This window comes from Trematomus bernacchii, unplaced genomic scaffold (genome assembly GCF_902827165.1).
Source record: "Trematomus bernacchii unplaced genomic scaffold, fTreBer1.1, whole genome shotgun sequence".
In the NCBI taxonomy this organism is placed as follows: domain Eukaryota; kingdom Metazoa; phylum Chordata; class Actinopteri; order Perciformes; family Nototheniidae; genus Trematomus; species Trematomus bernacchii.
The window spans coordinates 20,854,451-20,976,442 of NW_022988043.1; the positions used below are offsets into that span (position 1 = coordinate 20,854,451).

Here is a 121,992-nt window from a genome sequence, read left to right on the forward strand (position 1 = left end):
TCACTGGAGTTTAACAGACTGTCTCAGCCTATTATTTTCCGTCTGATGGAGACTTCATACTGACTTCAACATGTTCCACATAGTTTAGACATTATTGGTGACATATGCTTTTAGTTCTAAAGTTTTCAGTTCAAATATTCTGCTGCTTTTTCATGCATTTAGACTTTTATTTTCTTGTTCTTATTTCACATTCAAGTCCCCTCTATTCATGAACCCTTTAACCTGTTAAGCCAGAGAGAACATCTTGCAGGAAACAGTGTCTGAGGGCATGTTCATTTAATAAACTATGAATGTTTTATATCCATGTAACGGGAAGAAACTCATCTAACTGATAATTTTTTTTTTTTTCAAAAGAAAACCCACAATGCTAACTCTGAGCCTCTGAATTAGCAACGAGCGAAAAATGCTAACAGATTACTGCACCGAAAAGCACTCACAAAACCTTATTATTTATCTTTTCTCCACATCCATGACATCGTTTCACATCGTGAGGTGACACAGAATCGAAGGGTACCCTCATTATCACTGAATTATACGAAATCGCGACGTTATAAACAAAAACAGACATCAAAACATGTGGCGCTAGGTAGCTAAAAATGCTAACATGCTTACCTTGGCACTGTAGTCTCTCCAAAGTGGTCTTCAATGGCATTAAAACGATAAAAACGCTGCTGAAGTTAATCCATAGGTTAATCCAATGTGTCTGTGTCCCTTTGAAATGATTTCTGATAATCCATGAGCATTGAGACTGCTTTTCTGTTTCTAGATGTCAGAGCGAGAGATAGTTTCACTCTAATGCAAAATTACATGCGCAAAGCCCCCACCTTTTTGTTTTACAATGAGTGTGTGTGGGGGACCCCCCCTTCGATTCTATTGGCTCTAACGGTCAGAAAGAGGTGTCAACCATCAAAATCGACAAAGGGGGGCCAGACATATGGGAAAAAAAACATTTCCACCCAAATCACCTCAGAGGTGGAGTGTTTTTGGCTAAACCTCTCTAAAAATGTCAAATGTCACTTGTTTTGCATCAATCTTGATACAGGGTACTTATTATATGTTGTACTTTGAATTCCTAAAGCTTTTAGTCTACTAACCCATCATCCAAGGGTAGTTTTCACTAAAAGTAAAAAAGAAATTTTGGACGGACACTATAATTTACAGTTTTTTACTATGTAAAATCTGAATTTTCTTTAAAATAAAAAACATCTATATTGTTCTGACTTTTCTACATCCAACTCACAGGTTTATCATTACTTTGAGAAAAAAGATTATTAATTGAACCCTTTTAGAAGGGAAGATATGGTCATTTGTTCTGGGAATGTCATTTTCGAGCCTGAGACCTGAAAAACAGGCTCAGGGCTTAACAGGTTAACGTACTCAGCCACACCACTTATATACCAGGTGCGACTGTTGCTATGTGAGTTAATCTTTCAAATACAAGGTTGCTTGTTTGATTCAAGCTCTTGTAGTCAATATGTCAAGGTATTTATCCCTAACATTTTATCAGCTAACTAATGACACACACTCAGAGGATCTTTATAAACGTTTTAAGTATTGCACATCTTTAAACATGACTCTTATAAATCACTTTTAAAACCAGCGATGCACTACAGTGTCAGATTTTCTAAAATAGAAACTTCAATGTTCACATCTTTCTAAAGGATTCTACAATGACCTACAAATAATCCTAATGATAATAATAATCCCATTTTCAATCTTCCAACTGTTCATATTTTTTGGTCAATTAACAAACCTGTTACAAATGTGTTGTTCAACAAATTTGAGCCTTTGCCACATTTATTTGAATTATTTATATAATTCCTACATAATGGGGAAGCTTCCCACTCTATGTTATGTAAATACAAGTCTTTGACAAGAAAATATGTGAATTTCTAAATATTTAATGTCAATCCCTGGTTTTGGTTCTAGTATGTTCACTGCACTGTAGGTTATTTAGTGGGAATGCTGATACAGCATTCCAACTATCTGTTATGCTACGCACGAAATTCTTTATTATTCCGCCTGCTATTTTGCACCTCTTATTCTCCCACATTCCACATCGCAGAAACTCCGTTCAAACGTCAACACGTTCAGGTCGGTCGGGAATCAATGGCTATTACTTTTCTTATTCATAACTTTCATAATTCCAGAGATACATCCCATAATTCATCAAATTGTTAACATGGAAGTCAATGGAGAAACTCTTCAGACTTGAACAATCTTCATGCAACTTCAACTGCTAACTGCTCCTTCATACTTTCACTCATTCCAACTTTAAAATGTTACACATCTTTCTGACATTATTCGTGTAACACAACTTTTAAATCTGATTCTTACTTTTACAGATATTAACGGTCCCATGTCATGCTTTTCCGGTTATTACCCGTCCCCTTGTGTGTTATGAAGGTTTGTATGCATGTAAACGGTCTGCAGAGTCAAAAACCCTCAAAGTACACCCTGTAGCGAGTAAAACTCTAACACAGAAAAGACCTCCCCAAAACGCCTCGTTGGAGATTTCTAATTTTCCATTGTTTACTTCCTGGGTATCGTGACGTAGGAATGGCCAGTAGCCACGCCCAGAGCTATGACGCGATACGGTCATGCGGTACCCGGAACCAAATGGACCAATCCGTGGAGCCGTTACGTTACGTCCGCGGAGCCGTTACGTTGACCAATTGACCAATTCACGGACTTCCTCACACACACACACACTCAGGCCACATTTACACGAGAACGAAACGGCTTGTATCTGCATAGTTTCTCTTACGTATAGCCCTATTATTTACACGAGGCCGAAACAAACGGACCCCACAAACGATAACGGGTCCCAAGGTGGATAGATTTGCAAACGAAACTCTCTGGGGGGTCAAACGAGTCCGTGTAATCGCCTCTATGCGAATATTTCCTGAAAAAATAACGATAGCCCCACCTCTCCCCGCCTCTGCTGCTCACTGCTGTAGCATGGCCAGTAGCTACTGTCAGTACTACTGTCAGTAGCTACTGCTAGTGCTACTGCTACTGACCATGCTACAGATGTTAGTACAACATCTACAGCTCGACCATGCTACAGATGTTAATGCAAAATCTACAGCTCCTCTACCACAACCGTCAGCAACAAGTGGACATGGAGAATTACATGAACCACTACATGTTGCTAAATCCACCGCGGGGCATAAACAGAAGGGTAGCCATGGCAACATTGCTCCGGGCTGCTCCGGGGTCTTCTTCGCTGCTTTTGGTGTATTTTGTGGCGGAAGTTACAGCGCCACTTACAGTCCCGGCATATGTACTACAGCGTGTCCAGCGCTTTCGAGTGGAAGTACAGCGCCACTTACAGTCCCGGCATATGTACTACAGCGTTTCCAGCGGTCTCGTTTGAACAGACACGTTAAATGAACGAATGCATGTGAACGGAAGACTTTTTTGAAAACGCATACTGTGCATAAATGCAAACGTTCCCGTGTAAAAGCAGCCTCAGTGCAGGCAGCTCTGCTGATTTCTCCTCCCTGGCTGCAGGCTGATAACAGACAGTTGGGATCGCGGCAAAATTCTCTCTGCAGACCCATTCTCACAGCGTTTATCAACCTTTTTCTTACTCAATATCAAGCCACACTTATTGTTTTTACTTCGGCTGTGACTTTGTGTGTGCTCAGGATGAGTTTGGCTGTGTATCGCTAAACAAGGAAACAACACCTCCACGGAGCTCAGCGCGATTCACAACGTCCCGACCAATCCCACTAGCAATTTCTTCAGGAATTACATTCTCTAGTTTAACCTGTAATACGGTGGCTGACAGGGGCTAACAAAGGCCCAAAACACGCTTCAGTATCAAAAACGCAAATAAAATAAAAAACCCACAAATGAGCCAAAACACATGCGAATGAAGGAACGTCTTCACCAACTTGGCAACATATGTGGAGCATTTGGAAAACATTGACCAACTTGACGAAACATGCCCACATTAAGCACTGCATAAACAAAACACTGCAAACACCGGGTCTCGGGCCGTTGTAACGAGTTTGCCCCTGTCAGCCACTGCACTTGTGTACAATAAACGTAAGAGTACTTAGATTATAGGACTACTTGTTGCTGTGGTGTGTTAGAGATACACCATTTAGCTCCTCTCTGGCTCACAAGCGAACACAAATAAGACACAGAAGAACCAAGCATTAAAATGACAGAATACATTGTGGTCATAAAAAGTAAAAGTACTTGTGGGTTAGCTGTTGCCACTTTTTAATAGCGGGTAGCTTGCTCGTACAAATGAACTTTTTCATTTTTCAAAATAATAAATATTAATCCTAGGGGTTAGGGTTATTTAGAGAGTCTGAAAAAAACAAAAAAAGTGCATATTTAGAGTCTGAGAAAAAATGAAAAAAGTGGCGACAGATAACCCACAAGTATCAAAAGTAAAATACACTTTTAAAAAAGCATTTAAAATCTATTATTGTGCATGTTTTTCATGCACTTTGTCTGATTAAAAGTATAAAACTCCATGTTGTTTTGTAAAGGTGGAGTTCGACAATGACAATCCTACCAATTATAACTTCAAATTCATGTGTTATGATAGGTTAGGCTGCTGGGTTGTATAAGTGGTGAAAGTGTACCGTAGCTTTTTGTGGAGTGGCTTCAGTCGTACACAGACTTTGTGTGCAAAGCCATAGGGAGGAGGAAACATCCTGTCAACCCGCTGGCTCGCTATGTGGCGGCCATGTTCTGGATGATGTTATGACTGAAAGAACAAGAGTTCAGATCAGTCAGAGCGAGGCAGTGTGTTCAACGCGGGACTTGTCAGTATGTGAGAGAAACAAAAGGAGGAACGGTGGAATCTGGTGGGTATCATGACGCTGTGTCACATTAAGGATTCTGCAGCTCCTCTGTGCCAGTCAGGCTTCTGAAGTGAAGTGGAACCAATGCTGGATGACACAGATCCTTGTCTGCTTAAGAAGAGGAGAAAAGCAAGAGGAAAGAGACTAAAGGGGAGAGACATCTACATAGGCATTTAAATATACTGACCAGTGGAATATAAACTGGTGCTTCAAAAACTGAAAAATAAATGGTGTTGGGATGGTTTGGCCCCAACTCGACTCACTTTTGGAACCGGGGTCAATTGCAACAAAATGTCTCACGCCTGCTCGATTGTAGCTTGGCCTTCTAAGCCTGACCTGAAAGTCTTTAGCTATCAAGCTTCTCTCCATATTTATGAGTTTGCTTTGGACCTTTTTCTTTGATAAAGCTTATAGTTAGGGCTGGCTCAGGCTAGTTGTGCTGCTATAGGCTTAGACCGCCAAGGGACTTTCAGCTCTCTCCATAATGTCCGGACCGTAGGAATTATTTCCTAAAAATCTATCTTTCTGCATCAGAACTGCACAGAATGCACCACAGAGTCGTGTCAAATGCAGCAATTTTACAAAAAAAATGTATTATTAAAAATGATTGATGCACTTTTTCAATTCTGTTTGATGTCATCTTGAATTTTGATATAAGTGTGATTAGCATACAGTCCAGCCTCCTCCTCTGGGAATCAATGTGAATGTGATTTTGAGACAGCGCTGATAAAATATGACTGAAATCTATTTTTGAGATCTGTTTTGGCTTGAAATATGATCAGATACATCATCCAAAATGTCTACAGACACTTGTTTTTCTTACGTTTCTAACTCATCTGCCGGGTCATACTGTAAAACTGATATTGATCCTCTCATTTCATTGTTGGAAATTTGCCTTCTATAATTTGAAGTATTTTGCTTGCCGCTGAAAACACTACGAACCTTTTTCCTCAGAGAAGCACAGTGTGATTTAATAAAAATCGGTTGGTCAGTTGAATAAGTCGTTCCTCTCTGTAAAAGCTCTGTTTGACAGGGAATGCTTCGTCTGTAGGAGACTCTGCCTCATCAGTGCTGACCTGTCATCTGACCTTGCCAGGTGTAGACAGTTCCCACTGTAAGCTTATCCATCGGTCTGATGTGGAATCAATGCTAAGTGGATGAGTTACACTGAGACCCTGTTTGTCTTATTGAGCGATGTCATTGGACGGGCATTGAGAGGAGGATGAATGAAAGGAGGAAGGGTGAGGACAGGGGTGGATCTAGAAAAATATTCATGGGGTGGCAAGAGGGTGGCAGGAGATTTTGAGGGGTGGCATCCCCTGGCAGAAGTATATGCTGATTTAATCCCAGTCATATCAATCAATGTTTACTTGGAAAGCCACAATATTGATATTTTAACTCAATAACATAGGTGACATTATTGTGGCACATCAGTAAAGCCTTACATATAAATATATAAGGTGGCAGACATAATTTAATGAATTTTAACTGAATGAGTTTGTTTCACTCTTAGACCAGCAGGGGTACCATCACTGTTATAATTCACATATTCATTTATTATTGAATATATATATTATTTTTTTTGGAGGGGTTAATGATGAATGATCCTCAAGATGCTTGCTCACCCTCCTTCAAATTTGAAAGACAAGTAATTACTATCATATATCAAAATTCAAAAGATTCAAAAGAACAGTTCAGCGCCCCACGACTAATAAAGTCGTGGGGCGCTGAACTGTTCTGACAGTTAGAACCTTGACTTTACATCAGTTAGGGTTAAAAAACGTGTATTCACCTAAAACATATACATCGCTGCAGTTATTATCCAGTGGAAAGTCCTTACCTACTGGCCTAGTTAAATCAAAGTGGTTACTTTTTTTTGGCTGGGCAGTGTAGTTTTACACACCGTCTTATTTGACTTTATCAGGACTTAAAACAGTTTTTTGTGTGCAGACCCCCACAAAGAAAAACATATATATACACACATATAAGGTCATCATCTTAACAGTTGTTTATGATCATCCGTGAGCAGAGCATCAAGTTGGCATGCCTATAACAGCTGAATGCGGCGATTACCATGTTGTTCAGCAAAACGCCTCACAAACTTATTAAGATCCAAAGCTTTAGTGCGTTTTGATTCAATGCTGAGTACAGCCAAACTTGACAGTCTCTTCTCTGTCATTGTAGACCGCAAATTAAATACCTAATTCCTTGTTCGAATGCTTCTCGTTTTGCGCCGTCCTGTTCAAATGAAATTGCCGCCAATCATATTTCCACGCTCGCGCCAGGGCTGGGGGAGGGGTTACAAGGCTCGCGTCTTGTGCTGCATTCACTTGCACTCGGACATTAGAGATTTTCTCTCATCAATGTCCGATGAGCCACAACTTTTCTTTCAAAACAACGCTACCAACTGGGGTGGCAGCTGGGGTGGCAAGGCTATTTTTTAGGGTGGCAGTTGCCACCCCATGCCACCCCGGTAGATCCGCCCCTGGGTGAGGATGAGAACAACTAGCTGCTGATGCTTTCTTATATTTATTTACCATTTGCAATTTGATGAATGTGTGGACCATAGCTTCCACTTTTCAAAATGTACATTTCAATTGAACTTGCCAAGTTGAGTTTTACATTTGTACTTTTTGCCTCTACTGTGACATGTCTCCATGCTTTAATGTTCAAAAAGCTCTTTATTTTTCTCATACTGCCTGTGCTGCAGCACCTCTTTTCACCCTCTGTCTGAAACCAGAGCCCAGTCTGCTCTGATTGGTTAGCTGGCCGACTTTGTTGTGATTGGCCGACCGCTTAGAGATGTGTTGGAGCACTAGCCATTAGAGTGGTGCAGTGGTGAGGTTTTTTTGAAGGCCGACCCGGATGTTGCCAATGGGTCCGTCAATGAAATCCAATGTGATTTCCCCATTGGATTTCGGTATGTTGTGGGAAATAAGCTCTGTGACCAAGAAACATTTACTGTATGATACTTACGCATTTTGTTCAGGAGGATAAACTTCACATATAAACTTCACTTTGGGATTTTCTAAGCATAAATGCAATCACAAGAAGTGAAAAAAAACATTTTAACATACAAACATAAGCGTTTTTTATGACACATAGAAGCTTTCACTATTGGGGTAATTACTTAAGTATTTTCTGCTGTGGAACAAAAGGTGAAAATATTGTAAGCATGTAACCACGGACCTTGTTTAACAATTGACTTTGTGACGAAGTAACCGGAAGTCGTAAAATGTCTATTCTGGGTTTTAGGACTCATGTTAAAATAGTACAACTATAAGTAAACAAAGGAGTCCAATGGAGGCATTTCAGGCAGGGGGAAGGAACTTTGGGATTTTTTAGCCTTTGCAGAGCATTTACATGCACAAAAACCTATAGAACCTACAGGAAAGGGAAAACCCCAAAAGCACAATAGGGCATTTGAAAGACAACATCCACCAATTTCCAGTTTTAATAATTTGTTTTTATTAATAATGATAATAATAATAATGCATTTTATTTATGGGCGACAAGCAACAAAGAAGGTCAAACAGTAATTCGAGACTTAAAAAACAAAGACTTAAAAACAACAATCAGTGTAGAGGAATTATGAAATAGAATACGCCAGTTTAAAAAGGTGGGTTTTCAGGCAGGATTTGAAGGTTGAGAGTGAGTCCATATTGCGGATGTCTTGTGGGAGAGAGTTCCCAGAGACGGGGGGCAGAGTGGCTGAAGGCTCTTGACCCCATGGTGGTCAGGCGGGCAGAATGTACAGTGAGTTGGAAGGCAGAGGAGGATCGGAGAGCACGAGAGGGAGTGTAGGTGTGAAGGAGTTCAGAGAGATATGGAGGTGCAAGAGTGTGAAGGGCCTTGAAGGTGAGGAGCAACATTTTGAAGTCGATGCGGTATTTAACGGGTAGCCAGTGGAGTTGTTGAAGAACTGGACTGATATGATCAATGGAAGGAGTTCTGGTAATGATACGGGCGGCTGAGTTTTGGACCAGTTGGAGCTTACGCAGAGATTTGTGAGGAAGGGCAGAGAGGATGGAGTTGCAATAATCAATACGAGATGTAACGAGGGCGTGGATGAGAATGGCGGTGCTGTTGGGTGTGAGTGACGGGCGGAGACGGTTAATATTGCGGAGGTGGAAGTAGGCAGATCAAGTAATGTTGTTGATGTGAGCTTCAAAAGATAGGGTGCTAAATCTAGATCGAAGAGTGGTTTTAGTATGCTGTGAGCTCACCAGACCCCTGTAGCCGTTCTGCTAATGTCTGCTGTAGGCTAGATGCTCCAGGCTACATTAACTGCTACGAGCATTGCACATCCAAATACCCGACCGAACTGTCAGCAGTCAAGTTGAATTGCGCGTTATTCAGAAGCCAGGTTTTTGACAAAAAAGAAGAACGATTGTAATAAAAGAGATGTTATCTTGATCTGCTGCATCGATTGTTACCCTTTTCAAAATAAATAATGTCTTTTTTGAATCCAATAAAGTCAAACACTGTTCTTTTCAGTCTGTTTATGTACAACCTTTTATAATTTTTGGGTCGTTTTTTGCTCAATGTCCAAACACAGACCACAACGTTGACTTCTTTAGACTTTGTCCTACTGTGAAGCTGACCCTTTTACGATATTTTCAGTTAGAGTAAGAAAGTCAAAGTGTTACATGGTGTCAGTGAAGTTCTGCAGGTTTGACCTGAAAATCTGTATTTTTCGGCTTCCGTGGGAGCGGCTAGATGCCAAAGAGTTGCAGAATAGCAGGAGAAAAGAGAAATAACCTCTAACGTCTCCACTCATTAATATTACACATACTCATCTGTACAATACCATGGAATCTCAGCCTGCTTTAACCTCTAAATTATTTACTCAGTAAAATCTTTTCTTTCTCGGACTCACTCAAACTCATCTTTTCTCGGAATTGCTCAAAGTGGAGCAATGAAAGGAAGAGACTGAACAGAAAGAGCATCTCAACTGTCAACCAATACTTATTTTATTGATTCAGTTTGAATCTGGAATCCAATGCTTCTAAAGTTGTGTCGTTTCATAACTGATGTTTATTCTGAACTGTACTGTAGCTAGCAGCAGCAAGTTCGGCAGCATTATAAAAAATGCTGTGCATGCAGTAGGCGTTGGACTGGAAGTACCGGAGACCATAAACGGTTTTGAAAACTTCTGTCACGTAGTGATCATCTTCTCAATAAAACATCTTTGCTGATGTTTTTTCGACTCTTCTGGCCAATCAGAATCAAGATTGTTGCCGGAAGTCCCCACGGAGAATAACTTTGCGGTAGAACTATTCTTTATACATCCATGGGTACAACTTCAGATAGAAATGAACACATAAGGAAATATGACCCCCGGTTTGATGATTGACAGGTCACAGAACAATGGGGGCTATTCACCCTTACCCACAATTTAAAGTAATTCACACAGACTATCTCCTCTTTGCTCTTCTCTCTGTGTGGAGCAGCAAGTTCAGCTATCAGAACAAAGTGAAAAACAAACAATGGCATAAAATATTATTAATATGTCGGGTAGTAATACATCTATTTCTTTTAGTATTTCAAAAAATCTCCTGTAGGGAACGTCTGTGAGTCATCCTAGTTGCCCCAGATCGCCGCGGGGCGCCGTGGTTCGCAGAGGTGACACAGGCCATCCCTGGGCGATTCCCCAGGTCTGGGGGGCGATGTCTCAGGAAGCAGGTGCAATAGGGGCGTTACCCTTTCTGGGCCAACCTCTCCAGGCTTGGCTCCTGAGAGGGACAGGCTGAGACAGGGGGGATTGTCTGATAAAGTTATTCAGACTATCCAGGCAGCAAGAGCAGGATCCACCACAGCCTGTTACAGGCCAAAGTGGTTGGGATTCCAGCGATGGTGTGAAGAGGGGAGTCTAGAGCCCCTATCTTGTACGCTGGGCTCTATTCTGTCCTACTTACAGTTACTGGTGGACAGTTAAAGTGTATGCAGCAGCCATTTCGTCCTGCCATGAGGGATTTGGCGGCAGGTCAGCCTTCAGTCAGCCGCTTATGACGCGGTTTTTGCAGGGGGTCAGGAGGTAGCGCCCAGTAGTGCACGCCTCCTCCCCTCAATGGGACCTGCCGTTGGTGCTCGAGGCTCTGGTCACAGAACCATTTGAGCCTCTGGAGCTCTCATTCCTGAAAGCACTGTCATGGAAGACAGCGTTGCTACTTGCCTTGACTTCGGCCAAGATAGTGTCCGAGCTGACCGCTCTGTCGGTGCACCCAAGTTGCTTGTTGATCCGGGGTGACCGTAGCGGGGCGACACTCAGACCGAACCCCTCCTTTGTTCCCAAGAACCTAAGGAGTTCGTTCAGGTCAAAGGGCTATACAGTTAGACGGCTTTAGTCTTCCACCCCATATTGGGGATGCTTGCATAGTATGGTCGAGAGGTAGTACCCATAGAGTCCAGGGTTATAATACGTAACCCCCCGTTTTAACTACATCATAACTAACTTATAATGCATCCATAACCGTACAATCCTGTTGTAATTTTATTGCACACGTGCATGTGTGGAAACAATACCCCCAACCTGTAGTTCCTGGATTGAATTATGTAACCCCAGTGTATGAATCAGTGATCACTACACAAGCCCCCCCAGAATTCAACCATGGACACAATCCTCGCGTCGGGAGGAAGCACCACAGGGGCCGAGGAGGGCGGGCCATGGAACGGGCCGTCGGAAGGGGGCCGCAGGAGAGGGTAGGGGCCCCAACGAGGGCGAGGGCATCCCCACCGGAGGGCGGGGGGCGAGCCGTCGTCAGGGGGCCGCAGAAGAGGGTAGGGGCCCCAACGAGGGCGAGGGCATCCCCACCGGAGGGTGGAGGGCGGGCCGGAACGGGCCGTCGTCAGGGGGCCGCAGGAGAGGGTAGGGGCCCCAACGAGGGCGAGGGCATCCCCACCGGAGGGTGGGGGGCGGGCCGCAGAAAGCAGGGTCGCGTCGTGGGGACAGGCGTGAAACACCCGGAGGTCCCCAGCAGGGAGGAGCGCTGCCCGGCCGCAGGCGAAGGCACAGCGGCGGCGGGCACGAAGTCCTCGGGAGGAAGGAGCCGTGTCCCCGGGAGGAGGGAGCCGTGGACAGGGGAGAGGCCAGACGGGGCGCCGTCGAGGCGAACCGTGAGCCGCGGTCAGAGGTGAGGCCAGGCAGGGTCCCGAAGCGCGCCACCCGCGGGCCGATGAAGGCACGGGCGACGTTCGAAACCGCCGAGGCGAGGGAAGAGGCGAGACGGGGTCCAGAAGCGCGCCACGGGCCGCAGCAGGCGTATGTGACGTCCGAAGCCGCCGTTGAGGTGGCGAAACAGCGAGAGGGTCCACACGAGGCCGACCAGCCATGGTCGAACCTCCTCTCAGACACCAGAAAAAGCTCAAAAAAGGGTCGTCCTGTCCACGAACAAAAACAGGTGGGCGAAATTGTGAGAGGATCCACACGAGGCCGACCAGACGTGATCGAACCTCCTCTCCGGCACCACAAAAAACAAAAACAAAAACAAAACAGTCGGATGTCAGCCGCTAGCTGCTGTGGCTAGCCGTTGTTAGCTGTTGCCAGCTGCTAGCCGTTAGCAGTCGTGGCTAGCTGATCTCGGCGGCCGTTAGTCGCTGGCCAGACATGCAGCCGCATGTCCCGAACAAACCCGGCACGGTCGCGTACCGGCCCCATGGAAGGCTTGCCGTCCCCCAGAGCCGAAAAGCCGTGGAAATGGCGACCAGGTGCATGTTGCGAAGAAATTATTGTTACAGTGGATGAAGGGGGTGGGGGGGGTGTCTAAAGTCAAAGATGAATCTTGATTGGGCCAAATTTGACCCCGAGTCACCCACAACAATTCTGCTGGGTCTTCCCAGACCCGAACACCAAATGATACACTTTTTTATTTAGAGACCTTCAGACTTGGCTAAAATTGTCAAAATCAGTTTTTTAGTGTTTATATAGCTGTTGTGGAGGATATCATGAAGCCTTGTTCCGATGAAAAAAAAACTAGAGCGTAGTTATTATATAATTTTAACTTGAAACGGGTCACGGGAGACCCGAACACAACTTAATGGTTACAATAATTATAAAACATCATATACTGAAATGGACCAATCTGCACAATGACTACTTTTACTTTTGGTACTTTAAGTATATTTTGATGATAATACCTTGTACTTTTACTTGAGTTGAGTAACATATTGAATGCAGGACTTTTACTTGTAACAGAGTACGCTGGTACTTCTACTTTTACTCAAGTAAAATATCTGAGTAGGCTACTTCTCCCAGCTCTGTGAAGAACATATCCCACATTAGATCTTGTGAATACACACACAATAGTAAACACTGAAAGTCACCCGGAACAGTGTGTATGTAATTTGAACAAGCAATTCAGAGCTAATTAATTTCCCTAAACGTTAAGAAATCGCCCATAAAATGTACACTTTCTTCCATTGTAGATTCAAAACATGTGTTTATTTGTTTTTGTTTTCCCCCTGAAAACCAGATGGAATTACGCAGATAAATCCACCACCACCAGGAAGATATCAGTAGATTAAATAAATCGAGATTTGAGGAGACCTGGATGCATCCTTCAAGTATTTTCTGCAGCGCGCGCTGCTGTGACGCACCCAGGCAGGTCAGCATCGGAAATGAATGCGCTGCCTGCAACACAGATAGGACGAGATCGGATCTAGTGTGCAGAACCTACTGTACATCCAGCAAATAATTTTAAGCGGACCAGAGATCTCCCATTAACAGCTCGATTTCCTGTGGTACCCCTGTGTGTGTTTGGATCATGTCTTGGTTTTTGACAACGTTTTGTAGGGACTAAAGCAAAAAGAAAGAGCTGTGGATTTTGAGAGGAAATATTTCTGAATTCGGGATTTAATCTGCAACAACCGATAGACTCAGTTACATGAATGAAACATTCATAACAGAAACAGTTCCTCATTAGGTGATAGAACTTTGTATTTTGCCAACTACCCTGCCGCATTTCAAAGTCTCCTGCTGCGGGACAAAGCACGGGTTCTGAAGTTACGGAAGAAATGTGGAGACAAGTTTGCCTCTTTGACGCACCGAGACACATCTCTGCTCCTCGTCCTCTAAGGTCAGATGAATGTGTGGATGTAAAACGCTGCTGTTAGCTGAGAGTTCCAGGTTTGGTTACACCTCTCCCTGCTGAAACTCGACCCTCCTACCCGTCACCTCTGCCCGCAAACCGGGGCGCCTGGAGCTGGAGGTGCCGCGGGGGACGGCATGGGACGATCCAAATACTAATGTGATGGGTAAGATGATCAGATGTTTATTTGTGGTTCTTGCGGTGCACTGAGCAAAATGGGTGTAACTTTAAAAAGTACCAGGAATCGGTCGTTAAGAGCCATATACATATTAGAAACCTGCGCACAAAAGGCGTAAAGTGGGCGCAAATCCTGCAGAAAAAAGGTTTATGAATCATTATAGGGATTAGTAAACTTTTAACATTTAAAAGGAACGTTATTTCGTAATGTTTAATTGTCTAGATTGCGTTATTGGTCGCGTGTAATTGTGTCTAATTGCAAGCTTTTACGCACGCAATTCTATCAACAAAAATGGACAATAATATCAGAAATAATCGCTAATGTATGAATCCACATGTCCCTGAAACGTGACTATAAAAATCTGTATGAGTTTTTGAACAAAAAGAGCGATCCTGTTCACTTTTTTAGAGACATTTATGAGCGTAAATTTGCCTTTCATGACTGAGCTCATGTATTAAAAAACAAGAATAAATGATATTCCTACAGGCATTTATGATATAATGATCAACATTTCGACCCAAATTAATAAAACATGAATCTAAACATTAAATCACATTTCATTTCAAGTTTTTATTGGCCTATAAGTAGCCACATTAAATATATTTTAATTGAAATACTTGTATATGATCTCAGTTTCCTTAATGATGACTATGGCCCTGATCATTTATAGTCCCCTTACTGTATATAACATAATACTCCTGTAAGTACTCCTGACATGATGTACTGCAATTTAATTTGGGTATTAGTTGTCTGGCCTGTATTATTAGCATAAAGATAAATGTTTACACATTTCATTAAAAGTCCAAAACCAACAATGTGTTACTCCATTTCAAAATAATATGAAACTCACTGTGTGATGCTCTCCGTCCAAGCCCATTGGTTCCATTGGAAATCTCCAGAATATATAGTTTTGTTTTCTTCAAAAGGGGCTTGTTGATTTCCTTAAACAGTTGTTCACTGCAGTTTATATAATTGAACTAGCATAAATAAATGGTTCATTTGTTTGAGACTATTGTCAGTGCCAGATAAACCCTGATCACAATACGGCTTCAGATTCACAAACATGAATTAGTATCATCAATGCATTGCTGGTTTTGGTATTTAAATCGAATTTGTTTATATTAAAAAGAACCAAGGACGTCACCAGACATATATCTAAACTCATTCTGTCAATGGGATGCTTTGAATCAGGATGGAAAGGCAAACAAAAAGCAGGAGCTGCTGTCTCACTGCATAATAAAACCTGCATCAGCAATGAAAAAATAGTGACCTTGATCTCAAACAACCATCAATGTTGCTACAATTTTAATAACATGTATTGGTGCTGCACAGTTTCTCTCTCTGTGTCTCCACAGCAGAAAAAGCACCTTTCGTCAATTGCAGTTCATCCGCAAATTCAGAAGGGCTGATAACTGAACTTCAACATCTTCCTTTACAAATTGATCTTATATAATTAAAAATAATACATACATATCTGAGATTTATTTAGGTCTCAAAAGAAACATAAGTTCTGTTTAATGGGTTGGAGGTGCAGCAACAACTGAAGGATGTATCTATGGATTGATGATAGTGATGAGTGATGGATGATAGATGGATTGATATGAGAAGGGCTGTATGATGGATGTGTGTAAAAATTGATTGATTGATGGGTGGGTGGGTGGATGAAAGGATGGATGGGTGGATAGATGGATATATAGGTAGGAATGTAAATGGGAGGTTGGATTCATGATGGAAAGAGTGATGAATGGATGAATGTTGGATGTATGGAAGAAGTGATGAAAGATAGATGGACAGATGTATTGTTGGATTGATAAAGGATCGACTATGGATAGAAGAAGGGATGGATGGATAGGTGGAATGGTGGATAATGACTGATGGATGGATGGTGGATTGTTGGATGGATGGTGGATGGACTATGGATAAAAGAAGGGATGGATAGATAGGTGGATGAATTATGGATGATAGATGGATGGTGGGTTGGGTGGACGTGTGGATGATGGATGGGTGATGGATGGATTGATGGATGATTGATGGTTGGGTGGATGCATGGATGGATGTATGATGGATGATTGGATTGATATAGGCTGGAATTACGGATTGATTAATGGATGGATGTTAGATGGTTGGGTAGATGGATGGATTGGTGGGTGAAAAAAGGATAGATGGATGGATTGATAATCAATGGATGGATGATGGTTGTACAATGGATGGTTAATGGATTTGTGAATAAATGGGTAAAAGTATGGACGGTAGATGGATGGATGCTGAACTTTAAGTGTCTGGACGGTGATTTCTATGTGTTGGCTGGCTGTTTGGGTGTAAATGACCCCTGACCCTCTTTGATGCTGTCAGCATTTAAGGTCTCTGTAGCCATGGAAACCCAAAACAAAAGCCAATCAATAGTTCGTAGACGGAGCTTATGTTGCTCGTGTCACTGACTTCCCAGCAATCATTTCCAGCCCAATGTGGAGCTCCAGTAATCTCTTCCACTCTTTAGCTTTGTTCAAGTCATCACAGAAATGATGCTGGGAGTTCAGGTGAATTATTGTGACTGAATATGATAACCATCAAGACGATGTCCACTTCATATAAACAGTCTATGTTGGTTTATAATCTGAAACTTTGAACATCATATCTTATAGCAGCGTATTTGCTCAGTTTCTCGTTATAACAGCAATATCCCGTTCACATCCTAAATACATATTTTTCATGTTATTGAATTTGACAAGAAACTGATCCTAACGGGTGGTGCAGGAATCAGTTCTTAATTTTAGCGCCTTAGGGCTCCCTTGTCTCAAAATCATTGTATTTTGTAATGGGTTTTTGGTTTGATTCCCAAAGTAAGGTCTGTAGTTAACTAGATTTTCACGTTTTGTTCTAGGACATATAATATGTCTCTAAATCCCCCGCCGGTCAATGTCTCAAGCATTAACGTGTCTTACAGTAAATACAGCAGTTGCTAAAAGTGACTAAATGAGACCACTAAACGTCATCAGGCCAAACACCTTTAGCTAAGCAGTAATGACATGCGACTATCGTTAGGTTAATCTAAAGCATTACGCTAGCTATTTACTTTTGTTCGCTTGCATTCACGTTTCAAAAAATCACAAACTGGTGTCAATATGTAGAGATTATCCTGCATTACATTTCATTATACATTACATGACGGATTCAAATACACTCAATAATGTAGACAGGCATATGGGAGCATTTGTACACTGAAAAAACTGAAAGGTTGACTTTAATTAAATGTACTATGTCATCACATTTCTAACCTTGTAATTTGTATTTACACATAATATTATTGCTTTCAACTTACCTAATACAGTTATGTTAAATCTGTTGACATAATACAATTAATTTAAGTCAACATTTCAATTTTTTCAGTGTATCTTGCCCAAGGATACTTTGGCGTGTTGACTGCAAGGGGTGGGATCAAATTGCTCGCCTAGTTTAGAGATCAGTGCCCATGCTAAACAAAATGTGTAAGTATTATACTGTAAATGTGTGTTTGCCACAGATCTTATTTTCTGCAATTAACTAAAATCCAATTTAAAAATCCCATTGCTTTTTGTCCAGGGACTCGTTCTCCCAGCCTACAAAAATACTTCATCCCTCCACCCCTCTATGATAACGATATATAAATTGTGATTTACCAAAACCAAACCTCTATGCTTTTAATGTTATAATAAGGCCTTGGGTAATTGTGCACATTAATCAGCCTGTGGATTTGTCTCGTATGTAATATCTCTGAGTCCATTATCTGTTCCGGATTTAAAGGTCCCCTATTATACTGTTTTTCATCAATATATTATAGGTCTCAGATATATACAAACATGTCTCTGAAGTGTTTGTCTGAAATACCAAACAGATCATTGCAGCATTCCATAAACCCCTCTGTTTCAGCCCTGTTTCAAAAGTGCTGATTCTCTGTCTGTTTCTCGGTGAACCAACCAATACCTTGGTTGGTTATTGGTGACCTTTAACAGAGAAATGTTCCTCTTGACTATTTTTGGCGTGTTGGGTGTCGTATTGGTTGTGTAGCTTCACATGCATCATAGTGTGACGCTGCCCTGGACGACACACTCCTGCTTACCCTCACACCCCCACAGGAAGCAGAGGAAATGAGATGATGATGATGATGATGATGATGATGATGATGATGATGATGATGATGATGATGATGATGATGATGATGATGATGATGATGATGACTTTGCTTTAGTCACATCTCCTCTCATGTAACTCTGCATCCGCATGTCGGTGTTTGACTATTCCATCTTTTTTAAACATTGCTTTGAATCCTGTTGTGCTGTATAAAACATGAGGGAAAGCTGAATATCAAGGATTCATAAATGAAATTCAGCACATCAGGGATGAGTGATTTCCATCTCCAGGAGGATGTTGGATGAGCACTGTAGCGCAAGAAGCCCTCAGGGAAACTGGTTACTTTTCTGTCTGTGTTCATATTAAATGTTAGATGTTATACAAATGAACATATGCTGGTGTCCCTTTAGTGTTTCCCTTATTTACACTTTTTGCTTTGTCTAGTTCTGGTTTTGGACGAGATATATTTCACAAAACACGAATGGAAAGTGAATATTGAAATGCATAATGCAATTTTCTCTATCTCTCGTGTAATTTCAAGGAGATTCAAAACAGACTCTTGCCTTAAAAAATGGGGGAAAACCATTCCTTGTGTTACCTTTTCCCTGAATTATTCATCTCTTCCTTGTTTGCTCTTTAAAAACATTTTGTCCATAGGCAATAACATATTATCCAGAATTGTTTTGGTTATAATTTCACCTAATAACTTTCAAAGTAGAATAAGTTGTCTATGTCGCTGTCAGTCTGTCTCTTGTTGTTGTCACACCTCTTTTTGCCTGAGTTGATAGCGTCTAGAACATCAGTTTTCAAAGTGTGAGGCGCGCCTCCCCGGGGGGGCGCCAGAGAGCTTCAGGGGAGGCGCAGCGTGAGAAAAAAATAACGACAAACAGTGAAATCTAGCTAGTTAACTTCAGCTAACTTTATGCAAGCGGCAACATGAATCGATTTTTAGTGAAGTTACCTGAAGTGAGAGAGGAGACAGCGTTTGGCAGAAAACGTCACTTGCACACTTTTGGCTGTCTGTGGAGACCGAGTTCCCCCACCTCGCCAAAAAGGCTGTAAAAGTGCTCATTCCCTTCACCTCCGCCTACCTGTGTGAGTGCGGGTTTTCCGCATTGACTTTGATCAAAAGCAAGTACCGGTCAAGCAGGGGCGGATCTACCGGGGTGGCATGGGGTGGCAACTGCCACCCTAAAAATAGCCTTGCCACCCCAGCTGCCACCCCAGTTGGCAGCTTTGTTTTGAAATCAAAGTTGTGGCTCATCGGACATTTATGAGAGAAAATCCCTAATGTCCGAGTGCAAGTGAATGCAGCACAAGACGCGAGCCTTGTAACCCCTCCCCCGTCCCTGGCGCGAGCGAGGAAATGTGATTGGGGGCGATTTCATTAGAATGGGACGGCGCAAAACGAGAAGCATTCGGACCCAAGTAGACGGAAGGAATGAGGTATTTACAGTCTACAATGACAGAGAAGAGACTGTCAAGTGTGGCTGTACTCAGCATTGAATCAAAACGCACTAAAGCTTTAGATCTTAATAAGTTTGTGAGGCGTTTTGCTGAACAAGATGGTAATCGCCGCATTCAGCTGTTATAGGCATGCCAACTTGATGCTCTGCTCACGGATGACTCGATGAGCATAAAAAACTGTTAAGATGATGACCTTACGTGTGTAAATATATATTTTTCTTTGTGAGGGTCTGCCCCCAAAAAACAGTTTTAAGTCCTTAGAAAGTCATATTAGACGGTGTGTAAAACTACACTGCCCAGCCAAAAAAAAGTAACCACTTTGATTTAACTATGCCAGTAGGTAAGGGCATTCCACTGGATAATAATACCCCTGCATTATAGCAACAACAACAATAATAACTAGAGAATGCAATTCCTGAAGAAATTGCTAGTGGGAATGCTTTATGCTGAAAAGCTGACGCTAAACTGCTATGCTGAAATGTAATGTGTAAGAAGAAAGTGAAGAATTTAGATTGAAATGATACATGAACACTGGGGGCTTGAATGTGTGATGAGAGAAGAAAAGAAAGTAAAAAGGCTTGGAAAAGCAGCAGAATATTTGAACTGCAAACTTTTGAACTAACTTGATGGCGAATGATCTGTCGCCATGCCGACGGCATTTGATGACATCCCATAATACGCTTAGATGCGTTGATGGCTGCATCGTTACCAAACCTGTGAAGTTTTGGGCCGTTTGGAGCATTTTCACTGAAGTTATGAGAAAACCGTGTTTCATGGTGAGCATTGTGTTGCCATGGCAACGGCAATTGAAGAAATCTCAAAACTGTCCCGTAGAAGTCTTCACGACTGGATTGTTAGCACACATGTGAAGTTTGAGCACTTTTTGAACATTTTCATACAGTAGGAGTTATAGCGACTTCGTCTTTTATGGCAATTCCATGGAAACGGCATATGATAACACCCCATAATTGACGTAGAGCTGTTGAGGGCTGGACCGTTAACCATTATCTGAAGTCTGGTGCTGTTTTGACCCTTTTCATAGGCGTTACGACAACATCGTGTTTTATGGCGAGGGATGCGTTTCCATGGCAACAGCCTATGGTGAGATCTCAGATTTGGCATAAAGCTGTTGAGGCATGGACCGGTGATATACAAGCGAAGTTTGGGGGACTATCGGACCGTGTCCATTGGAGTTACAGCGACATCGTGTTTTATGGCGAGGGATGCGTTTCCATGGAAACGGCATATGAAGACACCCCATAATTAAAATAGAGCTGTTGAGGGCAGGACCATTAACCATTATCTGAAGTCTGCTGCTGTTTTATGGCGAGGGATGCGTTGTGTAGAGCTGTGTTAACCATTATCTGTAATCTGTAATCTGAGCATGTCAGTTGGAGTTATGACATCATCGTGTTCCATGACACAGTTGTTTATATTTGAGCTAACGACGTGTCCAGAGATCAAAGGTTTCCATGGTGATGTGCAGTAATCAGTGAGAGGAGAGCATTTTCATTGTTCTGAATGAGAGATAAACCTCTTGAACGTTTTGTTGAAGAACCGTAACAGATATCGGTGACATTTCAAAGCGTGAAGCATGTCAAGGAACTTGAGCATCTGAAGTGTACTTTTTGTGTACTTTCGGGTTAATAATGTGGCCTTTTTGGCAGATTAACTAAAGGTGTGCGGCTGCTGTGGTGGGGAAAGATGAGGCTGAACTTAAATTGGGGTTTAATGGAGACATGTTGAAAGTTGTTGTCACTTCATGCCCTCAAGAGGCATTTTGTTAAATTATTTTGCTTAATATTTTTTAATTTTTCAAGCTACGAGATGTTTTCCTACGTTTGTCATGAAAAAGTATTTCTCAGGAATGTAGGGTTTGGGAATTATGGCAGGTTTAAAAGAAAATATGAAGGCAAAATTAAATCTGTCCTCCACTCTAGCTGTGACATCATGCACTCTAAAATCTGAAGAAGGCCTCTTTACCAAGGTCTGAACAATGTTTAATATCTAAAAATGTATGAATCAGATTTAAAAGTTGTGTTACACGAATAATGTCAGAAAGATGTGTAACATTTTAAAGTTGGAATGAGGTTTCTCAGTGAAAGTATGAAGGAGCAGTTAGCAGTTGAAGTTGCATGAAGATTTTTCAAGTCTGAAGAGTTTCTCCATTGACTTCCATGTTAAAAATGTGATGAATTATGGGATATATCTCTGGAATAATGAAAGTTATGAATGAGAAAAGTAATAGCCATCGATTCCCGACCGAGCTGAACGTTTTGATGTTCGAACGGAGTTTCTGCGATGTGGAATGTGGGAGCAGAAGAGGCGCAAAATAACCCGGCGGAATAATAAAGAATTTTGTGCGTCGAAGAACAAGTAGTTGGAATGCTGTATCAGCATTCCCACTAAATAATAATAATAGCAATAATAGTTGGGAGGGGGAGCACAGCTGTTCTTAAGTTCTCTGAGGGGAGGCTCACCTTCCCACACTTTGAAAACCCCTGGTCTAGACAATTATATTTTTTTGTATCCATTATGTGCATGAAGACAAACAATAAGTTAAACGGTCCTGGAGGCTGAAGCTGTGTGGGATGGAGAGTGCTTCTTTGTTATCGGAAGTCTCTGCTCTTTTGACTGCCTTTAATTGTCAAGTTGCTTTGGGAGCACTCAGCTAAATGCCAAAACTTTAAAAATGCAAGATGTTTAATGGTAGGCAGACGGCACATGAAATGCTTAACATAAGCTAGAGGCGCATTTAAATGTTCATCTCGTTGAAAACATGTTGCTTTTCTCTCACTTACTTTAACATGAATAACTTGAACCAGATTGAGGCTATTTTTAAATTGTCATAAATATATTCAGGTCTAAATACACAAATATCAATATACTTTTTTGACCAATCACAACAGAGATTGCCAGCTGACAAATCAGAGCAGACTGGGCTCTGGTTTCAGACAGAGGGTGAAAAGAGGTGCTGCAGCACAGCATGGAGACATGTCACAGTAGAGCCACAAAATACAACATACAAAGTATTTTCATTTGTTTCGCACCTTTGATGCTTGAACACATGCAGGGATTTGTTTTGCCCTCAAAGTGAAATTGTAGTCTATTACAATGTGGTTTGTTGTTTACCTGACAATCCCCTCTAGTGGTTGCCCTCTTAAAACGTTTTCAGCTGCAAGTGTTTTGGTTCCCAGAATGTTCTTCTGAAAGGTAGGATAACGTTCTCTAAAAACATTCTTAAAATGCTTGGTAATAACCTTTTTTAAATGTTTTTGATAACATTGTTAGAACATTATGCCCTACTATTCTTAAAACGTTTTCTTTAAAACATTATTAGAACCTGTAGGTAACGTTAGCCAAAGTTGTGAGAACGTTCCCTGGCTGGGTGGATGTATAGCCGGTATTCAGGAAGTAGTGTGACTGATTTTGACGTAGCAAGGCACTTTTTAACATCTCTATGAGACAAACTAGGCTTTCTAAAAACTCCAACGTAAGCCGTTCCACATCTTTAAAGGACTTTCAGAGCAACTGTCAAAAAGGACTTTCACCCAGGAGATTTCTGTTTGTGTCCTGTTTGAAACTAAGTTAGCATTGACGTATTGTTCCTTACCATTGAAACGTTCTCAATTAATGCCAGTTAATTCTGAATTCCTTCTCGCCCTCCTCTATTTTACATTTTATAGATTTTACATTTTTTAGTTGTACTTTGAATTGTGTACTGTACTGTAAAGCACTTTGTACATCCGTGTTGAGAAGGGTGCTATATAAATAAAGTTTTACTTACTTACTTACTTCACTCTCCTCCTCTCTTGCGCTACCCTCTTGTTTACTTTCTCCATTGTTTCCTTCTGATCTTCCCTCCATCGTCCCACCTCTGTCCTCCTCTTCCTCCCTGCAGGCTGTTGATGGAGAGGATTTCGAATGTCAGCCGGGACAGTGGTCATCGCAGGAGGAATTCTGGCTACAGTGATCTTACTGACCATCGTTGCTGTACTGTGTTTATGTAGGTTACAGGTATGACTGTTTTACTACCCACTAATGTTGAACAGAAAAAGAACCAGAACTCATTTGCAAATGCAGAGTCTTTTTAAAAATAATCCAAGTTCATCAAGATTCAAAGCATTTAACCGAAACCCTAATAAGATGAGTCTACAGTAATGTTTAGTTACCACAGCAATGCTTTGAGCCTAATATTATCATGCTAATGTTCAGCAAATATAATGTTTACCAGCTTAGTTTATCATGTTAACATTTGAAGAATAACTGACAGCTGAGGTTGATTATTTGATCATGAGCCCAAGAATTGGACAAATTAAATTATGGCCTGTTGATTGCTCTAGCTAAAAAGTCAGGATGCTAGTTTTACAGTTTACTGAGACAAACATTGACACAAATGTTGTGTTGCTCCATATAATCGTTGCTTCAATCAAAATGACAAATGTTACGCTCATGATGGCACTATAAGGATTACCAAAGCAACAATGCTTAAACATGCATTCATCTAATGGGAAGCGGGGCCAGTCTATGAAAAAATTACCCTACTTATTACTTGATTTATTACTTACTTACTTATTTAGTACTTTATTACTAATTAACATTTTCCTGATAAGTTTATGGTCCCAATTGCTGGTTTCAAGTCTTCTTATATGCCACATAATGTTTACTTTGTAATCAAGGTCCTACACCAGTAAGCAGGGTAAGCTTTAGGCCCTACCTTGCAATTGACAGCTCACTACCACAGTGTTATCAAGTCTGAGTGATGTATGGTCTTCGTTTTAGAACTCAAGCCTTTTCACAACGTGTTTGTATTTTATGTATTTGTCTTATATATGTCTCTTGTTCAGCATTCGGTTCTACTTTGCTTTGACCTCGTGTGTAACTTCTGGTTCCAAAAGACCAAGATGGCGACGGCCAAAACGCCAAATAAAACAAAGTCCACAAATCACTAGGGGCATTATAGTAACAACGTTGACGTTTTGTATAACATTTATGGGATCACCAAAATCAGTAGAGTTCATCCTGAGGGGATTGTTTTAATAGAAAGTATGTACAAACATGAACATGAACAATCTATCCAATACATTCTGACATAATAACTCAGCCTAGAAGGTGTATCGATGAATTCAGCTCTAGTGTTGTTTCGTTTAGTAGCATGACTTCTTATTGTTAGCCTCTGCATGATTAACATTAAACATGTAATTACACTGACTCTGACTTGTATCCATTCCCTGTTTGTAACCATTCCAGTACTACTGTTGTAAGAGGGAGGAGTCTGAGAAGGGGGAAGAGGAAGAACCAGAGCTCGCCTCTATGTCTCCTTGTCCGCCCCTGGCTCTGTCCGCTCCCCCTACGCCTCCGACGCCGGAGCACTTTAGCGACGTACCGGAAAACTACCCCCCTACCTTCCTTACTGAGGCCAATGGTCCTGCCAGCTACTCCCCCACACCGCCACTGCGCAGGTGCCATCGCTCACATGCCTTCTGCCCGACCTGCACCCGCTGCACCCTGCCCTTCTACCTGCAGCACCCGGAGAGGCTGTGCAACGGCGGTCGCAGGATCAGCTACAGGACTGTGCAGCAGCAGGACCTTGAACTGCCCATAGACTTGGCCAGGTTCTACCAGAACCTTATTCGCTCGGTCACCATGAAGGAGGTGGTCACCCGAAGCATTAGCACTGATGTCTAGGAGCAGACAGGATGGAAGCAGTAACATCCTTCTGGCCTGATGAAAAGGTGCACTGACTCGGTGCTGTGTGCAAACACACTAAATTAACATGTCATATAAGTGTTGTGATGTGGGTGTTGTGCTGACGTACAACAACACTGAGGGCTTTTGGGCAATTTCACACCTTTCCTGGCAGCCAAAATGGAGTTGTGCAGCTCTGGAACAAATGCTTACAGCTGAAAACATTCAGTCAGTTTTGACTTGAAGGTGCAATCTGTAAGATATGGCCTGGAATTTAGTTTTAACTTATATTATCAATGGAATGTGAAGAGGTTAATTTGTTGAATATATGTCAGACACATCTATGTATTGAGTTGCAGAAATCTTCACTCAAATAGGCTCACTAACTGACAAGCCTTTGCCCATCCTGTCTAATATCACTTGTACCTCCAGAAACGTCTGCCAGCAGTCCAACACGAGAGGACAGAGAAGTAGCGCTGCCTAAGGGCTTGTCAATCACGTGTTGATCAATTCATGATGCTACAACCGCTAACTTAAGGTCCACCTCTGTGAGCTGCGGCACGCTCTCCTCCAAGCTAAGACATTTCCTGGCGGCTGGGACGACAAGACAAAGGTGCCGTTCATGTTTCTGCTATCTTGGATTTAAACAAATAAAAACATGTTTAGGGGTAAACACAAATGAACTATTGTAAACTATAAGCTAATACTACACATGCTTTAGCTTTATCAATTTAGACCAGCTCTCAGTTTCAGCAGCTTGGTTGAGTTTTGACTATGATTTCCCTGCTGCTAGTTATAAGGCTCCTTTCCACTTCTTTCGTGGCTGATGACAGAAAATGTAGATTGTATGGACCCATTAGTAGAGGTAAAACGGTGCCCCCCTCTTAGTTTGAAGCAGGTGACCAAGTATTACACATTTCACCTTTGATTCTTTGTGAATATGGCTTATTTTGTGTTTTGAAAATTAGCTTGTTTGCTAAATAGCTAGTTAGGTGGCTAACCAATGTTTGTGTATAAAAAAGACAATTTCCAATTTGTCGGTTCATTCAACACAGGCTTTGTTTATTTGAATGCACCACACCGAGGAAGACATGGAGGTCAAATCCCTAACAATGTCCATTTGACCTTTCTCCAAGGAAACTAATGGACAGTTAGCTAGCCAGCTAACAGTTTGTTCAAGCTAACAAGGTTTCTTTCAAAGGCTGAACTCTGGTGTTATTGTCAACCAATCCAGTGTGGAGACCAAAAACAACTGTGAATGTACCTATAACAAGTATCCTTTAAAGATAGTGAGCCACACTGTTGTACATATATTATTTTACTACCATGAACACACACATTTTACTTTATTTTGACTCAATCCTATAATCACCATCATGTTGCCACAACTAGTAACTAAAGAGCCACATACGGATTAATCAGCACTGAAAAGAGTAACCAAGAAATTCACTTTGATGTAAAATACAGTGACAATCTGTATAAGAATGTTTTAAAAGATGTATGTTTTTATTCGGACAAAATGGACATGAAGCGAATAATTATTGAGGGATAGACATTGTTTGTTTTGGTCTTTTTATGGGATTTGTTTGAAGAAAAAGATAGATATTTCTCATTTAGAGGTGTTTTAGAAACATTTTTAACTTACAAATCAAATCTGTTACTGACTTCACTAACAGTCAGTGTTTATTGTTTCTCCCCCAGTTTATAGAAAGCCATTATTTGTGCACAGTGTGATCCCAAACACACCAGTTTCGGCTGTAGTAATGAACATAAAGTATGTGTACTTTATTACCACTTGACTGTGATTCATTTATGCAATGGAAATATATACTAGTGGATAATGCACACACATTGCTTGTGTAGCAATGACTGTACAGTTTTACATTTCACCTTTATTTATTTTCCAGAGGACTTCACCTAACACCTCCAAAGGTCCAAAAAGTATCTTTGTATAGTTTTTTATAGTTTATTATCTCTTCAGGCTGAAGCAAAGGTGTTTTCACAAATTCTGTCTGATTACATCTTCTCAAAGAGTGAGGTTTAATCAGCCAAATGAAAACAACTGTGCTTAAAATCAATGCTGTGAATATAGGCAGCCATCACAACTTTCAATACGTTGTCCTTCAATTTCCCTGAGGCTGATTTATGGTATAGAGTAAAAAAAAGAAAATAAATAATAATAATAATTAATTAATTATTTAGTTAAATAGTGACTTGAAATAATATATATTTTTATTAAATTGTAACATCAAAAATCTTCTCCAATATCAATTGAAATTCAGGATTATAATCTAAAATATCATAAATGAGATTTTTTTATCAGATCAAATTTGCATTTTAGTTAGTTGAAAAAGAAAATTCCAAAATATGTTTGAGTTTCAACATTCTTCATGTCAAATTAATAATAAATACATTTAAAAAAAAAATGAAATCTGGCTAATCTAACTCAAATTCAGCTATTTAGCAAAACAAGAAAGTCAGGATTTTCTTATACCAATATTCTAAATAAAAAAGTCAAAACTTTGAATTTAATTAGAATTGGTTTAAAATAAAAGCAAAGATATTGTTGACATAACATGGAGCTTCAGACTGACCCATGTTGATCTTCACTGTAGATTTCTCAGCACCGCGTTGTGTTTTTTGTCTGTTTTTAGTTATTTCTCAGTCAACAGAGAGCAGCTCGTCATTCTATCAGTATACTATGTGAATTCAAATCACAATTTTAAGGGCTTTTCTGAAGCATTCAAAGATCATATGGCTGTGATTCTTGAAGATATGTATTCCCTGTTAAACACATCCTACTGTAGATAGATGCTGTGATGTAGGCCTGGTTTTTCCACCAACATGAGCATTTAAGAAAAGATTGATCGCACATTTTGGTATTTCTTAATGATAGTAAAGTAGATGACTGTTTGGTTCACACCAGTAGAGAAAACAGCCCGACTCCAGAAGCTGTAGATAAATCCTTCATTTATCCTAAGATGATATGGAATTAAAAAAAATCGTATTTTGCCAACTAACACTGTAATATAAAAGAAAAATGTAAGATAAAAGCAAGCTGCTAAAAAAGAGCTTTGGAGCTCTGTTTATTCTGGTAGACACAGAAAATGTGAGTTTGTTTTTGTGTCATGTATGATCTTGTCTTGTGTTTTTCATACAAGTGTGTCAACACGACATCTGTGTGATTCAATCTGTATTCACATGATGCGTGATTTTCTCACCACTAGTTGGGAACTGATCCTTATGGTTATGTCCCCTGCTAGCTTGCACTGCTACATACAGCTGTCAGCTGTGCGTCGAAAGGTCAGCAGTAAACAAGGTCAAAGTTGAAATCATTTGAACTTCGAGCACAGTGCTTGGCTACAATTAAAACCCGGAAATAACTAAGCCACTTTTACCACTTCCGGTTCCCCATTTTCTTTTGCAATACACAAAATATCAATGGGCAAATCCCATTGCTTTTTGTCGAAGGACCCCTTTGCAATGCTAACTTCCAGGTCTGCCTACAAAAATACGTCATCACTGCACCAGTCTATACTACAACAGGACAAAAAAGTTTCATACATTTCACCAAATTGCCAACAGCAAGGTATCTTTAATATAAAACCACTGATATTACATAAAGATTGGACATTTCTATTCTTAAATGTTGTGTGCTTTACCTAAGAATATTGAGTATTAAAGGAGACATGTCATGCTTTTCTGGTTATTACCCGTCCCCTTGTGTGTTATGAAGGTTTTTATGCATGTAAACGGTGTGCAGAGTCAAAACCCTCAAAGTACAACCTGTAGCGAGTAAAACTCTAACACAGAAAATACCTCCCCAAAACGCCTCGTTGGAGATACGTCATTGTCCATTTGATTCTTCCGGGTGCGGCATGATGTCAACCCGTACCCGGAACGAAATGGACCAATCCGTGGAGCCGTTACGTTACGTCCGCGGAGCCGTTACGTTAAGCCCCCGCTGATTGGTCCAAATTGACCAATCCACGGACTTCCTCACAAACACACACAGTGCAGGCAGCTCTGCTGATTTCTCCTCCCTGGCTGCAGGCTGATAACAGACAGTTGGGATCGCGGCAAAATTCTCTCTGCAGACCCATTCTCACAGCGTTTATCAACCTTTTTCTTACTCAATATCAAGTCACACTTACTGTTTTTACTTCGGCTGTGAGTTTGTGTGTGCTCAGGATGAGTTTGGCTGTGTTTGGCTGTGTATCGCTAAACAAGGAAACAACACCTCCACGGAGCTCAGCGCGATTCACAACGTCCTGACCAATCAGAGCACACTGTGCTCACAGGGAGGGTGAGGGCTGGAGCTATTGGAGCTACAACGAGCCGTTAAAGGCAGAGAGTGAAATTCAGTGAATACACGTAGTTTACAGAGATGCTGTATGAGAAACCAATGTGAGTTTGGAAAATTGCACAATATAAATCTATTCTAGTAGACCTCAACAATGGAATTATGATCAGTGGAAATGGCCATGACATGTCTCCTTTAATATTATTTTTAAATCTAGGATTACCATATAGTCACAACTTTTTTTTCTGTCTGTATTTAAAATGTCCAACAGCCCGTGGCTAAATAAACACAAATCCATGCTGCATAAAGTTTACACCTAAGGGATAATTTACAGCGAGAGCAAAAAATGTTTTTTTTCCGCATTATGACCCGCTTGCCGTGAAACAGATCATTTGACACAACAAAATATTGATTGCTTTTGTTATCAAGTATTCAATAAAGCTGTGTAATGAACACATTTGAAGTTTAGTTATTTATGTCTCTGAGATGTTTCGAGTGTACTGCAACATTAAGATACCAAATTCTCGCTTGTCCTGACCTTCAACCACTGTTAGTCTCCAGTCTCTGTCGAAGAAAACCCCCCCCTTGTCAATCAAAAAAGGCCTCAGACATGAATCCATTCAGGGAGTTTTGGGGGCAAAGCTGCAGCTTCCACACTTTATTTTGAAGTTCCTTTAGTGGAGAACTAATTTCATTTTTCTTTATTTATTTTTACATTAGTCTGCATTTTTAAAAGACTGGAACTGTTGGATTTGTTTCCTCTCTGCTTCAGTAGTTGATGTGTTTTTTATTATCCTGCAGTATAGTAGATGAGGTTTGATGCTGACCAGCAGGGGGTGTACGCTGCTGTCAAACCTGCATTTACTGCTGATACTTTGTGTGAAAGTGACATCAATTACAGTGTTATAAATACAAATAATGCAAAACTTGTTGGCATGTGTTTCCTTGCCTCTGTGTAAATATTGTTGTAGAACAGCAGAATTTGGTTTTGTGGCTTTTTATCAGTTTGGATCTGCATTGTCATTCGTACTAGTGGAGCCTCGCAGATGGGGGTGCTGCAGCCCCCTCAGCACCCCCCACCCCCCCCCCCTTTCCCGCGTCCATTTTCGATGTCTCGCTGTCTCGCAGATCCCACGCAGCAGGCAGGAAATGAACCCAGCTCACACTGGCTGCTCCTCGCAGCAGCGAGCCGCGCAACGTCCCGCCAACACGGCACCCAGACCCCACGCAACATTCTCATCTGTTTGTCATTACTGGTCTCATTTTCTGGTTGCTAACGCCATTGTAACACATAATCACTGATGTTCCGCTGTAACAGTGGTAGGCCATGGATGTATAATAAGAACTGGATACAGCGTGGGAGGCGGGGCCTCATTCATTCCTATGAGAGCTGCTCATTGGCGCATGAAGATAAAATGGCCCAACTTTTGAGAGAGCGAAACGTCACCCGTCATGCCTGAGAAGTACCCGTATGTGCGCTCATAGAGCATGCGCAACTTTAACCACGCCCCCCAAAAGGCTCGTTCACATTAAGCACGTCAATTTGTACACGTAACAGCACCGCACGTTCATGACAGCATGGTACTGGATTGTTATATGATGGATTTTGATATTAACGAGGTGGCCGCAGCAGTTAGCAGCTAGCGGCTAGCTAGTAATTATGCTAATTTACACATAAATTGTTATGTACTTTTATATTACGCTGTAACAGGATCTAGTGATATCCAAGCAACAGAGATTAATTTAGCATGAAAGAATTATGGCACTGTATGTATATATATATACATATATATATATATATATATAAAACTTCTACAGATTTAGTCCCATCATCTTCATTTCATCAAGACCATCTAAAGACCTTGTTTTGTGTTTTTACTTTATTTGCTAAAAGAATCATGCAAAGTGCAAAGTCCGTAAACCATCATCAAATTCAAATAAAAACGACAAAGATACTGTGGGGGAAACTTCTGAAGCAATTGGAAACAGGACTCAGAGAGGCACGAGGAGAGCTGGAGTTTTGATGGCAAACACTGGTGGTTTATTTGGAGTTACGGCCGGAGAATTGACAAGACAGGTGTGTCACGAGTTGACACAGCGGTTGCCAAACCAATTCTGAAGAACTCTTCTGCAGCTCGATGTCTTAACTAGTTCGGAGTGTAATAATCAACATTCTTTGTCAGTGAGACTAAACAATTATGGACCCTGAATCTAACTAGAGCTCTCGTCCATAGAAAAGAATGTGCGCCAGGGAACCTACGTCCCTGAACAGTAAACTACCTCATGGCGGCTTGTGCTTTGTCATAGACTGGCAACAACAATGCGCCCAAGCTGCCCCTCCTTAACCTGAGACCCTGAGCCTGTTTTTCAGGTCTCAGGCTCGAAAATGACATTCCCAGAACAAATGACCATACCTTCCCTTCTAAAAGGGTTAAATTAATAATCTTTTTTCTCAAAGTAATGATAAACCTGTGAGTTGGATGTAGAAAAGTCAGAATCAATATAGATGTTTTTATTTTAAAGAAAATTCAGATTTTACATAGTAAGAAACTGTAAATTATAGTGGCCGTCCAAAAATTCTTTTTTACTTATAGTGAAAACTACCCTTGGTAAGGTAGACTAAAATCCAAAGTACAACATATAATAAGTACCCTGTATCAAGATTGATGCAAAACAAGTGACATTTGACCTTTTTAGAGAGATTTAGCCAAAAACACTCCACCTCTGAGGTGATTTGGGTGGAAATTGTTTTTTTTTTCATATCTCTGGAACCCATTGGTCGATTTGGTGGTTGACACCTCTTTCTGACCGTTAGAGCCAATAGAATCGAAGGGGGAGTCCCCCACACACACTCATTGTGAAAGAAAAAAGTGCGGGCTTTGCACATGTAATTTTGCATTAGAGTGAAGCTACAGTCTAGCTCTGACATCTAGAAATGTAAAAGCATGGATTATCTGTCTGTTTGCTCATGGATTATCAGAAATCATTTCAAAGGGACACAGACACATTGGATTAACCTATGGATTAACTTCAGCAGCGTTTTCATCGTTTTAATGCCATTGAAGACCACTTTGGAGAGACTACAGAGCCAAGATAAAAATGTTAGCATTTTTAGCTACCTAGCGTCACCTGTTTTGATGTCTGTTTTTGTTTATAACGTCGCAAATTCGTATAATTCAGTGATAATGAGGGTACCCATCGATCCTGTGTCACCTCACGATGTGAAACGATGTCATGGATGTGCAGAAAATATAAATAATAAGGTTTTGTGAGTGATTTTCGGTGTATTAATCTGTTAGCATTTTTCGCTCGTTGCTAATTCAGAGGCTCAGTGTTAGCATTGTGGGTTTTCTTTTGAAAAAAAAAAAAAAATGATCAGTTAGATGAGTTTCTTCCCGTTACATGGATATAAAACATTCATAGTTTATTAAATGAACATGCCCTCAGACACTGTTTCCTGCAAGATGTTGCGGCAGTGCCCTGGTACCGGGGTCTCTCGGGCTTAACAGGTTAAGAGAGATAGCAGCAATACCCAAGGCCGTAGAACTATGCCATGGGAAAGGAGACAGTGAGAAGAGAAAATTATGAACTGTGTCAAAGGTTGAATACCTAATCAAATTATTCCCCAACATATACAAGTATGTTTATTCAAACTGTCCTTTAATTGAAATACAAGTCGCTACCATTAGGTTTTCAGTTTATTATTAACAGTCCATACTCTTTGTACAAAGATGTATCAGTTATATATAAACACAGTACACAATAGTTAAAAATGAGACATACATGTACACGTCTGAATACATTTCAACCATACTTCAAGTGTCAGGAATTTTCTGTGTTTGTATAACCTCTCCTCTGTCACACACACAGACCAGAACTGGCATCCGTTGACCCGATGAGTAACCACTGGCTGACATCGGGATTGTCATGATAAATGAAAATGTGCTATGACTAATAAATATGCATATCCTGCAGGCTTCCCGGCACAGCGCCAAGCGGGCAGAGGGTGGAATGGAAATATAAACTTTTTACATGCCAGACACCAAACTGAAACACAATTAAATAATATTCCATAAACAGTATCTGCATTAAATATTCTAGCCATGCAGTATATGAAGTTTGGAAATAATTTAATAGATCTTCACCTTGCAGCGACGAGCACAACGGAAGCTGACTGCTATCTGATTATGGAGGTTTGGGAAATAGCAGCTGATAAAAACATCTTGTTTAAAATACAGTATAATGATAATAAGCATTCTGATGATCAACATTAACTGTCTGTTCTTTGAGTTCATAATAACGGGGATTTTAAATACATTTTTGCAGAATATCTGGACTTCCAGCTTTTTCTCATTGTCCACAGTAACTGAAGTGTCCTTACAATTGTTTCCATTCCATTCCTTGTGCTGGATTTGGAGTGGGGTTGGAGCAAGGTGGTGGTGTCCTGGACTAGGAGGTTGGAGGTCGTAGGGCCCGGCAGGAGTGGCAGCAGGCCTTGCTGTAGTACCAGTGGCTGCACAGGTTGACCTTCAGCGCCAGCAGGCAGTTGGTGGAGGGACGATCCTGGCAGCTTTCATCTGGAAAACAGTTCACACATGTCAGCTGTTACATTTAAAGGTCATCTATTATGCAAAATCCCCTTTATCATTTATTGTATACATAAACATATTTCCCCTCTGTGTAAAGAGATTCTGAAAGTTTCAGGAAAAAAGATTAGCTCAGATTTTGGGCACTTTATGATGTCATAACAATTTTTTGGCTCGTGTAACCATTAGCCAATCACCAACCAAGGTAACCCCCCCCCACCTTATCACCTGAATCTCCTCCTAGAGCACCGTTGTGTTCTTTTTAACCAAATATCTCTCAGAGGGGCGTGGGGAGTGGCTCCTTATTTTCATCTAAAGTAACAGACAGAGAATCAGCACTTTTGAAACAGGGCTGAAACAGAGGGGATTATTATGCTGCAATGATCTGTTTGGTATTTCGAGCCAAACACTTCAGAGGCATGTTTTGTATATATCTGAGACCTATAATATATTGATGAAAAACAGTATAATAGGGGACCTTTAAAGGTGCCCTATTTTGCTTTTGGGGGTTTTCCCTTCCCTGTGGTGTGTTATATAGGATGTTGTGCATGTAAATGGTCTGCAAAGGCTTAAATCCCTGTTCCCTCCAGAGGGAGTTTCTCTCCCACACACTCCCCCCCTCGCTGAAACGCCTCCATAGTGGTCCTTTGTTTACTCCCGTAACATAGTGATATCACTATGTAACACTCGCTTCTATTAGCTAGCACTCCAACACATTGTACGTGATAAGGTGCCAAGAGGCAAACTCACTCAATAGAGTTTAGCAGTGATGACGCATTTTTGGACCGGACCCGGAAGTAAAATCAATGGGATTTCTCCATTGCAATTTGGTATATTGAAGAAAATAAGCTTTGTAACAACCAAGTTTATACTTACATGTTTTGTTCAGCAGGATAATCTCCACATATTGACACCACTTTGTGATTGTGAAGGCTAACTGCAATCACCAGAGGTAAAAGGCACATTTTAGGCTATAAACAAAGTACATCATTTCCTTTCATTTAGTCACTTATTAGCAACCGCGCTATTTATGACACAGTAGCTACTGACGTATTTTATCTGGAAGAACAAAAAGTGCAAATCTCATCAGCTTCTGTTAACTACAGACCTTATTTCAGACTTCTACCAACAAACACGTTCAAAAAACATTGACTTCAAGACAAGGGAACAGGAAGTCATGAAATGCTACGTTTATTCCGGGTTTTGGGACTTATTAATGCACCACTGGACCAATTTGGGCTGGTTTTGATTGGGCAGGTTTTTTTGTCACACAAACACATGCATATTTAGCCTCTATTACGAACCAGATATGGTCTCAATTTAGCATGTATGTGTCATGCCACTGTAAAGATTTGGGAAAACATGACTGAAAGTAGCACAAGCCTGCTTAAGCTTCCCAAATAAACTTTAATTTGACCTAATATATTGACTTGATAAAAATATACACAGGAATTAGCTTCCTGGATAGCTTGTCTAGCTCACTGCGAGGGATATACTTCCAGGGCAACTTGCTGGAAACTTGTGAATTGCACATACTGGGTTTTTAAATATATTATTTGGGCCAGGGAGTGCCTTTATTTAGAGATACAGTACAGTGTTTAAATGGGGGGGAAAGAGGGGTGGACAGTGCCTTAAAGGTCTCCTGTTATGCTATTTTTAGGCATATATTATGGGTCTCAGATATATAAAAATATATAAAACATGTCTATGATGTGTTTTGCTCAAAATACCAAACAGATCATGCATTTTAGACATCCCTAAAAGGGGGAGCTTGTGCCTGCTCAGAATTCTACCGGCAGATAGTTAAATTATGCCGTGATTAAACGCCATATCATGTTCCAAACCACATCAAGGATTATTTCTGAAACAGTATGGAGCTCAAATGCTTTTTCTCTTTACAAGGTGAGTTCCTTTTTTTATTTCCTGCTTTTTTACACATGTACCCTCTCCAGTACAGGTTAGCTCTGAGTGTTAGCGATGCTTGCTAATGTAAACAAAGACCATATTACATCCAAAACACGTCAGGCATTGTTTCTGATAGCAACTTTGCCGTGGGTCCACGTCATATCGGACGCAAATCTGGATCAGCTCCGTTGTACCCCCCGTTTTTAGAGATTTGGGTAAGGAGGAAAAGAGAGAGGGTTTTGTTTTCTGACACTTTGTGAGATCCCTGACACACCGGGGACCAGGCTTGAATTTTCGTCATTTTAGGGACAAGGCCATTTGGCCTTTGCTGTCACACATTTTTTCAGGGCGGAAAGGCCACATGCCAGGGCACAAAGGCCATTGAGTGAAAAATAAGGATTTGGAGCTTACAAATAAATAACTTCACTTTCTGATAAGAAAAACACACGAATGACATGGAAAACAAATCACTTTTTTAATATCAATAATGTCAAACATTATATCATCATATAGGCCTATGCCTCCTTAGTATTACCGTATATAAAATGAAATACTTTACTTTGAATAATTAGTGTTTGGTATGTTTTCCATCTACTATTTCTCCCATTCACAAATCCGAAATCAAATAAAAAAATCAAAAATTCTATTAATATGTAACAAATATATTCAATTTCAGAGCAGAAGAAACAGCCTTCAAGGGTCAAACTCTGCACATACATCATTCAGCAGTGCACAGTGAAGCTGCAACATTCAACTGTATGAACAAGCAATACTTTGAAATGCAAAAGTGTGTGTGTGTGAGTGAGTGAGTGAGTGAGTGAGTGAGTGAGTGAGTGAGTGAGTGAGTGAGTGAGTGAGTGAGTGAGTGTGTGTGTGTGTGTGTGTGTGTGTGTGTGTGTGTGTGTGTGTGTGTGTGTGTACGAGAGTCTCTTTAATCAACTACTCACAGCTGCTCATATCTGTTCAGGAACTGGACAAAAGTTAAACATGTACAAACCACAGACTGTCTGTGTCATGGCGAATACAGTCGCTGCTTTAATTCTGTCTTTAGGACGTTTTTGTGAGTGTGGACGGAGCAGCTACAACGTTAGTTTAGCCTGATCGATCCGATCTCCATTCAGAAAACACTTGTCAAAGCATTCATTCATGGTTTTTACTAACCGTTATCAGTATGTTGTTACTTCGGCATCATTTTGAAACGTGTATTACAATTAAATCACGGTAAAATAGGTTAATTTTGTCGTAGTTGGTTTCCACCACAGTATTTACATGGATATAAACCCCGCCCCCACTCCAGCACGTCCTGTTTGAATGACAGGAGTAAACACAGCTGACAGCCGCGGTGAAACTCCAGCGGTTAGAGCAATGCGAATATTCGCATCGCGTCCGTTGTGAACGCAGCATAATGCAGTTCAGAAACCACTGTTCTGACGCTTTTAAAGCAACTTCGAGATTTTAACAGTGTGAGGGGCCCAAAGGCCATCGTGGCCGTAGGACGTACAATTATTTGTGGGGCCATGGCCGTCATGGCCGCCGTGAAAATCCCACCCTGCTGGGGACACATATTTATTACATTACATTAGATTACATTACATTACATTACAAATCATTTGGCAGACGCTTTTATCCAAAGCGACTTACAATAAGTGCATTCAACCAGGACGGTATATTTATGTATAAAAGACATCAACAAGTGCATTTTGCATGATAGGTCCCCTTTAAAGTTCCGCTAGTTGGACTCAGAGCTGCGTGCTGGTCAGCGGATTCCGCATGTGGGCCGCCAGATCAAACCTTGGAGCTTTCCGTAGGCCCTTGTTTTTTTAAGGTTTAGATGAAAAGGTAGGTTGGGTTCCCTGAAGTGTTACCTGGGGGCTCAGTGGGGCAGGGCTGCAGAGTGCAGGTCTGTTTGGCCACAGGTTTGGTGAGGGGGTCACAGCCGCGGACCAGCTCCCTGCCCTGGTAACACTTGACGTCCCTCATCCTCACACCCACACCACATGTCTTAGTGCACTGAGGACACACAGGAACACAGCCGTTATACACCGATGATAAACCCTTCATATCAGAGGTGGTGTGTGTGGGTGCAGACCTCACCTCAGACCAGGGGGTGGTGTACCATTTGAAGCACGGCCTCTCAAAGCAGGTGTTTTCCTCTTCGGGCTTCTCGCTTCCCCCACACGCCTCATCATCAAAGGTCTGGAACTTTCCACCACTGATGCCGACGCACAGGACAAGTCTTCGCTTCACGCCACGACCGCAGGTTGTGTTACACTACAGACAAAAGGTTATCCATATCTGACTTCAAACTGACTTCTTTTGAAAGAGGTCAACCATTGTGCCTCACTTTTAACACATAACTACCAAATCATTATTCCTTTCGAGAATCTTAACCCTTAAAGGTCCCCTATTATACTGTTCTTCATCAATATATTATAGGTCTCAGATATATACAAAACATGTCTCTGAAGTGTTTGGCACGAAATACCAAACAGATAATTGTAGCATCCCATAAACCCCTCTGTTTCAGCCCTGTTTCAAAAGTGCTGATTCTCTGTCTGTTACTTTAGATGAAAATAAGGAGCCACTCCCCACGCCCCTCTGAGAGATATTTGATTAAAAAGAATACAATGGTGCTCTAGGAGGAGATTCAGGTGATAAGGTGGGGGGGGGGGGGGGGTTACCTTGGTTGGTGATTGGCTAATGGTTACACAATCCAAAAAATCGTTATGACATCATAAAGTGGCCAAAGTCTGATCAGCTCATTTTCAGACAGGTTTTTATATAAATGGATCAGGACAAAAAGTGAGTGAATCTTTGTTCCTGAAACTTTCAGAATCTCTTTACACAGAGGGGACACATGTTTATGTATAAAATACATGAAAAAGTGGATTTTGCATAATAGGTGACCTTTAAAATGCCAGTTCGATTACATAATTCCAATGTTGTTATGAGAAATAATTCACAGTTTCAGGTCTAATAATAAACAGAAGTTGTGACTGTGTGTCTCACCCTCTCCCAGTCTTGGCTCAGCCAGTGTGGAGCACAGTCTCTCTCCCCACAGGGATGGATGGCCAGCGGCTTGTCCTCCGCAGAGCACTGGTTCTCAGGAACCACGCGACCCTCCGGAGCCTTACAGTACACGTGACGCACCGTCTTCCCCTGGCCACACGACCCCGAGCACTGCAACGAGTGTCAGGGGTCAAACTAGATGATTCATTATCCAGAGAATACATTCCTGCTGCCATCATGGCCTTCCTGAGCCATGTCTTTTAATAAAGCTCGGGGTCAAACGCTGCTTGTCACATTAAGTCACATCACCTCACATCATATTTAATACAAATGTGGCATTGCATGAAGATAAATGGCATCACACCACATCAGAGGAGAGAATCAACTGCATGTGGCCATGTCACATCAGATAAAGTCATGTTAACACTTATTTATTGTAAGTAAAGTATCTAAAAAGATCTCATGTTCTATGAATTGAACAGAGGTATGACACACTGTCTTGTTTACACCAGGGAAAAGCTAATCGCGCTAAAGCAGGAATAGCAGTCGGAACAAAGACTATCCCCACTGAAATCTGAAGGACACAGAGGATGCAGGGTAAACCGAAGAGACGAAGAGCGAGAGTTGGGTCCAGATTTATAGAGAAAAGGAGATATAAGCCTTGGCTCCCTCCTCTCCTCAGAGGCAACGCAAGATCACTGACTGGGAATGGAAGAGCTAATTGCTTCCGCTAGGAGTCAGATGGAATATCCGGAATGTAGTTTAATGTGCTTTTTTTCTGATTGGTTCTGTGAATGGCACAGGTGTACATAATACAATTGTCTGGTGAAAGAATGTGTCCACAGACAGACATATAAAAGCCATGATGACACAAGGTGAAAACAAGTCCTGGCTGGTAAATATTATATTGACAGCAGCAAGCAGATCAGCAGCATGGTGGTAAAAGGCAAAACACACATCCAGCTCTGGTAAAAATAAGATAAAATTGCATTAGAATCATAATCATAAATCCTTTATTTGTCACATTTTTGCATCGGTCTCTTCATTTTTTCCAGAGCTGTATATCTTGTCAGACAGTATATCTGTGTAGATGCAGAGTAAGACACTCACAGGCCCCCACTCTGACATGGTCCAGTGGCGCTCGCAGGGCGGCCCGGTACAGTTTTTGATGTTTGGTGGTTTGGTCATCAGGTCACATGGTCGGGTCTCATCAGAGCAGCGGACATCACGGGTCACCTGAGCTTTGCGGCCACATTTAGCAAGGCACTAGAACAAGAAGGGGTACACAGACACACATGTTTCTAAGTTATTACTTCTGTCTGGGCAAGAAAGTCAAATATCTATTTTATTTTACCAAATATTTCAATATCCATACTGGCACGATATTGTGGGGTTAACTATTGGTGCTTTCACAGAATATTAACACAAAAATATTTTTGATAAATAATTATCAGAAATGTTGTTAAAAGGGCTGAAAAAGCAAATAATAGAACAGTTCACTGAAGAAAAGGATTCTGACTAAATGTATCTTATTTTTATAAATTCATTTTGTAAATAAATCCTTCTTATCTTTTTTAATTAATCTTGTATTAACCGCGTTTAAAACAAGTATGTTAAATTCAATGAAAAGTTGGCAAAAATACGTTAATCATGCTTACGGTTGTTCAGCAGGATAATCTGCACATATTTACTCCAATTTTATAATTTTTGAAGAGTAAATACAAACTCCAGATGTAAAATGCTACATGATGGTTGCATGACTTCACGTAACCATCGCTAAGCCAAATGTGGCTAATGTTTGGCGTGATGACATTTAGTAATCTCATAACAGTCACGCGTGTGCAACCGCTGTTTTAAAAGGCATATAGAAGCTTCGAGAATGCACATTTGGGGTACTGTGGTATTTTATGTAGAACAATACGTGGAAAATGAACGGATCCAACCAAAAACACATTTAAAAAAAGAAAATATTGTCAGAAAACTGTAAAATGCTAACTATATCCGGGTTTTAGGACTCATTCCTGCACCACACAAACACCTCTTTGTTAATGTTCTCCTCATATTTCAAGCGCTATCGCAGCAGGGGAATCATTACAGTCTTATCTGGTACCTCTGTCCACTCGGCCACCTCCCACTGTGGCCCACAGGCGGGGCTCTTGCAGGGCCGTCTCTCTACAGGTCTCTCCAGGTCGGCCATGGTGCAGAGGTCGCTGTAGACCGAGCTGTCCAGGCCCGGCGAGAGCATCTTCCAACAGCGAACCTGGCGAAACTGGAAACCCTCCCCGCAAGTCCTCGAGCACTCGCTCCAGCTGCTCGCCTCCCATCTGAAACACCACATTCATCCTATCTCATCAAGGCTCTGTACAGTTACATTCAGATTGTATGATTGCAAGAAATATATCTGGCACAATAAAATGTTTCATTGCACCTGGGCGGACATTCCCTCCCAATACAGAAGTCGTGGACCGGCTCCGGTTTAGTCAAAGCGTCACAGTACATGTCGTGCACCTCAATGCCATCATAGCGGATACATGTGACGAAGGATGTTGACACTCCTGGATTGTGAGCAAAAGAAAATGATTTGTATAGCACATTTTAATCACAAGAAAACTAAATTCTACATGTGATGTTCATGTACTGTAAAGGATAATATGCAGCGAGCCTGTCAATAAACTTAAAGCTCCCATGTCATGCTTTTCCGGTTATTACCCGTCCCCTTGTGTGTTATGAAGGTTTTTATGCATGTAAACGGTGTGCAGAGTCAAAACCCTCAAAGTACACCCTGTAGCGAGTAAAACTCTAACACAGAAAATACCTCCCCAAAACGCCTCGTTGGAGATACGTCACTGTCCATTTGATTCTTCCGGGTACCGCATGATGTCATGCGGTACCCGGAACAAAATGGACCAATACGGAAGAGCTATGGTCACACCCTCTGCCAGCCTAACATTTACTGTTGGAAGCTCTGGTTCAGTTCACAATCGATCCAGTCATGCCAATGCCAAGGACCTGTTTCCTGAAATGTGAGGAGAAATCTGAGCTGTTTGTCCTACCGACGGAAGAACCACGACGAAGTCAGTGGTTGAAATTTCTTTTTAACACTGTTCCTTCAGAGGTTCGAAGAACGTTACTGTGTGCGCGGCATTTCACAGACGAAAGCTTCCAAAACATTGCCCAGTTTGAGGCCGGATATGCACAGCATTTGAAACTGAAGGACGATGCTATTCCTAGTTTGTTTGGACTGTTTGGAGCAGGGGAAGATTCGGGTATACAACCTGTAAGTTTGCATTGTTATTTGTGTATTTATCAAACAAGACTGTTTAAATGTGTAAACTGTGTCGGACTGCTAAGCCATTGACACAGTGCTAACTGTGCTAACTAAGTTGCTAGCGTTTCCATATATCAACTCTAATATCAGCAGATGGCCTTGCATACATGTATCTCATAGCAAGAGAATGTCTGCATTCACACACGAAATACTCATAGACAGTATACTCCGGGTGATTTGCCGTACGGTCAGTCGCGAAACGTAATTACATTATAGCTGGCGTAGCGTGTATGCTACCGAACTAACCAACGGAGCTAGACATGGGTTTGCTCGGGAATTTTTTTTTGTTATGCCAGCTACAATGAATGTAGCAGACTACCCGTATAAGATTGCAATTGTAAACACGTTCTTGCTAACCTAATATGAATCACTAGCTTTTGTTCATAGTGGTTTTATTACACTAAACAAGCCCAGCTTACTGGGCTAACGACGTTGCTAGCGTTTAAATATATCAACTACAATGTCAGCAGATGGCCTTACATGTTTGTCATGGCAGGAGAATGTCTGCAGTCACACACACGGAATACTCATACAGTATACTCCGGGTGATTTACCGTACATTGTGACAGTACATGTACATACTGCATGTATAGCTAACGGGGCTAGCTATACATGCTAGCGCAAAACAATGTATTCATGCCAGTTATAATGAATGACCGAACGTAGCAGACTACCCGTATAAGATTGCAATTATAAACACGTTATTGCTAGCCTAATATGAACCACTAGCTTTTGTTCATAGTAGTTTTATTACACTACATTATAGTTGCCGTTCCTCCGAGCTAGCGTTCATATCGTGTTAGCTACCAAAGTAAACAAAGCTAGGTTAGCATATTAGCTGGCAAGCTTACTGTGTTCATTAGATAGATGGATTAGATAGATCCACACTCCTACCACAACTACTACTAACGAATCTAAAACAACTAAGTTTCTCTAATATTTTGTGATTTGCATTTGATTTCGTCCAGCCAGATCCTGCCGGACAATACATGACGGGACTACCACACTGATGCCTCGTCCTAAAAAGCCCCGGCTGCGATAGGCAAGATGCCGACAACGGGGAGGAATTGATGATATACCGTGTATATATGTATATTTATGTTCATTTTGTACATTTCTAAAAATAAAGTTTAATGGAAATACTTAGTAGGCCTATCCTTTCTTCCCTGAATTATTTGCTCCTATAACATATCATTCATATATAGCAAACCATGATTTGATTTCTCATCAAACAGTAGTAGTTTATTACAGGTAAAAATAACTTACTCTTTGTTATGACCGGCTCGTAGGCCACAACGGAAAGACAAGGAGACATACACGAGTTTACAAAACCACGGCACATTTATTGTGGTAAATGCAGAGATAGGTGGTCGAGGGGAGAGGATCGCCGAGTTCGTTCTTCTGCAGCCGCTTTGGAGAGAGACAGGGGCCGCCGTGTCACTCCGGGCAGCTGGGCTTAATAGCAACTCGGCTCCGGCCAGGTGTCCGTGATCGCGCTGATTAGCCTCTTCAGCTCCACCCCATCGTAAGACCTGCAACACACCTGCACAAAGGCCCTGGGGCCGTCACACTCTTCTATAACAACAGTTGTAGGTACAGTTCGGTTAGTTAGCGTATAAAATATACGGCTGTACCGACGCCATTATAAGACTGATGTTCCGAGAGCGAGCCGAAAAAGTGGAAATGGCCATGACATGGGCCCTTTAACAAAAAAGGCGGCTTGTTCGCGGGCGTGAGCCGGCTCCCGTTGTTCACTTAAAAGAGCCGGCTCTTCGAGCAACACTATTGTATAGTTCACTTCAGAGGTCTCGGACTGTGTTCACACCGAACCAAACAAACCGCACCAAGCGGGTAAACGCACCAGGGTTCAATTCAACCGGACTATACAAGGCTGGTGTGAATGCAACCTAAGTCTATAACGATTAAAAAAATTAAAAGAACATCCGAATAACGAAATTGAAAGGCCAACGACCGAATATTCGGATATTCGGGTACAGCCCTAGTAAACGTCATGTGATAATCTTTTTGATTATCCTTTAAAAAAAAGTGCTGGATATCACAGCCCTTACTGTATCTTATCAGTTGGATTGTGTATTATTGTATAGTTGGGGTCATTTTTATTTTACTGTTACTTTGGAATAGTTATATCTCTCACAGGCTCCGCCCTCTACTGGACTCTATGGGTACTACCTTATCATGCAAGCATTCACCTACTGAGATTTCTATAGACGTAGCCGGCCCCGGGGCGGGCTTACCTGAATGCGTGCGCATCTCACTTCCGTATAAAAGGAGGCCTCGCCTCCTGACCACTATCCTTTACTCTTCAGCGAGCGGAGGTGGTAACCTAGCACTGAGTCCGAGACGTACAAGTGGGAGAAAGGAAGTAGAGAGAGATATTGTTGAAAATGGAGCCACTCCTGGAGCATCGCAGTTGCCCGTCGTGCCCTGGACTGATTGCGGGAGCAGACCCGCATCGCCAATGTTTTCAGTGCCTGGGACAGGATCACGCTGAGCAGGGAGCAGGCCAGACACCGGCCTGTGTTTCCTGCTGCTCGATCCCGATGCTGAACCGCCGGCATCGTGCGGAGTACTTCTCGAGGAAGTTTGGCCCGCAGGTGCACGGAGAGGAAGAGGATGTGGACCTCGAGGTGGTGGAAATGGACGACCTGAAGGACGTGCCGTTTGAGTTCGTCCTTCCGAGGGACCGCGTGGTCGACTTCACGGAGGATGACGACATCTCCTTGTCCGACACCCCCGGGTCCGACAGCCAGGAGGGCCCAGCACTCAGGTCTGCGCGACTGGACTTCCCAGCGGTGATGACCCAGGCAGCGGAGCGTGTAGGCTTACCGCTCCCCCCACCGCTGCCACCGAGGCCTGTAAGCCGCCTTAGGCAGGGGTTTTATGGCCCGGTGCTTCCGGCGCAGCCGGCTTTCGTCTCGCCCCCGTTGCCAGACATCTGGCAGTGTGTGGAGGCGACATGGCGGCGTCCATTGAGGACGAAGGCCGCCATAGCATCCATGTCGGGCATTATCAGGGTGCAGGGCCGATCAGACACGGTGTGTGCTGGCGTGCCCCCCCTCGACGAGAGCCTGGCGGCCCATCTGTTGCCACGATCAGCGGGTTGGGCGGAGGGGAAGAAACCTCTGCCCCCGCTGCCGCGGGACCGGGAAGCCTTAGAATATTTGGATAAAATATTCAGGCTCGGTTCACAGATGGCGGCTGCGGCGAATAATCTGGGTGTGTTGGGCGTCTCCTTGATTACTCCTCGAGCAGACGCCCCCGCTCTCCCGTCTCAGGACGGGGATGATTATCCGGACCGCTGCATAGGTCAGATGAATAATCTGATCCATGGAGTGGCCACCGCAGCCGGGCGAGTGATGTCCTTAGCCACAGTGGCGTCTCGTCATGTGTGGCTGGGACTCACCGCGCTGGCCAAAAAGGACCGAGCAGATCTCCTTGGAGCCCCCGTTTCCACGGAAGGGCTCTTTGGGTCTATAGCCTCGGTCACCCAGCGTTTCAGCCGTCTGGAGGAAGAGAGGCTGCAGCTTAGCCGCATGTTGCCGCTAGCTTCTCCCCAGGTGTCGCAGCATCCTCCGCGGGCGGCGGAGCGCAGTGCAACGGTGAGACGGAGGGAGAGACGCCGGTACGAAAGTCCCGTGCCGGTAGCACCCTCCGCTTCTTCAACCAGCCCCGTGGGGCCAGCGTACCGGCACTCACGGGGGGGGGCTGCCCGGCCACGGCAGTCTCAGCAGCAGCAGAGAACCGCCGGGTGGGGAGCTCCGCCAAAACGCAGCTGACTGGCGGAGGGAGGAAGCGTCTCATCGGGTCTCTCCACCCAGGACGCTAGGGTGAATCCCACCTCCTCCCTGTTCAATGCCCAGGTCCCTTTTATTAGGAAAACTAATAAAGAAAAGGGTGATCTGTATCCAAGTCTGAGTGTCATGTGTTTTCACAATCCTGCACTCACACACATTGTTGACTGTACATATTCCCCACTCGCTACCCCGGTTATTTCTCCTGTAAAGGAGATAGCTAGTGGGCATGCGCAGATGAGAGAGATAAACCGCAGGAAGTGCTATAGTAGCGCTATGCGGGTGCAGGGACTTGCTAGTCGGCGCATTATGGTTAGGGAACACACTACGCCTAGAATAAAGGCTCCTAATAATACAGTTTACCGTAGTGGTAAGAGCTGCATTATGGCGGAGCTCGCGCTCTCTCAAGAGCCCATGGTGTGTTCAGGGACCTCAGGTGAACACAATACGTCAACAAAAACTCCGGTTAATGCTGGTTACCATGGTAATGAGAACAGCGTTAGGGTGGAGCGCGCGCTCACACAAGAGCGCGCGACGGTGTGTTCAGGGACCTCAATAAAAAATCGGCCCTTTCTGTGTCGACCCTCCATGGGCAAATCTTCCTTTCACGGGGGATTTTGCGGCGGAACGGGTCACCAGAGAGTATCACAGCTTTATAGCTGCGGCCCCACAGCTAAGGGCTTGTCCATTAACTCAATATTATGGGGAATGGAAACTCAGCTGTGTACTGTCAGAGTGGATGGACAGGACGCTGAAACGGGGTTATTCACTCCAGTTTTGCAGCGTCCCACCTCCATTCAGAGGCATGCGAGAGGTAATTTTATCATCCCAAGAGGAGATGGGTTTCCTCTCAACAGAGATTCAGGCTTTGGTGCAGAAACAGGCAGTGTCTGTAGTGCATCCTCAGCAAAAAGAAAGGGGTTTTTATTCCATGTACTTCCTGGTTTCCAAGAAGACAGGGGAATTCAGACCTATTCTAGATTTGCGCAGCCTGAATCTTCACATTTGCCGCAGGAAATTTCGCATGTTAACTATCAAACAGTTAATGGGGCTAGTGCAGCCGGGCGATTGGTTCACCACCATCGACCTGAAAGACGCATATTTTCATGTGGAGATTGTGCCAGAGCACAGGAAATATCTGCGTTTTGCCTTTCAAGGGATAGCCTACGAGTACAACAGACTCCCGTTCGGCTACTCCCTATCCCCACGCACATTCAGCAAATGTGTGGCCACAGCGCTTCAACCGCTGCGCGCCCAGGGCATGAGAGTTTTCTTTTACATAGACGACCTCATAGTCATGGCTGGGTCCCGGGAACAGGCAATGTGTTGCACAGCACAATTGATCACACACCTAACCAAATTAGGCTTTGCGATCAATTGGCGAAAGAGCACCCCCATACCTCACCAACAGGCGTTGTATTTGGGAGTGGGGCTCGATGCAGGCGCGCTGCGTGCCACCCTGTCAGAGAACAGGCGTGCGTCCCTTCTCAGGGCGGTGCACAGGCTGCAACAAGGGGCAACAGTGACAGCTTTAGCTGTCATGCAGACTCTGGGTCTCATGGCGGCTGCTCACGGTGTGGTCCCGTTGGGGTTATTGCATATGCGCCGCCTGCAGAGGTGGTTTTCCAGTCTGCGTTTGGATCCCAAGAGGCACAAACGGCAGCTGGTGACCATCCCCCCCTCAGTGGAGGGCAACCTCCGGTTCTGGGGGTCTCCCGGGCGCCTCCGGAGGGGGTCTCCACTGGGGCGGGTAACCTCCTACATCACAGTGTTCACGGACGCATCCAGAACAGGATGGGGAGGGACCTGCCTGAAGAGGGCTATAGGTGGGCGCTGGTCTCTAACAGAAACACGACACAGCAACCTCCTAGAGCTACGGGCGGTAGTGTTAGTCCTCCAGCATTTCATGCCCCTAATTCAAGGGAGACATGTATTGGTCAGGAGCGACAACAGCACCACAGTGGCTTATATCAACAGGCAGGGCGGAGTCCGCTCCGCCGCCTTGTTGGCCACAGCGGAGAGGCTGTGGTTATGGGCATCAGAGGTGGTATTATCTCTGAGAGCCCTCCATATCCCGGGACTGGAGAACAGGGGGGCCGACCTCATGTCGAGGGGCGGCCCCCTGCCAGGCGAATGGACGCTTCACCCGGAGGTGGTGAAGCAGATCTGGGCCCAGTTCGGGAGAGCGGAAGTGGACCTGTTCGCCAGCCGGCGCAACAGCCACTGTGCCCTGTGGTTTTCCATGGCCCTGAGCGACGACCCGCCTTTGGGGGTGGACGCGTTTGCACACGAGCCATGGCCAAAAAAGCTGCTATACGCCTTTCCACCGCTGCGTCTCATTCTCCCTCTCCTGGGGAGAGTGAGGCGAGAACGTCTGGCAGTCATTCTGGTGGCACCGGATCGCGTCGGGGCTCCGTGGTACTCAGAAATGACACAGATGAAGGTGGGCCAGCCCTGGGCGATCCCCCAGTTCTGGGGGGCAATGTCTCAAGAGGCAGGTGCAATCGGGGCGTTACCCACTCTGGGCCGTCCTCTTCAGGCTTGGCTCCTGAGAGGGACAGGCTGAGACAGGGTGGATTGTCTGACAGCGTTATTCAGTCTATCCAGGCAGCTAGAGCAGGATCCACCACAGCCTGTTACAGGCCGAAGTGGTTGAGATTCCAGCATTGGTGTGAGGAGCGGGGAATAGAGCCCCTATCTTGTGAGTTGGGCTCTATTTTATCCTTCTTACAGTTACTGGTGGACAGAGGGCTTGCTCATTCCACAGTGAAGGTGTATGCAGCAGCCATCTCGTCCTGTCATGAGGGGTTCAACGGCAGGTCAGCCTTCTCTCATCCACTGATGTTGCGGTTTTTACAGGGGGTCAGGAGGCTGCGCCCGGTGGTGCACGCCTCCGCCCCACAGTGGGACCTGCCGCTGGTGCTCGAGGCCTTGGTCACGGGGCCATTTGAGCCTCTTGAGCTCTCCTCCCTGAAAGCACTGTCGTGGAAGACAGCGTTGCTACTTGCCTTAACGTCAGCCAAAAGAGTGTCCGAGTTAACCGCTCTGTCGGTGCACCCGAGCTGTTTATTGATTCGGGGTGACCAGAGTGGGGCGACACTCAGACCGAACCCCTCCTTTGTGCCCAAGAGCCTAAGGAGTGAGTTCAGGTCGAGGGCTATTCAGTTGGGGGGTTTTAGTCTTCCACCCCATGGGGGGGCTAGAGAAGCTAAATTACACCTCCTCTGCCCGGTGAGCGCATTAGCATATTATGTAGAGCGCACAGCTACCCTGAGACGCACTGAACAGCTGTTTGTGTGCTTCGGGGGCGGGGTGACTGGAAAAGCTCTGTCCAAGAAACGCCTGGCAGGCTGGCTTTGTGAAACCATTGCACACGCCTACAAGCAGGCAGGGAGAGCCTGTCCCAGGGGGGTCCGTGCGCACTCCACACGAGCTGTGGCTGCATCAACAGCCTTATTCAGCGGTGTGAGTGTGGAAGATATATGCACGGCGGCGTCTTGGTCAACGCCAGGCCCCTTCATAAAGTTTTATCTCTTGGATATGTCTGGCTCTTTCTCATCGTCTGTACTTGCTGCGGCAACACAGGACTGGTGAGGAGGGGGGGGGCTGTGGGTCAGTGGGCATCTGACCCCCTCCCCGGACGTAAATGCGCTTACATTTCTCCGGACCCCTGGAGGGTCGCGGGGTGATGTAATGCGCTCTGGGCCCTTACAGGGCTGTAGGGCTCCCCTCACCTGCCTGGGGGCAGGAGGGGGAGAGCCCTCCATATTATTGTCCCTACACACTCTGCACAGGGTCAGTGGCGGAGTGGGGGGACATAGGGGGCACTTGCGTTCTCCCCGTGCTCTTTAGGGACTCAGGAGGGAGAGTGCATAGTGAACCCATACAGGGCTGCAGACTTTCCCTGTCTGTCTATGGGCAGATGTAGGGGAGTCCTCAGCACTATTTTTGAGCACACTTTTTTGCGAGGCAAGCGCGTCAGGGTGTGCTCTATCAGCCGCAGCCCGGACTTCTCCACGGTTACAACCGAGGGAGAGGTGAGTGAGGCGCAGTGGCTGCTAAAGCCGGTCAGGGACAGTGAGGTGGAACGGTGTGCTGGACGACAGTACGTGCATACATCGGGGCTCCGCCCACTGTACCCATAGAGTCCAGTAGAGGGCGGAGCCTGTGAGAGATATAACGTCGGGTTACGTATTGTAACCCTTGTTATATAAACACAGGCGGAGCCCTCTACCTTGGGGGCACTGTCTGTCCTATACCGCTCGCTGAAGAGTGGTGTAGGATAGTGGTCAGGAGGCGAGGCCTCCTTTTATACGGAAGTGAGATGCGCACGCATTCAGGTAAGCCCGCCCCGGGGCCGGCTACGTCTATAGAAATCTCAGTAGGTGAATGCTTGCATGATAAGGTAGTACCCATAGAGTCCAGTAGAGGGCTCCGCCTGTGTTTATATAACAAGGGTTACAATACGTAACCCGACGTTTTTCATGAGGCAGTCAAATTAAATATATGTCCTATGCCATATTCACATGCATTTCTAACACACACGTAAGGGTAAAAGACAAACATCTTTAACACATGTAATGCAATGAATACGCTTAATTGTCAAAGAAGCACACATAACATCATATCTAATATTTAAACAAATAATTTCCTTGTCCCTAAAGCTATTTTTCGTCCTTAAATGCAGGCATTAAGTTACATGTTCACGTTCTGCTGCCACAATAAGTCGGTTTCTCCAGTGTAATGATAATAAAATGCTTAGTAAGTATTGGTAATAATATTAATAAAAACAACAACGTTTGGGTTCGTTTGTTTATTATGATGGTAACGTTAACCAGTAAGCTTCAACTCCAGCTCAACAAACCATATTGCAATATCTACATTAATGTTATTTCTGGAACCATCTGGAAATGTGAGATTTATATTTTTCAGATACACAGATTTTATAGTGAGGTTAATCTCATGTCGAGCATAGCGGATTTAAATTAACAATAACAATGCATACAGTTACCTAACTAGCAAATTGACTAATGTTCGAGGATGACCTGTACAGTATAATCCTTCTTAATGTTTTACACTTCTCTATTATGTTTTAACTTGTATGCTACGGATAGCATTGTTAGCACAGATGTAGCTTCCACTCCCTCGTTAGCTGAATAAAAAGACCAGTAAGAAATAAAGTGCTTGTATTTCACTTACCGAAGAAACTGCATTCAGGGACGGTCGCAGAGCCATAAGATAAGTCAGATATTTAAATGAAGAATACTCCACCAGGCACCAACACAACAAACATGTCCGAGTTCAAGTTGTGTTCCCCGAATCAGCCGAGCATCTGAGCCCCTGCAGCATCCTGGATCTAACAGAGCTAACGGAGCTAGCAGAGGGACAGAAAGCTAGAAGCAGCAGTCACTGCAGAGACCTGTCACTCAAGGTGACCACGCCCTAATTTATGCAAAAACGTTAAGACCTTTTATAACTAAAAGGGATGCGTTATAAAAACAACTCACTCACCAATCCATTATCATGAAGGTGGAATCTAACTATATCCAGAATAAGTTTTATTGCATCCAGGGGTAGTAACATGTTTATTTCTACTGTAAATGTGGGCATTTTAACATGGGGGTCTATGGAAATTGCTCCTTTCTGCAGCCTGCTCCTACCGGCCACTAGATGAACTGCAGTTTGTGGCACTTCCTTATGGGCTTATACTCTGCCCCAGAGTTTGCCGCTTGGTGTTATGTAGCTTTTTCTGTATGTAAATGGTCTGCAAAGTCACAAACCCTCAAAGTACACCCTCTAGCGAGTACAACTCTAACACAGAGAAGACGTGTCTATGCTGCCCCAGAACGCCTCGTCGTAGATTTGTCTTTTTCCATGTTTTTCTTCCGGGGGCTATTGACGTCACTAAATCTGGAGACAAATTGGCAAGTTGGTACGCCCATAGCTATAGAACAATAGGCACACCCTCTGCCAGCTAAGCATTTACTGTTGGAAGGTTCAGTTCAAAATTGTATCCAGTCATGTCAAGAAAGTACTGTGCCCTGAAATGTGAGGGGAAATGAAACCAGTAAACCCACCTCACACTGTCCGCTCTTCATGCCTCACAGGGCGGACTTGTGAGCTCCGTAATGTCCCGCTAACATGGTACTTACACTTTATGCAGCATTCTCATCTGTTTGTCATTACTGGTGTCATTTCCTGGTTGCTAACCGACGCCATTGTAAAACAGAAAAACGGATGTTCAGCTGTAACGGGAAGGCTGGGAAAGCACTCTGTTAGACAGGGGCGGAGCAGAAACTCTATACCTAAGTGATAGGGCAACTGGTTCTGCAGTCTGTTGGGTTCAAAGTTTGATAAGATGTCATGGATTTGCAACTTGTGTTTGTGTGTTCAAATGTACCTATAGAACAGGTCATGCTGCAGGGCTCCTGAGAGGAGAGCTTCCAGCGGTACATATCAGCTGCACTCAGCTTCAGGTTCTTCTGGAAGATCCTTTGATTCCCCCTGTCAAACACAGACACAAACATGTTTCTATATACATTTGTATTATTTTTGCACTTAATCCCCAATCCTTTTCAAAACCAGCGATTTTGAAACAAATCTATTTTCAGTGATATATTATTATTCATTTAAGGATACTCAGTCGTGCAGACCCTCAAACACATTCATACGCTGAGACTGACAGCTGATTCACAGCCTGCATCCTAGCAAACGCACTTAGTTTTTTTCATCCCGTCACATAAAAGTCACATGCACATTCTTGTCATAACACCGGTCGATCCCTCCGCCTCCGCCAGACGTTTATTTGAAAATCACTTTGAGTTATTCCTCGCCGGCATCCCTCCATGTAAGCCAGACTGATTCCTGCATATTATTTTCTCCCCAGAGGTTACTACAGCCTGACAGCACACTTTCCTCCCCTTTGCATCATATTTTTCACTTCTTCAATTTGTTTTCTAAGTGTAGCTGTACTCCCCTTCCTCACCCTCCTCCTCCCCTCTGTGCTCCTCTGCTCTGCTCGTTTCCTCTCCTCTCAGAGTCTCAGAGGACAGGGCGTGTCATCCCCTGTTTTATAGCTGCTGGCGGGCCTATGTGAGTTATGAATATGATTAATCGAAGACCTGTCTGTCTGTCTGTCCTTCTGTCCGTCTGCCCTACATCCTGTATATTTACCTGCCGCTCTTACATCCTTTGATTTATGTCTCTGTCTGTCCCTTTTACAGTCTGTTTATTTACCTGTCTACCCGTATATTAGCCTATCTGTCTGTTGTGTTAATGCTCTTTCCACCCAGCTCCCTGACTGTCTAACCCTAACCATTGTATATCTATAAGCTTACCTGCTTAACTGTCTGTCTGTTTGTTTCCATCCCCTTACATCGGCGTTGCGGAACATTAGACTACCTGTTTCACTCCTTTACTACCTTTCCATCTGCTTGTCTCCCAGCTTTGTCTAGTGCACCAACCCAGTCTCACGGCCCAGTCTCGTGTTATAGTCACAAAATTTATCTATTGATTTGTGTTCACCAACACGATTTGCCCATTCTTTTCATGTCACACAGAATGATTTTAAAAGCAATGTAAATAATAACAAATTAGAAGGAAAAAAAGATTTTAAAAATACAGATTTCAGTATTCTGACACAGAACGATTTTAGAAGCAATGTATTTATATTGGTAGTATGTTTCGTGCCTGCACCAAATAATAACAAATTAGAAGGAAAAAAAGATTTAAAAAATACAGATTTCAGTATTCTGAGGCTCTGAGCCCCATTTATTTCCCTCGCGGACGGCAAAAAAAGTCAGACATTATACAATTTAAAATAAAAACAATAATCGTGGCTTGATATTGAGTAAGAAAATGTTTTTATGAACCACACAGCTTCTGGTCTTCCAAGACCCGACCGGACAAAAACACGTGGTGCAGGCACGAAACAGTACCAATAGAAAAACATTGATTTTAAAATCGTTCTGTGTGACACGAAAAAAATGTTGAACACGAATCAATAGATTACATTTATTTTGTGACTATAAAGTAACACGAAATGCCGTGAGACTGGGTTGAGTGCACATGTGCCAACGGAGCATGCAGCCTGTTGCTGTTGCTCCTGCTTGATTTGTACTATTTCCAACTTTCTTATTTGATGTTACTTGTTATCTTTATATCAGTAACTTCTATTAGTATATTATAAAGCTTCTCTAAACTCTCTTTTAGAGAGAGAATTATTTATTTATTTTCGCTGTTGAGTTGCTGCTATTAGACGCTTTCACACCGGAGTACTTTTCCCAGTATAGTTCCGATAGTTCTTGAAACTTTGCGTTCACACCAAAAGAATCCGGAACTAGAACTTAGTTCATGAGAACCTTTTCACCCCCTTTTTAGTCCCTGCTAGAGAGCAGGTACTTTCAAGGGAGAAAAAGGTTCCCATTTCTGATTGGCTGGGCGGATTGCAAACCACGCCCCGTAAAACTCGGAAAAGTTTGCTGCAGCTTCTACTGAAGCCAGTCCCCAACTCCGGGGACTTCCGGACGGGGACTTCGGGTGGCAGTATACGACGTGAAGTTGTTTGCGGCCTGCCATCAGAACTAAAGAGTTCTGATCCCAGTCAGAGGAATTATCTGGAGTGTAGTTTAAAGAGCAACTTGCAGGTTAGAGCCCCCAGTGAATAAATGTGTAGGGAAATGATGTATACACTAGATTTTCAAAGAAATATACATAAATATACACTACAGTGACATCTGGCGTTGTTTTTGTAAGACATTTTTACTTCCGCATAAAAAAAAGACCAAACGCGTGTGACATCACATCAGGGAGAGCTAACGTATTAACCTGTTACGCACCGCCCCCCCCGGTACCGGGCGGATAAACGCGTCATTTGCAGGAAACAACGTCTAAGCAGTGGCGAGCCGTCAGGGCCCTCTAGGCCCTCTGTGAGGGCCTAAGATATTCCAAAAAATAATATTTAAAAACATTAAAAAAATATATATTTTTTTTAAATATATATTTTTTTAATATTATTTTTGTTATATTTTTCATTAGTTTTACCGAAAAAAAACTTGATTTAATAAAATAACATTTCCAAAGAAATAAATCCTTCGAATCTGCCTGTTCAGTCTCTGTTTGAATGTCAGTTACTATAGCGGGCCTCTCTGAGATTCACAGAGGGCCCGCTATAGTAACTGAACGAGAGAGTAATGTCAAATGACAGTACAATTGACCAATCATATCTTCCCTCTAAATGGGTGGGTTTTATTATCGCGGACTTTATGACGAGTTCCGCCCGCTGTGAAACTTTTCTTGTTTCCATAGCAACAACAACTTCCTGTCAACAGCGTGAACTCGCCTTCAAAATAAAAGCATGCCAAATTACACTTAAGACATACAACTGCAATGAAAGTAACAAACACAATGCAATATCATTTTCAATGTCAAAGAACACAAATTGGGTTCACAGGTGTTGTTTTGTGTGGTAGAGGGTCGCTGTCATTGATGCGTTTTGCACCCTGGGCCGTTGTTTTGATATTCCGCTGAAGTATACGCTGTGACGTAATAACGTCTTTTTTTCGAGGGAAGGGGTGGGGGTCAGAGGGCCTAGGTATAAAGCTCACGGCTCGCCACTGCGTCTAAGGAATCTTAATATTTAATAAACTATGAATGTTTTATATCCATGTAACGGGAAGAAACTCAGCTAACTGATCTTTTAAAAAAGAAAATCCAAAAAAAACCCACAATGCTAACACTCAGCCTCTGAATTAGCCACGAGCGAAAAAATGTAACCTAAAACTGCACCTAAACTCACTCATAACTCCCTTATTACTTATCCTAGATGCACAGCCAACCCATCGATTAGCATCTCCTGGAGACACAGAATCTGTGTAAAAAACCTCTACACTCAGTGATAAACATTTGCGACGCTATAAACAAACAACCCAGTCTCACGGCATTTCGTGTTATTAGTCACGAAATTAATTTAATCTATTGATTCGTGTTCACCAACACGATTTTCACCTTTTTTTCGTGTCACACAGAACGATTTTAAATGCAATGTATTTCTATTGGTAGTATGTTTCGTGCCTGCAACATGTCTTTTTGTCCGGTCGGGTCTTGGAAGACCAGAAGCTGTGTGGTTCATAAAAACATGTTCTTACTCAATATCTTACCCTAAGCCTAACCCTATCCCTTTTATTTTAAATTGTATAATGTCTGAGTTTTTTTGCCGTCAGTGAGGAAAAGAAATGGGGCTCAGAGCCTCAGAATACTGAAATCTGTATTTTATGTCATCTTTTTTTCCTTCTAATTTGTTATTATTTGGTGCAGACACGAAACATACTACCAATAGAAATACATTGCTTCTAAAATCGTTCTGTGTCAGAATACTTAAATCTGTATTTTTTTAAATGTCTTTTTCCTTCTAATTTGTTATTATTTACATTGCTTTTAAAATCGTTCTGTGTGACACGAAAAAAATGGCGAAATCGTGTTGATGAACACGAATCAATAGATTAATTTCGTGACTATAACACGAAATGCCGTGAGACTGTGTTGAAACAAAAGCGTACATCAGAACATGTGGACGGACACTATCATTTACAGTTTTTTACTATGTAAAATCTGAATTTTCTTTAAAATAAAAAACATCTATATTGATTTTGACACTTCTGCATCCAACTCACAGATGTAACCTTGCTTTGATAAAAGAAATTATTCATATAACCCTTTTAGAAGTTAAGTTGTAGTCATTTGTTTTGGGCATGTCATTTTCGAGCCTGAAACATGAAAAACAGGCTTGGTGCTTAACAGGTTAATAAACATGGATCACAATGCTAGTTTTGACACAGAAGAGGTTGAAAATGTATATTCGTATGCATATGACGGACCACCACCTTATATAATTATGAGCCTGCTAGGCGTCCAAGAGACCAGGAGCAGCCAAGAATTAGAAGAAATAACGGCCATCGGAGAGAAATGGAGCTGTGGTGTGAGGAGAATCAGTGAAGAACTGGGCAGCTGTCTTGGTGAGTGACCGGCGTTAGCTACAGTTAATGTTAGCTAACGTCGGTCACATCACAACATTGTAAAGTTAGCTATCATATATCAGGCTATAACTAAAGTAGTATTGATAATATAGTAACGTTACTGGCAGGACTGTTGATACTGATTGAAGTAAAAAGATATGATTCTAAATTGTATTTTAGTGAACATGTATTGTTTGAACTGTTTTAAGTAATCACATATATAGAAATTATATTCTCACTTACAACTCACTGACCCAGAGATCCTGTTTCACCCACATACACCTCCCTTCTCACGAGCACACACACACATGTTCTTTTCAAGGTTCTTTCTGGGTATCATTATGTTCTTTCTGGGCTCATTATATCTGTATACAATGTTTAATTGTCTGAGAGTAACAGTTTATGTGAAATATTCCATGGGAAAATAAGGGAGTGGATATCGGGGCAGAGATAAGATTGACTTTGACCTTGTGGAACCTTAGAATCTCACGTTCTGGTCAGAACTCTGATTCGCTGTATTGAACCCGGCCAGAGGTGGATCCAACCAGTAAGGACACCTGGGGGAGTGAGCAGCTCACACAGCTCCTCCCCACGGACTCTCTGATTCGCTTCGGAGTAAAATGGGAAGGAAGATTCGACACATCTCCGCCCCAAAATATGGATATGAATACTGTTGTTTTTGTATGTAAAAATACTTCTGGTTTGCTGAAAGCTGGTCTAGAGACGGTAAACCGCATCACAAACCTGAAGTCCGTACTTCTCGTTTTCTGAAAGCTGGTCTGTCTACCTGTAAACCGCATCACAAACCTGAAGTCCGGAGTACTCTGTAAAACTTGTATACGTGTTTTGTTTCCTACCAGTAAACTCAGATAATTGTTATAACTTTTGATTCCGGTGTTTTCAATTCCTTTCTTTATTAAATAGAGATCAGCCTCATCCAACGAACGGCGCGAAGCAGAGGGGGGGGCTCTCAGCCACCCAATAGGTGTTCTGCTCCAACATGATCCATAACAGAAACTAATGCGCAAGTATCAGCCTTATCTCACGTTACCTAATGCAACTCCACACTATGTCTTACGGTGCTGTACCGGAGGGGAGAGAGAGAGGAGTGAAGGGGGGGGATGTAATACGGTTTCCTGATAAACGTTTTGTTTGATAGGTGCTTGTGTGGGAAATGTCAGCCCATGGCCTCAGCTGTGGAGAGTATGTGCTGCAGGGAGGTGGATGCTGCTGCTGCTGCTGCTGCTAGCGGAGCTGATGAAGCTGGGTGTATTGACAGAACCGCACTAGCTAACAGCCTCACACGGTCCTGACTTCGATATCCCATCCTGAACTCCATCAGATCACCTGCCTCATAATCCTCCTGTCTAAAATGAGCGCCACAAACGACCGTGTTTTTCGTTGCAGATGTGGCAGTGAAGTCCCGTCTCTTCGCCTGCACAAAACGCACACAGGAACGAAAGCTAGCTCTGGTCCTTTTCCTGTTAGGGAAACTGTGGACTCGATGTCATGACAGGCCGGAGTTTGTGCAACCTGCACAAACACAATAGCTCACCATGATTAAAAATGGTGAAATGCAATGTAAAATTACCGAAAAAATACCAGCTCACTAAATCACAACCGCTCAAACCAACTACCAACTACTACCACGAATTGGGCAGAGAAGGAGTCCGAGAAAGTTGCTCCCCTATGTGACGTAATATGACGTGTTTGACGTATGACGTTAAAAAAAACTGTTTTTAGTAGCAGAGCTCAAAACGGCTACTTTCCCCTCTGAATTCCTGCCCTTATGTCTCGTAAAACATATCAAATCCTGCATTAACTTTTTTAATTGTAATTTTCAGACAAGGTTAAGCATACATTTTGTAAAAAAAAAAACCTGCAAGTTGCTCTTTAATGTACTTTATGAAAACATGGCTGCACCAAGACCTATCTATTAACAACGTTTCCATCAATGAGCAATGCTTCCAACGTTTCCTTTGCTTGCTTCCGGACTGTTCGGGTCGACAAGGATTCCACTTAGAGCTTCACCATGTCTTCCATATGGTCTGAGTCTTCAGAGGGGTCTGTTCTGTGGGGGATGTCAGGCCTTGTTCCTTTGTCCCAGCTGCTAAAAGTTATCTTATGGCACGTTTTACTTGTGTTTATATCAACACACTCTCTTCAGTCTGCGTACAAATGACACGACTTTACACATTGGAAATGTGTGCAATAGGTACGCAGAAGTCAGATTTTGCATGCATATGATACGCCAACCATTCCCATTGAGATCTGAGTCCGAGTTTTGCATGCATATGATACGCCACGTTTCGTGCCTGCACCCGGTCGGGTCTTGGAAGACCGGAAGCTGCGTACCTATTGCACGCATTTCCAATGTGTAAAGTCGTGTCATTTGTACGCAGACTGAAGAGAGTGGGTTGGTTTATATAATTATAAAAAAATTGTATTCTAATATGGTGCAACTGTCAGGAAACCAAAGTTCCCCCTGGGATTAATACAGTATTTTTATTGATTGATTGTAGTCAGTCCACCTGTCTATAAAACTACCTTTCTGCGCTGTCTGTCTGTCCACCTGTCCACCTGTCTAATTTATTTTTTAATTCCTGCCTGCACTAATTGTTTTCCACTTGGGCCGAACTGTGTACTTTCCCCCTTTTTCCGTATCCCCTTTGCCTGTTTCACTGCATGGTTTTGCTGCACAATTTCTTGTGTTGCTTGACAGTGTCTGAACAATCAGGCCCGGTGTGACCCAGACCTGAACACCATAGGTCCAGACATCAGCCTAAACATGGAACTCTGCTGTGGATCATCTTAAAACTCAATTAAAATGTTAAGTATTCTGTAAATAGCTGTTCCCAGTCTTTGCAACCCCTCAAAGCACTTTAACAGCATTCACCCATACAAAGGCTGCCAAGGGGACTTACATTCACATATTTTCAAACACAATGTTAGCCATGCTACAGGTAGCAATTTGAGGTTAAGTATCTTGCCCAAGGACATATGGACATGTTGACTGCAGGGACAAACAATTAACCTCACAGCTGCCCCACAATATCTACTTGATGCTCCTTTACCTGTGTTCTGTTGGATTACCTCGTTCTGTTGGAGCGGCTGGAGGTCCTCCCATTACTCTGCACTGTTTTGTTCTCGAAGGAACTGTCTACGCTCTCATTGCGTTTGCGACCCAGAGTAAACTCCAGTGTCTCGTTGACACCAAACGGGCCATCATGCCCCAGGCTTATCAGGTCCTCCTCCGCTGGTCCCACCTCTGACGAGAACAAACTGTCTCCCTCCGTCAGCAGCTGATTGGTTGAGATGTTGATGAGTAGCTCATCAGGGCCAATCCGGCCGTCCAGCAGCACCCTCCAGATGAGGTTTGGGGAGTCTGTCCCCGTGTCCAGAGGCCCACCAGCAGGTGCAGGTTTGGCAGTGCCACCTGTGTGACTGCTGTTTCCTTCTGATGATACAAATAGGGAGAATTCAGCTATGTTTTAAGAACAAATCAAGTTGTGTGTATTGTTGCAATTGAGTAATTAGTTTACAAATTTGGCTCGGATTGAAATACTTTTCTTGAAGATATTTTAAAGTGCATCAAAGGGACCGTAACCTAAGACCTTTCTCATTTCTAATTTCCCCCTCCTCGACTACTCCTCGACTCCCATCCTCGCGTGTTAGTCCCGCCCGCAGGAGATGCGAGCGGAGGAGGCGAGGAGGCGAAGCGAGGAGAGAGGAGTGGAAGTAGCAGGCGTTTAGAGAAAGGAGAAATCCTCTCCTCTGAGCGGTCATTTTAAAGAGACGTCCATTAATGATGACAGGAGGCACAGCAGCCCTCTGTCTGATGGGCAGAACTGTGTTCATGATGACTTATATATTTACTTTTAATTCATTGACAGTGTGGTATAATGAGACAATAACAGGCTACAGATGCGGAAATATACACACACACACACATATATATTTATATATATATATTTATATAAATATATATATACGATTTCAGAATCAAACAAGTATCAGAGCGCTCTCATAATAACATAACACTATCAGAGACTGGATATATCCCCCCCCCCCCCCTCTCAGGTCGCTACAATGGGGAAATGAAATTACAGGCCAAAAGTTGTATTTACAATTATTAAAAGTATGCAGAGGAAACCAAACCAACTGAGACCCGTCTGTCCGCCGCATCTACGCACACACACTGTACAACACACACCTACACACTGTACAACACACACCTACACACTTTACAACACACATCTACACACTGTACAACACACACCTACAACTCCTAAAGCATCAGGTTACAGCCGTTGTATATTTTATTATGTGAAGCACTATATGGTTTATGGTTCTTGTTGTAAATTCCCCTTGTTTTCCTTAATCTGCGTTATATTATTTATATAATTTAGGGACAGCTAAGTAGCGCAGCTGCGGGTCCTCGCTCTGTTTACACATGTGCGTTCATGTCACGACATTATTGCGGTCGCAACGTCATATGCATATTATTATCATCATAGAAAATGCGTTCGTGAATAATAAACCATTCTCTACTCTACATTCTCATTATCATTCTTTAATAATCGTCCCCTCTCTGACACAGCCTCCTAAGCAGCATCTCATTACGGGTGCCTTCACAGCGGGTCAGATAGCCTTATCAGAGCAGTCCTACCCTGTGACAGCACTCCAGAAGCATTATCGCCACTTGAAGGGGCTTCCGCTGAAGAACTTTAGCAAGGTTCATCCGCTACTGCTAATTGGCTCGGATTGCACCCACCTAATCACAGCCAGGGAGCCAGTCAGGGGCGGCCCCAAAGGTGGACCCACAGCCATCAATACAGCACTCGGCTGGGCACTTCAGGGTCCAGATGGGCTAACATCTCAGTCGACTTCATGCTACTTCACATCTGTCAAGCCAGCAGCAGATGACCTCTACCAACACGTTGATCGTCTCTGTCAGTCCTCCCGTTCAAGAGTGAAAGGCTAGCAGTACGGTCCCGATTGGACCAGGAAGCCGTGAGTATCCTGGAAGCCCGCACTGGGAGGGTGAAGGTGGGCGACACACTAAGGTATGCTACACCTCTTCCCCGCGTCAGGGACGCTCCACCCTTAAAGGCCACTCCTGAACAAATTATGCCAATGCTTCGCAGCACAGAGCGCAGACTCATTAAAGACACAGCCAATAAGCCAGCTGATGACCTCACCCGTGGCAAGACAGTAGCTGAGCTGGCAGCACCAAATCGGTGGATTCAAGGTCCAACATTCCTACGTGGCCTGCCTGACCAATGGCTGTCGCTTCCTGCCCCCACAGAGCCCGAAGATACTGACGAGCACAAACGAGCTACCTTCTGCGGCCTAACGCGAACCAGTCCAGCACCTCCAACACCAGACGTCACACAGTTTGACACATGGACAGACTTGGTCGAGGCCACCAAGCAGTTTCTTCACGGGGCGGCGACTGACCCTTCCTTGCCTCAGTCTGACTTACGTGACGCTGAAATCCTCCTGTTGCAGCGCAGCCAAGCGGAATGCTTCCAAGAGGAGATTGAGTGTCTCAAGGCTGGCAAACCAGTAAAACCTGGCAGTAAACTCAGTATGCTTTCACCGGAGATTGATCCTGCAATGGGCCTGATCTGCGTCGGTGAAAGATTTCGCCGCATGGAGACTCCCTGTGCTATGGAAATTCACCCCATCCTTCTCGATCCCAGCCATGCAGTCACAAAACTCCTCATTAAAGACATGGACGAGCGCTTGCTCCATCCAGGGCCCGACAGGGTCTTTGCTGAAACTAGGCGGCAGTACTGGTTCCTGCGTGGGAGACAGGCCATCAAGCATCATCAGAGGAATTGCACTGGATGCAGGAAGTGGAAAGGGAAGCCGGTGATACCGATTATGGCCGACTTGCCTTCTGCCCGTCTGCGGCTCCTCAAGCCTCCATTCTTCTCTACCGGGGTCGACTGCTTTGGGCCACATACTGTCAAGGTAGGGCGGCACAGTGAGAAACGGTGGGGAGTCATCTTTAAATGTCTCACCACTTGCTGTGTCCACCTAGATCTGCTTAATAGCATCGATGCAGATGCTTTCCTCTTGGCCTTGAGGCGATTCATCGCTCGGCGAGGCACCCCCTTCGGGATTCTCTCAGATTAGGGGACAAACATCCGGGGAGCAGCTAGGGAGCTTGAGGAGGCGTTTGCTGGAATGATGCCCCAACTGCAAGAGGAACTTGCCAAGAAACAGATAAAGATTCGCTTTAACCCTCCAGTATCTCCCCACTTTGGTGGTGCCTGGGAGCACGAGATACAATCAGTCAAGAAGGCTCTACAAGTGGTGATTGGCGCTCAGTCTCTCCACGGAGAAGTCCTCCTCACCTTCTTAGTCGAAGTGGAAGGTATCTTAAATGCCAAACCCTTAGGCTATGTGTCATCAGACCTCGCAGATCCTGTGACGCCAAGCATGTTGCTGATGGGGCGGCGGGATGCCTCCCTTCCACAAGTATCCTACGCTACAGACACCCTCAGCAAGAGGCGGTGGCGTCATTGTCAAATGATGGTTGACCACTTCTGGGTGCAGTTCATCAGAAGCTACTTGCCATCCCTTCAAGTCCGCCAGAAGTGGCGGCAGCACACTGGTGGTCTTCTCCAAGGTACTGTCGTGATGATAGTTGATCCTCAGCTTCCACGTGCCCACTGGCCAGTGGGGAGGGTCATCAAGCTGAATGCCATTGCTGATGGATGCAGCCGGTCGGCTGAGGTTCAAGTCGGGGACAAGACCCGTGGCACGCCTTGTGCAGCTACCAGCTCTACCGGACGACGATGCTGATCCAGGGACTTCTGCTGCACCTTAGGGAATTTATTCTGTTTACATAATAGCTATGCTATTCTGGGGGCGGCTGTTGTAAATACCCCTTGTTTTCCTTAACCAGTTAAGCCCCATGCCCCCGGTACCGAATTAGCCCTGAGTGAAAAAATGCTAACGCACTTAGCACATAACTCACGTTAAAATACCCTTATTACTTATCGGATCTGCACAAACAAAATATCGATTTGCAAGCTGAGATTCCACAGATTCCAGAAATATAAATATCATCACTGAGAGACCAGAACTCGCGGCATGGGAAATAAAACCAGACATCACACAACGTAGCTTTAGGCAGCAAACGCGGGACATTGTCTTACCTTTTGCTGTTTCTCATCAAAAGTTGTGTTCAAAGGCATTAAAACGATAAAAACGCTGTTGTAGGTTAATCCAATGTGTCTGTGTCACTGTGATTAATGATAGTCCATCTTCATATTTATGTCAATAACGGAGATTTCATATTAGCGGCTACCAGAGTGTATGACAGCTTCCGGTTTTGGGTATTCTGGCAACGCATCACTCATTCACCAATGGGTAATGTTAAGATGGATTTTAGGAACTTCCCCTCGATTCCATTGGCTCTAGCGGTTATAAAGAGATTTCATTCATCAAAATCGAGCAAGGGGGGCCAGAGATATGGAAAATCCACCCAAATGACCCCAGAAGTGGTTTTTCTGTTGCTAAATCTCTCTAAAAATATCAAATTTCACTTGTTTTGCATCAATCTTGATACAGGGTACTTATTATATGTTGTACTTTGGATTCCTAAAGCTTTTAGTCTACTAACCCATCATCCAAGGGTAGTTTTCACTATAAGTAAAAAAGAATTTTTGGACGGACACTATAATTTACAGTTTTTTACTATGTTCAATCTGAATTTTCTTTAAAGTGGACCTATCATGCTATATTTAAATGATATATTGTAGGGCCATACCTATACAAGGTATATTTATACATTTCTGTTTTCAAAATACCAAACAGATCATGCATTTTAGCCATGCCTCATTTCGCTCTATGTGCTGTTTGCTGTCTACGGGGCTGATCTCTGTGAGCTGCAGCTGACAACGCCCCCCTGCAGGAGAGGGAAGCCTGTGCTCTGATCAAGTCAAGAGGGGGAGAAAAAAAGATCTCGGTCCTCCGTGTTTTATTTATATATACAGCCTATGGTTTTATTATATTATTATAGGCCTATATAGTCGTTATTAATTTGTTTTAAAGCTCAATAAATAACAAAGAAGACCTTTAACCGGCACTTTTCTAATTTTGTCCAGAAGATTTAAACTTTAACGGACATCTTGACCGGCGAAAGAAACTGAAACTGAAACTCTCCCGCACGGTCCCCTCGTTCCTTGGAAGAGGCGGAGAGGTGGGTGTTTGTCATCTGCTGGTGGACTAACCGGAGAGGATTACAGTGCTTGCCTCGACGGGGAGGGATTGCATTGAATTAAAGCAGCGGGAGCAAACGCTTGCCTCGGGGAGGGAGAAAAAAAGATGTTTCTACATCCAACTCACAGGTGTATCATTGCTTTGAGAAAAAAGATTATTAATTTACCCCTTTTAGAAGTGAAGATATAGTCAATTGTTCTGGGTAAAATTAAAGAAATCTAGACCGCAAAATAATTAACCTGTTAAGCACTGAGCCTGTTTTTCAGGTCTCAGGCTCGAAAATGACATTCCCAGAACAAATGACCATATCTTCCCTTCTAAAAGGGTTACATTAATAATCTTTGTTCTCAAAGTAATGATAAACCTGTGAGTTGGATGTAGAAAAGTCAGAATCAATATAGATGTTTTTTATTTTAAAGAAAATTCAGATTGAATATAGGAAAAACTGTAAATTATAGTGTCCGTCCAAATATTATTTTTTACTTATAGTGAAAACTACCCTTGGATGATGGGTTAGTAGACTAAAAGCTTTAGGAATCCAAAGTACAACATATGATAAGTACCCTGTATCAAGATTGATGCAAAACAAGTGAAATTTGATCTTTTTAGAGAGATTTAGCAAAAATAAAACACTTCTGGGGTCATTTGGGTGGATTTTCCATATCTCTGGCCCCCCTTGGTCGATTTTGATGAATGAAATCTCTTTATAACCGCTAGAGCCAATGGAATCGAGGGAAAGTTCTACACACCCCAACACGTTAACAAATAAGGAGTGAGAGTGACGCGTGGCCAAAACCGGAAGCTGCATACACTCTGGTGGCTACCATTAGCAGCTAACTTTTTTTCTCCGATTTTTACATAAAAATGGAATTATGGATTATAAATAATTTTTTCAAAGCCACAGATACATTATCCTGTTAAGCACCTAGCCTGTTTTTCATGTTTCAGGCTCGAAAATGACATGCCCAAAACAAATGACTACAACTTAACTTCTAAAAGGGTTATATGAATAATTTCTTTTATCAAAGCAAGGTTACATCTGTGAGTTGGATGTAGAAGTGTCAGAATCAATATAAATGTTTTTTTTACAGATAGTGAAAACTACCCTTGGATGATGGGTTAGTAGACTAAAAGCTTTAGGAATCCAAAGTACAACATATAATAAGTACCCTGTATCAAGATTGATGCAAAACAAGTGACATTTGACCTTTTTAGAGAGGTTTAGCCAAAACCACCCCACCTCTGAGGTGATTTGGGTGAAAATGTTTTTTTTTCTATATCTCTGGCCCCCCCTTGCTCGATTTTGATGGTTGACACACCTTTCTGACCGTTAGAGCCAATAGACTCGAAGGGGGAGGCTCCCTCTCACACACATGGTAAAAAAAAAAGGTGGGGGCTTCGCGCATGCAGTAGAGATGGCAAATCCGGATCCTTTTACGGACTCAGGGTCTTCTGAGTCAGTCATTGAAGAGATCCGGATCATACGAGTCATTTGAGTCATATGAGTCAGCATCACCAAGACCGTAGAAATCCTATCGGTGAAACCGAAAAGTTGTTGCATTTCACGAGCATATTATTATTCCATATATTTTGAATATATATATATATTTGTTTATATATATATATATAATATCTGCATGTATATTTTCTATTTTGACATGTATATTTTATATTTTATATTTTATTTTATTTTTCTTTCTATTCTTGTATATTTTGTAGTTTTGTTTTATTGTAAAATGCCTTTTATGCTGCTGTAACAACAACAATTTCCCAATTTGGGATCAATAAAGTACTATCTATCTATCTATCTATTAAACTGACGTTATATTAACCTCCGATTTGGCAAATCTGAGTCTGCTGTTGACTCGTGCATGAGGACGAGTCTGCTGGATCTCTGGATCTGCTGCTATACGGCTCCGAGTCCGCACGAGTCTGCTCTGCTGTGTGTTGCACAGTGAGTCAGGATTTGCGAATCTGAGTCTGCTGTTGACTCGTGCATGACGACGAGTCTGCTGGATCTCTGGATCTGCTGCTATATGGTTACGGCTCCGAGTCCGCACGAGTCTGCTCTGCTGTGTGTTGCACAGTGAGTCAGGATTTGCGAATCTGAGTCTGCTGTTGACTCGTGCATGACGACGAGTCTGCTGGATCTCTGGATCTGCTGCTATATGGTTACGGCTCCGAGTCCGCACGAGTCTGCTCTGCTGTGTCAGGATTTGCGAATCTGCGAATCTGCGAGTCTGCGAGTCTGCTGTTGACTCGTGCATAATATAGCGCGGGAGCCGGGTGCTGGAGGAGGGGCTATGCTCGTGCACATGACGAGTATGGATCTCTGGATCTGCTATGCTATTACGGTTAGGAGCCGTCGGCTCCTCTGAGTCCCCACGAGTCTGCAGGAAGTTTCACTGATCCGCGTCCCCTCCCCTGAGCCAAACGATAACTTCTGGCAGGCAGCTATCCTGTATACTTGCTAAAGGGTAGGCAGATGGACTGGGGTACGTTGTAATGTGATTTTACATGTTATAAAGAGAGTAGCAAGTGACGCAATTTATAGTTTTAATTTGTACGTCACACCAAGTGTGGGACTCATGGACTCGGGTTAATGGAGAGGGGAGACTCGTCACGACCAGCTCATTTCTAGGATCCGGGTTAATGATCCGGATGAATCAGGACTCGCCCATCTCTAGCATGCAGTTTTGCATCAGAGCGAGCTTGTGCTCTAGCTCTGACATCTGGAAACGGAAAAGCAGTTTTATTGCTTATGGATTATCAGAAATAATTTCAAAGAGGGCACAGATACATTGGATGAACCTATGGATTAACTGCAGCATCGTTTTTTTATCGTTTTAATGCCATTGAAGACCAGTTTTGACCAAGGTAAGCCATGTTAGCGTTTCTAGCTACTTAGCTCCACATGTTATGATGTACGCTTTCGTTTATAGCGTCGCAAATGTTTATCACTGAGTGTTGAGGAGGGCACCACTAGATTCAGTGTCTCCAGGACACCAAAAACGAGTGGTTGGCTGTGCATCTAGGATAAGTAATAAGGGAGTTAGAGTGAGTTTAAGTGCCGTTTTAGGTTAATTTTTTTCACTCGTGGCTAATTCAGAGGCTGAGTGCTAGCATTGTGGGTTTTTTTTGGATTTTTTTGTTTAAAAAGATCAGTTAGCTGAGTTTCTTCCCGTTACATGGATATAAAACATTCATAGTTTTATTAAATATTAAGATTCCTTAGACGTTGTTTCCTACAAATGACGCATTTATCCACCCGGTACCGGGGGGACCGTGCGTAACAGGTTATTAACCTATGGATCAACCGATTCAGCCGCGTTTTTTCTCGTTTTAATGCCATTGAACACGTCTTTTGATCAGATTGACAGCTACGGTGAGACGATCTCCCGTAAAAGCTCCGTAAAGGTACTTGTTGTGATGTCTGTGTTTGCTTCCCCTGTCGCGAGTTCGGATCGCTCAGTGATGATACTATACCTATATAATCTGTGGAGTCTCAGCTTTAATCGGATATATTGTATGTGCAGTTACGATAAGTAATAAGGGTATCTTTATCTTGAGTTCTGTGCTAAGTGTGTTAGCATTTTTTTGCTTAGTGCTAATTCAGAGGCTTGGTATTACCCTTGTGTTTTGTTTTGGTAAAAATGGTTAATATCTTCAGTTAGCTGAGATTCTTCCCGTTAATCTGGTACTACACATTAATAGTTTCATAAATGTTAAGAAGCCCTGAGACACAGTCTCGAAAAAAAACGGTGGGGGGGGTCCACTGGGGGGACCGTCGTCCTTAAGAGGTTAAACAAGCGAGTGCCTGTTTTTCCTGGCCAAGGTCAGGGTCCTTGAACACAACACGGGCCTAACGTGTCATCACGTGGTATATGTCTCGTCTGACAGGGGTGCAGTTCTGACGGAGAGCACCAGAACTTCGCTCCGGCATTTCCAAAAATGGCAGTACCCATAAGGAGCCGTACACATGCCGCAGTTTTTGCATGGCTGTGTCTTTAGTTGAAAGCCCAGTGGCGATCTGTTCATCTGTCATACTGATCATACAGTCAATAACTTGTTGTTATTAGCATCTGGTTAGCTAGCTATGCTAACGAATATAAGAAGCTTTTTCTCCAACCAGTGAGGTAAAGGCACATCTTTATATGATCATTATAGTTATAAAAAAATAAGAGAATAAAGTAAACAGTTATAAAATACTATATGACAGTAAAAAAAAGTTGTTATTAATAAACAAGAATACAGTTTGAAAGGGGAGTGATTTGTAAAATATCCATAAAGAAAAAGAAAATCTGCTTACAGTTCTGTTTCATATGGATGTTGAGAGATGTATCCATAGATCTCCTAATGTTGCTCTCAAAGTGCACCAGATTTAACTTCAACATTTAAAACAAATCTTCCCGGGGGAGCATGCCCCCGGACCCCCCTAGAGGAGGTTAGGTCCCCCCCCCCCCCCCCCCCACTTAAATCATGTCCACATGGATAGGAAACTAAATACATTTGCACACATCTTGTGTCCATATCTTTCTGCTTTGGTGGTCATGCCACAACCGTGCACGTAAATGCATACATGAGTCATGGTAAGATATCTGGATTAAGAGGTTGCTTTTTCTTTGCACAGCATGAAAGAAAGGCGAAATGAATGGGCTGTGATTTTAGTATTTTTAAGCAGAGGTCAATAATTTGTACGGCCCTCGGAGGATGTTGAAAAAATGTAAATGGCCCTTGAGAGAAAAAAGGTTCCCCACTATATAAATATGAACCCTGAAAATGAGCAGAATATGTTCTTTTTGAGGAGCACTGAGTGAATGAAGACAGAGAGGGAAGTTGAGAAGATGAAGTCAGAGCTCAGCTCAGTGGTCTGTACTATGCTGTCAGCCTTTCATCCTCCTCCCCATCTCGTCTCACCGCCCGCAGCGGTGGTGTAATGGCCTTGGCAGTCAGCTGAACAAGCTGAAAGCCCCAAGAAGGCCATTACCGCTCATGTTTGTGATGCAACCGATTTTAAAAGGGAACAAATACACCATGAAACTCTGAATTTTTCATCTGCTGCTGATCCATTTTATGTGTCTGTATCATCAATATTGCAGAGCTCCAAAGGGCTATCACACACACGCACACACAAAAAGATGGAATATCAGTTGTAAAATCTGACCTATTTTGTCATATCTGCCAGTGAACCACTTTCTGATTTATTTTTCTATTTTAGCTTTCTCTTCCTTTCAGTTCTTCTTTTCCTTTTTCACAGACAATATATCGGCATGGACATTATTGTCTTATCACAGATATATTGGTTTTGGCCTTCCATGCAAAGGTTTTTTTTTTTTTATCATAGTAGGCATCAATCATTTAAGACTCTAACCTCGAAGTGCTATTTGCAGTGGTGGAAAGTAACTAAATGCATTTACTCAGGTACTTAAGTACACATTTGAGGTATTTGTACTACACTTGAGTTTTTTCTTTTGATGCATTTTTTTACTTTTACTTCTACACATTCCTGTGACCGCTGGCATACACTTCAAAAAAGTTAAGATGGATAATATGATGTGTTTGTTTCAAATAAACTACAGTTCACACAAAAAAAGACAAACCTATTAATGTATTTATAAGTAGATTGACAGAAAATGCATTGATTCCAAACTATTTTGATAATTTAAGTTACTTTCATGAAATAACAATCCAGATTGATTCATTTTTCCACTGAATAACAGGAAAACAGGTATTAAGTATGGTGGCCGACAGGTGCAAAGCACTTCAATGCCCAAAAACATTTTCATTGGGAGAGATGCACTACAGTTTAAAAAAAGATACGAATATAAGAACACAAATGTGCCAAAACACATGAACATGAAGAAACATCTTCACCAACTTGACCAACATGTGTATCGTAAACTAAACTAAGTGTAGTGTTGATAGAATAGGGGGGATTGGGGTGCCATAAGAATTTTTTGTAGAGCTCATTCACCCGAATATGTGTGCCAAGTTTCGAGTCCATCGGACTTACCTGGAGAGAGTGATGGCCTTTCAAAACTCGTTTTAAGAAAGGGGGCACTATAGAGCGCACGGTGGAGAAATCAGAAAACTGATCCTCGAAATGTTTGCGTTTAAAGCGCAGTATAATCAATAATTCAAAATGAGCTTTACTTGAATCAGAACTAAATACTACACCAAATAACACAGAGATCCAATCTGATAACAGTCCTTACCTGTCAGTTTTGGGCCAGCTGCTCCATCCTGGTCGCAGTCAATGGATGCTGTCTCCTCATACACCTCGTTGGTCTCTTGGCCCTTCTGCCCGTCGGCACCTCCTGGCTCCAATTGGCTTTCAGGGGCCGCTTGATCATAATTACTGGTGTTAGGGGACAGCAGACCCCCCGTCTCCACAGAAACCTCTCCGGCGGAAGTGTCTGATCCGGTGTAGACGGGAGGAGGCGGGACGGGGGGCAGGGAGTTTCGGAGGACGGTGTATTCGTATGTAATGTACGGTGTGCGGCCATTCTGATTCCACACCTGAGTGACGACAGGGAAATGTCAGTTTAGTTTACACTGGTGTCAACAAGTTAACAAGAACAGCTGATAATAAAACTAGGAGCAAAGCTACACATACTGATTTCACAATAGGACCTTTACAAAACACATATGTTGTTCCTGTTCAAATGTTGGGCTTAGTCCATTGTTTTTTAAACCTCCGGAACTCCTGAACTGTCATCCGTTTTAACGTGTTTCAGCATATCTTATAATATAATACCTAATAAAAGTTTGTGAAAAAGGTTTACTTTATTTATAGTATGAATGAACTTTGAAAGAGGTTTGAGCATATTTTGTTAAAGATGATGTTTCCGCGGGACAACGTGCAGCGCAAACTTGCGGGATGGATTGCACGGTTGTTAAAGGCGATTTAATGGAACAATGTGTAGAATAATCATAAGGTAACAATGGGGTCTCGGTAACAGAATCTGGATTAATATTTGATCAGCACGGCCAATTTTGACAATTTAATCAAAGTTCTTAAGCAATGAAGGCACATGGTTGACACTGTAATACAGACTCCTCTGTTCTGATTGGTTTTTGGTTGGTGGGCTGGAATGCTATTAGGAAAACTAGAGGAGAAAAAAGAGACTGATTGTTTTTCCACAGATTACCCGTTTTATGCAATAGAGTGGTGCTCCTATCCTAAAACCCTGAAGTAACTTTGCATTGTACTACTTCCGGTTCCCTTGTTTCCAATTCAACAGGAAAAAAAAAAGGAAGCCTAAAAAAAAGGTTTGTGGTTAACACAAGCCTAAGAGATTTTCACGTTTCGTTCTCCAACATAAAATTTGTCATCACACAGACACAACACTGCGTTTAGCTTAGCAGTGATGGGAGGCTATGCGTTAGCTTTTAAATCCTGACGATTTCATTTATACTTCAACATCGGGTCCCTTTGATTATGATATAACAGATGGAGAGGCTTGAGTGTTGAGTGTACCAGAATATTGATGGCCTGGTCGATGGGGCCTTTGGCGACGATGTATTCGATTCCGGTTTCGTACACATCCATAGGCCGGCGGTATTTAAAGACGGCGCCTGCTGCATGGAAGTTCTGGGGACTGTCTACCTTGTAGGCTCCATTAAAGAAGAAGTTACCGGCCTGGTCAGTCACAGCTGGGGGACAAGATAAATGGAAAACTCTGAGAATCAAGTAAGACATTTCTCTCGACCAGGTTAAAAATTTGACTTCAATTCCATTGAACATTTCAAAGACAGTCGAGCTTTTGTGCGTAAGTTCGTGTGTGAAATCAGGAAATATATATTGTTTGTGTGGAGCAGGAAAAGAGGAAGTGCCCACCGAGAACATCGGCCGACTTCTTCCTTTCAATGATCTGGATGTCCCAGGATCCTTCAGGGATTTGAGTGATAAACGAGTAACCTTGACGAAAGGCAATCAAAAGTGGTCAGTATCATTTCAGTCTTTTTCATTTTATGTTGTTTATTTAACAAAGAAGACTTTTTCTGGTTGAACTAAGGGCGCTATTTAAAAAAAACATCTGTAGGAGGATAGCCTGGGATACTTAAACTCCAACTCACCGAGAGTCGTGGCCCCACGGCGGAAGTTTCCGTTGACTCTGCTGCAGCTGCTGCCATCCCCTTGACAGACACCACACTTATCCAAGGTCTTGGAGGAGAACAGTACTCCGTCACATCCGATTGGCTGAATGGCAAAGCAGGAAGTCAAAGAAGATAGGATTAAAATCATAAAATATCTTCCTTAAATCATTACACAATTAATTAAACATCAGTTACAACATGGTTATGATTCAGAAGGTGGCAAATATTTATTATCATGAGATTTAATTATTATTTTTAATGTGTGTACTTTTATTGACTAGTTATTGCTATTAGTCTCATGTAAAGTGCCTTTGAGTTCTGAGCGCTGGTCAAAATAAATGTATTATTAATGTTATTGTAATTAGTGATGCATTAGAGATGCAAAATAACTACTATTATCAATTAATTCAATTATTAAGGAGGAAAGTACTCATTACATTCACTTATTTGTGTTATCTGTTATTGAGTGTTTTAAAACATTTGAGAAAAGTTTTGAGTTGATCAATAACTGATGCAAGACGCTTTGCACATTTCGACAGTGGAGCTTAACATTCTTCATTGATTTAATCTTGTTTTTTTCTCCTTTCTTTTCAAAAATGACATGTAGGAGAGCTGAACTCTTAATGACACAACTTGTATTGTATCTTGTCACTATGTTATTGCAGTGACTGCATCCCAAAAAAAATTGTTTGAGCGGATCCCAATTGTAAATGTGCTTCAGACACCATCAATTCTCATAAAAGACACTTATTATTTCACTCTAAATGCTTGTAACTATCACAACTGATCTTTGTCTCTTTTGCATACATATGGGCTTTTTTTGGTCTCATTTCTAAATCTTCCTAAACGCCATGTAAGCCTTTTGTGAATTTATTTGTTTTAAGTTCTGCCTGTTGTTGATCACTCATAGCCAAGTTGTGGGATGCCACAAGAAGAGTTTTGTTTTACCACTAACACAGCCAGTTATTCTCTGAATAAAAAATAAAAAGGCAAGGGAGAAAAAAAAAGGAGTTGTTTAAATTCAAATCTCAATAGGGCTGCCTTCAAATAGTCGACCAAACGTTAGTCGGCTAGAAAAGTCCTATGGTGCGTTCACACAAATCGCATCGCGATTACATGTAAAGTTAAATCTAAAGACACGGATAGATGCAAATTCGTTCTGGCGGCGCGAATGATGCGATTGACGCGACTCAAGCGTCAAATTTGCGTGACTTGTTTGTCAACCGTCATCGGCCAGATCACCGACGGCGACGAGACGGCGTACAGAGAGGAGGTCGAAACCCTGATATCTTGGTGCCAGGATAACAACCTCCATCTCAACGTCAGCAAAACAAAGGAGCTGATTGTGGATTACAGGAAGCAGCAGAGAGAGGGACACGCCCCCATCGCCATCAATGGGACTACGGTGGAGAGAGTCAGCAACTTCAGGTTCCTCGCTGTCCACATCACTGAGGACCTGACATGGACTCGTCACACTAACACCATCACCAAAACAGATCGACAGCTGCTCTTCTTCCTCCGCTGGCTGAGCAGGTTCAACATGGACTCCAGGACACTCTGCAACTTCTACAGGTGCACCATAGAGAGGATCCTGACCTTCTACAGGTGCACCATAGAGAGCATCCTGACCTTCTACAGGTGCACCATAGAGAGGATCCTGACCTTCTACAGGTGCACCATAGAGAGCATCCTGACCTTCTACAGGTGCACCATAGAGAGGATCCTGACCTTCTACAGGTGCACCATAGAGAGTATCCTGACCTTCTACAGGTGCACCATAGAGAGGATCCTGACCTTCTACAGGTGCACCATAGAGAGGATCCTGACCTTCTACAGGTGCACCATAGAGAGGACCCTGACCATCTACAGGTGCACCATAGAGAGCATCCTGACCTTCTACAGGTGCACCATAGAGAGGACCCTGACCATCTACAGGTGCACCATAGAGAGCATCCTGACCTTCTACAGGTGCACCATAGAGAGGATCCTGACCTTCTACAGGTGCACCATAGAGAGCATCCTGACCTTCTACAGGTGCAACATAGAGAGCATCCTGACCTTCTACAGGCGCACCATAGAGAGTATCCTGACCTTCTACAGGTGCACCATAGAGAGGATCCTGACCTTCTACAGGTGCACCATAGAGAGGATCCTGACCTTCTACAGGTGCACCATAGAGAGGATCCTGACCTTCTACAGGTGCACCATAGAGAGCATCCTGACCTTCTACAGGTGCACCATAGAGAGCATCCTGACCTTCTACAGGCGCACCATAGAGAGGATCCTGACCTTCTACAGGTGCACCATAGAGAGGATCCTGACCTTCGCACCATAGAGAGGATCCTGACCTTCTACAGGTGCACCACAGAGAGCATCCTGACCTTCGCACCATAGAGAGGATCCTGACCTTCTACAGGCGCACCATAGAGAGCATCCTGACCTTCTACAGGCGCACCATAGAGAGGATCCTGACCTTCTACAGGCGCACCATAGAGAGGATCCTGACCTTCTACAGGCGCACCATAGAGAGGATCCTGACCTTCTACAGGCGCACCATAGAGAGCATCCTGACCTTCTACAGGTGCACCACAGAGAGCATCCTGACCTTCGCACCATAGAGAGGATCCTGACCCTCTACAGGTGCACCATAGAGAGGATCCTGACCTTCGCACCATAGAGAGGATCCTGACCTTCTACAGGTGCACCATAGAGAGGATCCTGACCTTCTACAGGTGCACCACAGAGAGCATCCTGACCTTCGCACCATAGAGAGGATCCTGACCCTCTACAGGTGCACCATAGAGAGGATCCTGACCTTCGCACCAAAGAGAGGATCCTGACCTTCTACAGGTGCACCATAGAGAGGATCCTGACCTTCTACAGGTGCACCATAGAGAGGATCCTGACCTTCTACAGGTGCACCATAGAGAGCATCCTGACCTTCTACAGGTGCACCATAGAGAGCATCCTGACCTTCTACAGGCGCACCATAGAGAGGATCCTGACCTTCTACAGGTGCACCATAGAGAGGATCCTGACCTTCGCACCATAGAGAGGATCCTGACCTTCTACAGGTGCACCACAGAGAGCATCCTGACCTTCGCACCATAGAGAGGATCCTGACCTTCTACAGGCGCACCATAGAGAGCATCCTGACCTTCTACAGGCGCACCATAGAGAGGATCCTGACCTTCTACAGGCGCACCATAGAGAGGATCCTGACCTTCTACAGGCGCACCATAGAGAGGATCCTAACCTTCTACAGGTGCACCACAGAGAGCATCCTGACCTTCGCACCATAGAGAGGATCCTGACCCTCTACAGGTGCACCATAGAGAGGATCCTGACCTTCGCACCATAGAGAGGATCCTGACCTTCTACAGGTGCACCATAGAGAGGATCCTGACCTTCTACAGGTGCACCACAGAGAGCATCCTGACCTTCGCACCATAGAGAGGATCCTGACCCTCTACAGGTGCACCATAGAGAGGATCCTGACCTTCGCACCAAAGAGAGGATCCTGACCTTCTACAGGTGCACCATAGAGAGGATCCTGACCTTCTACAGGTGCACCATAGAGAGGATCCTGACCTTCTACAGGTGCACTATAGAGAGCATCCTGACCTTCTACAGGTGCACCATAGAGAGGATCCTGACCTTCTACAGGTGCACCATAGAGAGCATCCTGACCTTCTACAGGTGCACCATAGAGAGTATCCTGACCCTCTACAGGTGCACCATAGAGAGGATCCTGACCTTCTACAGGTGCACCATAGAGACTATCCTGACCTTCTACAGGTGCACCATAGAGAGGATCCTGACCTTCTACAGGTGCACCATAGAGAGGATCCTGACCTTCTACAGGTGCACCATAGAGAGCATCCTGACCTTCTACAGGTGCACCATAGAGAGTATCCTGACTGGCTGCATCACAGCCTGGTACGGCAGCTGCACCGCCCTCAATCGTGAGACTTTACAGAGGGTGGTGAAAACTGCACAGCACATCACCAGGACGGAGCTGCCATGGAGGACCTTTACTCCCAGCGGCTCAGGAAAAAAGCCCTCAGGATTATCAAAGACCCCCATCACCCCAGCCACAAACTGATCCGTCTGCTGACGTCAGACAGGCGGTACCGCAGCATCAGGACTAAAACCACCAGACTCAGGGACAGTTTCATCCCACAGGCTGCTTCCACTCCTACTGCTATTTATTAAATGTTTTACTTTATTATTTGCCCCTTTTGTTTGTTTGTTTGTTCACCATGCAAAGCGGGCTTGGGTCCCTTGAAAGGTGCTATAAAAATGTAATCTATTATTATTATTATTATTGTTATTATTATTATTATTATTATAAGAGTGTTAAACACCTGAACTTTTGAAAGAACATGCATAACATTCATCTGTTTGCCATTTATATATATCAATATTCCAATTACTTGTATAAAGACTATTCTGCATTCTATTTGATTTTATTAACTTGCACTATTTTATCTGTTTTATTGTGTTGCACTGTTGACCTAAGATTGTCATTGTCATAACTACATTGTCGCTATGTACAAATGACAATAAAAGCCTTGAATCCTTGAATCTTGAATAATAAGGTTATTTCTCAGCCTTGAAGCCAAAATAAATTAATATTCATAATCATAAACGTATAACAACTATTCAACAAATTGACAGAATTGACAGCAAATGGTTGACTAGAAAAATCTTAAGTTGAGGACAGCCCATATTTTAACACTTCGAGAAAGCTTTGCATAGAAAAAACACAGACCTGATGTGGTGCTTCAGATTGAGAGGAAGTTAAACAACTACAAAGTAAAGAAGAAGCTGGACTCACCTCACACTTACCGTCCACGCAGACGCCGCGGTAACTGCTGTACTTGCAGGACGTGCCGTCTCGTGCCGTCTCCATCAGCTGCCTCTGGCCGTCGGCCGTGGTGCAGTGGAGGTCACAGGGGTTACTGGAGATGTGAACGTAGTCGTCTGTGTGAGGAACACAGGGTGAAGGTCACTGTCTTTAGAAGCAATAAAAGACTATTTACTTTTACCGACATACGGCTAATTACTGCTGTTTGAATGCTAGAGATGTTACATATTCTTCCCCAGCTGGCTGCTATGTTCCTGTGTCTGTCTGCTGTTTAGTGCAGGTTTGCTTAAAACACTCTCCAACCATTGCTGCCAACAGAAAATCTGACACCAAAACCTAAAAAGGGTTAAAACTCTGAGAATGTATCCTTTGATTGACTGACTGCCAAATTCAATGCAGGAACCATGGGAAAGGAACATTGACCTTTAGTTTAAACCCATTTTCCAATAATAAATGCAGTCTGTTGGTACACAGAACTACAGTTTTCCCTGACATACAGTCAGTAGATAGTAGAAATATGGAAATGTTATGAAAAACTCAGCCAAACGGAGACAGATTTTGAAAATGTATTCAGATTTCCACTGTTGTTAAAAAAAATCCTATTTTCTGCTTTTACTAGAGTTAATTACGGTGGCCGACAGGTGCAAACGCGATTCAACGGCCCAAAACACTTCCATTAGGAGACACGCGATACAGTTTCAGAAACGATGCAGATATAAAAACACAAATGTGTACAAACAAATGCAAATCAAGAAACATCTTCACCAAATTGACAACAAATGTGGAGCATTTAGAAAGCATTCACCAACTTGACGAAACATGACAGTTCGCCAACTTTATAATCCCTGAACGTCAACAACCGCTCCGGTCCCAGGTTTTTAGTGTTCCTGTTTCAGTTGTTTGTTGAGCTTCTTGCAACGTTTCTAATTTGCGGCGTTTCATTTATGCAGTGATTTTAGTAAACACTGGACATGTTGATGAATGTTTTCTAAATTCTGCGCATGTGTTGTCAAGTTGGCGAAGATGTTTATTTAATTTGCATGTGTTTTGCCATATTTGTCTTTTTTTATTTGCATAGTTTTTTAAACTGCAGCGCGTTTCTCCTAATGGAAATGTTTTGGACTGTTGTAGCGCGTTTACACCTGTTAGCCACCGTAGATAATCATTTCTTTGAGAACAACAAAGTGGTTCAATAAAAAACACTTCCAAGACATTGTATTTTTTAAGAAGTCATACACGCTGCTACTGTTTTGGATGCAGGGCATGTTAAAGACTAGCAGCTCAGACAGCAAATACCACAGTCACCTATGGTCTGTTTAATATGATAAAGTGAGGTTGTGAAGGTGTTTTCTGGGTGTTAATACCAGGATACAGGGGTTTCCATTGGTAGTTTTTCCCATTGTAAAGCTGCGAGTTGAAGGACCAGCACTGCTCCTCTCTGAAGCTCCTCCCAGTGGCAGGACATTCCTGCAGTGCAGAGACAGCACAGACCATTAAAACAGGTCTGTTTCACACTTGTTAAGACTCGGTTTAACAGTATTTAATACAAATAAAGAAAATGTAAGCGCTTATTTGTGCAGGGATAGCTTTCTGAGCCCCGCCCAGCTTCACTTTCAAACAGCTACATACAGTCACGCCTGAAGGCCGCCAGAGCCAATCACAGAGCTTTACTGTCAGCCAGTCAGAAGGACTGTGCTTTGTTTTGATAATGATGTGAAATACAGTAATGAGAAATTAACTGGAAGCCTGTGACTCACATCAGTGTTGCAGAGGTGATATTTCTTTGCGGTTCCTGTACAGGTCATGTTGTCTTTCCCAGCAGCAACTTTCTTTCTTTGGAAAAAAAACAAACATTTGGAGAAATTACATGAAATAAAAAAAAGATTTGACGAAACCATAACGGCCCGTCCACACAGCGGCGTGCGTTGAAGCTTGCCGGCGGGCGTGTCTGAAACTCGACCAACAACCAATCACATGAATCTCCCGCCCCTGACACACAAGCAGCGGTTTGATTGGCTAGAGCTTGTACTGGCATATGATTCGATTGGCTGACGCTTCTGCCGAGGCTTCAAAAGTTGAACATTGCTCAACTTTTGCTTCGCTTCCCACAATGCAGTTCGGCGAAAAGTGACATCACCCCATTCAAAGTGAATGGTGAAGCTTTCAACGCACGCCGCTGTGTGGACGGGCCGTAATGAATAAAACATCAGTTTTAGGCTGTCAGCTGTTCTTATATTAGAGTTGCTAATTGCTAATTTTCACATTTAATATTTGTATGTTGTGCTTCTACTGTGACATGTCCCCATGCTTTAATGTTCAAAAAGCTCTTTATTTTTCTCATACTGCCTGTGCTGCAGCACCTCTTTAAGTCAAGAGGTGCTTGACTTAAAGAGTCAATCCTCCTGAAACCAGAGCCCTGCTCTGATTTGTTGACTGACCGACCTATGTTGTGATAGGTCCACCACTTAGAGATGTTCCGCCACTAAGCCTATCACGTACAGTGTGTTGAAAAGATATCAAATAGGAGCGCGAGTGTTACATAGTGATGTCACTAATGTTACGGAAGTAAACAAAAGAGTCTAATGGAGTACACAAAAGAGTCTAATGGAGGCATTTCAGGCGTGTGGGAGTGTGTGGGAGTGTGTGGGAGAGAAACTCCCTCTGGAGGGAACACAGGGATATGCTTCATGTTGTGGGGACAGAAGTCTGTTCAGTCACATTGCGAGAACTTAGTTTTATGAGAGGACTGACCTCTGTTTGAGGCAGTGTCTCTCCTGTGACATCACTCCCCCTCCACAGGCACGAGTGCAGGCTGTCCACTTAGCCCACTCCCCCCACCAATACGTGGTTACCTCCAGCTCGTCCTCCAGACTGTTGGACACCACGCCATCATCCTGTAAACATACAAACACCCACACACACATGCAGATAATTGTAATCGATTCTTGTAGCAGTAATCATATTAACACAATCGAAACCTGGAAGCAGCTTTTGACAAAATATTTAAATGAATAAGGTGTGTAATATTCCATTTATCCAGTGGGGGACCCAAGCTGTCTGAGGGGTAAGGGCAGAAAAGATAAGGGGACGCAAGCTGAGTGCATCAGTAACCAGCAAGCACATATTTTCGCGCGTGTAGGGCAGCCTATGTCATGAACCGATCCGTACCGGAAACCCGGTTCTACGCACGTCCTGGGATTTAAATAAAATTATGTTATGTCTTGTTTGATGAGTTATAAAATAGAAGACTTAAATTACCGTATTTTCCGGACTATAAGTCACGCTTTTTTTAGCTGTCTGGCTGGTCCTGCGACTTATACTCCGAAGCGACTTATATATTGTATTTTGTCTGACTACGTTCAAGCTCCGGCCAATAGATGGCACTGTATACAATCGTGACAACTGAAAACTGCTGTACCACTGAAGAAGAAAAAAGTCACGGCAACCAGGAGGATGCGTCACGTAATGTGTAACTTAGGATGTTGTGGGATGGATCGACACAGCATGGGCTTCAGTGAAGACCGACACCATCCTGTCGGGATTCAGAAGGCCGGTCCAATCGGAGCTGATTCTGATGGTGAGTCTGAGGACAGCCCGGAGCAGGACATGCTGCTTCATCGACATGGAAGTGTTTAACAGCGACACAGAGGATGAAGACTTCAGTGGATAAATGTGACTTATACACCGAAGCGACTTACTGTATATATGTTTTTTTTTCTCTTAACGGCACATTTTTTTACAAGAGCGAATTATACACAGGTGCAACTTATAGTCCGGAAAATACGGTAGTCCTTATTAAAATTAAATACTTTTTTCCTTTTTTGGTAAAGAATGTCAAAATATGGAGCTAATTTCGTCATGCATTAACAAAGAAAAGCTAGTTAAATGCTTGCATAGCTTAAATAAAGTCATTGTTAAAGTCATTCAATTATGAACAATGAAATATATATCAAGGTATACTATATTTATTCAGCGTTGGAAGAAGTGAAAGAAAGAGCATTTAAGCATTGTAGTTTGACAACGTGGACCAAATGTAAATACTACAAATTCTATGTAGATAACTGGTACAGTACTGCAATATATCATAACAGCATATCAAGTTTTTTATATGTGCAAAGTAACTAGTAATTGTGAGTGTTAAAATAAATGTAGTGGAGTAAAAAGTAAAATATTTGCCTCGAAATTTAGTACAGTGGAAGTACTGTATAGAGATGCAATAAAATGAAAATACTTAAGTAAAGTAGAAATGTATCAAAAAAGTACTTAAATACAAAACTTACATATGCTCAATTACACCACTGTACTTATTTGAAGTTAAGATAAGAAAAAAATATATATTTGGAAGTAGACCACTGGATTTTGTCATTGAGTGTATCAATGTGTATTTCTAAAGATGTGTTATTAAGATAAAGTTATCTTTTTTCTTTGTATATCATGCCCTCAGTTCGGTATTATATTATTTTTGGATGTTGTTGTTGAAATAGTTGTTCAATAACGTTATTTTTAAAACTCTGAGACTTTCTCAACAATGCCGTAAATCAATATTTGCGCACATGCACAGAACCGATCGGGTTTCCGGTACAGATCGGGTAGTGAAAGGCTATACTGCACTGCATTCTGTCTTCTTAATTTAAAGGTCCTAGAGGTCAAATTATCACATTTTGTCCACTGGAAGGGCACTCGGAGAGCATTTCTTCACATTTTCTCGACTGGAAGGGCCCTCAGAGGAACAATGTTATGACCTCCACTGGAATGGAAGTTCTTTACATAACTTTACTGTGAAAGTTTTTTCCACTTCTGATTTCAAATAGAATTGTGTCTGCCATTGAGCTATTGTGATATAAAAACATAAAACTAGTATTTGTTATAGTTTAAGAAACAGATGCGGTACTTTCAACAATGTTAAAACCATTGTACAGTTGATTGGACATTCAGAACAGGGGAGTGCGTCACATCCAAATAGAATCCCAATAAATGATTGTCACAGTGTTTTGTTCTGGGCCACCGACGTGTGAAGATGCTCAGCATTTCACAAATTCCTGATGTGCCTACTAAGCAGCATTAATTTAGGCCAATGGCTGCATCCCTTTATTCAGAGAGATTCATCAGGGTGACCGCTGGAATGTTCACTGAGCTCCTTGTAAAGGTGTGAGACAGAGCAGCTGTGAGGAAGAGCGAGAGACACTGAAAACACCAGACAGACCAGTAAGTGAGAGAGAGACAGGGAGATAAGATGGTTACAGAGAGAATTGATAGGTTAGCTTAGATAGGTTAGATAGATAGCTTATCTGAGTCATCAGATGACTTTAATGCCTTTTTATAATATATTTTGAGAGCAGTCTCACTACAACAATTGCCTGTTTGAAACCATTGAACATAATGATATAAACCTGTCTGTTAATGAGACAAGGTATCCTTGGTATAAACAAGAGTGCACGTCCTGATAATGCTGCTGTAGTAGGACCTTTGAGGTGACTCTATGAAGGAGTTACAGTACATCTCAATGAACTAACAATAGAGGTAACAGCAGGACGTTTTTATAAAAAATGATAACCTCCTGTGAATATTGCATCAGAGATCAGTTTAATACAATTATCTGTATTAAGTGTATGAATTTGCAAGAATTATCAAGTATTGTATTATGATGTTACTTAATCATGATGTGACTGAACCTGAACTTAGTTACCATCTGGCAGAGGTGAAATACATATTTGTACTTAAGGAGACCCTCTGGTTAACAAGTGTCAACATTTTAACAGAGATATCCCCATGAAAGTAGTTATCAGTAGTTATTGGTCACATTAAAACAAGTTATCGGCTACTTTACCTGAACATTGGATAAACCCAGGTTCGAAATCTTTGTTTGACTTTGTTGATGTGTTAGAGTCAAAGGTGTTTCAGAGGGAATATTAGATATCTCTTAGTATCACTCAATCGAAACGTAATGTCAACAGCCATAACGAAGACAAACTTTTCCGCACGATTTTAAAGAATGAAGAAGATGGCTGTTATAAACTAAGCCTACGCTTCACTTAACAAGATAGCAGTGATATTGTGACCGGCACTCAGAGTTTTTAGTTTCATCGCATGTTGCATAGTCTTGCCGTGCTGTTAGAAAGCAGCTTTGGAGAATATATGGCTAAGTTTTACACATTGTTCCTTTTAAGATACTAAAAGTAAAACAGCAAATATCAAAAATTCTCAAAACATTAAGAGGTTGAACTATTCAGGACTGATGGGTAGTTCCTAAAACCTCTAGATATTAAATATTTCCTTAATCTGGTAGAAACTTTTCAGATGTCTTTTCTACCTGATTTAACATTTAGCCAAATGTTTTTACTTTTCAGATTTGGTATTTTGTCACCTATTCTTTTGACTTGCAAATCATCAATAATTAGGCTGCAAACTAACAGATTTCCAAAAATGTCAGAATATGTCGAAGTAGGCTAATGTGTGATGCGTACCTGCAGCATCCTGGTGGACGGGATCCCCACTGACACTGCCAGCGTCAGAAAGCCAAGAAGTACCACGCCCGTCTCCCTACACTGTTCCCACGACAACACCCTCATCCTGGTGAATCAGAGACACAGACAAAAATAAATACAGGTTTGATATGTGGACCTTACTGGTACTAAAAGTTTCCATGAGAAAGACATTAGACCATTTCCTCCAGGCACTTTTCCTTTGTGTGTAAAGAATATATTATATATATAGTTGTTTCCTTTTGGACATGTAAGATGAGCAAAACTTGCCTGGGAACTAAAAGAATCAGACGAATCTGCGAGCTCATGTTTTATTTGCGCTGGCAGATGCGTCTGGCCCCCTTCCACTAGAACAATCCCAGCGTCATTTTCTAAAAGAATAAAGATAACTGCAGCTGATGTGGACATTTAGTTAAGACTGCTAAGGATCGGTTTCACAGACTATATATGTGACCTGCTCTATCAAATTCAGTCACACCAACCCCGTAACATATTTTGAGTTATGTACACTGTTGGTAAGAGGAGATGGGATTCTTAGTTTTACTATGATATCCTTATTGTTTTTGTACTCCAAATATTCAGCAAAATATTTCACATAAAATGATGACTGTTACCAAGACACAATATTGTTAAAATTATTTTTTTATTTAGTGATATAGCAATTACAGGGCATACAAGTACAGTGGCACAAATACACACAAGAGAATAACTAGAATGCACAAGTAAAGACAACTAACAAATGACAAAATACACATGGAGACCAGAAAAAAACCGGTGTAATGACTGGTTGTCACACTGCACACAAACTTTATTTTCCTCTTTTTAAAGACCATAACTTGTCTGTCTCATTTTATTCAGGATCATCTCAAACCAAAATGAAGAAATGTGCGGAAGAAGAAGTCCAGGCTGTTGAGAAAGCGCTCATGGACTACATTAGCTCTGGGAAAGTTCCTGGGAAATCCCAGAGTGCATTGAAGCTTCACCAGTAGCACTGAAAGGGAGGAGTTGGGAGGGATTGACATTTTATGTCAAAAACTGCATTGATGCTTTGAAGCGAACCTCTGCAAAACAAAGGTAAGCTTAAAGTCCTAAATCTTCCTGTTTTAAGTTAAATGTTTTATTTTCCTAACAGCAATAGAGTTGTGTAACTTAACTTTGTAATGTACAGTATATATGCACTGAAAGAAATGTTAATGTTAAGAGCATCACACTTGTGCCACTGTTTAGAGCATTGCAGCTGTACTGTGATATTCCAGTACACTGTTTGTGTTTAGGATATCAGATATGCACATAACTACAATAAAGTTCAATAAAGCTCTCAATATAAACATTGTATTGAGAGTGCTGTCATTAATAAAATAAAAATATAATACAGCACAATCTTTTCTTTAAATTAACACTCTTATGGATTCTAAAAACGTGTCATACGTTGCTTGTAAGAATACAAATAAATACTCTTAAAACAATTTTTTTAGCAGTGACACCAGAGGCCTGTACTACGAAGCTGGTTCAACTTAACCTGGATATGTTGGAGTTAGCCGGTTGGCGTAATCCAAAACATACGCGCTGGCGCTAAGCTGTACTACGACGCTGGATATCAAGTGGATCGCTCAAGCCGCCGTGTCCTATCTAGTTAGGTGCGCGTTCACATGAAAGGGGTGGTATTTGGAGCATTCGACCAATCACAAACACGGAGAAGCGTACTGACAGCGCAGCGTCATACTTCCTGAATGAAAAGTGAACTTTAATATTAGTCAAATATGAGGAAGTTAAACTTTAAACATCCATGACTTAAACACTTTACCCAGGATAAAAGCCACATAGCTGCACCTGCAAGGTGAATACAGCTGGTAAAAGAAAAAGTGTTTGAATGCGTACATTAACAGGTTTATGATATCACTGCCCCGTCCAAGACACGAGTGGATCTGACTTTAATTAGGAGAATTTGACTCGAGTGTTTCGTCAATTTAATGTGTTGCTTAAAATAATACTTCTGCATACAGTATGTGACACTGTGAGTGTTGCACGGCCAGATACGGCTCAAGAAGCTGACTCAAATAAGGAAATATATGATACATTATGATGTGATATGATATGAATGATAATGGGACACATCTACGTCTGCACTCACAGTGCCGTGGACTGTACTTAATGTTACTCTGATCCGGTTACTTATGTCGTGGCAGATATTTAAGTAAGCTTTCTTAACGCTAATGTTATAATAGTCAGATTGCTCTGAAGATGGGAGGTGATATTCTATTAATTTTCACGTTCACACAGTCAGTTGATTTTGGCCGGTCGTCTTTCCTGCAACGGCAGTTTAAACTGTATTTCCTTTCTCCTCCTGTCATATGAATTGATCGCTTTAAACTCCGCACACGGAGCTCTGATTGGTCAGCAGGCGGTGCTTTCACTGAGTTGATCTCTTAGCCTGCCACCTAACCTGCTCCGGAGCAGGGGGGTATACTACGAATCTAGTTCAACATATCCTGGATATGTTTTGAGTTATCCGGCTGACTAAATCCAAAAAAAAAAAACGCTCTCGCTAAACTGTCCTACGACGCTGGCTATCACCTCGACCGCAAGCCAGCCTTGTCCTATCTAGTTAGGTGCGCGTTCACATAAAAGGGGTGGTATTTGGAGCATTCGACCAATCACAAACATGGACAAGCCGTGTACTGACAGCGCAGCGCGTCATATATTTCCTGAATGAAAAGTCAACTAATATTAGACAAATATGAAGACGTTAAACTTTAAACATCCACGACTTAAACACTTGATCCAGGATAAAAGCCACATAGTTGCAGCTGCAAGGTGAATAGGCTACTGCTGGTAAAAGAAAAAGTGTTTGAATACGTTCATTAACAGTTTTATGATATCACTGCTGCCCCGTCCAAGACACGAGTGGATCTGACTTTAATTACATTTGACTCGAGTGTCAACTTAATGTGTTGCTTAAAATAATACTTCTGCATACAGTATGTGACACTGTGAGTGTTGCACGGCCAGATACGGCTCAAGAAGCTGACTCAGATAAGGAAATATATGATACATTATGATGTGATATCATGTGATATGAATGATAATGGGGTACGTCTGCACTCACAGTGCCGCGGACTGTAGGTTACTTATGTTGTGGCAGATATTTAAGTAAGCTTTCTTAACGCTAATGTTATAATAGTCAGATTGCTCTGAAGATGGGAGGTGATATTCTATTAATTTTCACGTTCACACAGTCGGTGATTTTGGCCGGCTGTCTTTCCTGCAACGGCAGTTTAAACTGTATTTCCTTTCTCCTCCTGTCATATGAATTGATCGCTTTAAACTCCGCACACTGAGCTCTGATTGGTCAGCAGGCAGTGCTTTTATCCTGGAACCTATCCTGCTCCGGAGGATAGCCGTTCAGAATAAGTTATCTAGCCCGCTAAAAAGTGAACCAGCTTCGTAGGACCGGAAACCCCTGAAGTTAGCTTGCTAAACGAAAATCTTGATTCGTAGTATAGCCCCCAGGTTTGCCGCTCAGCATAAGTTACCATGGAAATCTAGCCTGCTAAAAAGAGAACCAGCGTCGTAGGACCGGAAAGCCCGAGATTTCCCTGAATTTAGCCGGCTAAGCGAAAATCCAGCTTCGTAGTACAGGCCTCTGGTGGAGGCTTGCAGTAAAACACAACAGGGCTGTCCGGAGCAGGATAGAAAAAACAGACAAAATAATGAATTTAATATTTTAGAAATTGTTAAAGTTCATTTTTGGGATGCCAAGATCCCACAAACAATCTGTGACTTAAAAGCATGCATCTATTTAATTTAGAAATCAGAATCCCCACCAGGTCCCCAAGTGTAACCTCCTAGACAGGAGTCCCTATAGGAAGTACCCACGGGGTAGCAGAAACAAGTATATGTGTGTGTGTGTGTGTGTGTGTGTGTGTGTGTGTGTGTGTGTGTGTGTGTGTGTGTGTGTGTTTGTGTGTGTGTGTGTGTGTGTGTGTGTGTGTGAGATTGAAAGATGAGAGAAAAAATGAATAATAATGAAAGAACTATAATAATGCAAATCATATGAGTGACTATAATAGCCGTTTAGTGTAAATATACATGTGAAAAATAAGATTAAAAAATATAAAATAATTATAACGGTAATAATAGTAATATGAATGATAATAACAATAACAAGAATAATAATAATAACAACAATAGAAACCCATGGATTATTTTACAAGTGGATGGTTGTTTGGTGTGTGCACTGGTTTGGGGCATTGACTGTATGTAGAATTTCGGGGGGGGGGGGGCAGGCCTGGATCAGAACTTAAGGGAGCAAGCCCAAAGTGCAGGCCATGGGGCGCAGTGACAGGGAGGCAAATTCCCCCCGTACCAGACCTTGTTAAGTGGAGGCTGATCTGTTCGAGGGTTTGCTCAGACACGATTCTGAGAAAGCCCTTCAGAGTTTGCTGTCAATATTTTAGCTTGAATTATTTCAAGAGGGGGCTCAAGGCTGTATTTTGGGGGCATCGTACCCCTTGCCCCCCATTAGGACCACCACTGGATTAGCTTTGATTCTGAAATCTGATTTGTCTCTAACAAAATGTGTTTGCAGGCTGCCCCTCTCATAATATTCAACAGTCAGCAGCCCATTTTTATGTATTTTTTAATTGGATCAGGGAAGTGCGGACGAAAGTTGGTGGGTGTGCGTTTGTGTGATTAATTGTGTATTATCCAAGGAAACACACACCACACACACCGCCTGTTGTAAAGTTTATACCGTGAGAATCTCGCTGAAGTTGACACTCAGTCTTGACAAGCTTCAAAAATATATTTATTGTCTCCATATGGCAATGCAAGTGTGATATTCTGAAAGCCAAGACTTTGTTTGCTTGGAATCAGCCAAAACCCTAAAATTACCAAAACATGAGTTTTTCACATAAATCGAGTTTAACTCGGAATGACTGAATTGATTAGAGTGGGTCAGATATAACAGTGGTTTGTAGACTACAAGTTGAGGTTACTGAGTTCTACTGGCAATCAAAGGGTAGCCCCCCAGCTAGCGGGGAACGTTCTCACAACTTTGGCTAACGTTACCTACAGGTTCTAATAATGTTTTAAAGAAACGTTTTAATCTGATGGGTAAAGAACCTTTTTAGGATGTTTATTATTTCAAATTGTTATGTATTATAATCCTCTCTCCCCCCCCCCCCCTGCCTGCTGGTCTGCTCTACACGGCTGGGAGCGGTTTGTTGCGTGCCGCTTTTTACCAGCATATTCTTTGACAACTTTGCCTGCTTTTGTAGTGATGGCAAAATGAAGCTTTGAATGAAGCATCGAACCACTTGGACAATTGTGTCGGAAATAGGTTCATTTCTCGAAGCTTCAGTTACAGCGACCTCTCCTGGCGAAGTGCAAGGCTGCAGTGGGTTTAACGTATCTTTGCCTTGAAAAATATTCGATGCACACACACACTAAGACTGAATATCATGTTCTATTTGCAATTAAAGATTGATAATTGTGTGTATTGGGTTATTGAGAAGAGACTAGAGAGTGCTGGACATTGTTTTGGGCGGAGAGGGCCTTTTATCAGTTATTAAAGTATTAAAGTTGAAAAGAAATGATTAAAAGTTCATCCGTTCCAGGCTTTGAACCAAATGCAAATGCAATACCAACAACAACTCAACAGCAACAACGCAAACTACGACAACAACCCACACATTGCACATTGTTTAGAGCGGTTATAAAGTGTTGAAGCGCTCAAATTCTAAACTGTTTCAACCTGTCACCTGTCAGAATAGAGACGAGGCAGTGCATTGAATCGCGTGATTGGACCGCGAACCAGTCAAGTGATTCATTCAGGAAATGAAGCAGTTGCTGGTTCGGACGTCACATGTCACATGATTTGAAGCAGTTGCTGCTTCTGACGTCATATGTCACGTGATTTGAAGCAAGCTTCGAATCACTGCTTCTATGGAATAGGAAGTCCAGGGTTGAAGCTCCGTTCGAAGCTTCAGTGTCAAACTGCCATCACTATGCTTTTGCCTCACTCTCATTTGTATGTCTCTCCCAGGAGGAATCCAAGGCCTTCCACACTCCCAAGAACAGCCAGGCCTCTACCCACCCTGGAACAACTGTTTCCCACTGCTGCCATAACCAACCTCCACTCCCAGCTCCCCTTTTCTAACAAATGTTACTTTCACCAGCTGATTCCGAGTCTGATTCTGGGTCCCCTCCAGTACATGTGACACCGACAGTGACTTGTACTAGCTGCTGGTCGCGTTTAAAAAAAAAAAAAAAAAAAAAAAGACTTTTGATAAATCGGAACGATAAAGCACGTTATCCTACTCTAACATAATAACATTCTGGCAACATAAAAAAATCTAACTTGCAGCTGAAAACGTTTTAAGAATAGTAGGGCATAACGTTCTAACAATCAAAAACATTTAAAAAAAAAAAAGGTTATTACCAAGCATTTGAAGAATGTTTTTAGAGAAAGTTATACCTTGCAGAAGAACATTCTGGGAACCAAAATAAAACGTCCCGCTGAAAACGTTTTAAGAACAGTAGGGCATAATGTTCTAACAATGTTATCAAAAACATCTTAAGAAGGTTATCAAAAACATCTTAAGAAAGTGATCACCAAACATTTTAAGAATGTTTTTAGAGAACGTTATCCTACCTTTCAGAAGAACATTCTGGGAACCAAAAGAAAACTTCCCGCTGAAAACATTCCTAGAACAATGAATGGTAACATTCTCAGAATGTTTTTAGAACCAAAAATTTCTAGCTGGGCCAGCACTAAAGAATATTACAATTCACTGAAAGAACATCATGCTGTATTGAAGAAGATAGGGATTAAGACTAGGAAATGTTCTCGTAGGCCATCAGAAATAATGCAGGTTAAAGGCACTACAGCATTTGCTTCAGATTTCAGCCCTGCAGGTTTTAGCTTGGTCAGTTTTGAAAGAACTGAACGATATATTTTCGTTAACAGAGAGACAAAGATTGGCTAGTATAACTGTACTCTGATTGGTTATCTAGACATGGCGGATGTATTTACTAGTCTACATCGCATGATGAAAAAAGTGAACTGAGAGGTTCCAGACTAATAGCAAAGCCCCTTTACTGTTTTAGGAAAACATACTATAACTGAGATGTCTGATGATTAAAGTAGCAAAAATACCAAGAGCTTTCAACATTGTTACACTGTACATTGACATATTTATGTCTGAATCTGCTTTCTCCTGTTCATGATGAAAAATAATCTACTGCCAAAAAATCTGAAACCTCGAAAGAGCTCCAATCTCATATGATTAATGAAGAGAATATGGCATGAAACCTGTCTGTGTTTCCAGATGGAAGCACCCGATGATTCTTGAACAGAGGCTAGAGGATAGGAAGGGAAATATCAGGACCACTAATGAGTTCTCGTGGCATTAAAATCCCACGTCTAGGCACTTATGTGAGTTTTGGATAAAAAAATACTGCTGAGACTTGTGGGTGTTTTTTCCCTCTCTAAATTGAGGCTTCTCAGCTTCCAAGCCCGCAGAAGGGCCTGGAGTTAGATTTTTTTTTACACCACGAGAACACATTTGTGGTCCTAATATTTCCTTTCTGACTCTGAAACCCCTCACCTCCAAGTACATCTGTGGTTGTTTAGCAGGGGATACCTGAATTGCTGCTGCTGCTGCTGTATTTTACCCTTGCACAGTGTTAATCCCAGGACAAGACATTATTGTTAATCCCAGGACAAGTAACCAATCAGCCGTAAATAGGCACAACCAAGATAAAGTGGCTTTACCTGACAAAATACAAATAAAAACGAATGTAAGTATATATTTTAAATCATTTGATTCAAGGAAATCCTCTGATTTCAAATTTCAACAACAACGTGAACTTGAAGCCACTGCTAGATATATTCAACATGTTAGGAAATACACCTTTTGCTTTCCCTTTGAGTTAGATGAGAAGATGGTTATCACTCTCATGTCATTTCACTCGCCGGTAAAAACAAAGAGTCAGCGCTAAGCGGAACATTTACATTTTTCATGCCTAAAAGCTACGTTGTGTATTGCACCTAAAAAAAAGGATCCAAAGTTCAGATTTTCAATACTTTTCCGTTTAAAATAAAACTATAAAATAAAATGTCTGTGGATCCACAGAGAAGAGAGTTGACAGAAGCAGCATGGCCTTTTCGATAGCTGCAAAATTCCGGAAACATTCGTTAAACTCCACAGGAAGAGATGCAATGGCTAATCTATATTTTAATGAAAAGCACTAAAATAAATGCCATGAATTATTATTAAGTGTCTTTTGAAAAGTTGCAGCTTGGTACCAAAGGCCTTGATGTGTGCATACAGCTGGCTCACCACAAAGTCTTGCTCTTGCAGGCTTAAGTTCAGCACATTCAGATACTTTGTTATGTCAAACAAAAGAGCCAAATCTGCTGCCATATACGGTATCTGACAGTTCTTCCATCAGTTGTCCTTTTGAGACAAAAAATGTCCAATCTCCTCCAATTGAACAATCGATGCAGTGCGGACCCCCGACTGAGCCACCTCACATCATTGTGATACACAACGTCTCTGTCTTCAGACTGGATTTCTAGCAGAAACTGCTGAAACTGCCAATGGTTCAGGGCTTTAGACCGAATGAAATGATTTGCCTTTACCACTGATTTCATAACAATATCGATTTTAGATGTTTGGCGAAGAGAATCTGCTGGGGAATGGCGCTACCTCCTTCTTCACTGAATTTGTTACAGATCAAAGCGGACAATCCACTTCGTTCACCAGCTGTGACTGACACGAATAAATCTGAACCTCTTGTTTGGCCTTTCGAGCTTTGTTTGATTTGACTTTTTTTTAATATTTTACATGCAAAGAAAGGAGCAGGAGAAAGCTGCCTTTAAAGAGTGTGATGATTGGAAAGGAAAATCTGAAAATTCCCAGACAGCACTCTAAAAGCAGCAAAAAAAAGTGACAGTTCAAAACACCTCCACGAGACAGGAAAGTTAGAGAGAACAGAGAAAAACAAGATGAAAAGCTCTAAGTAGTTTGAGCACAACTGTTAAACATTTCCCAATTAATGAATGGATCAATGAAGTACCTTTTATTTTATCTTAAATGAGCACTGATGAAAACGATCAGGCCCTTGAAGTCCAGAGGTGAGGAGATGCAGAAACGAAAGCTGAAGGAACAACTCACTGCGGAGTTGACTAAATCAGAGAAGAGTTGCAAACATCTACAGAGATCGATTAGAGACAAAGACCTAGCAGATTTAAAGAAAGAAAAAAACGATGAATAGATGATTGGTATAAAATAAAAGGACAAGAACAGTATACGTTCTGCATTTTCTTCACAAAATAAAATGTATTTTGGCCTATACATTCTCTTAATATACATCGATGGCCTACAGAGTAGACAATAATAACATGATTTCTCCTGGGAGAGCCAAAGTCCTGGATGGGCCCCAGGGCCTGCCCTTGACACTGGATCTAGATTTCTCTTACTAGTTTGTCATGCATTTCTTTATTACAACTCCACACAGATTTTAGTTTTTTGTTTGCCCAAAATACAAGTGGATACTAGTATGTTTTACTTTTGATTAATCATGTTAATCACACATTATCATTGTGATAAAATGTTTTTATTGACTGACACCACAACTTTAAATGCAACCCAGTAAGCAGACTTCAAAACACGTCTGAGAAACAATGAGATGGCAAATGTAGGCCATTTCTCACACAATGCATGCTCACGTCAAAGGCAGTGTGTCGGCTGCAGGTTTGAAAGTGCTGGCAATCTGTGGGAGGCTGGCGCTGGCAGGTGGAGGGCGATGCAGGAGGGCTCCTGAGAGGCCACAGGTGTTGGAGACTGGAGTTGGACAGTTGAGGGGCCCGTGTAAAAGTTAAACAAGCCCCAATGTGCTGGACGGACCAAGGTAAGTTTCCTAGGACTTTACACAGGTAGGCCTTTGTTTGGCTCTTCAGACTATAAGGAAATGTAGATGTCTGTAATGTAAAGGCTAACATGAACAGGCGCAGCCACACAGGAAAAGGAGGGTATTTGAGCGGCTCTGCAGTTGTATATACGAGTTAAATGACTCAATGAAGTCTTTCATTTGTTAAAACCCATGTTAGTCTGCATAGTCTGCACATTTTCTCAGACCATTCTTGCACCATAATCCAATTATATGTTTTCACTTTGTCTGATCAGTATGTGCAAAAGAAAAAGATACTGGATTAATAAACCATATATTGATGTGCCTTTTCAATCCTGAACCTCTTTGCAAATCTGCTAAATCTCAAATACTTAAAATCCATTAAAATATTCAATGAAAAACTTTTGGTTGCGTTTAATTTAGCAAACGTTGACTGAGCTCAATATATTCTTGAGCCTGCACTTTCACACACGTACTTGAACACAGAACACACACACATACATAGACAGAGCTTCTAGGAAAGGGTTCATAGTACATCCCGTGTCCTCAGGTCCAGTTAGGCAGTCTTGTTAAATAAGCAAACAGCTCGTCTCGCCCTGTTTGCAGTCTGGCTTTCTCTGGCACTAAATATTGGTGACAGGTGTCTTACAGCAAGCGCAGCAGCACCTGGACTTCATTATCCAACCAGACACAGCTGGAGCGCGGCCAGCTGCCAAATACACACACACACACACACACACACACACACACACACACACACACACACACACACACAGCCAGTGGCGTGACGGAGCACACACACATACACACAGATGTAGACCACCGTGCACGGTAATGTTCAAGCTTGAGCCATGTGCACATACAGGTATGCAAATGCCCCAGCACGAATGTACAAACTCACAGTCACACACTTTCTCTCCCTCTATGCTGCTTACACACATACACGTTTGTGCAACTATACTTGAGGGTACCAACAATCCCCACCCAATAACCAGGCTTGGGGAGTAACATAATACATGTAACAGTGTTACGTAATTAGGATACACATTTCTTAAAACTGTAATCCTTTACAGTTACAGAAAAAAAAATATCAGATTACAATTCGATTTTGAAAACTGGGAGTTACTACCAGGATAACAACGTTACAATGTAGTTTAAAATTCAGAAGGATATATTAAGAGGCTCATGCGCACACAGTACAACACTTCACGAGTCTGACGACACCAAGCGACCGGAGAAAACCTCCCGGAAGTTTCAAAATGCTTCCACTGGGAAAAACAAAAAAAGCTGAGAGGGGAAACAAGACCACCGTTAAGGGCAAGCTTTGCCTGCTAGCTGTGAAATACTGTCTTTATCTAAGGGGTCTAAGTATCATTTGAAGAAGCATTTAGGGGTAAGAACAACGCTAACCGCTAATGTTAGCTAACTAACGTCAACTAACCTGTCGACTACTACTACTGATTTTTCATTTAGCAGTAGGAAATGGTTAGTTTGCATGAGCAGTGACTCCACCACACCACTGACAAGCAGTTTGTCATACCATAAATATAATTTTTGCAATACTTTTGTCAATGGGCTAGAGGTTTGATCTCACTCTCTCCTGTATTAACTAATTTGAAAATAGTGACCAGTCACAGATGGATGTTTCATACCTCCTATTTTATTATTTCTGTCTAATTTTGTAATGCTGCAACACCTGAATTTACCTTGTGGTGATGATGAATAAAGTTTTCGTCACCATTTCGTCACTTTGTTGAAACATTTGTTTTAATGTTGTTACTTTACAAATTCCCTAATTTGCAGGTTCTTCTTCCTTCTTCCTTCCCTTTGCTGTCTTTTCCCAGAGACCCGGGCAGGGTAAACACACAGGACAAAAGTCCCCCTCATCCCCCCATATCTCCCCCTACCTCACCCCTGTGCTGTCCCCACCCTGACAGCACCCTGGGGCCCCTCGGCTCGCTGTTTTGTTTTTGTAGGACTGGCCGCCTCAGCAGACAGACAGACAGCAGACGTCTGTCCCCTGGGAGGATGGACTGTAGACAGACAGATATATATACAGTCTAATACTGCCAGTTTATCATCTAACACTCTGTGCCGCTTGTAATATGATTGCAAAAATAAATGCAAACTGATGAATTTAAATCTTTGCCAGAAGGTAATTGTTAATTGAATATTTTTTGGCTTTGTGTTGCTGATGGGACAAAAGCAAGAAAACTGAAAACTTCACATTGGGCTCTGGCAGATTGTGAAACTTAATTAAATAAGAACGATTGACTGACTAATTTGATTCGCTCATTCCCTTACGTCAGATTGCAGCAAGCGACCATGTAGGGCACAGGTCTGATCCCCCGCTGTTTACATTTTGAGATGCCTTCACGTGTTTCAAAGACCACAGTCATTTCATGTGTTTTGACGGTAAAACTTCTGTGTTCACACAAAACGGTTTTGTTAGGTTTAGGCAGCACAACTACTTGTTTAGGAAAAAACAGGTTTGGGTTATGTTTGTAACGTTAAGTAAAATCATTCAAAGATGACTTGTGGTTAACACTCAACACAAACTTTGGTCTGCTGGGCGGAAGCCCTGTGTCGACGCACAACTGTTGATTGGTGTCAGTGCCAAAAAACTTTTTAGGAGCAATGCGCTCATGGTATAGATGTGGCACATACATCTTAATTCATACTCTTTTCCCTCACCCTATCCTAAGGGAGTGCATGTACGTAGACATGTTGTGCCTCTCCACCTCTGTTTCTTACTTCTTACTTGCTACCCTTTTCCCTCAACCTATCCTAAGGGAGTGCATGTACGTAGACACATTGTGCCTCTCCACCTCTGTTCCTTACGTCTTACTTGCTACCCCTTATCCCTCAACCTATCCTAAGGGAATGCATGTACGTAGACACGTTAGTTTAGCTGCTATAGGCTTAGACTGTCGGGGGCTCACCTTACTTCTTTCTTCTGTCTGTCTGTACCTGTGTACTCTCATGTTACGAATAACCCAGCTTCCCCCAAATTTCTTTTTTGTGTCTATCTACGCCGGGATCCTGAGTCGTGGCTGATCCTGTTGCTGTGGTCCTGTGTCCTGGACCCTCTATCCTGAGTTCTGGATTTGAGTCCTGGACTTCGAGTCGTGGCTGAACCTGTCTCTGCGGTCCTGCCTGACTCTCATCATACTACTTCCCTGATGGCTCCCACAGGATTGTTGACATCCTCGTGGATTCAACTTCTTATTATAGACACATGCATTTCCAAACATTTGGTCTACCTATGCTGTAAAATGTATTATCTCTTCGATTTACACACGGCATCTATTGCACGTCTGTCTGTCCTGGGAGAGGGATCCCTCCTCTGTTGCTCTCCCTGAGGTTTATCCCATTTTCCCTTTAAACTGTGGGGTTTTTCATTTTTTGGAAGTTTTTCCTTGTACGATGTGAGGGTCTAAGGACAGAGGGTGTCGTATTGTTATACTGATATTCTGTACAAACTGTGAAGTCCACTGAGACAAATGTAACATTTGTGATATTGGGCTATATAAATAAACGTTGATTGATTGATTGATTGATTGATTGATTGATGTTATTTGACCAATCCATCGGACCAGACATCTATTAACCTGTTAAGCCCTGACTCGCCTGTTTTTCCGGTCTCAGGCTAGAAAATGACATTCCCAGAACAAATGACCATATCTTCCCTTCTAAAAGGGTTAAATTAATAATCTTTTTTCTCAAAGTAATGATAAACCTGTGAGTTGGATGTAGAAAAGTCAGAATCAATATAGATGTTTTTTATTTTAAAGAAAACTCAGATTTTACATAGTAAAAAACTGTAAATTATAGTGTCCGTCCAACATTTTTTTTACTTATAGTGAAAACCACCCTTGGATGATGGGTTAGTAGACTAAAAGCTTTAGGAATCCAAAGTACAACATATAATAAGTACCCTGTATCAAGATTGATGCAAAACAAGTGACATTTGACCTTTTAGAGAGATTTAGCAAAAAGAAACCACTTCTGGGGTCATTTGGGTGGATTTTCAATATCTCTGGCCCCCCTTGCTCGATTTTGATGGTTGACACCTCTTTCTGACCGTTAGAGCCAATAGAATCGAAGGGGGAGTCCCCCACACACACACGTTGTGAAGAGAAAAGGTGGGGGCTTCGCGCATGTAATTTAGCATCAGAGTGAACCTATCTCTAGCTTTGACATCTGGAAACGGAAAAGCAGTTTTAATGCTTATGGATTATCAGAAATCATTTCAAAGGGACACAGACACATTAGATTAACCTATGGATTAACTTCAGCAGCGTTTTTATCGTTTTAATGCCATTGAAGACCACTTTGGAGAGACTACAGAGCCAAGGTAAAAATGTTAGCATTTTTAGCTACCTAGCGTCACCTGTTTTGATGTCCGTTTTTGCTTATAATGTCACAAATACGTATAATTCAGTGGTAATGTCGGTGTCAATCGATTCTGTGTCACCTCACGATGTGAAATGATGTGTTGGATGTGGTGAAAAGATAAATAATAAGGTTTTGTGAGTGATTTTCGGCGCAGTAAGGTGTTAGCATTTTTCGCTCGTTGCTAATTCAGAGGCTCAGTGTTAGCATTGTGGGTTTTCTTTTGAAAAAAAAAAAAAAGATCAGTTAGATGAGTTTCTTCCCGTTACATGGATATAAAACATTCATAGTTGTATTAAATGAACATGCCCTCAGACACTGTTTCCTGCAAGATGTTGCGGCAGTACCGGGGTCTCTCGGGCCTAACAGGTTAACTACATCGTCGTACCGTGTCCTTTTCTCCGGCCATATCTATGTCCACATAGAGCATTTTTTTGTTGGACTCATATGTAGCGCAGCCGACCAAGATTTTTTATGTGAAGACTTGGGATTGAGAACGGGCTTGCTCATACTTGTCCAAGTGATGAACATCAGTAACACAATTTCAACAGCATTTTCTGTACCTGAACAAACAACCACTACAGAGAGGCAGTTCGCAATCAGGAACACAATATTCAAGGCCAGCTTTAAACCCAGGACATTGAAGTCACATAGTGGTAATAGAAAGTCGCAATAATAGAATTGATTTTATTTAAGAGATTGATGGTTAGATGGTTGAGACAATGTAGATTCTCTTGTTTGTGTGAAAGCAAATGCATAGTTTGAAAGTTTGTGATATAATAAACTGGTGTGATATATTGGTGACTAGGCAAATTCCAGCCAACAAATTCTCGCCGTCTGCCTTTCAAAGCCTATACCAGTCAAACATGGGGACAAGTGCAAACCCTAACACTAATAACCCTGTGAGCCTGCAGACTCATCCCTGGTGCCCTTTGCTCCATTAGCCAAACTCTCTTCTCGTTTCCTTTGTCGCGATTCTTTCTCAAGTACAGTACACATGCAAAGTGAAAAATGTATGTAGGCTCAACTCTGCCTCTTGTATACAAAAATAAATACCAAGAGAGCCAACAGACAGACAGACAAATGGGCAGATAGACAAATAAATGGGGAGGAAGGATAATTGAAAAGAGACAAAAACAAGGAAAGACATAGAGGATTAAGGAGTAAGGAAATCAGTCTGAGAGGTTGAGGAGAGGTCCCCAGAGTTTAGTTGCCCCTAGGGCAAACAGAGGTTAAGCTAGATTGCTCACACTTGAACTCTGACCTTTTTATTGACTCTCTCTTCAGGGCTGACTTTCCCAGGAGAACAGACAGACTCAGTTCATCTGTATTACATTCACTAACAAAAAAAGTTACTCTTGAGCAAGCATTGACATTATATCAATCAAGACTACAGGTGACAGGCGCCACCTGCAGAAATGTAAACTTTAGTAACATAAAAACGACTTCTATTACTGCTTTGACTATATTTAGGATCGATACAGAAACCATTATCTGTATCTGTGAGCATACAAAATTAAGTCTTTCTTGTTTTTGGATAAAGTACTGGAAGTGGTGTGGTGTATATAATGTACAGTTCCCAGCTGTGGGACTAATAAAGGATTTTTAATTCTGATATGAAATAACGTTTATTATTGGCATATAATTAGATATAACATATATTTATAATTGTATTATTTATCCCTCTCTCCGACTTACTTTTAATGCAAGAGCAAAAATGATAAAATAGCTAGCTAGCGCAAAAAGGACTGTTCAGACCCAGAGCTGTCAGTGCCCACCTGCTACCTGTTCCACTCATTTTCTGTAACCAGTGCGGCATTAAAGGAAAGACGGAATTGGCTAGCTAACTTACTAGCCAGTTGCTAAGAGTAAAATGTAACAACTTGCTTCATCCAGACACAATTGTCAAATTCCGGGAAAGCATATCACACGTGTTGAGGAAACTGTTGAGTCTTACATAGAACAAACTAAATTACCAATTTTCCAAATTACATTTCCACTAAATCATTTTTGTTTTACCATTTCTGAACCAGTTGAGTGTTGCCTTTGTGAAAGCAGACCCGACCAAATTAAAACAATGTATCATGCCCGGAATAGTTAGATTCAAGAACCAGACTAATTATTAATCGAAAATATCTGAAGTACAAGCAGCATACAGTAAGATGATAAAAAGCAAGTCTCTTGCACGTGTTGACCAAAATACAACATATATGCTTAAAAAGTATGCTAGCAAACTAACAGATCTGAATATGCTCAGGTACGAGATACCTATCATCCTAATTGAGTCCTAGCTTTATTACTGTGCCAAAATGGGCTTGGTGTTTTTTTATGTTAAAACAATTTAGAGAAAGTTTGTAAGTTTGTAAGTGAACCTTGACGAGACTTTCTATTGTATTTACCAATTTAGAGCCACAAAAACCATTCCACAGTCGGACTAGTAGTGCTGGCCAAAATGTAAGCCTCTACCTCACCAGTTTACATACACATACACACACACACACAGACGCACACACACTCCCAACAGCTGACAAGTTTCCAGACTGACTCCGGCCTCTCCAAGCACACATACATACGCATGCATGCCTGCACGGAAAACACACTCAATTCCTGAAAGAGAGTCAGCATTATTTTGTGGATTTGTTTTGGTCTGGTGCAAAACACAAGTCTCATTGGCTCTGCTGTACCTCGTAAACACATTTACACACACACCTACAGAGAGACCAGATGCAAACCAACCAGCACATGCAGTCATGCCAGCAGCAAACATACACACACACACACACACACACACACACACACACACACACACACACACACACACACACACACACACACACACACACAATATAAACACAAACACAGCATACACACCCACACACAAGTTTCCAACATTTACCCACTCACCTAGCCTGCAGCAGTCCAGGGGTGTCTCTGTCTGTTTTGAGGATGCCGCTCAGTGTGTGTGTATCTGAGTGTGTGTGTGTTTATGTGTGTGTGTGTGTGTGTGCGTGTGTGTGTCAGCGTGCCAGGGACAGAGGTGGTGTGTCGGTGAGTGCTGCTGTTGCTGTGGAGTGAACAGGGAGAGACAGACAGAGGGAGGAAGAAAGAGGGGAAGGGAGGTAGGGAGGTAAGGTGTGCTCTCCCTGCATCCCTCTTCCTCCTCCTCCTCCTCCTCCTCCTCCTCCTCCTCCTCCTCCTCCTCCTCCTCCTCCTCCTCCTCTTCCTCCTCCCCAGCCAGCAGGAGCAGCAGAGTGGCACAAGAGGCAGAAGGTGGGAGGATCAGAGGAGTTAGAAGGAGAAAAAACTCAACAGGAGCTACCCTGAATGGATAATTTGCTTACATTCTTTCAGACCCTTTGTTTTTCCAAATCAGTTTATTAGCATGTCTGCTTAGGCACATGTGGATATAAAGTGTATATGTTTTATATAATTTCCAACTATACTTTAACTTTACACCCTCCTATTGTCCGTCTCAATACTTCGTATGAATGCGTTTTTAAGATGAAAAGCATCACAAGGCAGACCAATGGACAGAGATGGGCACAGACAGACAGACAGACAGACAGACAGATTGAAGACAGAGGGGAACTCAGTACTTCCCACAGTGCACTTGTCCCCGGGGTGTAACAATCAGTGTCCACAAAATACTTTCTCATATTTTTTTAATTCTAATTTGTTGAGTGTTTTTGTGCAGCAACAATTTAGTACATTTTGCCAAACTACTCTTCTGTTAACATTGGATTTTCAATGAACTTTGAGAAAAATATGTACTGTGAGCAGGACATTTTACGACAATATATAGCGTCAATGTGGGTAGAGTTTTATTGTGACAAATATGACCATATTTGGAAAAAGAAAATTAAGAGGAGAGAGATCAGGTCGGGGCTGGATAACATCGGGTTTAAACTGAAATTACCAGATAAATGACTAGATTGGTTTGCAAGGTGCTTCTGTAGTTCTTGTTGACTGTGATAATAACTGGGATGCTAATTTTGGCTAATATGATGGCTTGTTTATAATATACTGACCAGAAAAAAAAGAAAAGCAGACTCCTTGCAGTGTTGTTTAGGACAAAAAGCTAAGCTAACGAGCTGGCGGACAGCAGACAGCTAGCGGCTAGCCAACTGTGACATACCCCACCTGTCACTCTAAGCAGCCACACTTAATTATGCATTACTAAAAGCTTTAATATATTCCACGGAATTTATGATGAAGCGCAAGAAAATGTTTTGTAACAGACTGTAAATATGTTTTTTGTTAATGCTAAAGAACTGTAGCTTGATATTTGTCAATGTCCCATGTTTCTATGTGTCATAAAAAAACAGCGGTTGCTAACAAGTGACTAAATATGACTACTTAACGTCAAGCCGAACATTAGCCACCTTTAGCTTAGCGGTAGTGATGCGCAGTCATCCGACCGTGATGTAGTTTGTTTATTATGTTAGCTTTGTACTTCTAGCGATTGCATTTTCCCTTCAAAAATCGTAAAAGTCGTTTTCATATGTGGAGATTATCCCACTGAACTGAAAAACTGAACAGGATTATTTTTGGTGCAATATTACAAAATCCACTGGATCCCATTGCTTTTGTTGAAGGACACATGGCGATGCTCACTTTAGTGTTAGCCTTCAAAAATATGTCATCACTAAAGTCTACTATAGAATATTTGGCCAATGATGCTAAAAAGAAACTGCGTAAACCAGTCGTCACTAATTTAGGCTTAAGTCATGACTCCAATTAGGGATGTCCAAATGCTTTATTCAGTAACCCGTTGCAGAGAATGTACCACTTCCCATCTAACGTTAGAAATATGAAATCAGTGAGGGTTTAGCTCTGGCTCTTAATATCTAACAATATCTAAAAAAGAGTGGTTTGGAAATGTCACCGGAATTTATTTGTGTTTTGATTTTGTTTAATGATAAACTTAGATTTTCTTTTTCTTTTCTAGTGAAATGCTCCTTTAAGTGACGGGATTTCCTCCTTTTCCGAAACACACTGAGAAACAGAGTGGAAGCCAAAACCAGATGGGAGGACGGCGATTCAGACGGAGGAATGAGAGGCGAGGAGAGAGGAGTGAATGATGAGAGGAGGACGAGCAGACGTCTGAGGACCACCATGTCTGCCCACCATGTTGCCCTCCTCTCCTTTTCCTCATCTGTCTGTCTCCCACTTTAATACCATTTCAACTCTTCTCTCTAATGTTTTTCTCTATCTTTTTCTGCTGTTATTTCACACCCCTCCCTCTCTTCCTCTGGGTGTGTTTTCTTCTCTCTACTTTCGGTCACACTCCTTTCTTCACTTCTCTCTGTTTCTACAGCTGTCTCTTTGCACTTGTTCTCTCGATGCTTGATCACTTATTTAACTCCGTTCATGAACTGCTTAACCGATTTCAGTAAATGTTTCTTTGTGTGAAAACTGTGGGACCTGAATTTGCGTTACCACATGTATTGACCACTGGGGTTTGCAAACACGCCTTAAACAGTTTCGCCTACACATTTGTAATCTCTTTGTATGTATCTCATCTTCCATCCTCTCAGTACTTCTTCTCCTCCTCTATCAATTTCTCTCATTCTTCTATGTCTGCTGCAAGTGTGTCTGTTGGCTGCATTAGTTGACGCTCTGCTCCATTGGCTGATTTCTAAACTGATAGGCAAAGTTCAGGGAGGCTGCCAGACCAGAGGAATAAGCCCCACCCACCAACTCCCCCAATAGAAGCCCACCACCCTCTACACAACTAATGAATAAAAGAATGTTGCTTATGTTGCTTAATGTTGTTTAAAAGAAAAGGGCTTTCAACAGTCCCCTGGGTGTGTGTTTGTGTGTGCCCATTTTCAGAAAGTCTGCAGTCATTAGGGTTGGCGCATGCAGACAAAAAGAGCAATTAAAGGCCTTATAAACACAACCGCAGAAAGAGTGAAAAAAAATAAAGTGTTGCCCACTTAAGCTGCAGTCTAAAATGTGTGAAGCAAAACCCACTACTTCTTAAATACACTTGAATGGAAAAAATTATTGAAAAAATACAGTGCAGCGTAATTAGTTGGGAAACAAACACCAGTGATTAGCCGCGTTCACACCGGAGTACTTTTCCCACAATAGTTCATCAGAACTCAGATATATTTGCGTTCACACCAAAAAGCCCCCTGAACTAAATGAGTTAATCAGAACCATTTTTACCCCCTTTTCAGTCCCTGCTAGAGAGCAGGGACTGTTGTGGGAGAAAAAGGTTCCTATGTCTGATTGGCTGGGCGGAATGCAAACCACGCCCCGTAAAACTCCCAAAAAGTCTTGTGAAGCCGCCATTTTATTATCCTCGCATTAGCATTATTAGCATTAGCATTAGCCCAGCGCACAAACGCAGAGAGACTAACTTATGGCAACACAAAAGAAAACATGGGAGCGGTGGAGATGAGGAGGTGTCGGCGTTCTGGCGATTTACTCTGAAGGCTTCAGTAGAAGCTGCTGGGAGTCACAGCAGCTTCTACTGAAGCCAGTCCCCAACTCCGGGGACTTCCGGCCGGGGACTTCGGGTGGCAGTATACGCCGTGAAGTGGTTTGCGGCCTGCCAGTAAACCCAAAGCAGAAGAAGAAGAAGTGACGTCAGCGGCTTCATTTGGCTAATCCACCCCCAGGAACTCATTGCGGTGTGAACGTGATCTGCTTTAGTTCATCAGAACTAAAAGAGTTCTCGGATACAGCTTTGGTGTTTTGCTTTTTATATCAGATATGCCATTTTGTCTAAAACCTCACTCATTGTACATTGGCTGCCTCTTTTTAATGTCTTGAATTTTGTCTGATGGAAAGATGAAACACATCAATTCCAGTATAGCTCAGATACTTTCCTGGGAAATGGGGAGCTTATCCAAAGCAGTTACAGTGGAAGTCAGGAACTGTTGCCAGGATGAATCACAGCATGATGTGATGGACTATCAATTGTAACAAGACCGGCCGACAGAAGAGAAAACTGGTAGTACAACAATCCACACATAGTCAACCTAAAATCCTAAAATCAATTAAGCAAAAACTACAAATGTTTGTATTATCAGGTGTAACATGTTTAATTTAAGTGGTATTTCACAAGGTAAAGCTAAACCTGTGCCTGATGAAAGTACAGTTATTTTTACAAATTACACAGTATGTGCCGTAATTTGGCTTGATTTTGTAGAATATTGAATAAGATAATATCTTGAACATTATCTCAGTCATATGTTGTGGACAGCTGTGTTTGGTCATAGTTTTTTGGAATCTATCCCTAAAATGAGGACATATAGAGAAAAACAAGGCTAAGCTTTTAATTCAAGTTGGATGAAAGAAAGGAGCGCTCAAAAGTCTCTGTAAGGCAAACTGTAGTAAAAATATAATTCCTGCTTATTATGCAGTTTTATATAATTAAAAAGTGAATTGGGGCTTTTTATTGGAATTTAAATCAAAAGAAAACGAATGGCAATGAAATATCTGATGTAGTGAAAGCAACCGCAAACATATTACGGTAAGGATGACAATTTACTGGCAAAGTAAAGTAACGGCTCAACTGAGGTGCTCCACTCACACTGGTTCCCATTTGTCCTTATTGAGGCTGAAACATAAGCACTGCCATCCAATTATTTGTAAAAGAAGGCCTGGGGTCACAGGTCACGGCTATTTATTACTGAATCAAAAGGGATCCCAGTGTGTTTTCAGATGCATCCAGGAAGTCTGTTACACATTCCCACACTAACCCGCCGTGTTTAGACTTAGGGGTCCTGAGGTGAAAGTCACCACAAACTCCTGGACAAGAAGCGTCCTCATATTTTACTGCCACAGAAATCTGGATTATCAAGACATATAGAGAGTCTCAAAGCTGAAGTATTTATAGTTAAAGGAAAAGGAAGAAAGCTGAAATGTAGTAAGCACTCATGGTAACACTGTATGGGCTCTGGCAGTGTTTAAAGACGTGTAAGTGGAAAAGAAAAATGTGAACAGACTTGGACAGTTTTGAACCCTTAGTCAATGCTGCCGTCATTTCACGCCTCTGTCCAAAAGTCCCACTTAACCCTTGTATGGTGTTCGGGTCTGTGGGACCCGTTTTCATTATTTATCTAAAGAAAAATGATATCAATTATTTTTTCAAACTCACACTCACACTGTGAAGAACATATATCAGAACACATTTTCAATGACCACCCACTGTAAACCCCCCCTACACATGTATATTACATACAGGATGTTCGGAAAAAAGTGTGGAAATTGTGCGTGCGTGCGTGAGACTTTTGTGTTTCTGCCCCTGCCATTCTGCACAAGGTTGCAACATTGTTGATAAATTCAAGCACTGACACCTGTCTGCATTATGTCTTGCAGGAACCAATCTTTATTTTTTTCACACTCTATCCCAGCTGCACATTTGGGGCGGGACACAATAAATAAAGCTTCGCCAGTTTGGGTCCTTATCACAACTGATCAAGATGGCCAAAAGATTCTCTGCTCAGAGGGGCTTGCAAATGATTTTGGAAGAGAGAGAACCATTTGATGATGATGTAGAGGAAGAGGAAGATGTTTCAGAATGTGAGGATCACATTTCTGAGAATTCTGAGTCTGGCACTTTAATCCATTAATGTGATCTAACAAATGTAAAAGGGCAAATATTAACCATATATGCTGTTTATATTGCTTGTAATTGGGATGAAGTAAACATCTGTTGAGCATTTTAACATAAAATAGTTTGATTGTGTTGAATTGAAACCCAAAAAGGCAGCGGGTCCACCAGACCCACGAACACTGGCTGAATAACAAAAATATGAACACCACACAAGGGTTAATGAAGATTTTAGGCTTCTGGATTGCCAGTTGCTGGACTATAAGTGCTGGGATACTAGCCATTGGCTGTATAAGAAGTGTCCAAGAGTGTACATGTCCATGAACACAGACACCCAACAATCAAAACAAAGCTGCATGTTCAACTACTGTCCACCCTGCTGTCCATAACTGTGCATGCATGGTGGGACCCACTTTCACATGGTGCATTCCAAAGTACACCCTAGACATGACTTCTTTGGCCTCCTGACTCTTGAAAGGGTGAGTAGGGGCTTGGGGTGGGGTCATCTGACTTATTCTGCCAAATGAAGACACACTCCACTTTACCTCACTGTAGCAGATTTATTTTCACACCCACAGGTGGGGAGGACACATGCACATTCTTCTCACAGGAAGTTGCAAACCTTTACGAGAACCAATAGTGTTCACCAAAAGTCATTGAGAGTGACCTGACATCGAGGCACAGTCAGTTTACCCAGGAGAATGTCTCTTTTATATTGTGCTACATGTATGTGCACAATACGAAATATTGAAACCATTGCTTCCACGGCACAGATCACCCGCAGAGGGCGTGGTTAGGCCACTGCAGGGTTTCGGCCCTGGCAGCTCGGGTTACTGAAACACTCTGAGAATCTGAGGCGTGGGGTGAAGCCCCTCAGTAATACTGCACCCTTTGTGTCCCTTCCTCAAGCCCTCAAGCAGGTGGAACAGCTGAGCAGAGTGCAGAGGAGAGCAACTGCTGCCTCACCACCATCATTAGATCATTTCAGAAATCCACTCTCGGGGACAACAGTGCAGTACAGTGTCAAATATGGCTTTGCCAAGATGAGACAAAAAGAAATCTGCCATATATATATAACATCACCACCATAATTTTATAACCTTTGATTGCCAAGGACTTGTTGTTAATTTTTAAACACCCAGCTCAAACTGCTTTGACTCAAAATGCGCTTACCAGGTTCCTCAACCACCTGAAATGGATCAATTCCTAAGCAAAGGAGCAGCGGTTCTACTCCAAGTCCCTCCTGTGTGACTGAACTTCTCACCATATCACTGAGGGAGATGCCAGCCACTCTCCTGAGAAAACCCATTTTGGCCGCTTTGTATCCGCAAATCATCATGACTCATCCTTCCTGACCATTGGTGAGGGTAGGAACGAAGATGGACCGGTATATTGAGAGCTTTGTCTGAAAAAAAATGTAAAACAGTCAAATGCATCATTCCTCTACCACTCTATAGCACCACACAGGTAAAACAACCACTAATAATAATATAGTTCAACCCTGGCTGGAAGCTCCTAGAATGCAGATATGCTACAATATGGCATGCTAGCCCTTGCTCTGCCTACAACCCCTCCCATGTTGCACTGGTATGCCAACAGCTGCCCAACCATGACTGCACATACAGGCCCCTGTTGACTTGCCAGCCTAGGGGACATTTAAACTTTAAAGGGCCAAACTGGGCAGCTGGGTGTGTCCATTCTGCGTTGGAGTGTGTGTGCTGCATTCTCTAGCTCATCCACTCACTTCTAGACTCACCGGTCACAGACAATAAGGACTAAAGGACCTTCTTTCCATCACATTTCTTTTTATACTTTCACTAATTCTTTATTAAAAAGTATTTCAAAGACAAAGGAACATCTGCAGCCCAGAGGATAATTATTTTTGAGTTGTGTTTGCTGTCCCTTCACAATGGGTTCATTTATTGCCAAGATGCTTCTTCCGACAGTCAGCAGCCTGGTGTTTCTGCCTACAGCCAGTGTGGCTGCCAAGAGGGGCTTCCACATGGAGGCCATGGTCTACTTCTTCACGATGTTCTTCACTGCGGTAGGCTTATGGTTCTGTTTTCATGTGACAGACTGAATTTGTGTGGATTGCGTTTCTTTAATTGTGGTGTTTATACTTTATTTCATATCCATGTTTTTTAGAGTTCATTTTATGTCAAATAAATCAAGTATACAATATGTTAATCCATATCCTACCTAGTCACTCATTTAATCTATTAAGGCTTTGCTCGCAACAACTTTAAGTGACAACATGTAGAAATAACCTCATATTTAATGAAACTCAGATATTAATTTAATTGCTATATAAATAAACTATTTGCTATTTCTCCATATAACTCCAAATATGTGAGCATTGCTAATTGCTTATAGAAAGGAAAGTAGAGAGAAGACTTTCTAGATTTAGGATATCAATTAAATTGAATTGCAATTGGTACCGAGCTGTATACAGACTCTATATAAAGGTTGTTCATTGATTTGTAACTTATTTAACTAACCATTAACCTCCTTGTATAATTATTTTTAAATTTCAAATAATTGTATGGGTGTTCTATGACCATATAAAAATAGAAATGGAAAAGCTGTTTGACATTTAATTAACAAAGTTGTTGCCCCTGTGTAGTCAATAACATTCAAATATTCATTCAAGTTTCCAAAGTAAAATGTTATAATAAAAATACACATGTGAACATGTTTAATGCTATTGTGGTATATCATTGTAATTTTCAAGTTTATAATATCATTTTAATAAAGTCCCTTATGGGCTTCCATACCCTCCACCACTGTGGCTTTCTGTTTAACTTGTATGTCTCTCTGTAGATCTACCATGCATGTGATGGACCAGGCCTCTCCATCCTGTGTTTCATGAGATACGATGTTCTGGAGTATTTCAGTGTTTACAGCACCGCTCTCTCCATGTGGGTCACACTGATAGGTAAGTCTTTGTTAACAGTATTGTATTATCTTTTCTACATGGATTTTCCTGAAACGATGTTGAAAATGATGACATGACCTTGAGAAAGATACTTTTCAAAAGACCAGAAGTCTTCCATTCCACAACTTTCTGTTTCTTTCTTAAAAAAGAACTGTTTGTTGTGTAAATTCAAGCAAGCAATAAGAAAATGTTACACCCCTCAAAAAATTGAAAACAAAAGTCAATTCTCGTCAACTACACTTCCCAGGCACAAGGTTAAAAACAAGCAGCTCTGCCCGCAGCAGTTGTTGATAACACATGTTATGTCTTTGAGTTCAGCTCACATGTGCTCATACTCACTTGCTTTCACTCTCATATTTCCACACACACACACACAGACAGACACACTCAGACACATACACACACACACATACACACACAAATACGCCCCTGTGGTTTTTGTAACAAGCCCTTTAAATCCTATGCTGTGAAAAGCCAAATTGGACAGCTGACTTTTTCATTCTAGACTAATAGTAATGGTATTGTGTATCACGTTTAAAAATGGCTTTTCAAGTTTTAAAGAATGAAATGCTCATTAGATGGACCAGCTCATGAATGTGCTTGGGCCTATTTATGCTAGACCTGTTCTGAATTTTGGTGCGTTGATACGGATTCATTTGCAAGTGCATTACTGCCTGGCAGGCCAGCATCCAGCGTTTGGCTGTACTAAATATATATTTGTGTAAATTCCTCATGGAGAATACCAAAATGAGGCGGAGGGACATCAGTCCACTAGCTAGGCTAATTATGTCTCGTTTGAAAATAAGCTAGTTGTGGTCACATTGGTATTCGTGAAGTAAATTAATATCGTAAATACTCTAATCACCGAAGCGCACTCCAGACTCTGAGTACTGTTGGACATTTCCGTTTGGTTATTCAGAGATGTGTGGAAGTAACTTTTTTGCCATACTATTTATTAAAACGTTTAGCTAGCTAACAAGCTTACTTTTTTTCTAAATCCCTAAGTTAGCTATAGCCTATACTTTCAAAAAAAATGTATGCCTGTATGTATAGGTATGTTAAAGGCTGGTGTTCATACGAAAATGTAATTGCTCCAGAGTTCACTCGACAGCGGGCCCCCCTTTCACATGTCTCTAACATGCAGTATGTGTCTCCTCGTCCCAGCTCTGGGTGACTTTGATGAACCCCAGCGCTCCAGCGTTACTATGTTTGGAGTCTTGACAACCGCTGTGAGGATCTATCAGGATCGCTGGGGCTATGGGATCTACTCTGGACCCATTGGATCTGCTGTCTTTATCATCACTGTGAAATGGGTGAGTAGCTTTAGATTAACAGGGCATTGTTACAAGGCATACATTATGATCCAATCAATTCTCTGTCCTATCCACCATTTTCTTCCCCTTTCTCCATTTCCTTCCTTTCTTACATATCCACCATCTTCATTGACCTAGAACAACTTTTTCTTCTGTCCTATCTTTCTTGACTTCTTCTCTTAAATTATTTTCTTTGTACTTTCCCAATTCCATCTTGTCCTTTTACTTTCCGTTGTTTCCACCCTTCTCTACTTATCTTCTTCTTCCTTTGCAGCTTGTCTTTGCTCTTACTGTCAACTCGAATTCCTTGTCATTCTAATCTGTAGCTAACATTATTCTGAACTCCTGGTGTTTCAGCTACAGAAAATGAAGCAGTTGAGGGCTGTGTATCCGGAAAAGTCTGTGTATACACAGCAGGTCGGCCCGGGATGCTGCTTTGGTGCTCTTGCTCTGATGCTGCGTTTCTACTTTGAGGTGACTTTTGTCATTAAATAACAATCCTAACCCATTAAAAAAAAGTACAATTATACGATGAATTGCCACCTATTTACATTGTTAACAGGATTTAGGGACATCCCTTTGTTCCGATGGACCATAATTGCAAAACACCAATGGTCTGAAACATGTCCTATTGGACCAAAAGCCCATTTATCCAACAGTCTGTAACCCAGAAAATAAACACCCATTGTTCCAAAGGCCCATTGATCAGGTGCATGGTTCATTATTTTATCAAATATTTGACATAAACAATGTTTTTTTCCTACTATGGCATAACCCACACTTCCCTGCCTCTGATTGGCTAGTTTTTCATTAATAAGTGGAGTATTTACTGGCGTATTCTATGTCATAGAAACGTGCCAATCTCTTCAGGTTATGTTAACCACAGACCTTATTCCAGGCTTCTAATCACAAGCACATTCAAAAAAACGTTGAGACGAGGGATCTGAAGGGGCAAAATGGGAAACGCTTTTCCGGGTTTTAGGACTTAGTACTGCACCACTCCATTGATAGGGCTGTTCGGCTTAGACATATGGAGTCTAATTGGTTATGATGATGGTAAACATTTCACGGAAAGTCAATCAAAGACAGCGTAGATCAGGACATGCCTTTACCCCATTCTGCATAATAATTAGCTGTGTGTTTCCGTTTGTTTCACGGAAAGTGTAATAATGGGTGTGTGCATTTCGGGTAACAGTCTCTTGGACCAAAGGGAACTTTTTTCGGGGCTGTTGGGGTTTCAGAATAATGGGCTGTCAGAACATTGGCTAGGCAGTTAACCATCACATACATTTTTTTAAATGTCTACTTGAAATGTCAGAAGTTGCTATGCAGTTGTATCTTTTGTTAAAATATGTTGTGTTTTTGTGTTACATTTAAGAGGTCATCAGACAGAGAAAATGTACTCATTAATAAAATAAATGACCCTGAATAATATGGGCTTTATTCACTTCACTGCAGGAGTGGGACTACGCCTATGTCCACAGCTTCTACCATCTGTCTTTGGCTGTGTCCTTCATACTGCTGCTGCCAAAGAAGAACCGCTACGCAGGAACAGGACGAAATGCTGCCAAACTCAGCTGCTTTGCTCTTTTCTGCTGCGTACGTTATATTTATTTATTATAAATATGAGAGGATTGATAGGACTAACACAGTAGGTTGTTTGATCTACATAGAAAGTAAAAGGTAATATCAAGTGACCCTCTAACAGAGCATAATTGATGTCAGTCAAGCTCAGATATCATTTATGTTACCCTAATCCTGCTTCCTACTTGTTCCCTCTCCAGTCCGTAACCCCTGGAACCACTAAAGAGAAGAAGGACAAGACGAAGGACAAGACGAAGGACAAGACGAAGGACAAGACGAAGAAGAAGTCTTCTCGGACCGTGTGGACAGTCCCCACTGAGAAGCTGTGGACAGGACGCTGTAGCACCCCCATCCTGCCTCTTTACAACCCACCACCCTCAACACCTGTCAAAGGGACCAGCATCAGCAAGCTCAAAGAGATGAACGGCTGGAAGTGAACCCAAAACACATAGCTGTCTAACATAGGAGGACTTAAACCTGAAGAGCGATAGATAATGGTTGACTATGAGCGGGAAACAGGAAAAACACCAAATACCTGTCAGCCAAATTCTGATAAACTTGTATGTGGCTGGTAAGTTAATCTTCTTGAGCAGGAAACCAACCATCATGTGGACGTTCCTTTCTATTCCAAAAAAATATGTTTTGCTGGTAGAATATTTAAGGTCAGAAGCGACTTTAGGCATCAACCAGCCACTGTAGCTAGCAGGTAGCAAAGCATAAGTAACCTGAGGTAGTTATAAACTTCATAGGCAGGAACAAAAAGGCCTCTGGTGCCCTCAAACTCCAGATAAGAACCGAGCTCTCTGAAGCACTTGTCCAGAGCTGAAGACAGGCAGCGCGCTATGAAAGAACACACACAGCAAGAACAGGGAGACGGTGGCTCAGACAAGCCAGTAAAACTGACTGGAAGATTTATGAGAAGAAGAAACAGGCAGATGGTTTATCTCTCCAAAATATATAAATTGTCTTTAGAAATGTTCCTCAGGGGAGACCTTTCGTCTGCTCGCCTGTGTTTGTCCGTCTCCCCCTCCTCTTTCTCTTTCCCTTTCCCGTGTCTGATGGAAAGGAAGCACGCGGCTGAATTTGTTTATGAGAATTACAAGACTGTAAAGCACATTTGACCGTTTTTATACGTCCTCGAGGTGCCAAATGTGTCATGTGGAGCATCAGACGTTGTAGGGAGGGGAAGCAGCGGCCCAGATGTCAGTCTGTAACCCGACTGAAGCCTCTTGATGTGTTTCTCGATCAGCAGGTGAACTACTCTGTCTGCTCACTTGGGTTCACTGACCACTCAGCTTTGGCCATGACCTATGTCCCCATTGTGCACTGTTTGTACTTTGTAATACTTTTTTCAAGATATTGTTATTTATTGCAGAAGATTGTATCTTCAATATAGTGTTTGTGATCATTTTGTAATATATATAAAATAAAGTGAAATGTTATGACCCTGTTTTTAAAAGGTCTTTAGGGACAGGAAGGCATTTTGACAACCTCAACCATCCGAGCCATCATTATAACGCAGCGATATGTACTTTGCAGAAGGCGACTATACCAAAAATCCTGACTGGCACATACTTCAAGGCTCAATTCAGTCTAGCAACACTAATCCAATTCCATACTTGCATATCTCGTTCCACTTTCACTTCAGGATGACATGGAGTTGTGCGTCCACACACGTCACCTGCAGCAAACACTACCCAAAGGCTACAAACGTGTTCTGCGTCTCTGAGACAAAACAGTCTCCGCCCAAAACTCGGATGAAACTCCCATCCACCAGGGACATTTATTGAGCCGAGGCCAAGCCGTCAGCTTCTGTGCCCAGAGAAAGGTGTTTTTGTCTGGGCTCCGAAACTTGGCTGGCTGGGCCATCTGCACCACCCGGCTGGCTGCCTCAGCCCTGACAGAACAGTAACCTGAGGCTTTTATTGCACAAGTGTTAAACACTTTTCAGCTCCTTTATGACCAATGTCTATCCCACACCACTCTGCTGAGGGGCTGAAGCCCACACACATTTAGGACTGTATTACTATACTTGTGAAGACTTTCTTCTGTCTGTAATCCCTGACTTTCACTGTACACTCACTAAAATCTTCAACCATTTGAATCTTTATCTTGACCGTAAATTGAAACATTGACCTAAAAGCGGTTTTAAGGAAATGCAAATTGTCTTAAATGTTTAGGGTTACTAGGATCAACTGACTCTTACGACATACGGTCCTCATAAGAACATAATCACAAACACACGCACACATGTACACACACAAATGTCTGAGGGTCTGAACCCAGGCTTGTCTGCTGCAGGTTGTATGGGGCATGGACAGTGTCAACACATTAAGCGTTGATTGACACGAGTTTTAGCGTGGTCGTCTCGTTCGTGGTCGTCTGCACCATCATTCCCCGGCGGCGTGGAATTTCAGAGGGGAATTGGGATATAATAAAGAAATATATCTGAACCAGTGGCGTTTTTATATGTACAAAAGTGGTGGGGCACGAACAACTTAGATGTGTATATATAAGCTTCTGGTGCTTTTTTTAAAACACGTACAGTAAACAAATAGCTGTGGCTATCCATGGTTCCGATAGAGAGAGGGGGGGGGGGGGGTATAAGGAAAGCACAGACACTCATCACCGAGGTCACAATATCAATCTCGATCCAGCAGAGCATTAGCCTATAGGCAAAACACAGAAGATCAACAAAATATATGAAATAAAATGAACTTACCGAAGCTGAAGTAGATGGTCAACTTCATTCATTTTCTTTCCGTTTTACTGATTTGAATCGCTATAAGCTGCTCTCTCTCTCTCCTCTTCACAACTACACTTTTCGCAGCACACGTACTTTACAGCCAATCAGCTCTCTTAATTATGAGATGACGTTTGGTGGGCTTGCCAACACTTTGCCCCACTGGTGATTATTTTTTTGCCGCACACATTGAATAGAAAAATACTCTGTAGTTTTTACAGCACCCATTCATTTTGACAGCAGAGAGAGGGGCTTGCACCACATCGCTCAACACGGCTCAATAGGCACACTGTGGACACTAATTAGAAGAACGCAGACTAAAACAGCAATGTACAGACAAATCAGACGACTAAACAAGATCTTAAAATATATTTTAACATATATTTTTTTTATTATGATTTTCATTACTTTCTGCTGACACTAGGTGGGGCTGTGCCACAGAAATATGACTTCTACACCAGAAAAGAGCCCTTTCTCAAATATTCCTTGTGTTCAGAGAAGTTTAAGAGTAAATATGCTATGTCATTTCCGTTGGAGTCAAATACACACCAAATTAGGTGGCGTGCATGAAGTGACTGCAACAAACACTGGTATGATCGGTATGTTTGTGCTTTTAGCTACAGTATGCGGTGTGAATTCTTTTGGTTAGAAAGCAGCAAGTGTGCAACAGGTCCTTTCTCTAGGTTCATCTCAATGGGTGCGTTTCACTTCTCTTATTTTTCATTTCCTCGCTCCTCGGTCTCGGTATCACCGGAAGTTGATTTGTCTGCGCCATCTTGAGTAGCGTCCCAGTGGCCTTATTTGTTCCGGAGGACCGAGGATCCAGGATCGAGGAGCGATAATCGAGGAACTACCAGACCATCCTCTGGTGAAATCCTCATACTCGCCCCACCCCCTTACTGTGTATCGCTCACTGATTGGACGATGCAGTGCATGCACTGATCTGGCTGCTGTCAGACGATCAGCTGTGCGGCGTCATCACAAACGGACGTCGCTTCACGTGACGCTCCGGAGGAAACAACGTCCCATTGCTCTTAAAACTCATTTCCCTGCTTCTCGTGGTTTCCTTGCGTCTCTCCATGCTTCCCTGGTGGGAGGGACTAGTCACAGGGAAACGACGCAAGTGAGGGACGCAAGGAATCCATTTAATCGAAGTGAAACGCACCCAATGTCCCTCCTCGACTCCTCTCTCCCCCTCCTCCGGGACTTGACCCGGAAATCGATCAAGACAGGCCATGTTGAAGGACGTTCCAATCGCTGAAATGCACACGGAGGAGTCGAGGAGGGGTGAGGGAGGAGGCTTCCAGAGGAGACGAAAGGGAGGACACACTTCAAGTGTTTTCACTACTCGCGTATAAAATCCCCGACCCCATCTTCACAACCTCTGCTCACTGCAGCTGATCTTACCGTTAAAGGAGGATCAGTCATTAAATGTTTAAACTGCTTCATTAAGAGTAAAATATATTAAATTTCTTAAACGAATGAGGAGATCATACTCTATAAAAACATTCAAATGTGTGAAATATACTTACAAATTCAATAATAATGTTTTGATTATAAAATAATAACTTAGCCTACAGTTCTTACTTGTGGTTTTTGATGCATGTGTGGTAGACCCACAGAACGTCAAACATTTAGGATATATACAAATACGGGTAGCATAACTAATACATATTTTAGAGATTTGTGTCTCTCTTCTGTAGGACAAATTAAATAACAACATCCAATACAAAAGTTGATCTGAAACAACAAGCTCAAATACCATAATGAAATGAATCCATCAATTATTATTATTGTTATGATTATAATTATAACTTAAATGAAATGTTATAGCTGGAAAAACAAATACAGGACCGAAAATAATACATAGAAAACTATAATAAAAGAGATGAATGGAAGAGATGGACAAAATCATTTCAATGAGAAACTACATCAGGTTTGAAGGGATTTATGTGGAGAGAAGTCCAGTGACAGGTGATAAAACTGCACGCACCAGAAGTAAAGGGCGTTGTTTATGGTGACGCTCGAGTGAACGAGGACATCCCAATTAATGCCTGAGGACTCCTCTGTCCTCGCGTCTCTTCCTCGTGTCTCTCGCTCGCATCTTACGGAGGCCGAGCTAAGACGCAAGGAAGGGACGCGAGTGAGGGAAAGGAGGAGGTGAAATATTCAATTGAGATGAGCCTTCTGTGTGTCAGCTGTTGCCACAGCTGTTGTTAATGCAGTGGGGTCAGCTGACTCTCAGGGAACACCACAGAGATGCAGCCACAACACATCTTCACTGCCGATACTGACTACCAATGACACAAGCACACACAGCCTTATGGCCACTGTAAAGAAATGATAACACTCGTACACGGCAAAAAAACTTGAAATCTTGCCAAGTATATTTGTTTTATATCAAGTCAGAATAAGTCTTTACATTACATTGCATTTTTTTTTACACTTGATAGAATAAATTAAGAAGTAAGAATGCAGTGAGATATAGGGTCTTGTTTTTAGACAATGCATCTTAAGTATCTTGTTAAGTCAAAGACTCTTGAAAACTCTTATTTTCAGTTGTATCTCAGATGAAACGTTATTTAAAAATCACCAAATAACATTAGAAAACAGAAAACTTTGAGCATTTCTGGCACATTTCCTGATTCTGGTAAAATATAGTTCAAAATAAGTTTTCCCAGTTAATTACAAGATCTGATTTATCTAAATATCCCATCGTATTTCAAGAAATGTTATCAAACCAATGTTCACTTGTTCTGTTGGCAGATTTTTTTTTAACTTAAAACAAGCGAAAACACCTTGTTTTCATTATTTACTTGTTTTTGGAGCAGCATTTTGTACATTTTTCTTGGATGAATAAAGAAGAAAAGGTTGTCTTGGTTTCTGTCTAGCAGTTTACACCGGGTTATATTTTACCATATATTATCAGGGCGGTCTCCTGAGCAAAAGTTGCATCTAACAACCAGTCAATCTATTGTTAGAGATCTTGTAATGCTTAAATTCTCCAAAATTGCCGCCTTGGCAAAAACGATGCAGTTACATGTACCTACCCTAACCCTACCTTACGTGACCCTACCCTCTCTCTGCTTAGCATTTTTCTGAGCTTTAACAACATCCCTAGGTGGCTAAGAGCTAGCGGTGCTAACAGCAAAAAAACTGTGCAAACCCTGGAAAAAAGTGTCGACAAAGCTAGCGTTGTAACCTGAAAGGGAACCAGAGGGTGGGAGTTCAGCATCTTTGACAACACCATCAGTGGGGACACAGTCATTAGCAGGAACCGCGGTTTAAACGCAGCACAGAGCCTTTAGCTAGCAACACACAGGATTCAGATATGCAAGTGGATTCCACAAGCACGACTCACTTTCCCATAATGCACAGCCAACTAATTGCTCTTTTACTAGGCAGTCCTCGGTGGTAAAAGGTATTTAATGTTTATTTGTTTAGGGACAAGTATGTAGCATAAACCAATGCCACACACCACAACATTTATAGCCTAAGCTAATTTGCAATGCCCGTCTCTAGTTAGGCCTCTAAATTACATAAAACTTAACAAATACACAATAGTCACAAAACACAAATTCAATGATAGAAGAAAGAAGAAACAAATATTAAGAGAGAGAAAGCGCTCAAAAAATAGGAATGCAAGAAAAGAGAATTAGTGAAACAGAGTACGTTTTGGAATTTGACTTTGTTCATGTTATTCTGTGCGGTTCTGTGGTTTAGCAGACTGGAGCGTCTCAACAGTGCGCAGGCGAACCTGTAACAGTGGTCTGATATGCAAAGAGAACACAACATTATCACTCATTGAGTATGGTTTCCCTAGGGGATTCATAAAGCTTCATCTTATTCTTATTCTGTCTTGACAGATAAAGTCAACTTTCTTATCAAAGTTAAGAAATAAATATTTCTCAATGTCCCAAAGAAAAACAATATTAAAATATATACATATATATATACATATATATGCAATAAATACATACATACACACAAAACAACTTACTTTTTGTTCCTAATAATTAATCTAAGTGAGATCACTTAGAATAAAGATAAAGTTAAAGAGCCAGTACCAAAACATTTAGATGTTCATTTCATTTCATTTCAAACCTTTATTTAACCAGATTGGTCCCATTGAGATCAAAGATCTCTTTTTCAAGGGAGACCTGCAGTTGTGTCAAGAGTCAAGACAAGATTTTACCAGTCAAACACAGTACTTCAGTGAATCAGCCTGAGAAATGCCACTATGCTAAACTTGTGCCTCTGCCGCCCTCTATTGGACTGCAGTGTGTAATAACATGTCAATTAAAGGATAATACCTCAGCATTTCAGAAATGGGTTGCCAGTGTTTATTTAGACTCAACGGTCTCAGTGTCGTAAAGTAGTCTATTTTATATGTGTATATATATATATATATATATATATATATATATATATATATATATATATATATATAATTGAAGTCATTAAACTCATTACATATATATATATATACAGTGGAGGAAATAAGTATTTGATCCCCTGCAGATTTTGTAAGTTTGCCCACTTACAAATAAATTAACAGTCTATCATTTTAATGGTAGGTTTATATAAACAGTGAGAGTAAGAATATCAAAAAGAAAATCCAGAAATTGACATTATATAAAAGATTAAAATGTATTTGCATTTAACTGTCCACCATGTACGAGCGACCTTGGGTCCCTTGAAAGGCGCTTTATAAATTCCATTTATTATTATTATTATTATTATTATTATTATTATTAACTGTGGGAAATAAGTATTTGATCCCCTTACAAACAAGAATTCTGTCTCCCACAGACCGGTTACATAAGTCATCTTCCTTTAAGAAAGTACTCCTAATATCATCTTTACCTCTATAAAAGACACCTGTCCACAGAATCAATCAATCAGATTCCAACCTCTCCGCCATGGGTAAGACTAAAGAGCTGTCTAAGGACCTCAGGGACAAGATTGTAGACATGCACATGGCTGGGATTGGCTACAAGACCACCAGAAAGCAGCTTGGGGTGAAGGAGACAACTGTTGGTGCAATTATTCAGAATTATAATGTGTGTGTTTCTAAATGGAAGAAACACAAAATGAGCATCAATCGCCCTCGGTCTGGGGCTCCACACTTGTCTCACCCCTTGGGGTATTGATGATCATGAGAAAGGTGAGGTATCAACCAAGAACTACACAGGAGGAACTTATTAATGATCTCAAGGCAGCTGGGGACCACAGTCACCAAGAAAACTATGGGTAACACACTACACCATAATGCATAAAATACCGCACAGACCACAAGGCCCCCTGCTCAAGAAGGAACAAGTACGAACCGTCTGAAATTTGACAATGAACATCTGAATGATTCAGAGAAGGCTTGGGAGAAGCTGATGCGGTCAGATGAGACCAAAATCACAATATTTGGCATCAACTCGACTCGCTGTGTTTGGAGGAAGAGAGATGCTGACTATAACCCCAGAACACCATCCCCACCGTCAAGCATGGAGGTGGAAACATTATGCTTTGGGGTGTTTCTCT

The 121,992-nt window shown here is 42.2% G+C and overlaps 3 protein-coding genes across 3 annotated transcripts; 2 read left to right on the forward strand and 1 right to left on the reverse strand.

Annotated features, from left to right (window-relative positions):
* Window positions 1-23,591: 23,591 nt before the first annotated feature.
* On the forward strand, window positions 23,592-25,355 carry LOC117472403 (protein FAM163B). Its single transcript, XM_034117560.1, has 2 exons — window positions 23,592-23,684; window positions 24,918-25,355. The coding sequence occupies exons 1-2, from the start codon at window positions 23,592-23,594 to the stop codon at window positions 25,353-25,355; spliced, it is 531 nt and encodes a 176-aa protein (XP_033973451.1).
* An 8,571-nt stretch (window positions 25,356-33,926) lies between these two features.
* On the reverse strand, window positions 33,927-85,087 carry adamtsl2 (ADAMTS-like 2). The gene is made up of 18 exons (XM_034118396.1): window positions 84,983-85,087; window positions 81,270-81,412; window positions 80,276-80,351; window positions 79,883-79,985; window positions 78,489-78,634; window positions 73,628-73,751; window positions 73,389-73,469; window positions 73,029-73,204; window positions 71,764-72,067; window positions 60,404-60,767; window positions 52,699-52,802; window positions 41,587-41,713; window positions 41,269-41,482; window positions 40,269-40,424; window positions 39,159-39,329; window positions 38,244-38,420; window positions 38,015-38,159; window positions 33,927-34,235 (listed from the first exon to the last, which is right to left on the reverse strand). The coding sequence occupies exons 1-18, from the start codon at window positions 85,085-85,087 to the stop codon at window positions 34,108-34,110; spliced, it is 2,844 nt and encodes a 947-aa protein (XP_033974287.1). The 3' UTR covers window positions 33,927-34,107.
* A 24,704-nt stretch (window positions 85,088-109,791) lies between these two features.
* Window positions 109,792-114,151, forward strand: mymk (myomaker, myoblast fusion factor). Its single transcript, XM_034117540.1, has 6 exons — window positions 109,792-109,926; window positions 110,703-110,817; window positions 111,982-112,130; window positions 112,488-112,604; window positions 113,589-113,729; window positions 113,915-114,151. Exons 1-6 carry the CDS (start codon window positions 109,792-109,794, stop codon window positions 114,149-114,151), a joined length of 894 nt encoding a protein of 297 aa, XP_033973431.1.
* The last annotated feature ends 7,841 nt before the right edge of the window (window positions 114,152-121,992 follow it).

What these genes read in the sequence shown, in the direction of transcription:
- adamtsl2 (XM_034118396.1), bottom strand. Translation starts at nt 85,087, where the DNA reads ATGAGGGTGTTGTCGTGGGAACAGTGTAGGGAGACGGGCGTGGTACTT. An exon ending in GAAGTCGGCCGATGTTCTCG is followed by an intron (nt 73,205 to 73,388) that starts GTGGGCACTTCC and finishes CTTGTCCCCCAG; the next exon opens with CTGTGACTGACCAGGCCGGT. An exon ending in ACACCACCCCCTGGTCTGAG is followed by an intron (nt 38,160 to 38,243) that starts GTGAGGTCTGCA and finishes GTGTGTCCTCAG; the next exon opens with TGCACTAAGACATGTGGTGT.
- LOC117472403 (XM_034117560.1), top strand. Translation starts at nt 23,592, where the DNA reads ATGTCAGCCGGGACAGTGGTCATCGCAGGAGGAATTCTGGCTACAGTG. An exon ending in TGTGTTTATGTAGGTTACAG is followed by an intron (nt 23,685 to 24,917) that starts GTATGACTGTTT and finishes TAACCATTCCAG; the next exon opens with TACTACTGTTGTAAGAGGGA.
- mymk (XM_034117540.1), top strand. Translation starts at nt 109,792, where the DNA reads ATGGGTTCATTTATTGCCAAGATGCTTCTTCCGACAGTCAGCAGCCTG. An exon ending in TCACGATGTTCTTCACTGCG is followed by an intron (nt 109,927 to 110,702) that starts GTAGGCTTATGG and finishes GTCTCTCTGTAG; the next exon opens with ATCTACCATGCATGTGATGG. An exon ending in TTATCATCACTGTGAAATGG is followed by an intron (nt 112,131 to 112,487) that starts GTGAGTAGCTTT and finishes CTGGTGTTTCAG; the next exon opens with CTACAGAAAATGAAGCAGTT.